The sequence below is a fragment of the Camelina sativa genome, chromosome 11 (genome assembly GCF_030686135.1).
Source record: "Camelina sativa cultivar CO46 ecotype springtype chromosome 11, ASM3068613v1".
NCBI classification, from domain to species: domain Eukaryota; kingdom Viridiplantae; phylum Streptophyta; class Magnoliopsida; order Brassicales; family Brassicaceae; genus Camelina; species Camelina sativa.
In genome coordinates, this window is record NC_141890.1 from 27111947 (window position 1) to 27256125 (window position 144179).

Sequence of the window (144179 nt, forward strand, 5' to 3'; positions counted from 1 at the left end):
CCTGCTGATGTTCCTCAATCTCCTTGCGAATCGGAATTTTGTAGATTGAGTATATAATTTAGTCTTCTTATCCTTTATTTTGGTTTATTATTGTTTTCAAACAATTTATTTTATATTCAATTAGTTTTGGAATGGAATTAAATAAAATGTTACTCCAAGTCCTTCCAATAAAATAAAATCATTTTACTGTTTACCACCTAAGTTTTAAAACCGTCCATCATCATCATGGACAATATGCCTATAAATGTCAAATATATATGATTTGTGTTACAAATGCCAAATATATAAAGTGATACATTTTGGTGCTAAACAGAAATATAGATTCTCCCAACAGTCATGGAATCATACTTCGGAGTAAATTGAGCTTTCGTCTGATGGCTGTGAAGATTCTGCAATATTTTGCATTATTGGCATATGCAAAAGAGGCTTAGGAGGAGGATTAAGAGAATCCAAACTTCCTTCCATCATCTCTACGACTTTGTTCATTGATGGACGATCAGATGGGCAAAACTGAATACACCTTAGACCCACCAAGATCATCTTTTTGGCAATATCTTCTTCCTCTCGGGTTAGTCCATCACCATGAAGCTTTACGTCATCTCCATTTTCAAGATCCTTGTAGATCCAATCCGGAAAGTAAGCTGAGCTGTTGTTCGAGTTAGCATTTTCGACTCTTTCTTTGTTCCTTGCTCCTATCATCTCAAGAACCAACATTCCATAGCTGTACACATCTGACTTGTGAGATACATTCCCATACATTCTTGAAAACAGCTCTGGAGCAATGTATCCTACAGTTCCTCTCGTGTCAAGCAATGACAAGATGCTTTCTTGCTTCTCACAGAGCTTAGCAAGGCCAAAATCAGCAACTTTGGGTCTGAGGTTTTCATCTAACAGTACATTCTGTGGTTTGATGTCAAAATGCACAATCCTTGTTTTGCAGCCATAGTGCAAGTACTCAAGTCCCCGAGCAACGCCTAGCGCGATCCCATAAAGTGTACTGACATCAAGATTCAACGACTGATCAAGAGAACCATTCTCTAGAAATTCATATACAATCGCTCTTTTGGATCCTTCGTAGCAGAAACCAAGCAGAGAAACAATGTTAACATGAGATGTTTGGCTCATGCTTGCGACTTCGTTGATGAAATCTTTACAATTTCCATTTGAATCCTTCAAGACCTTCACTGCAACTTTACTACCATCGCGTAACTTCCCTTTATATACAGTTCCAAACCCTCCTCGTCCAACAACTTCTGTAAATGATTTTGTAATTTTCTTGATTTCCTTATAACTACACCGTCTCAGGGTTGCTAACATATTAAGGTTCTGATATCTTAGAGCATTTGCTTTTTTTTTTCCTCCAGATCAAGAATGCGATAACCATCACCAAAACTATAAATACATTTGGCCCTACAACTGGAAAAAAAACACAATAATGAAGTTAGTTATAGTCCCCTCGAATGTTCCATATATACAAGAAACGGTAAATTCTAACCTTTTGCAATTGTTATTAGCATGGAGCGTGTACTTGGAATCATATCTGTAACATTATATTGCAGACAAAAATATTAGTAACGCTTATGATATATTGACTATTGATCAGGTGATGAGATTTAAATTTTAGAAAACATTACCATGAAAGAAGTTTGTATTGCTGCAACTCAGCGTTCCTGAAACGTATTTGCAGCAATATCCGGAAAGATAGCTGCAACTTGCAGTAGAGGATAAACATTCTGGTGGACAATCCATCTCATCCATCTTAAGCTTAACTTCAAATCCATTTCTAAGAACACTCTCTAAATGAGTCAAATCCAAAACTTCCTCCTCTGGGAAAAAACTTGTAGGAACTGTCACACTGAAACTCTCATCACAAAGTTTGCGATATGTAGAGTTTTGAATAACCGAGCCAAGACCTTTGATTTGACATGTGAAATTGCCAAGGAAATGGCGACGAGGGTCACAAGCGTAAAACACATCAAGGCTTTTGTAAGATGGTAAAATCTGGAAGAGATCTAAAGGTAAAGGTGGGGTGGAGAATGAAGCAGAGCAAAAAGGACCTGAGAAATCTTGTCTTGAAAGTCTAAGAATGTTGGATTTGTTGTCTATATTGAGGACAGTGTAGTTGTAGCCTGGGGGGTAAGAGAGGTTGTGTTTGAGCTTTTGTTGCAGTTTAGTTTCAGAGAAGGGTGACCGCAATTCTCTTGACGAATTTCTCCCGAGAATGGGAAACCAGCTGTGATGTTTCCACACTGAAACAGATCATTACACGACCAAGGATCCTGTTGGCTTAAAGCACAAGGAAGATAATAAAACAAGAATAAGAAGATCAGACTGAACCTAGTTGTTTGAGATCCCATGGAGGACGGAGAATCCATGAGGTGTGAGAATAATTTTGCCAAAAAAAACAAAAAAAAACACACACACAAAGTAAGGCCACAGAGAAAGGGGAGACTTTAAAAGAAAGGGGAGACTTTAGTTGACTTGATAAAGTGTATAGACTTTCCTTAGGACACGTGTATAGACCTTAACCATATATTTTTTTTTTTTTTGTGCAACGACCTTAACCATATCTGTGTTACCTATGTTCTGTAATATTTATAAATGAAGGTAAAAAACACACAATATTATACTTTAATCAAGAATATATAAGAAAATCTCCTTAATCATTTATAATAAACTTTATAAAGGGTAGTTTATTACATTAGAATGCCGATAGAAATATATGTTCCCAAGAAAGAACTAATAACAGTTATTGAGCGTAAAAATCTAAAATAATAATTTATATAATTTGGATAATTTATAAAAAAACGAAAATACACTAATAATTTTCAAAAAATTGAATCACCGATCAAAATAAGAAATATAAGATTTGAAATCTAATTTATCATATTAATTTATTTTTAATTATTATAATTCATCTCTCATTTTTATATGATTCCATTTTTTCGAAACTAATAAATCATCCTATCATATTTATAATTAAAAAATATTAAGTGTTTCATCGATAAAGAAAAAATTGCAACTGGTCAAAACTCCAATTGAGTAATATATTTTAATTTAACTAAACATATATTCAATAAAAGTCTCGACGAGCAACGAGTCAGAATTTGAATAGAAATATTCAAATTCAAACATTTCTTTTATTGAAATAAATAATTTATACTCTTTCCGTTTCATAATATAGGATATTTTAGAGAAGATTTTTTGTTTCATAATATAGGATTTTTTCAAGTTTTATGCAGTTTTTAGATTAATTTAATAATTTCTATTATGTAGTATTGTTTCTGATTGGTTGAAATTTTTAAAAGTAAACACTTCTTAATATACCTGCTTTTGGTTACAACATCTTATATTTTAAAACGGATAGAGTATAATATAATAAAATTTAAAAATATTTTTATTTCAAACATTTTTAAATGGTTTAACTTAAAAATTTAAAATAATATGATAAATATTTAATTAATCAAAAGAGTAAATATTATAAATACTCTAATTTATTTTTCTAAACAAATATATTTAAAATATTTATAGCAGACCACGAGTTAAATATTTATATCACACTCAAGAATCTTGTTGGCTTAAAGCACAAGGAAGATAATAAAACAAGAATAAGAACATCAGACTGAACCTATTGTTTGAGATCCCATGGAGGACAGAGAATCCATGAGGTGTGAGAATAATTTTGCCAAAAAGAAAAACACACACAGAAAGTAAGTAAGGCCACAGAGAAAGGGGAGACTTTAGTTTACTTGAGGTGGAGAGACTTTTCTTAGGACAGCTGTATAGACCTTAACCATATCTTTGTTACCTTTGTTTTGTAACATTAATAAACGAAAGAAGTTTTATAAATAACACAGGTGTAATAGACCTTAGGACAGGTGTATAGACCTTAACCATATCTTTGTTACCTTTGTTTTGTAACATTAATAAGCGAAAGAAGTTTTATAAATAACACAAAGGGAGAGTTACTCTAATATTACTAAAATATTTCTTTATTACTTGTTTGATACAAAATTTTAGGTAATTACTAGAATAATTTATGTACTCTTAGTATTCCTGAAACTAATACCAACAAAAAAGGCAATTACGGATAATGCCATTAAAGGAAAAAAAAAAACATTGGGATCCGAGAGAAAGTGTACCAATTATTTGATGGTACGAAACTCTGGTAGATAAAGATGATAGGTATTGTTAGTATCTTAAGATAGTAGAGTGAAGAGGTACGTTAGATATAATTGGTATACTTAGTTGTAGTGATGGTACACTTATGTTAATGGTAGATTAATTAGGTAGATATATGAGTGCGTTAGATTAAGTTAGTAGAATAATTGCCTTTGATGATAGACTTATTTTTTGATCGTTTAGATTGATAGAATTAAAAGGTGGGGAAGATATTTATGGTAGACTAATGACCCGTTGCAACAGATTTATTTGACAAACTTAGTCCTTAACAGATATTTTTGGTATACTTACTTTGTTTTTTGAAATAGTTTTAGTAGTGTAATGGTAGACTTATAATTTCTGGTAGATTATGTAGGCAATTGTGACAGCTGTAAGTCTTACCAGAATAATATGAATTTGTTTGAACTTGCAAAGACAGTATACAGTTGTGATAGACTTTTACGATAGCCTATACGACAGTCTAAACATGTTTGCTGTTCTTCTGAAGCGATGGTGTTCATGTAATAAAGTTTGGGGCAGACGAATCAATCGTGTTCTTCGGTTGGGGCAAACATGTTTTTCCTACTCTGTTTCGGAAACCAGAAATCCTTCGTTTGGTTCAAAAAATGGAAGAAGAGCAAGATATCGTTTTGGTTTGTGGGAGGTGGAGGGTCGACAAAAATCGATGGTTGTTTGATGTTGATAATAACAAAGGGTGCAAGATTATAAATGCCAATAAAGAAACGAAGTTTGAAGACTTTGCTGCAATGGTGTTCGATGACTTTGGTCTCTGTGAAGGAAAATCTGACATACAGGTGATCTATATGTTGGAGAGATTTAAAAATTGTGGATGTGATATGCCACCTGTGATTGTTTCGAATGGTCGGCAGTTTAAAAATTATCTCAGATTGTGCAGAGGTGAAGCCATACGTCTATGTGTTCAGATTAAAGATAAATCTGGTGAAACATTGTTGGAGGAAGTTAAACCGAACTACACAGAGCATAAACCGAAGATGCCTGAAGTCGTTGTAGATGATTTCGTAGAAGAGGCAGAGGGAATTGGAAAGAAAGATGAAGAGTACGAGAGTCGGAAGGGAGACAGTGAAGATAATGTAGGGAATGAGGTAGACGACGAAGACTCTGATGACGAGGAGACCAGTAGGTTTGATTACTGTGACGACAGCGATGGTGCAAGTTCAGGGGATGAAGACTATCTACTGTACTCCAACTTCTCCCCGGATGGAGGAGAGGAATCAATGGACGAGGGACTTGGTGGTGGGTCTTGTAGAGAGGAAAAGGTTTGTAACAAAGAATCAAATCTCCGTACCTGTAACTGTAACTCCGCAAATGACGCAATTGCGAAGGAGGTTCGCAAAATAGAAAACGGAGGTGGTGATATAGCTGTAGGGGATAAATTTGATAGCAAAGCTACATTGGTGGCAAGATTGAAGGTGCTGAGTGTATTAGATAAATATGATTACAATGTTCGTGCATCAACTCCCAGCTAATCGTAGAGTGTTGGGTAAAAGGTTGTAAATGGAGGATACGGGCTTCAACAATTGGGGATTTGTCGGCGATGCATATTCGCAAATATTGTTGTGAACATACATGCTCTGTTACGGAACGATATGGCCGTAGCCGTAATGCTACGCCACCAATCCTAGGTCATCTATACAAGGATTATGTTGGTGGTGTAGGAGTTTTTGTTGTGCCAAATCTTGTTGGGGAAGGGCTCAACCTACGTTATGGTGTACCGGTGGGAGATAGTAATACTAGAAATTTCTCTAGTTTTAATGTGTATGGGGGTACACAATAATGCCATGAATTGTATAGGTTAGGATGAAGTAGTTATAATAGGTGTAGGTGGTTTTTCTCATTGGGGTACATTTAATAACAAACTGTAATATAATGAGTAGTGTAGATATAATAGTCTATAAAGTGTACATGTAATTTTTCTGTTGGTAACTAGGGGGCTTTCTCTACGTGAAGACGTAGTGGAAATATTAAGAAACAGATTCTAGCGTTAGTTATTTTGTTTGTGATGAAAGTAGATAATTATTTGTGCTGCACTACACATATATATAATTTTATCTACTCGATGTTTTTCAATGCTGATGTGACCATTTTCATATAAATAGCTTGGTTACTGGAAGGCACATCGTACACTTATAAAGGCGCGAGAATATGTTAGGGGTACACCTGAAAGTGGATACGCTGAATTACCTACATATTTATACAGACTGAGGTGCTCTAATCTTGGGACCCTTACTAGACTGGTCGTTGATGCCGAAGACAGATTCAAGTATGTTTTCATTGCGATTGCTGGATGCATAATGGGTTTCAGGTATATGCGGAAAGTTGTAGTTGTAGATGGAACCTTTTTGAAGGGTGAATTCAAAGGGACTTTTCTGACAGCGACAACACAAGATGGGAATTTCAATATATTTCCTTTGGCCTATGCGGTTGTTGATACAGAGAACGACGCGTCGTGGGAATGGTTCTTTACGCAATTAAGTTGTCTAATTCCTGATGATGAAGAGCTTGTACTGATATCTGACCGGCATAAATGTATTGCAAAAGATATCACTAAAGTATACCCCTTGGCACGTCGTGGAATCTGCACTTATCATCTTCACAAGAATATTATTCAGAGATTTAGTGGGACTGAAACATTCTGACTCGTTAAAAAAGCAGCTGCAGCGTACCGTGTAGTTGATTTCGAAGAAATCTTCCAGCAAATTCAAGAAGCGAATCCGCAACTGCATTCTTACTTGCAGCGTGCAGATGTATCCAAGTGGAGCAGGGCGCACTTTCCTGGTGATAGGTAAAACTTCACTACGAGCAACATTGCAGAATCGCTAAACAAAGTACTTAATCCTGCAAGAGCGTTTCCATTGTAGAGTTATTAGAAGCGGTGCGTAATATGTTGACACGTTGGTTTGCTACAAGGAGAAAACAAGCTGCCGCAATGCAAACTCTACTGATGAAAGGAGTGGAGAACCTTTTACAGGTATGACATTGACTAACATATCCATCGAGAAATATGTTCACTTTAGGAGTTTATAAACTGGAAGTGATCATGTTGAATTCCTTTGGTTATATGAACACTTATGCTTTCATTGACATACAAGGACATACTGAACGTGCACGGCATGTAAAGGTTCAAGAAATTGATGAACATCAATTTCAAGTAAGTAGTGGTACCTCTATACATGTTGTCAATCTGAGGTATAAGAGTTGTTCATGTAGGCGTTTTGATCTGGAGAGGATGTCATGCGTACATGCTATAGCAGCCGCATATACGGCTAACCAATCAGTTATACTCCAGTTTCATCCAAACTTCCGCAAAGACAGCCTCTGCAGTGGATATGCAAACTCGATAATGCCGATAGATACATCCTGCATCGTTCCTATTGATGTTACATCGTCCAGATGTAAACTGCCTTTCGTTAGGAATCCTCCAGGAAGGCCAAAGATGTCCAGGATGAAGTCTTTTATCGAGGTTGCGTTGGAGACGAAATGGCCCCGTAAAAAGCATGCTTGTTCTCAGTGTCAAGAGGTAGGCCACAACCATAAAACATGTCCAGCTAATACGTAGTGCAGCAGCGTCAGGGGTGTCTTATTATATGGTGTGCACTTTCACATTTAGTCCTTAACAACAGTAGTATTATCATAATAACGTTTTTGGTGAGAGGTGATTCTTATCATTGGTTACTAAATGATGTATGTAATTTTGAATGTAATGTGAGGTTAATAGTCGTCATTCCTAAGTGCCACCATCGGTTTTTGTAACATGTTTTGGGAGAATCTTTTGAATATGTAAGCCAACCCTTAGGTTTGACTATGATTGTTGGAGAAATAAGTTCCGGTTGCCCTACTTGGGCCTATTACTCGTATGGGCTTTAAAAAAATGTCACGCAACACCGTTAACTATTTGAATTAAGATACGTACAAAAGCGAAAACATATTAGTTTGTCTATATAGTGGGGTTCATTAGAGAGCTTATAATGCGATGGTATGGATACTCTTGCAAATGGTTTAACTAAATCTACTATACATGTCAACGACTACGAAAGTACTATGTTATGTTACTATTACAGTTTTTTATGTACTGTTCTTGCAATTATGTACGTACATCGAATATAAGTATTGTTGTGTACGTACATACATAACGTTGTACTAACGTTATAATGTAGTTGAGGAAATATAACCATAAATTTTTCAGAATTTGTTCTAACAATTCTATCATTCAGAAGTACAAACAAACAGAAAAAAGATTCGCAAACGAAGATAAAGATGTAACGTTTGTTTTAATTTCCTAAACTCCCTGAGTTCTCCCCTTCGACAGCTTCATTCCTTTCTTCTAAACTCCCTAGACTCTGCCCTTCGTGCTCCATCATATGTTTTATATAGTAACGTCCAGCAAATTCACTTCTGGGGTAAGTATAGAAATTGTATTAATGTATTTGATAGTAAGAACATTTTCAATAATATATTTATATAGAAAAACAAACAGCTTACAGCGCCTTATGATGTTTCATTCCTACGAATTCAGGTTTTATATAGATTTTCGAAGACGCTACTGTGTTGACGAGACATGGTGCACCTACAGAACATTTACCACAATAAGTTATATATGGTTTAACTACAGTTTTATTTATCTGATCTATAAAATCGAACGTACCGTCATAGCTTCCAACCTTCCAGAATTGCAAAACACAAAATACAGGTTCGGATGTATAAGTAAGATGACACCTGTTTGCTTCCCATGCATTTATGAATCGTGTAGCATAGGCATCTATGGCACGGCACTTCAGGATTTCATTCCTACGGTTTTCTCATGTTAATATAGAACTAAAAACAATAACTTTAAAATGAAAATGTAATCTAAAGGTAGCACAAATCTCTTTTACCTGCCACTAAGTAGGTTGAAGACAACTTCATTGGCCGCATTTGCACCCTCGAGCAATCTTTTGTCTTTCACTCCGACTACACACCCACATACATCTGATTGGGGGAAGAGACATACTTTTAACGTTAAAATGTACTTTCGTATGAGATGGTCTACTAACTTATTTATAAACTTTCGGAGATAAAAAAAAATTAAGGTGTACAAATATATCAATTAGGTAAAGCAAACGCTTTTTAACATTGTTAGCACAATTTGTGTTATTAAAATTATAAGGAAAGCGTACCAAATGATATAGGATGAGTTATTCTCCCACGACATATATCACCCAAATCCTCGAAACGGAAGTAAAATTTATTATTCACCAGTTGGAGCAGCGTCATCGTTGAATCATCAGTAAATTTTATTTGGAAAGGATGATGAGAATTCCTCTCCCTAAGTGTTGGCTGGATGATCATGAAATTCCTTATATCATACCAATCACCATCATCGATATACTTCCTCAATTTCTTGTAGGTCCCTGGTAAAAATGCCACCTCGATTGTGTCACCGTATAAATTCCAGATGCGTTCGTGTATAAGACAATTGTTAGATTAACTACTTTGTGGAAACATTTTATAGTAAAATAGTCTAACCCGTGCATCAACAAGGAGCAGAACCCGCTTTTGGAAAAACTCAGTAACAAACCAAGAATGCAAAACCTTGGCATGGATACACCAATTCGTTCTTCCTGGGTGAAGAGCAGCGATTGCATCACCTCTGTAGTTCATTGCTTTCTCTGATAATATGATGTAGTTTGTTTCTAACCTAGGTTCGGAAACGATACAAGGAGATGCTTTTTAAATAAAACGAAGCATCACGACTTGACGTTTCGACTAACTAGTGACTCTCTCTCTCTCACCTTTTGTTATTTTTCTTCGGATGTGTACTTATGTTATAGTATGTTATATTATATCAATAACGTTTTGTACTTACTTGGATGGTGGTATTGTAAATGTAATATAACACACATTGGGTTCTTTTATACCAACCTTTTGTTCCGATAGTGCGTGTGTGTTATGTACGGAATCCTCTAAAACCACCTTCGTTCATGTTGGTACGTCACTATTATGTACGTTTCATACTTTGTGTACGTATAGTTAAATTATTAACTCTTGTACGTGCAATCAACTTACTGTCTATTGTATGTACACTCAAATTATAAACACTGTGTACGTAGACTTTTAATATAAATGTTGTGTACGTACACTTAACTTACCATTTGTAGGTACACTAAAATTATAAACATTTTGTATGTACACTCAAATACCCGTGGAGTTGTGTACGTCGTTGTATTATATTAAAGTGTTCTTGCAAGACAAAACGATCTATATGGTTCTATATTATTAATTCCTCTCCAATGCCTTGATGACGTTAAGTCACACAGCCACAGCATATGTTTACAAAAGGCAGTCACATGTAGCAATTAGAACGTAGTAAGTGGCGATAGAGAGCGTGTTCATATAGAAGTTACAACATTAGGTGATACATGTTCCAAAATTAGTACAACATGAAACATTCGAAACTAAAGGCCGGATTGATTGTACCTATACACTATGAAGAAAATATAAGTAATGCGTTGATAAGACAATAGCTTTAGAAAACGGTGGTTTATGGAGGAAACATCTTAAGGTGATACTATAACTACAGGATCTCACAAATAAATTTTGCCAACCACCAAAGGCCGCAATTGGTGCAGACAATGTCATAATCTCGATAGTTGAGAGAGAAGAAACCATGCCCCAATAAAATATGCGAATTAGTCTCTGTAGTTTGGCTCCAGCGTCAACATCTGATATCTACCCAACAGCAAGAACAACACTTACCCATAAGCCTTGCTCGTTCCGATTTCAGTGGGTAGTGATGCACAGCAAACAGGTCAAGAAAATGAATAGCCATCTCGCAGTTCCCCACTAACATAGAAAAAAATCCACATGCTAGTGTCGAGACAGCTTCTGCTGGAACGTTACGAGTTAGAAGTGTGATACCACGGTCAATGTCTTTCTCCTCGACAACAACCCGGAGACCCTCGTAATAAATTGCCATTTTGTTGCCAGCATCTAGGCATTTTACGAAGATACGCCTATGGTTCCTTCATTTTGGATTCTACCATTTGGGTTGTGTGATGTTTGGAACCAAAAAGGATACCAGCATATGTTGCAGATTTTAGCATGCTTTAGAACTTTGGGGGTAAGCGCCGTTTTGACTCCTCGAGGACCTGCCTTCAATATTGGAGCGAGGTACTCCAAACCATCAACTGCGAGAAAGCCGAGGATTTTTATCAACATTTCATCTGGTATATGAGGCAATTTTTGAGTGGCCGACGACATTTTTCAAGTTATTTTTCTTAAAGAACTTCAGTATGTGATGGTGTTGGACCAACCAAAAAAAAAAAATAGATTGGTACGTAGTAAATGGGAGTGTTGCAGTTTTTAACATTATATATAGAATGCTAACCAGAAACATGTATTTAGTTATAAATGTGTTCGTTCAGTACAAATGTGACCAGACTTTTGTAACTAATTAATGATTACAAACACATCATATAAAACTTAGTCAACCAAACACATCGATGAGATATAAATCACATCAATTTAATTGTATACTTCTCATCTACGTCATTGTATATACGACTTTTAGGGGTATCAGTTGTCACATCGCAGTTGCCAACTGGTGTCATGTCTGCCACTAAGTTAAACTGAGCGGTATTTAATGTTTGAAATTTACAAAGTAGTGTAAAATGCATTTGAAATCCGTGATTAGGGTTTAGACACATGTATATTGACGTAGAAAACATTAATACCCTAAGTAAAAAAAATTTAGTTTTTTTCCCTCAAACAGCAAACACAATACCCTAAACAGACGGATAGCATTTGAGTTACTAGCGGGGATGGTTTGGACAATAGATTATGAGAACCTTTTCCTATAAGAAATAAGATTTTGTCCTTTAGCATGAACAGGAAAACGTCACACATAACAAACGAACGTAGTTTAGTTTAGTTTTTAACGAACTTTTCAACAAATTCCTCATAACAATCCATGGCATATTTCTTTCTCAACCCGTTTATGTCTGCATCTGTTATAGCACCCATATCCTTCAAGGTGTATCCCCGCGCATGCATCTCCAACAACTTCATTGCCACAGGGCCAGAGTCACATATGTCTACGGCTTCATATCGTACTTGGATGCGCTCCCATGTGTACGGCGAGGTGTCAGTCGGCTGTCTCCAACTCTTTTGGACCAAAGATGAGAGTAACCACGGCAGTGCCGTGAGTACTGGTTCCATACAAGACTGCAACATCTCAGGATGGTTGTTGAACTCGACGAGAGGATCTAATATCTCCACTTTCCACCATACCATGTTAATAACGACTCCAACACAATGCGCATTTATCCACTTCATCGGGACGTATAGTATGTCCACTTTCTTAAAGAACTCTGTTTCTATTCCTCCACCATATCTTCCCCAAGTTGTTGATTTGCCTAGAACGAATGGCTTTATATCATTACTCCACCGGAAATTGACTAACTCTGCATATGGCGTGTTTGTTGCAGCGAAGTAGTTTTCGTTCACAAACTATATGAATAAATGGTTTAGGTATGCAGCTCTTCTCTTTATTAGGATTTCCCCTTGTCTCCTCCACAGCATTTCCATTAGGACCTTCAAATGCTGAATTTTGGCTTTCAAATTTTAGTCAATCAACCATTAGTACAATTCCCAGAAAATATAATGTTTAAAAACTCAAACCTTACTTCAGTCCGAACAGAACGGTTTTTCTCCGCCAGTTCTAGGAAGAAATTGTTGCTGACCATGTTTTTGGTGACTATGACATATTCACTTCAACAAAAAATAAAAGAATGATGTTCATGGTTACTAGGTATGAGTCGATGCATCCATGTAATAATAATTACTTACTCAGATTCATCCCGATACAATATTTTGGAGAACACACTCCATTGCTCTTCTGAGACCCCAGCTAATCGGTAGTTTTCCTTCGAGTTTTTCCTGTTGCATAATATTCCTGACAACAGTGGATCCACCTTCGCCTTTGACCTCAACTGCGTAGAGTTGTACATTTTCCCGCTACCTCTTATAGGTTCTTCTCGTTCCCACATACAAGCTATCGGTACCGGGTTAACTGGTTTAGTAACTATTGCATCGTTTGGATGTAGGTACAGCATGAGTAGCTTCAGTAGCAGGTGGCGTTGTGTGTACAGAATAATCAACAACTGCAGAACAATTTGATGGGACAGCATCATCATGGTTATTTTGCCCTCCAACTGAATCTGTCCCCAAAGTCACAACGGGTTCTGGTCCAGAGGTTTGGCTACCAATCTCAAAGGCGGTATCACCGTATCCAATATCATCAGGAAATTTTGATGACAGCACACAAACATCTTCTGCTTTGGAACACCCTTCCATTGATTCTATGCATCCATTCGGACCGGTTGTGTCTATTTGAACTGCAGGTTCTGCAGACGCATCTTTAGCATCAACCTACGCATATAAGACTTTATAATGAGAGAGATGAAAATGATAAGATGAAATAGACCTCCAAATGGCACACAAACCTACGACACTTCACTCTCCTCTCTGTGATGGGTGATGCTACAAGTCGATGCATCAGGCCCAATTTCACTGGCAAGCTGGTAAAAGTGAAGTCACATTACATAAGGTATTAGGGTTAGAAAGGTTGCTAGTGTGAGTGTCTTTTGTACTTGGTCCTCACCGCTGTAATCTCCGCTGAATTGCTGGGGAATGGTGTTTGTTGGTTCACCTTCTACGGCTGCATACGCACTCCCATTAGACATGAGGGGTGTTTCAGATAGACCATAGGTATCAGTAATACTTTCATTCCCCATACCAATGATGCCTCTGTGGTCCATGCATTTGACGAATGGGGTTGGGGCATTTACCCCATTTGGCCCCGAAGTCCAACGTTGTTGAGGGGTGGCAGCTTCATCTCTTATTCTTTCACCATGTGTAGGACTTTTAGGTACTAGAACAAAGCGTTTCCCGATTTCATCAATTATTTGAGTCTTAAGTAGCCTGGTCTCCTCTTTAATCAGCCTACGCAATTCTAGGTGAGTCATTGTGATTGTTGCCTTTGACGCATCAACAGTTCCACTTGAAGCATCCGCACTTCCAGTTTGTCCATTTGCATGTACACTTGGCGCATCCACATTTACTCTTGGTTCGAAGGACTCAACAAATTCCACATCCTCATCTGAAAGACGAAAGCTTACTCTTGAAGTACATATCTTTTTAGACTGCTTCAGTGACGAACGTCTGAGCGGCTCCATCTTCTTTTCATGCCTCTGCCTCTTACGCAACCTAATACTACCCTCACCCTCTGTAATAGACTGTACGCCAAATACGCCCATGTCTTCAAACATATGTTCCATTGTCTTCGTTTTTCCCTCTCGCTCAGACACTCGTCTTCTTTGCCCCCCTTCCACTTGTGTCTCACCACATCTTGTTCGTGAAATTTCTTTTTTTTCCCTTGCCATTATTCACCTCTTTTGCCAGCTTATGTTGGACGTGATAAACGAAGTCTCCATCTGTGAATTTATGGTCCACAGCAATATAATTGAGTAGGAGCTCTACTTGTCTGTCTGAGACTTCTTCCTCCCATAACAGGTCCGACTCATTGATATATTCACCAGCCTGTAGAATTGGGATTACGTCGAGCTAAAAAAAAACACATTGTCGAAAACATTTTAATCATACCTCCATGAGGCGTGTACCTCATCTCAGTAGTATTTTTTTTTTTTTTTGGTAATGACATTAAACTAACGACATACCTCTGCATTTGACTCCACCTCATAAATTGACTCCTCTGTCAGTAGGGTCATGTTCTATGTACACCCTTCCGGGTTCTCCAGAAATGATTTATTATCTGCTTTGCCCGGGACCTTACTCCTCAACATAGGTATTGCTTCAAACGCTAAGAGTTGGAATGTGAGAGTGAATCCGAAGCAGGCACTGTTCGACTGGCGCAGACTGTTAGCGACGTTGGCGGCCCGACCAGGGATCGCCGAGTCTACTAATGGAAAGCCGTACCTTTCAAAAGTCTTAGAGAAAGACAATCTTCCCCACGGATAAGCCATAAATAACTCCTCGTCTGTCAACATCTCAACGACTGTGTTAGTTATTGAAGGTATTTTTTGAGAGCATATAAGTAACTCGTCGACTATGATGAGAAGGGCCAGTGGGAGCCTTTTCCACGACGCCGGTGGTTCCTTCTCCAAGAGTCTAACCACTTCACTGACAGTAATAGTACCAACATTTCCAAATAGTTTGTTCCACATAAACCCCTTCTCTGAGTGTTCACCATCTTCGTCGGGAGTGGGTGCTTGAGTTAGACTGGGTGTTTTAGGCAGAGGCCCACAATTGAGACCAGTAATTATGTGGAATTCACATAGTGAGTACCTGAAAGGCTTGCCACCAAATGCCATCCACATCTCATATTTCTATTTCGTTAATAGTTGGCGCGAGAGGAGGCCTTGAATGACCTTCAAAGAGGTGCTGACCTCTTAGCGGGGAGTTTGAAAAGTTTCCCAAACTGAGATTTCAGTAATTTCGCCAACTCTTCACTTTCCTAACCCAAAGTTTGTATCAAATTTCCAATTAGAAACGGTTTTGAGTAAATGTTCAACCTTCCTCCTTTAGGATACTCGCCCGGAAGGAATAGACGGCTAGGTAGTGTGACCCCCTTTGTCTGCATCCAACTTTCCTCTTCAAACCGAACTACAGATGACGTAAAAATAGAACCTGGGATCAGTTATCACTTACTTGAATTGCATTATATTATATTCGTTGTACGGTGTACCCCTCCTACAAACACTTTAACCCCACTAGGTGATAATCAACCCGGACATGAGAGGGGACCCAATTAACCGGATTGACAGAATATACTTGTAACAGGTTTGTAAGATTATGGTTTAAAAATACATAGACCGTTAGTTACCGAACATCCAGAAATCATACCTTCATCTCCACCAACCGAATGTACTCCAGGTTTGTCCGCCATGGTAGTTCCCGCATTGTCTTCTTCAACTGTAGACCTACCCATCTCATATGGGTCCGTTTTGTTATCAAAAAAGTTTGAAGTTGGTGGACCAAGTACTGATTCGGCGACGGTGGCAAATCTTGCCAAACTCCAGCATATTTTGTCGGCCATGGTACGATGAACGATAAGAACGAAAAGTAAAATTACCTATGTGGTTTGAGGATTTTGATCCTAGCTTATTTTCACATTCTTCTTAATTTTTTTCTTGTTGTCGCCACTCTTCTCTAACCTACTGGCCGCGTATACGGCGTCTAATATCTATAGATCACAACACTTGATGAAGTGTAAATGTAAACAGGCCTAATATAATAAGGGCCCATTATGATGCCCAACACGTTGCTCAATCTCTATGTTATTGGATGTCGAAAAATATAATTATTAGTGGTTTGATGTCAACTCGCCATCTTGTCACGCAGCTATATCAACTATCATTTATATCCAAATTAGTATTCCCCAACCCCATTAACATGTGAGTTTTATTTAAGTTTGCACTACGTACACATAATTCCTTCATTACATTCTGAATAGAAAGATGACTAACCCGGATCTTCCTAACGATTTGTTGGGGAAAATAGCTAAGTTGATGGCAGTCAAACACTGGTGATACCTGGAGTCACTCCTCCGTGCTGGAAATAGAGGCAAAAAAATTGTTTACCGTTCCAACATGTTGAAAGAGGCCAAAATCTTCAACCTGTGCAGTAACCCCGACGACATCGGTGATGGTGGTCGACACAGGAGGTTTTTTGAAAGGTGCCTTAGTGCTGGCAATTCCACGGCCATATATTTTGAAGGCCTTCGTCTTGTAACACGAGTTGGAGACATTGAAGGGGCGCTGAGGTTACTCCAGCGTAACGTCCCAGCATATGCCGACGCTACCCTTGCGTCTGCCATGTTGTGCATCTGTAATGGGTACGGTGACCAAGCCGGTCATTTGCTTCGGGTGTTTTCTAAAAACCACTTCCCACTTGATTCTGAAGATATTGGAGAGCTCTGTGAGGAACTCATCACTGAGCTTAGGAACTATGGAACACCAAAAAATAACATTTATGGTGTGTCTTTTGATTACCCTGATGATGGAGAAATAACAACTCCTAAGTGCGCAATCAAGTGCGCCCTCACAATAAACGTGCATATGAAGGGCCGTTACAAGCCTCCTTGCAAGAAATGCACACTCTGGTGGTGCGCTCGCCGAATTAGTCTAATGCTTTAGTAGTTATAACGACATGTTTCAGTTAACCATAACTATGTATGTTTCCATTTCAGCGTTCCCGTTTACAACTTATCTGCTATCCCTTTAATGGGAAAATAATATAGGTAACCACAAACATTATTAAATGTACGTACATAACTAGTGATTTAATGGACGTACACAACTATTGATCGTTTCATGGCTTTTACATGCAAAGCGAAGGAGTAAAGTAATATGCGAGATTTTTGAATACAAATTATGTTGCTCTACAATTGCCCATAAACTGACCATAGTTAGATGTTTAGTTTAATGTAAATTAATACTTATAATTATTCTACACGCTACGTTACATCCCTAAATATAAGCCTAACTATTTGTCCAATTACGTTGTAACTGAACCAATTACGTTGAAGAACTGTATGAGGTTATTAAAATATTTAAAGAAAACCCAACCGTTGCACTGTTTGGGAAATAAATTTTTAAAATAATATGGTATTGAAGGTAAGTCTTCGTTGTTCGCACGAAAGAAAAATTGAGGGTTGAGTAGCGATGGCGCATTTGGAAATCTGATTTAGTTGTCTCCATCCTTACAGAAGAACCCGAAGATTTCTATTAGGTGTTTAGATCTGGGATAAGTTGTACCAAAAGTGATCTGGCATTATAATTTCGCGGCGGAAATAAGAGGAAGAAGAGATTAAGTAGGTCGGTTTAAATCAGAAAATACGGTGAGTATTTCCCATCAGAGGTGTTGTTTCAGAAGGTGAGTGTTTCTATTCACTTCCCCCCACTTCGCCCCTTTCATTCAAAGAAGATTGCTGTCGAAATTCTATAATTGCTATGGAGGGATTCTGTATAGTACATTTTATAATAGTTTACAATCGTAGAGGTCATGAATTTCATGAATAGTAGTCTCTTGGAGGCGGGGTAAGGATAAATAACCATAATTGTGTTCTGAATGGAACTTTGGTATCCATTTGAATATGGGTTCATTGGTATTTTATACGTACATACTAATAAGTACGTAATTGTTGTTGGTAGGATGGATCCGGCAGAACAAGAGAACGATTCTCCATTTGGTTTGGACTTACCGAGGAGGTTATTTGCTCTTGACCATTACCCTCTGCAAACCAAAATCAACGTCTATTCAAAACCGGTATACCTTGCTACCAGTGGCGGATCCAGAAACTTAATTTGGGTGGGGCACAAACTATATATAATTTAAATATTAAATTTATATAAAATAAATAACACTTTTATCTTAATTAATAAATATTAAATTCATACTTTAATGTATTTAATCTATGAAATCCAAAAAGATGTTATTTTAAAATATATATATATATTATTTATGTTGGTTTTAAATTATACTGATATACATATGCTACATATATTTAGAAAATGTAATTCTAAAATTTCTCAGTTACAAATCATAATAAACATGTAATTTATCATTTATATGTAAAAATTATTATTTGAATTCACATATCTAAATATCAAACAAATTTAAACACTAAAATATGAAATGAATTACAAGGTAGATAATAAATTTTTACTAAGTTACTAATTGTACCAACATTTTTTAAATTCAAATGTAATTTTTACTATTATAAAAATGATGATTTAATTTTTTTTCAAGGGTTAAAATAGAATTAGAAATATAAATAGACAATAATGCACCTAATCATAATAAAGATTAAAAAACATGTTGGAAAGACACTAAAAATGTAACAAAGATATGGGAGATGATGGCAAACCAAAGAAAAAAAGAAGAATAAAGCAAAAAAGAAAAACACCAAAGTAACTAGGTGAAGGATCGAACTTGGCACTTGTTGAGGTATGTGGGGCACAATATAGCCAAAAGAGTTAGGAGTCTATAACAAGCAATGGTCAATTGAAAAAAAAATTAACTTAGCATGGGGCACGTGCCCCAGCCAACATGACCGTAGATCCGCCCCTGCTTGCTACAATTGCTAAGGTGCTGCGTGGAACAAAAGAAATAGAAAACTTGTTGAAGTCTCCATTTGGCCAGCTATTTTGTATCCCTGCGAACAAGACCTCGTACTCCGGGAAGATAGTTCATGGATTAGTTTGCCGTCAGTTGGTGACCAAAAAACGGCATGAGATGTGGATTGTGTTTGGTGGCCATCCAAGAAAGTTTGGAATACAGGAATTTGCAGAGTTAACAGGTCTGGAATGTGGGAAATATCCTAGAAAGAAAGATGTGAAAGCAGTGACTAAAAAGGAAAAAGGAGGTAAGACTGTTTGGGATGCACTTTTCGGGGGAAAAAAGCAACCAACCATCTCCGACTTGGTTGTTAAGTTGGAGACTGAAGAGATGGAAATGTGGAAGAAATTAGCTTTATCGCTGATAGTAATAGTTGATGGTGTGCTTACATGTGTTACGGAACCAGTAAAATCTTCTTCGAAGACTGTGGAGATGACCAAGAATATTGATTTTTTCTTCAAATACCCATGGGGGAGGTTGTCATTTGAACGGACGTTGGAGACTATTACAGGGTTTAAGTGTAAGGAAGACGTTGACAGCTTAGTGAGCCATTGCAAGCGACGGTCATTTGCTGTTCATGGATTCCCTCTTGCACTCCAACTGCTGGCTTTTGAAACTGTCCCAGAACTAGGAAAATTTATATCGTCTGCACAAGAAGATCAGGCGTTTGATGATAGCTCGGTCCATAATCTGGCAAAACTCCGCCCAATCAGGAAAGCAAGCATCTTAGCATGCGAGGCCGCTAAAGAGGTATGTACTTGGTTGATATAATACGTACACGGATAGAAAGTATCAGTTAAGTAAATTTGTGTATATTTACTTAATACATGTATCATCTTATAGGTGGTTATTAGGCGGATGGTTGGTACATGGGAGCATTGTTATAGTGGAGAATTTGCGTGGCGTGATGAGGAGGAAGACCATCAAGTTGAGAACATTGAAAATCTGATTAAAGGTGGCCACAAATGGGATGAGGCTACATGGTTGGGAGGTGATGATGAGTGTCCAAAACAGATACGACCGGAAGAGAAAGGTATGTGTACATTTGTGTAATGCTTTGAAAGTGAATGTCTGATAAATCAACATTTCTTTTCATTTGTATTATGAATCATTTTGGTCTCTTTTATAGTATGACTCTGAATTATTGCCCAATTTTTTTAGGCGTTCTGCGATATTGTACCCGTATTTTTTTATTCATCTATTGAGTAATATATGTCCGTTTTTAAAAATTTGTATTACATCATATGCAGGAAAAAATCATAATTTTTATTAATTAAATGTATTATAAAATAATTCAAGATAATTTAAATATAAATTCAAATAAAAATGAAAGATAATCATATATTTATGTTTGAATGAGGTAGAAAGATTTTCTTATTTTTTAAAATCTTACCTATAATTAATTTTAAAAATTTTGGTAACTAATATTAAAGTCAATGCATTAAATGTACAAAAATTTTAAAAAGTATTTTTTAGCAAAAATTGCTGCAAAAATACTAGTATAGATTTATTGAGTCCATAGCTACATTTAAACAAAATAAAGGTCAATATTGGCATAAATGTAGTATTACTATTACCTAATGGACTCAACAATAAACGTCTTCTACACGGCCATCGATAGGGAGAAGACTTGGTCATATTTTGAGACTTAAGGATTAAAGAAAATAAATATCTATTATTTTCTTCTTTTTATTTGTTTTTTTCTCACTGGCAAACGAATAATTGATTCGTGGCACAAATTACATGCATGCAATACCGTGTTCAAAGTATATGTATTATCCGGATTACTGCTATACAAGACTCTAGAATTAGTTATTCTGAATGATAGATTAGAGAAGAAAGAAAGAGAGTTGTATGCATGAAAAGTTGGAGACAGTTCGATAGATGTCCACATTTTTCGCCATTATATCACCGAACTAAACCCTAAATGCTTGAGAATTCATCACTTTTTGTAACTATATATTGAAATTGATACGATTAGTAAAACTACTAAACAGAAATTTACAAGAAGATGTAAGCTCTGTTTTTGTTAAGATCAATACGTTTTTTAATTATAACTAATAAATAATTTTTGGGTAAAATTCAGCTAAGAAAAACATAATAGAATCTTGAAAGTAAATCTTACGTTATGATTTTAACTCTTCTTGTTTCTCTGTCTGTTAAATAAACTCATTGTGAAAAAGTTTTATTTAAGAAAACAAGAACATGGGAGACTTGGAGATGTTGAAGGACCAAGTCATGAGTGAGAGTGACAGATACATTTTTTTCTTTTTTAGATGGCGTGACGAGAATCTTGTTTAACGTATAAGAAGTCTCACTTATGTAACCCACAAATCTATTATTTTGGATATGTTCATTTGAAGAGATATTTGTAGGTTGTAACACAGCTTAGAAAACATAGAAACATTTCAGATTTTAGATATTGAATTCACATAGAAAAAAACTATAAACTTATGAAACATTTTAGATTTTCTTATACATAATCTTTTCTTCAATAAAATTCTCTAGCATAATTAGACCAAGTATATGAGTCTCAAAAATAGTTTTTCCGCTTGTGGCTCATATCAATACCTCAGAGTATTTCGAATTATTTACTGAGAGTGAAGAGGAGTCTGGAAGAGGCTCTGCAGAAAGATGTAAAGAAGGCTTAGGAGGGACTTCTAGAGTATCCAAAGTTCCTTCCATCATCCCAACAACTTTGTTCATCGGTGGACGATTTAATGGACATGGTTGAATACACCATAGGCCTACCAAGGCCATCTTCTTTGCAATCTCTTTCTCCTCTTTAGATATATCATCACCAAGTTTCCACGTGTGATCTCCGTTCTCAAGATCCTTGTAGATCCAATCTGGAAAGTAAGATGAACTTGAGTTGGAAGCAGCGGTTTCTTTTGTTACTTTGTTCTTTGCTCCAATCATCTCAAGGACTAACATTCCATAGCTGTAAACATCTGATTTGTGAGAGACTCTTCCGTACATTCCTGAAAACACCTCAGGTGCGATGTAACCTATTGTTCCTCTTGTGTCTAGCAAAGACATCATGCTTTCTCTTTTCTCGCAGAGCTTAGCAAGACCAAAGTCTGAGACTTTAGGGCAGAGATTTTCATCTAACAGTACATTTTGCGGTTTGATGTCAAAATGCAAAATCCTTGTTTTGCATCCATGATGTAAGTACTCAAGTCCTCTAGCAACACCCAGCGCGATTCCATATAGTGTACACACATCCAGATTCAATGATTCCTTGCTAGATATGAATTTATCCAGAGACCCATTCTCTAGAAACTCATACACAATTGCTCTTTTGGACCCTTCGTAGCAGAATCCAAGTAAGGAAACAGTGTTAAAATGTGATGTTTGGCTCATGCTTGCGACTTCGTTGATGAAGTCTTCACCGTTTCTCTTAAAGTCCTTCAAGATTTTCACCGCAACCTTGCGACCGTCGTATAGGTTTCCTCCATAGACAGTTCCAAATCCTCCTTTCCCAACCGTGTTTGAAAATGAATTTGTAATTTTCTTCACTTCTTCATAACTGTACTGTTTCATTTCTACTAGACCGTTAAGGGACAAGTCCATAGTTGGAGTGTTTGACATTGTATTGGTGGAGTAAGGCAGTGTAGTTGATAAGCCTTTTCTTATGTTTTGAGCTTCCAGTTTCTTTCTTCTTCGGATGATGAAACAGAGCATACATCCTATGAAAAGACTGGTACCGAAGAATCCACTAGCAAATCCGATGCCTATAGACAAACAAAATGACAAGACCTCTGTAAGATTATGCTATTACTTAAGTATGTTCTACTAACAATAGTCTCCCTTGAAATATAGAAGGAGACATGTACCAATTTTCGCTTTTTTGGAGAGACCTGCATGAGCGAAACAAACGTCAGTTCAATAGTCAACACAGAACTTTAGAATCGTACATATAAAAGAAAGCTTGATGAGGAAAGGAAAAGATCTGGTTCGTATGGAAGAAGATTAGCAAATCAGATACAGACAGAAATTGAGATTCATATAAACTTAGATTAGCTGGAATATTCAGAGAAACAAAGCAAGAGGGAATCACAAAGAGCATCCATATCAAAGACACAATTAAACCTTTTATAATTTGATTTAATATAAAAGACAACTGAAAATACAAAAATAAAAAATGTATTTAGAGGCTAATTTGGTATCGTTTTCTAAGAGTTCGGGTAACTTACCAAAAGATCTAGATGGAATCATTGGAGTGCATTTGTGTTTTGATGACGAGTTAGTCTTGCAGCAAACTGAAGTTGTTGCACGGTAGGCGCAGATTCCACCAGTGGATTTACATTCTAGACACCGTCTTTCATCAATCCTCAGCTTCACCTCAAATCCTTCTTTAAGAACACTTTCCAATTTGGTTACATTCAAATCTTTCTCCTCTGGAGTATAACTCATGGGAACAGTGATGTTGAAACTCCCACCACAATGCTTGTAATGGTCATCTTTCTGATGCATGAAGCCAACACCCTTTTTTGGACATGAGAAACTGGCAGGATAATGAATAAGAGTTTTGTTGCATAGATAGTTAGCAAAGAGAGTCTTGTAGTCTGGCAAAAGCTCGAAGAGTTCAGGGGTCAACGTTTCACCACTGAATGACGCCAAGTAAAATTCACCTAACAAGTCTTGCCTTGCTAATTTAAGAGTACTATTTGTAATGTTTACTCAGAAAACACGGTACAACAGGCCTGAGATGATTAGAAAAGTTGAATTTGACAATGTTTCGCAGCGAAGCCCCAAGGATGGATGACCACAAGGTTGGATCCGATCCCCTCCCCAGAAAGGGAATCCGGCTGTGAGATTCCCACACTGAAACAGAGTATCACATAACTTAACCTCTCGTTTACTTAAAGCACAAGGTAGCTGGTGAAAAGAGGTCAAGAAAAAGAGCAAGACCAGAAAAGAATCGGGCTTTGAGAATATGAAGAGTACTGAAGAGAACATGATTGTTATCTGAATAGTTTAGTCTCCGATGGGTTTGGCTTAGGATAAGCGATTAAACATAAACTATAGAAAACAAAAAAATGGAAGCAAGTGAAGGAGCAAGTCAAGCGTGAAAGCGACACATACAAAAGACTTGGTGAGTTTAAATCATACGTCTATGAGTCTATGTCTCATTGACTCATTGACTTTAAAATACTTTTCTCTTCACTTTTTTATTTTAATTATGTTTTGCACTCACCCAAAACTGAAAAAACGCTCCTTACTAGTCATTGTGGAGAATCTAGTTAACGTAGAAGAAAGACTTATGGAATCCGCAGATCCATTATTGGAATATGTCATCATGTAAATATTATTTTCTAGCTTTCGGTTGACAAAGCCTTTAGACCCAATCATTGTTCATAATTATAAAACAGATAATTTTGGATAAAGAGGACATGAACCAATCCATGCATAGTGCAAAAAACATCTCTAAATAATAAGATTTGTTTTCCAGTCTCCATGACAACTCAAACGCTCGCTTCAAAGTTTACTCCAATGTTCGCCTTCACTGGCCTAACTACCATATAATCGACCACAAGGTAGGTATCAAAAATCATTATTTATCAGTTCTACCAAATTCGGAACAATTATTTTAAATCTTACACAAAACCAAACAATTATTTTGCAATCTGTTAACTTTTGGATATTTAAGTAGTCTAAGGGAAAGTTTTGAAACGAATATATGATTTTAAACATAGAAATATTTTCTTAAATAAATTTCTCTTGCATGGTTACACAACAAGTATATGATGGAGTCTCAGAAATAGATTTTCTACTTGTGGATCATATAAATTAATACCTCAGAGTTGTTGGAATTCTCTTCTAAGAGCGAAGAAGATTCCAGAGAAGAGGTTCTGTAGAAATATGTAAAGAAGGCTGAATACACCAGGGACCCACCAAGATCATCTTCTTTGCAGTCTCTTTTTCCTCTCCAGTTATCTCTTCACCAAATTTCAGCTGAAATATTCAGAGAAAGATATAAAAGCATTACTCTTCTTTTTGTTTCCAGAATTGCAAACGAATGCTCTTGAGCTTTGATTAAAGCCACAAGCACCGTCTGATGCTATGCACTCGGAGCAACCACTGTTAAAGCTAAGTTCGAAACCCTCATCAACAATCTTCTTTATAGCCTCCATACTCTGGTTTCTCTCTGCTTTCCGCAAGGCGGATTGAGAGACAGGAATATCAACCTTTCTTTCACACGATGCACTTAACCTATCTAAGATAGCTCTATTACCAGAATGCAAAGGGGACGAGACAAAGTAACTTTGCAAACCAATTTCATCCTTACACTCAAGTTGTCTAATGTAACTATTAGTAAGAACATCTACCTTTGAACCAGAGCAGCTGTAATAAAAAGTTGACAACTCGCTGCCCGGAGAAAATGGAAGGATGTTGGTTGATTGTTGCCTTCTCTGGAGACTGAAGACAAAGATTGTTGAGATAATCAATTCTGGCAAGCCTTATAATACGAGACTCATAGTTCATCTCAAGGATTCTGAACCTAACCGAGGATATATTAAACTCCGCGAATCTTCCATTACAGTTGACCTTATAATCCGGATGACCACACTCTTCTCTATCAGGTGTCCAAAAGGGATAATAGAGACATGTCTGATTACCACATCTAAACATAGGAGTGCAGTGCATCAGAGGTTCATCAACTGAAAAAACACAAGAGGGAATCACGAAGAGCATACATACGATTGCGTATGACAACAGAGACAGAAAAAAGATTGATCATGGTGCTCTCGTCTGTTTTTTTTTTTTTTTTTTTTTTTTTTTAATGGGAAATTAAGAACTATGAATATCATATTTAAAAGAAGAAAGAGAGATATTAGATTAAGAACATTATTATCTTGTCCAGTTCAAGATAATACAAGTCAAGCAAAGAGTGTAAACAACAAAATAAAAGTCAAGAGTGTCATCATTTTAAGACCTAAGAATACTGAAAATTGAGAAGGATTGAGCAAATTAATCGGTTTTTTTTACAACAAACACTTCACAGCACAACCAACAATTTAATAATGAGAAGACTTAGTCATATTTTGAGAAAAATCTATTCGTTTTTCTTTTCTCAAGACAACTCTTGCCACAAATTACCCATCATCCATGCACTATCTTGCCCAACCCTAGATATTAAAAACTCTTACACTTTTTTGATCATTAACCTTTGTTTAAAAAATCTATGCGCTAGTTGAGCATTCGGAATGTACCTATCGTCTAGTAAAAAAATCAGAAATTAAATATTAGAAATTAAATAATATATGATATTGAATGTAATGAATAGTTCAGTTCTATGTTAACGAAAAAAAACTTGATATAAATACATAATAAGAATATTATTTTCAAAATTACATTAAACACTTGAAATCTTATTTTAAAGACAAAATTTATGATTTTTCCTAAAATTTTGAGCATAATTTATTGTAAAACATTACAAAAAATTTCGTTAAAATGTTTGATAATCTACAAAAAGAAAATTGTTTTATACTTTAAATCTAAAAAATAATCGAATTAGGCGGAGAATAATCTGATTAGGAGGAGAGTAATTGGATGATTGATTTCTTTAAGTGATTAGACATTAGTCGAGCTGGATACGATGAACCTAGCGATTAAGCTAGTAGTAATCAGAGCTAGACAGATATTTTTCTAACAAGATCTTTAACCAATTTTGTATATACCACACACTTGAGTTAACCAGTCCCGAACAAGTACAATGTCCATTAACCGCTAACAGAATTTGTTAATGATAAACCAGAAGATATTATCCAGTCAAATTAAACTATTGAATATCTAAATTATACTCAAATACTTTACGGCAATTCTCATAAATACCATTGACAGATTTTTTTCCTTTCTAAAACATACAATTCTTAGTTTTTTTATTTTCCAAAAAAAAAAACCATTAATTTGTATTTTTTCAAAAATACCAGAAAACTAAAACCAAAATTCGAACATTCAAAACTAAACATCCTAAACCCTAAACATTACCCCTTAAAATCTATATCCTAAATCTAAAATGAAAAATTATCAAAACCTTAAAAACTAAATTTTAGATCCTTAAAAATCACTTTTTTTTTTATGTTTGTGGTATTTTTTAGAAAAATAAAACTTTTGAGTTATTTTTGGAAAAAGAAATTAATAGTGGTATTTTTGAAAGAAAAAAACATAGTATTTCACACTAATTTTGTATTAATAATTTAGATTAAGCTCCCCTTGGTTCTAAACCCTAAACAAAACCCTAGACCCCATTAGAGTGCTCGTCAGGTAAGCGCAGGCATGGAGAAGCCAAAAGATTTGATGAGAGAAGAGAAGGGACGAAAAGTTTCTAAAAATCACGATTGGTGCAAACTTTGTCCCGATCTCTTACGGTCAATCCTCGAAAGCTTGAGCTCTATTGATTTTCACCGAGCAAAAATCGTTTGCTCCGATTGGTATTCAGTTTGAAAAACATGCGTGAAGCGGCCTCTTTGTCCATGGCGGATCATATACGTAGAAGATTCTTTGATGTTGTTGAATGCCGTAGAAGACAAAATTTACAAAGGAATTAACACTCGTTGGACTCTCCAACGACAGCTATTTTATGGCTAGCAAGCTTTATCTCTACACTACTAACGATCACATCAAGATTTTTGATTTCTCTCGGAAACAATCCGTATTGGGATCATCGGTTTCGATACTTGAAGAAAAAAAATGAATACATATGTAGCAGGAGAATGGCGATTCAGAAATCAGGAGAAGTTTTGATTATCTTGAGTGTATTATCGGAAGATAAACTTTTGTTTTATGAATCGATCTTCCATCAATGGAGTCTTCAATTCGCGGTGGAAAAGTGAGATTTGAGCGAAGTTCCGGCCAATGGGGACGCTTCGTCGAGCCTTTTCGTAAGGTTGAGGTGTCAAAACACACCTTCATATACAGAAGATCAGCTGTTCTGTGGGTAGACGAGAGAACAGGAGATTATGTGGTTGCTTGGATTCTGAATAGTCATTACTTGTTCTCTTACAAGAAAGCAGACGACTCGTGGTGGAGCCGGAATAAAGTGTGGAATATAGAAAGCCGAAACTTAAGTTTTTTGGATTTGGCTTATAGAAACAGCAAGCTTTATCTCTACACTACTAACGATCACATCAAGATTTTTGATTTCTCTCGGAAACAACCCGTATTGGGATCATCGGTTTCGATACTTGAAGAAAAAAAATGAATACATATGTAGCAGGAGAATGGCGATTAAGAAATCAGGAGAAGTTTTGATTAACTTGAGTGTATTATCGGAAGGTAAACTTTTGTTTTATATCTTTAAGATGAATCTTGAGAGTAACATATGGGAAAGAGTAGAATCTATTGGAGATGATGAGATGTTGATCTTTGGTCATGGGGTTACAATAAGAGCACCGGTCCAAGATGTTGGTAATGAAATCAAGAGTGGTTCAATCTATTTCGTTACAGATGACTTTTTGCCAATAAACGATCGTACTAGTACTGATTCAAATTGCGGTGTCTTCCATCTTGCCAGAAGGATACTCCAATGGCAGGGGCCTAAGTATATATCTACCAAAACTCAGTGGTTTTTTCCAGGATTTGCTTAGTCTTTTGGTTAACAAGTTTTCGTCAATTTGTTACTTAAATAATAAATTTATTATAAACAATTGAATCCATATCTTGTAAGACTTTATCAAGACACATATATGGCTACGGAGAAAGATAACAAACCTTGGTGCTAGCTCTTTTCTTAGGAATATAAATTCACGTTGCTCTCTTCCAAAGTGTCATTGTAGCGTTTCTCAAAAAAAAAAAAAAAAAAACTAACTTACCGCCATTCGAGAAGCGTACCCCAAGATCATGACAAGTTTTAAGAGATCCCCTACCATGTTGAATGTAATTAAGGACAACCTTGATATATGTTGACTCTCTTCAACAGTTTGTTGAACCACTTTCTTTTGAAAAGTGTGAAGCATCTTCATTAGCTGAGAGAGTATCTCTTTCAAACTGAGTTGGGTTAGAGAAGCTTGAAGTCTCATTACTATCTTCAATAGTTTCTGGAACCGTTGCCGCGGGTAAATACAAGAGAGGTTTAGGTGGAACTTCAAGAGCTTCTAAGTTCCCCTCTAACATTTCAATTACTTTGATCATTGGTGGCCGGTCAGATGGATTCATCTGAATACACCATAGACCAACCAATACCATTTTCTTCAAAATTATATCTTCTTCTTCGGTTATCTGATCTCCGAGAATCCTCATAATTTCTCCTTGCTCAAAATCCTTATAGATCCAATCTGGAAAGTACACTGTACTATTATTGGAACGAGCATTTTGAACCTTGTTTATATTCAAGAACCACCATCCCATAACTATACACATCTGACTTATGCGAAGCTCCTCCAAAATTCGTAGAAAATACTTCAGGGGCTATGTATCCAACTGTCCCCCTCGCATCTAGCATTGAAATTATGCTTTCTTCTTTATTTTTGCATAGTTTAGCAAGACCAAAATCTGAAATCTTAGGACAAAGATGATCGTCCATTAGTATGTTCTGTGGCTTTATGTCAAAATGCACAATCCTCGTGACACAACGATTGTGCAAATACTCTAGCCCATGAGCGACACCTACCGCAATGTTATATAATCTTTCCCAATCCATCTTGGTTGACATATTTTCAGAAATATACTTGTGGAGGGATCCATTCGGCATGAACTCGTATATTATAGCTCTCTTGTTCCTTTCGTAACAGAATCCAAGAAGAGAAACAATATTGAAATGAGATGATCTACTCATGCTAGCTACCTCATTGATGAACTCTTCCCCATCCCCCTCTGTTACCTTCAAGATCTTCACTGCAACATCCCTACCGTTATCAGGTAACTTTCGTTTGTAGACAGTTCCAAATCCTCCTTTCCCGAGAACATGCGCAAATGAGTTTTGTCATTTTCTTGACTCTTTTGTAACTATATCGTTTCAACATTACAACTGCCTCAACGTTCTTGTCATTCCAATCACTCTTTCTTTTCACTATTATCACGACTACAATAATGATGATCATGATCACTGTTAAAGCTGCTGAGACTCCTGGATATAAGATAATTAAGAAGAATATAAAATCGTGGTGTTTTTGTATATATACAAGAGTACTAGTAGATTGATTGAGCGAGATATGGTACCAAGTATGAGTTTTAACTTCCATGGTGATTTTTCTGCAAGATAATTCAAAGAAGAAGTCCTGTTTAGCAAACGTTAGTATGAAAAGGTAAATAAATAAAAACTTACGTTTTGACGTTCCTCCATTAGTTTCCTTGGGAGTTTAAGACTGTGAAGGAGGTTCACGAGTTCCATTTTTTGTCTGAGCTGGAAATGGAGATTCAGCCGTTGAGGTTGAGCTATCCAACAAGTGACATAATTATATCAGTATATAAAAACAAAAGTAGCACTATTTTAACATTTTGGTAGGTGCTAATCAGACATTAGGATTTTGCATGTATAAGGACTGATTAGTGTTTCTGGATTTTGCATACCAATAAATCGGCTGCCTAAACTACTACCTTAAAAACCGTATTAGATTTTTTTTAATGTTTTTTTAGCAAATTTGACCCATATATAGTAGAAGAAAATAACTATTTATTGACAACTATCATTAGGCTTAGATCATTTAGACACATAAAAGCCAATTTTTCCTTTTTAAAAGGTATTATGGATTATTAGAAGATTGGATTACATTACTAAAAATGGTGTAAATATTGGATATAACTGACAAGCCTAATAAATTAGTTGGATTGGATTAAGTTATCCATATTGACATTCTTATAAACACCAAACCGAATTCACATAGTAATGATCCATCCAAAATATATGGTCCATGTCAACTCAACGTTCTTAAAAATATCTCTACAATGTTTGGTCAAAATTAAAGCCGTGTATGATCCAATGTCTCTAGAACATTGTGTCAAACTAGCCTACGTGGATACGTCTTTGACGAATAGGAAAGTGACTAGAGAGGAAAAGTATGTACGGGAACTAACTTGGTGATGTTCGGAGTAATCGCCGGGCAAAAGGTGATGACGTAGTTAGGCGAGTTTGAACTTTGAGCATGTGAACATGGTGCTTTCTTCGTCATAAGCATAGCTATAAGCGAGTGGACACTCGTTCTTGAAATTCTTGGCATAAAGCGACGGTGGGCATTTCTGAGGTGTCGAGTAGTTGCCGGTGCAGCAGAAGTCCGCCGTTTTGAATTTCTGACAAGCGTTCATGCAAGCAATTGGTTCTTCCTCGCCCGAGCTTCCCATCACCTGAAGCTCCGTCGGACACGTCTTGGTCAAGTTGACAACGCAACCGATGCTGAGGCATGACTGCCCACTTTGCGGATGCTGAGGCACCACACCACTAACGGTAGGTTGTAACCGTCCACCAGGCTTACGTCATAGAAGTCTTTACCGTCGGTACCGTCGATGGTAAACTCAGCTAGAGTCGTTGGAGGTTCTGCGCTTCCAGAACAATCGATTTTCCCGGAGCCGCAGTCTCCGGTGGCGCTGGCGCAGGAGAAATTACCTGTTGAGCTGGTTGAACAAAGAGACCTACCCCAGAAACGACCAGCCCATGACGATGGCGCGTTGATGACACGCGACTCTCCTTTCTTGAGAGAAAAGCCGGTGGTGGAGTTCAGAACACTTCTCCCCGTGGATATAACTCCCGGCCAGACAGTGTAATCACATTTGTTCTCTATAGTAAAGTTTCTCGACGTTACTCCTGCCATTAAAACAATTACTAACAACTAAAAAAAAAGAGTTCTCTGGAATAAAGGAAACCGCAGTACCTGAGACGAATAAAAGTAAAACAAGGAGGAACATCAATGACAACCCTTTACCCATTGGATCGACGAATACGTAAAAAAACAAAAAAAAAATGAAAGAAGGAGAAGAAATAGAAAATGTATTCAGAATTTGACTACCCTTTTGTCGTCTATATTGATTAGGATTTAGGAAGTAACTACGTAGGAAATTTTTAGAGTTAAAGTATCTAAACAATATTAATTGTAAAATTGTTTTCATCACCGCATAAAATTGCATTAAAGGCATCTCAGCCAAAATAAACAATGTCCAAAAATGCAAAAGTAAAGAAACAGGACAAAAGACCTTCAATCAAAATCAGAACAACTATAATGTAGAGAACACAGAAAAGTGTCTTCTCCTAGCCATATAAATCTTAGCCAATCATTTGGTCACCGTGTGGATATGATCTGAGTATCTTGACAAAAAAAAACACGCACACATCGTACTTTGAAAGTTAATTTACTGGTCAATTTGTTATAACTTTGAAAATAAATAGTTTAGATTATTAAATGGCATAAATGTAAATCGTGAAAACGGCATATAATTCTCTCTAATTGATCTAATCAAGTAGAAATTTATTTTAAACTTTCAGTTTTTTTGGAGATTTTAATTTGTTCGGGTAAAGGGTTTAATCAAAGTTACAACAATATACTACCAAAAGAAAAAAGTTTACAACACTAGTTAAAACATTATGATCAAACTCACCGTTTTACAATTTTGGCGGTTAGACCCTGGTGACGAGCAATCGCATAAACCCCAATCTCTGAACTTTTCCTTCTAGGATTTGTTTACTTTTAGAATTATCTGTATTTTGTACCATGCACTGATATACAATGGCTAGTTTGCAACAAACATGATATTGATATCTCTGACACAAGAAACTAAATTATGGTTGTTAATGGTTGTACAGTACGCTCCGGACCCAACTAAACTCGGATTAGTCCGCAGTTAGTACGTCATTCACCATTTCAGACTAGTATGCACTTCTCCATACTATACAACTCCATACTAGTCTGGAATTTAAAAAAAAACTGCAGACTGTGTAAATTATACTATTGGTCCGATTATTTCAGTTTACTCCATAAAAGCTCCATACCAACTCCATACCAATAGTAAAAGTTGAGTAAAAACGTGTTCAAACTAGTTGGATCCTAGTAATTTTATCTCATTGGTTAAAGTTGTGTTTCTTTGTACTTTCTTCATATATGAATATATATAGATGCATTCATAAATGTTAAAAGTCACAACAAAAAAATCATATTCCCAAAAACAAAATCTAGATCTAGAGAGGACTCTCTTCTCTTTACTCATTGAAGCTCTTCAATCTAAAACTCTTTTGAATCAACCATTTATCTCATCTCAAATTCATAAGTAAGTTTTTTTTTCTCACCTCATTTTCTTTTTAGTTTAGTTTATAGTAGATATTTAAGAATTTATTAGTTAATTTTTTAAGCATGATGAGCTAGTTTATTAGTATATATATATGATGTTTTTAGTTAATTTTTAGTTTAATTTTATATTTATTAATAACTTTATATTGTTTGTGATTATAGATATGTCATCACAAGGTCGTAATATGAATGCAAACATGGATCCTCCTATACGTAGACGGGTAACTTTTAATGATTAAAGCTTTATTTATCTATCTAGTTTAAAATCATGTGTATTGTTTAAATAAATATACAAAACTCAAATATACACCTAACTTTATTTGCAATAATTGAATTATATTATTATTACTCTATACTAATAATATATTATTATTATTACTCTGTACTAATTAGAAAAAACCGGATCGAAGATACACTCTTGAAGAAGAAAGAACTTTGATTGAATTATACGATGAAGCACTAGCTTTAAATAATTATATGTTTAAAGACCCGGGACAACCAGGACGAGCATATATTGTTCGTAAGTTCAACGAAAAATTCAATCAAAGCATGAAGTGGACAGACTTAAGATGTAAATTCGATGAGTGGAAGAAACAATATAAAACTTGGGTCCTCTTACAAGGCAAGACTGGTATCACGGTAGATCCCATTAGTGGAAGAATTGAAGCTTCAGATGAGTGGTGGAATGATCGTATAAAGGTAATCTATTGTTAAATAATGTTATTATTTAATTATTTGTAGGTTTTTGTTTTCCGATTACTAATGTGTTGTTTTTTTTATAGGAAAATGATAAAGTGAGATGTTTTCAACGAGAACCTCCTAAGTTTTGGGAAGTCATGAGAGTATGTTTCGCAAATCTTGATGTGGGTTCTCAACGTCAAGACTCGGTGAGACAAAGAAGAGAAGAATTAATGAGTGAGAATGTGAATGATATAGAGGATACAGAAGATGCAAATGATGATGATGTGGGGCTTAGCGAAGTGTGTGGAACTCAACATGAGAATGAAGTGTATCGTGTGAACATTTACGATGAGTCCCAACCTCCCTATCGTGTAATTTTTAAAAACATTTTGTAATAGTTATTAGTTAATTATGATTAAATATATTATTAAAATTGTTTTTAATATTTTTGTACACATCATTTCATACCATAGTCTGATTTTTACCATTCATAATAGTATGGTGTTATGCATACTATTGTATGGTGTTGTGCATACCACTAATTACTCTATACTACCGTCTATTCTACTCCATACTAAAATGTTAGTATGCACTATGTAGTATGGAGTGTATGCAGCAACCATTCAAAGCATATGTTTGAGGTAATTTGTTAGATAGAGTAACTTGAAAGATTCGTGAATGACATTGATGGTACTTCTTTCAATAACTCTTTGATGATCATCTCAAATTCTTTGTTTCCACCATTATTATTTCTCATTAACTTGTGATGAGGAAACATTTTATTGGCATAGTTTTTAGTCATAAATGTAAATTGTGTTTTCCAACAAGTCTAATCAACATTCTTATACATGATTTTGGTGGTGAACACCATCCAAGAGAAAATTTTAAATTCAAAAGCGATATGAAAAAATCCACGTCAATGCATACAACCAAGTTCTAGTAAAAGCAACAATCCAACAAGTATCTTCTAACCTGGAAAAAAGTTTTGGAAATTGTATGTCTATATTTACTTCAAATATTTTTTCACATATTCAAATTATGATATGACGAAAAAAATATCAATTTATGATATATATATATATATATATATATATATATATATATATGCAGAAAATCCATTTTAACAACACTAATGTTCTTATAGAAATCAAAAGCATGTAAATTATTAGAAGATATAACTATTCAACAGAGAATAAAGAGAAAATAAAGAAGAATGTACGGATGAGATACAATTAGTCATTTGGACTTTGTCTTTCATGGTAGGTAGTCAATTAATTTGTGCATAGTCGGTGCTATATTGTCATTTATATATCAAATTTATTTATTTTTTGTCGTCAAATAAACCTTATATTAATCTAATTAAATCATCTTTCAAATTGTTCACCATCATAAATCTGATATGTATCAAAATTAATTATTTACCAAATTCACAATTTAAACATACTACAAATAAAAAATGAAACAAGAGATTATCTTTGTATCAACCCAAGAATATTAAAAATATCTTTAACAAAATTAAGATCTAGAAAATATAGATAATGCATAGCATGAATTTTCAATGAATGAATGAAGTTACCCTCAATTTTCTCCGTTATGTTTCTTCACAAGTGTTTAAAACCAAATGGAGCTTAAATAAAGCATTGATATATACATTTTTTATTCTTAAATCAAGTTAAAAATATAAACCTATATAATTAAATTCTTTTCAATTTGATTCTTAAGGTTAACTTCTCGATTGATGGGTCTAATTTTGTGCCATCATCTAAAAATTAAAAAGAAAAACTAAGATATTATTTTTTCAAAAAGAACTTGTGTGTTTTGCAATCGTATTATCTAATGCTTTTCTCGCATGCACATATATTCTTTAAAGTTTTTTCGAATTCTTCCATCATCTTGCAGAAATTGTCAATTTTTTCGTGACTGTTTCTCTTTACGTCATCATGTAGAAATCGTAGTTGATGGTTAATGTTGCATTTTCTTTAGAAGATAAATGAACAAATGTAGACTTTATGGTTTTAGGAAATTTCAATCCACAATCAATTCTTGACGAATCAATTTATAATGAATCTTAGTGTTTAGATTTTTTTCATTCCAAAATCAAACTTATGAACATGAAATCTTTAAGAAGAAGCATTTATAATGAATTTGGTCTTCCATCCAGATCATACCTAGTACTAGTCCTTTAAAATTTATAGGTTAGTAGGTTTTTGAAATTTTATGGTAGTCCGATCAGACTTCTCTAATTCGATCCCAATTAATATGTTGGTAGACTAAATGGTTATAATTTTTTTTAATATTTTTTCCGCTTTTGCTAAACGGTTAGATTTTTTTCACTTTTGCTAAACAGTTATATTTTTGTGGTGTTGAAGAACTTTGTTACTGTTGAAGAAAATTGTTACTTTAAACATTAAATAGAATGCCTATCTGGAAACGAAATAAGTTCATTGACACCTTAGTTTTGTTTTAGGGAAGTTTAAACTAGCGTTGTTCTCTACTAAAGCAACAATTGTAACAACACTTTATTAAGGAACAATAGTGTTAAACTTTTTTTCATGTGAGTAAAAAAAAAACAAAAAAACTTTTTTCATGTATTTGAGTGGTTCATGTATATGTATACTAGGTTTTAACCCGCGGTACACCGCGAGACTATATTTTTAAAAGTAAAATAAAAATGTAATTTTTTAATAGATTAACTATATATATGACTAATGTTTTGTAAATTTTAAATATATATCCCCCTTATATCTATATATTATATAGGTTTACCGGTTTAAAAATTTAGGTTTACCGGTTTAAATTGTTAAATTCAGAATATAACATGTGGTATACCGTAGTACTGTTTGTTTATTTTACATAATCGTAATTTAATAAACTTAATTATATATACCTAATATTCAAACGTCGATGGTGTTAACAAAATAATGAACTGATGATTTACTAACAGTTAATAAATAATTTTTAATTTATATTAATACCCAAACTTATCCCGCTAGATATCCAAACACCATTTTTCTTCTTTGCTTAAGTACAACATGCCGTTTTTTGGTCACCAACTGACGGCAAACTAATCCATGAACTATCTTTCCGGAATACGAAGTCTTGTTTGCAGGGATACGAAATAGCTGGCCAAATGGAGACTTCAACAAGTTTTCTATTTCTTTTGTTCCACGCAGCACCTTAGCAATTGTAGCAAGCATGGGCAGATCTATGGTCATGTTGGGTGGGGCACATGCCCCATGCTAAGTTAATTTTTTTTTTCAATTGACCATTGCTAGTTATAGACTCCTAACTCTTTTGGCTATATTGTGCCCCACATACCTCAACAAGTGCCAAGTTCGATCCTTCACCTAGTTACTTTGGTGTTTTTCTTTTTTGCTTTATTCTTCTTTTTTTCTTTGGTTTGCCATCATCTCCCATATCTTTGTTACATTTTTAGTGTCTTTCCAACATGTTTTTTAATCTTTATTATGATTAGGTGCATTATTGTCTATTTATATTTCTAATTCTATTTTAACCCTTGAAAAAAAATTAAATCATCATTTTTATAATAGTAAAAATTACATTTGAATTTAAAAAATATTGGTACAATTAGTAACTTAGTAAAAATTTATTATCTACATTGTAATTCATTTCATATTTTAGTGTTTAAATTTGTTTGATATATTTAGTGTGAATTCAAATAATAATTTTTACATATAAATGATAAATTACATGTTTATTATGATTTGTAACTGAGAAATTTTAGAATTACATTTTCTAAATATATGTAGCATATGTATATCAGTATAATTTAAAACCAACATAAATAATATATATTTTTTAAATAACATCTTTTTGGATTTCATAGATTAAATACATTAAAGTATGAATTTAATATTTATTAATTAAGATAAAAGTGTTATTTATTTTATATAAATTTAATATTTCAATTATATATATTTTGTGCCCCACCCAAATTAAGTTTCTGGATCTGCCACTGATTACAGCTTAATGACTCAATTATTGCTTAATTGATCTCAGATCGATTCTCTAATACATACTCCTCAGACTTGACGAAACCTATGTAAAAAAACACTTTCCCTTTTCATTCTTTTTTTTTTTTTGTTTTGGTATGGATCATATCGAAATTTTTTGTTTGTTTTTTTTTCTGTCTTCGTTTATGTCTCTACACTAGCGCGTTTTGGCCTTTTGTTTATTTCAATACTTTTTCTTTTTCTATTCTCTTCAATCCCATGTTTCTTTTATGCGCTTATCATATTTTTTTTTTTTTTTGATCAACCATGCGCTTATCATATAAAAACATGTATCCCTCTGTTTTACTGACTTGAAACAATGTCTATAAGATAAGGACTATCTGAAATGGATGTCGGATACCCACCTAAACACTAACATATAATATTCACGATATTTGCATTATTTTTTATTAATTAACACTAAGTATTATTAAACTTATGAAGATAAAGTACAAAAGCCGGAAAAAAAAAACGACAACAAAAATTTCGAATGGAGTAAACAGATTACGTGGAACAAATTATAATGGTATCTTTGCGGTCAAGTAGAAACATATATAGATGAATTGCACTTGTACTACCACCATTCATAGTCTTAGTTTCAAATCCGTGTATAAACCATGCTATTTCATAATTTAAAACTATCAGATTTTTTTGTATAAATATTTTAATTTTTACCATTAAATAATTCGTGTTCGGTTCTCATTGTCGAATTGATTTTTTTTAATAAGTTCTTCTTATATGTCCTAAATTTACTAATGAAAAACATTAACAACTAAAATTATATACGATTTACTTCCAATTCGTCGACGAATTTCACATAAAACTGAAAAATATTTATTATAATTGTATAATATAATACTAATTAAAAAAAAACAATTAATAATCTAAACAAAAATATTGGTGCAGGTTAAAATCCTCCAACGCTTTGTTCCTTCCCCTTCTCTAGCAACATCAGTGAGACTGATAAACTGTTCGTCTCTTGTGCTTATCCTCAAAGGTTTCGTTTACTAAATTCTCCTAATTAAATCCTCAAAAATCTCCACAAGTTTAACTCTTTACACTTTAGAGTTCATCAGAACCTCGTCCCCATTGATGGGTAAGTATTATTATTTCCCTTGAGAAGATAAAGTTTACGAAATTGGAATTTAGGGTTTTAGTTCTTGACGAAGCAATTTCACATCTTTCTTTCTTTCGTTTTTTCATTTTTCAGCGATGTTTTGTGCGTCGCCTTCTCCAGTTACATCTCTTCTCTACCCAAAAGCTTATAAATTGGGTCAAGCAAAATCGAATTCGAAGAGATCCTTATGCTCTCTGCGTGCTTCGTTGCCTGTTTCTGATAACAATCTTAAGTTTGAATACACACCATGGCTTATCGTTGGGCTTGGTAACCCTGGATTAAAGTATTACGGAACAAGGCATAATGTAAAAGTTTCACTCTTTTACATTCAATTTTGATGTTTATGACTTCAAAGTTCTCTTCTTTTTTTTTTTTTTAATTCTTGATTTGTTTTGTTTATGTGCAGATTGGTTTTGAGATGATTGATCATATAGCTCTGGCTACAGACATTTCCATGAACACTATACAGTCCAAGGCTTTAGTTGGGATAGGTAGGTTCTCTTATTCTCAGCAATTTCCTGTTTTCGATTCATTTGGTTTCCGGCGTTCTTTTCACTTGTTTGTTAGTTAATTTGGGATTTCACTGTGTGACCAGAACAGGTTCTGTTGGAGAAGTTCCGATTTTGTTGGTTAAACCTCAAGCATACATGAATTTTAGTGGTGAATCGGTTAGTTTTTCTTACATTGCTATCCCTTGAGTGATATAACATATACTGTTTCCTCTACATTAGATTTGATAGCCTAAATGCGTTGGCTTTGTCTTTATTCTTCAAACTTGAAATTGTGTGGTAATGTGTTCTCAAGGTTGGACCTTTAGCGGCCTATTATCAAATACCCTTACGCCACATCCTGATGGTAAGTACGGAGTCTTATTGCTTGCTGTGTGATGATGATGAAGTGGAATTGACCAAAAGTTTGTATCTGCCTCTATGGTGTAGATATATGATGACATGGGTTTGCCTAATGGTGTCTTGAGGCTTCAACCAAAAGGAGGTCATAGCCAACACAACGGGTAAGTAATGTCTCTGAAGAGGGAAGTGGTCATTGTGGGTTCTTTTGGTTTAGGAAATGAACAAAAACTGGTCTTTGCTTACAAACTATTTTGGTTTAGGAAAAGAACAAAAACTGTGTCTTTGCTTATAAACTTAGAAGGAATCATATGTGTGTTCTTTTGGTTTAGGAAATGAACAAAAACTGTGTCTTTGCTTATAAAAATCATATGTGAAGTCAAATTTTCATATCTCCTGCAATCTTTTTTTTCCGAGTGACTGGAATTGGAAATGTTGAATTTGCTCAATTTCTAAACTTATAATTCTTGCGTTTGAGGAAGGGAGATGTTATTTTGAAAAGACACAAAAGTTCAAGATCAAAGACCTATGGATACTGAAGAATACAATCGAGTTCAGATAGTATAAAGCATTTTATTTATAGGAAGAGCATTACACTGTGGAGATAGTAATGCATCTTCATCATATATGATTATGCTTTTCTAAAAAAGGCATATAACTTCTTTTGTTATATACCAGATTGAAGAATGTGACAGAACATTTAAATGGTTGTCGAGGCTATCCCCGCTTATCAATCGGTTTGTGTCCTGTTTCACCTTGAAGTCCTGTCCCCAAATACTCCTTTTGCAAATCATAGTAAAAAAAATAGTCTGTTGAATTGCAGGAATTGGAAATCCACCAGGTAACATGGACATGAAAGCGTTTCTTCTACAGAAGTTCAGCCCTTTGGAGCGTGAACAGGTAAACCTAAGTTCATTAGTCAATTGAACTCTGCATATCTGAAACTTGTATGTCTATTTGTTCATCGAATTTTAAATGGGATATGTCGAACTGAATCATGTCAAGATCGATGATGGACTGGAACAAGGTGTTGAAGGTGTGAAGACACTTATTGAAGAAGGATTCAGCAACTCAATATCTCGATTCAATTTGGGACAGAAATACAAGTTTCACACAGTTTAATTTCCTTCACAACTTGGTCGTGATGATACCTGTCACAGTAACCAGTAACAGTAGTAACACCCTTAGTCTTTGTTTTGTCTAGCTTATATTGTAATTTGTAAGCGTTATTAGATAACGATCAAAAATTTATGGATATATATCGTTATGAGTTTTTCTATTCGTTTTAAGTCTATTAAAGAAACAAACAAAAGATCAGATATTTATTACCGGACTAAACCAAATTACACAAACTGTATAGATAAAGTGATGGATTAAGGACATTAATGACCGTTTGATCAATGATTCAGTGGGTCCCACACTATCTAAATAAGACCGTTGAACGTAAGAAGAAAGGAAAAGGGTAAATTAGTCAACACAGGAAAAACCTGAATCTAATTTTTCCTTTTTCTATCGAACCGTTGCGGAAACCATAAAAGCGAAACCTTTTTTTTACCCAATTCCTTAAATAAAGTCTTTTGCAAAACAAGAAGAATCGAGTTAACAAAGATAAAAGAGCTCTCTCTTTTACTGAAGAAGTGATTCGAATTCGAAGATCGTATCTGAATCAATGGCCGATATAATCTCCAAACCGAGCATGGAACAACTGTACTTCTCCGTAGATCCGATGTCTCTTATTCTCTCTCAAAACTCCGACACTCATCAGCTTAAACTCTTGTTAGACGGTTTCTCCGGTTTCGAAAGAGGTCCAAGATACGACGAGTACTCCAAACTACGCGAATCAAAGCTTCGTATGAAACGTGATTTCCAGAAATATCTCGACGAAGAAGACGTAGAAGAGCCAAGGATCAAAAAACAAGTCAGATTCGAGGGCAATTCGGTAATTTCCCAAGAAAAAGTTAAGTTTTTGCCGGAGGAGAAGAAGAAACAGAGTCGGTTTGGGTTATCTCCGATGAGAAAAGCTGTGCCGTCTTCGTTGGCTCAATCGGTTCCTGATTTCTCCGCCGTGTTGCGTAAAGAGAATCGTCGTCCGGTGAATTACAACACTACTACTCCACCGGCTTCGAAGAGTAGAAACGGCGGCGTTTTGTCGGGATCGGTTTCGCGAGGGAGCAAGTCGGCGAGTGCAGGGGAGAAGAAAAGTAAAGGGATGATGATGATGGGAATGGCTCGTAAGAGTTACGCGAATGTTGAGGATCTTAAGAAAATATCCATGGCGGCTGCTTCTGCTATTAATGGAAGCGGAGGAGGAGGTGGAGGAGGGAGAAGAGTCGGTGACGTTGGTGGTGGTGGTCGCCGGACTATTCTTGGTTACAGACAAATTTACTGATTTTTTTCCAAAGCTTTGATTTTTATTCTTTTTCCCCACGATTTATTCTTTTTTTTTTTGGATTTGATTGTTGCTTTGGTATTTTTTATCCGTATTGGTGTGTTGGTGATTTAATTTGTTTGTAAGAAAAAAATAAACATACATTCTTGATATAAAAATTTAAACTATGTGTGATTCTTTCAAATTATTTTGTCACATTCGTTCATGTACAACGTCCATGTAAGTGTAATTAAGTGGTACCCTAAGGTATTGTGTCACGTAGGTAAAATACATTAACTTAGGTGTTTCCCTGTTGGTTTTAATTCTTCCACAAAAGTTATTGGATGTATTCACCATTTTCTTCTACATGTCTTTTTGAATAAACCACAACTTTTTCGATTAATTAGGAAACTCTTTATCTACTATGTTCGTATGTAATTTGCCTATTATTTAGTATTTCTTAGATCATCAGTCACCGACTGATCAATCTATACGAAGCATTTACACACACATACACGTCTTTAAACTTTCTATAAATACATAAATTATACAGTTGAAGTTCAAGGACATCGTATCGTGGGATATAGTATGAATCGTGCTTTACTCATGGTTTCATCGAAGACAAATATATCCCATCAACAAATGCAAAACTATGCCAAGTGGGCAAAGACGGGATACAGAGGAAGTAGACAAAGTGAATGGCAATATACCCAACCACGCCTTAAACCAATACGTACTGGCAATATACACAACCTACTTGGATTGGGAAAATCGAACTGCCTAACACAAACCAAGACATAGAGAGCCACAAACAGAGGAGATATTAGGAGAGAGGTGATAGTCCGGACAGAGGTGAAACGCCCAAGGAGCTATCCTTTTACGATTGTTAGGATGATATTGAAAACTGAGCAGCAAACAATCACAAACTGACGCGAAGGGAACCAAACTGAGAGATGGCTTACTTAACCTTTTTGAACAGAGCACTGTGTTAAAGCGCCAAAAAAAAAACAAAGAAGAGAACCTCTTACAAGGAAACCGTACCGCCGATTCTTTAACCATGAGCAAAAACTCGCAAGTCCCAACTACAGAAAAATAAATACCCAAAAACCGCAACAACAACGAAGCCGCTCCACCAACACCGCCACGAGATAACCGCAACGAAGCATTCCAGATTTAGTTCACTGTCCTATGCAATCTAGAGATGACACATCGACATCGTAGGAAGCAACGCTGCAACTTGAGAAGAAACCACCTAAACACAGAACACCAGGAAATCCAATATGAAGCCAAATATATGCATGAATAAATAAATAAGCACATGAATTCCCATATTTTGTTGCTTCATGCTATGAATATGATAACATGTAATTAAATTACTTACATTATAGTTGATGAAACACGAAAGTTACTTTCTTATTTCACGTACGTTAATTGATTTGTGACCGCTCATTGGTAGTTTAGATAATATTTTAGCTCTTTTCTGAGTTATTTTTAAAAAAGGCTAGGATAACACCCGCGCTACACCGCAAGATATTTTTCTTAAATTATATTTGAATTTACTTTATACCAAAAAATAAATAAATAACTAATCTTTATGTAGTTTAAAATCATGCTTCGTTACACATGCATTCTTCTAGAAAAGCAAGAGGATTAGTGATCAAAATCATTTTCTACATGATTTCATTGGGAACATGGGATGGAAGTCGGTCCAACAGTAAATCAAAACAACCTTACAAACAAGTAGAGAATCACAAAATCAGTTCCCATAGTGATAAGTTAATTAAATCTTAAATATTTAATAAAATACTTATCCTAATCATTTATTTAATTTCTTGTATTTGTCAACTATTTTAATTTTATAATTTGTATATATTTCATATTTATAAATATTTATTTTTGTAAAGCTAAATATATAATAGCGTAATAATATAAAATTTTCTCACATATCACTAATTATTTTTTGTAATAAATATATGTCAGTTTTTAAGAACACGTATTTGTTATACTATATGGATCAAAATAGAATTAGGTTATAACTATATGTTTCTTTAAACCTCTTTGACTTCATTAAATTTTAATAAAAACATCATTTATGAATTTTTATTAATTTTATGATAATATACATTAGTATAAATTACTTACACACTAATTTGTTAGTAATTAAAGCTATTAAAAATTAAAGTGAAATGTTGATTATGTTTTATGCACATAATCATATTGTATGCATAAATTTATAAATTTATGAAAATAAAATTAATTTAAAATACAAAAACGTAATATGCCTACTCCCTTTCTCTCGACTTTGGATTGGGACGATCTTAGTTTTTAAAATATTTTGGCATAACCACTAATGTAAGACTTACACATTCTAAATTTAAACAAAAATAATTATGATACAGCCTTCGTTGTTTTTTTGTATTTTAATTAAACAATCGTAAGTCACATGGACAAAAAACATTATTATTACTTTTGTCGAACGAACCAATAAATACCAAAGGAGTTAACCAAACAAGAGTATTATCCGGACGCAAACAACAAACCGGGACATGCAATTTTGATAACTGGTTCCTCATTCCTGAGAATCCCAAAATTGTCCTCCTCTTTCTCTTCCTCTGTACCAAAAAAAAATCCTTGTCTTCATCTTCTTTTATTAGTAAAAAAGAGAGTTAGTCTCTTGTATTTATTTCTTAGATCAATCAAATAATAAGGCTTTGAAGATTGTTTTTCCCTGCATCAGTAGGTATAGAGTCAATTCTTCTTTTGTCATCATATGATTCGTTGATACGTTTGGACAATTTCGAAATCAGAAACATGAAATGAATATAAAAGTTTTAATTGCTGATTGATCCGCTTATCTGATCTTAGCTCATTTGGTTGGGAAAACATGAGCTGCTCTATACATTGTCTTTCTCAAGAGATTCTGGTCTCTTCTTTGCAGGGGCAAGTACCTACATAAGTAACAAATCAATTTTGAAAAAAAAATAGTTTTGCAATGCTCTAACATTAGAATAATGTTTATGACACAATTCCTACCTCATCCAAAGAAGAATCATCTTCCCATTAAGAAGAAAAGTCATCCTCTAGCTTAGATGAAGGTTCCTTTGCAAGGTTTTTCTTGGTCTAAAAAGCAAATTAAAGGGATAAGATGAATATAAACAGAACACTGCACAATGTAACTAAAGTTAACTAAATTTGTCACAGTGCTCACTACAAATTAAACAATGAGACTGGCGTTATACCTTTTGCTCTTCATCTGAATCTGATGAGTTAGAACTGCTAGGTTCTAGCTAATTCGGTACCGTTTTTTCAGTTTTCTCCTTCTAAACAGCAGCAATCAAGTCTTTCTTCTGCTTCTTTGGAACTTAAGATGTCCAAATCTTGTTTCGTATCTCTGTTACCTAACAAATAAATTAAAAACAGAACATGGTGTTGAGAACCTAGTTCTTGAGAAGGCATAAACAAAAAAAAAAGACAACTCATTGTAACACTCTCTTTCATCACAATATTACACACTCTTTCAATAAACAACTAATCCCCAAATCGTCCTTCAAGCAGAAAGAAAACAAAAACTAATGAGCCAAAATCATGCATCCAAGAATAATTGGGGGAAAACATGATCATATGTGTAATTGGGAAGCTTAGTTGATGGATTGATAATAGTAAATGCACATTACATACGAAATGTTCTCTTTCGAGCATCTTTCAATGGAGGAGTTAAACTATGTATTTGTTCAACTATATTAGGTGCGGGATCACTGGACTCCCTAACCATGACCATATGTGTAACAAATCAAAGTATTCATATTAGTTTTTAGTCAAAATTTACAGATTCTGGTGGTGTTGACTAAAATTTACATGTTACCTCGGATCTCCTTCAATTTCAAGTTTCAAACACATCTATATTATTATTTTTGAAGTACATTTTGTGTGTTATGCTCTTTGAAGTTTTGGTTATTTAATTTGTTTTATTTACAACATTAACCCCTAACTATTTTCCTAAAATAACAATTCCTCGAAACTCATTTCATGGAACTATTTAAACCGACCTAATTTGATACATTTATTGCCATAAATAGCTTGAGAACATCTATACATTTCGATTTTTCCAAAAACAACTCTACGCATTAAATTTTTAATCCCGTAAAAATCTCCAAAATATTTTAATAGATCTTTAGAGACTATATGATCTCTTAAATTTAAATGACACAGCCGAGATTGAGTAACAAATGATTACAATCGCAATAATTATTATAACGTTAATAAAGTTCATAAAAACGAGAACCTAACTTTAAAAACTCAATAATCGGGTATATTTAACTTTAGCATCAAGAAAAACATTTAATATAATATATAACGTGTTAAGAAACTAAATATTATTATGCGATAATGTTATCAACTCAAATAGGAAAACACTGAAATCTCTCTTTTATTGCTACAGATCGTAAACTCCTTGCTCATCAAGCATTTTCCATGTATAAATATCAACTTCACAAACAAAACATAAACACAACCAAAGCCACTAATATGACGGTTTTGAAACACGGGTTAAACCACTAATATGATGGTTTGTTGTTATATAGCGGGAAATGTTATTAACATGACGGTTAGAAATAACATTAGTATAAATATAAAATATTATTAATTCGGTTTTGAAACACGGGTTAAATATTCCTTTAATTATTTGGTCAATACCACTAATATAAGAATATTAGACATATTAAATCAGGGTAATTTAACTAAAATTTTGTAAAACAATTAAATCATTGGTAAAATTGTGACTTAATCCAACAATAGCTTATAAATTACATATTTATGTATTTATTTCCCTTATTATTGTTCTAATAATTGACATTCCAAACAAAATTATTATTTAATTAAACAAAATAAACTAAATATAAAAAATTAAAATGTTATTATTTTTTTAAAAAATGTTCTACGGTGTACGGCGGGTTAAAATCTAGTAGCTTAAAATAATTAAAAAACCATCTCAAATTCACAGTCTAGAAATCTTTCTTAATCTCTAAAATTAAGAAACATAAAAGAATAGAATTATGTTACCTGGAAACAAAAAGTAGAAGGATGATAGTTTAGACCAGACTAAAGCAAGCCAAAACAAAACAAAACAATAATGCATAAGACACAGACTAAAACAGAACAATCACGATTTAAGAGATGACCCATGAGTTAAAGTCTCGAACTTTGGTAGAAACCCATCATCACGGATCTGATGAACATATTCTGGTGAATCGAAGAAGAAGAAATCCACCACAACAGATCGACAATCGATGGGGCTAACATCATCGTCGGATCTGCTCAGATTGCTAGAGAGAGCCATGGCTAGGATCAGCAGCACACTCGAACCATGGTATAAACGGCGCCGACGAAGAAGAAATTGAGAATTAAGCAGCAAGTCCGACCATGGTATCACGACGACGACGATTGATTAATAAACATGATTTTTTTTTCTATGCAAAGTAAAATTAGCGAGCTATTTTTGGAGAAGTGAAAATTTTCACTTGTGATTCATGTTTCCATTGATCATGTGACATTAATTCATGATCATCCCATCTCCAAACTTATAAAAACCAATCTCCTATATATAATTACAAGGTTACGATTATTTGTGTGCTTTATTTAGTGTTTAAAGATATCTTTTGTAAACATATTTTCTTTGTTAACTAAAACAAACACTACATGCATGCAACCGTCGAATACATAGGTAGTGCCGTAGTGATCATTGTGTCTAACTTTAACATTATTCATCAAAATTTCATTTTAAGTTATATTGTTAACCAGATTTCAAATTAATACCACATACACATATATAGCAAATTGTGGACTTATCAATATAATCTATTTTTTTCCAAAAAAAAAATCAATATAGTGTAATATGTACTAATTAACAAAATTCTTTGAGTTTAACTTATCACCAAAATATTTATAACTAGATTAAGATTGGTATACGAGAACACTCAACAGCTTGCTCAAAGACTGTGGAGGTTCTTCTATTGTGGAGAAAAAAGGCGAGAGTAGCAAGGATTTTCTAGCTGAGGGCCGTAGTATCAAAGAAGCAAAAACAGTAACTGATGAACGTCTGAAGGTAAAAAATATCCATTTAAAAATGCAATTAATTTATACATATTTTTTTTATTTTCCTTTGGTGGGAATTAAAATGCTAATTAAATTTTTGGAAAAATTTAGGATTTGATAAAGAAAATACGCCAAGCTATTGCGGAGGAAGATTCTTCCTCTTCTAAATAAAGGAGTAAGTAGTGCTCGATCGGAAGACAAAGTAAAGAAGAGTAAGTAGTAGTAGTAATTTCACATTATTGTCGTTTAATACTAACTATTATGGAATAGTCAATTTATACATATGTCGTGCTGGAACAACGAGTGAGTGGTTTGTCATGTCATTTATCTTTCCTTTCGAAATTTGTAGGATTCTCATATCATATGAGTCATATGTATAAGTATAATCAATTAATGAAGTATTCTTGAATAATTTAATATATGTGTTTCTCTCTTCTATTCTCTTCTATTCTCTTCCGATCTCTCTCTCCCTCTCTCTCCCATGTTGATGAAACTCCAATTTTCAGATTTTTGTTAACTGAAGAAATAGACAATGTCATTCAAAATTATTGTAAGTTTAATTTTGAGATTTTTGTTAACTCATATAATATACTAACCATGGGGAAAAAAATTCATAATTAAACAGGTGAAATTTCTTCATGGTTTTTTACTTTTTCTAATGGACTTTTAAGGTATTAGAAAAAGAGTGTGACATTTCAATTTCGATGCATTTAATTTTTTAATGCATTTAAATGATGCACTATTTTTTACTGTACATGTACAATACAAAAAAATTATTAAAACTTTTGAAAAATATAAAGTTGAAAAAATAAACAAAATCAAAGAATAACATGAGCAAATGATAAGCAAAACATAACCATAAATTAAAAAATAAACAAAAAGAATAGAGCACAAATCAGTTGTGTGGTTAAAGAGGAACAATGAATTTTTACCACTAAAATATTTGTTGAAATAATTATTTATTGGTTATGGATGAAGAATGAGTTTTTTTTACTACAATAACGCCCATGTTGAAACAATAACTACATGGATGAATTCTACTATAACCTTGTCAACTCCGATGAAAGTGGAACAAAGTACTTGGGTATACATTAAGAACCAGATTTATCAGGAATTGTAACAAATAGAGAGTTGCATTCTGAAATTTATTTTTCAATTACTGGAAATTTCACACTCAAAAGTCTCACCAAGAACACACAAATCTAATATCATGAGACGACAAAAAAACATACTGAAGAGAAGAGGGAAAAAACAAGTAAAGTGTACTTTTGGAGATTAGACCCATTAGAACAAAACAGTGGAAGAACCAAACGATTCTATCTTTCAAATCGGTGAAGAAGAAAAGATATGGGAAAATCAAGAAGATAAATCTGTCCTTCGAAGGATCTTGAAAAATCCTGGATTATCTCCATCATCCATGATCCCACCAAAAACTCTGTTTTTCACCGTCTCTCTCTTTCTCCAACGACTCACTCTACTTCTCTCTCTCATTTAATGGCTCACTTTCTCTTTTTTTATTATTATTTTTTCTCGTATTACCAAATAGAGGAAGCTGTGTGTTTGTGACTTTAAAGCCGCAAAAAAAGAAAAACTTACTACTTTTAGTAAATCAATTTACTACAATGACAGTTAGTCCCGATTTAATGTTAGCACTTGCTCTACAAAATTAATAAAGAAATATAAAAGAAACAATGCTTTGTTAATATGAAAATTAAATAAGATTTTAATTTGTGAATATGTCAATGCTATGTTAATAAATTTCTTTTTCATTTAAATCTCTACGTGTAATTAATTTTCATTGCAAGTCAACGAAAAAAAAGAAATATAAAAGAAACAAACATCCAATGCGACATGAAACTCATGTACTGGATAATAACAAGCTAAACTATCCAGTAAAGTATAATTTGTTGACATGAGGACATTACATCATTGTCTCAATAATTCAGTTCATTTTTGGCTTACCAAAAAAGCGTCTCTGTTTTGACCAAATGTGACTCCAATATAGAACTTGACTCAAATCTGTGTGCCTAGACCAAGCCTGCCATTGAAAAAAAAACAACAACAAGAAAATCTGTTGACTCCATGAAAAATATTGAAGCGAAATTAGGATTAGAGTATTCACTCTAAGAAACGACCGTAGCAGACTAGCAGTTTACTGAATGAACTAGAGATCCCAAGTCAACGCATTGATTCTATCGATTTGAATCCGCCAATCAAAGTGACAGTACTTCAACGATATTTGGTTAACAGTTGAGGAGTCTCATAAACACGCCCAAGTGTTGTAAAAAAAAAAGTGTAGTAAACAACAACTCAGCTGTTATATATTATACCTCAGCCGACTTATGACATAACTCAGCCAAAACTCAACAATAACCCAGACATAATATAGCATAACTCAGATATAACACATCATAAATCGTTTTCAATGCGCTAAAAGTCAGACAAAACAGAATAAAAACTCATCCTTCACGTACTAAAACTCATACAACGACAACAATAACTAAGCCGTATTGTATCATAACTCAGCCGTAAACAATAATAACTCAAACATCATATTAAACTTACTTTATCAGACAGCCACCCAATCTCGTCGTCCGTCGCTGGCCAGTTCTTTCTTTCGGTGATGAGAACCCTATAGAAATCAATCTCGGGTGTTGCCCTGAGTAATGAAATATTACTAACATTTAAACGCAAGTTAATATAGTGTTAACAAGCCGTGAATACAAATTTAAAGAGGTCAAAAGGGAGGGTAATTTAAAGAGGTCTAAAGGGAGGGTCATACTCGAATGGCTTTACGTACTCTATAAGTTTTTGCAACTTGACCGGATCAACCGGTGCTAGAGCATCATATATTCCAGCTGAAGGTACACAATTCTTCCTCATGCACGTCAATCTATTGTATCCAATATAAGGAAAAACCCTTGCTGGATGATCTTGTTGTGTATTCAATGCACTCTCATCCGGGGACAGCTTAACACTCTCCAGCCGTAAAGATTTAATTCTATCAAGCCTAATCTTTTCCTCCTCATCATCCTCAGATTCAGGTTCAAGGCGTTCGTTTTCAGCCACAATCTGGTCTGTGATATCACATACACTGCACTCTATGTCAGCTGTGTTGTCGGCACAAGTGTTGGCAGCTGTTTCGTCGGCACCAGCGTCAGCTGTTTCTTCAGCTTGATTCAAGACTGCATCAGCTTCTATATGCTTCAAACCAGATATATTTATTCTAAATGGCTTCACCGTATTAGGCTTTCTACCTCTTTTCTTTGGCTGATTATCTACGACCGGGTTGGCTTTTGCCTTCTTTGCCTCTTCTTTGGCCTTCTTTGCCTTTAATTCTTTGGCCTTATTTGTCTCTAATTCCTTGAAATTTCTCCTCGTGTTAGCCCGTGGTTTCATAGCAGCTCGAGACTTCTCAATGAAATCAAGAGGGTCAACTTTACCAGTAGTGGCCTTATCAAACTCCTTATTCAGATTCTTAGTGATCCCAGCCAAACCACTGTCATTCCCTACATCACCAGATTTCTTTACCTGTATAACATAGCGAAGACAATTAAGATAATTATAATTCAATCTAAACATGCCGACAAATTAGCCATAAAATTAACATAAATCAGACATTACCGGAGGACTGGTGACAGAGTAGTTTTGTTGCGTTTTTGGTGGAACTTTTGGTGTCCATAGTCTTCGTGAAACCAAGTCCTTAATTTTGAAATTTGAGAACTCATCTTTCATGTTTTGGCCAGTTTGCCCAGCACCCATGGAAAGCATGTGCTCTTTCATTTGTTTGAGTTCACTCTCAAACGATCCAAGCCTGGTTTCAACACCGGTCATCCTTGGGCCAAACATTTCATCCATCCTCAATTCTATTTTATCTCCAATCTCCTTCTCCACATTCACAGACACTTTTTTAATGTTTGCATCAACGGTGTCAAACCTTGAGTTTAAGTTAGACACCATATAACCAAGAGTTCAAACAACACATCTTCCCCAACATCTTCCTCCTCACTAATATACTGAAACGAATAAACAAACTGTTGTAAACAAGCTAACAAAAGGTTACATAAAATATCCCCTCACTATATACAAAATATAAACAAATATCACTTACCTTTATTTCTTTCTTCTTCTTTTTCCTCTTATGTGCAGATCCTTCACCAGATTCACCACCCTGACTATTGATCACATACACCTTATTAGTTTTTTCTTCTTCTCACTCCTCTTAACATCCCAAAAACCTTTAACAAACTTATCCTCATGTATGTCTTGGATCAAATGATCAAGTGCTGGGTCTTCTTCTTGATCTGGCCACGTATGAAATAGCTCTCTTAAATCATTCTTCATAACCATTTTACTCACACACAGCTGTAACATAAGAGATTATGAAACCCATCAGTAAGTTTTAACTTAAACATCACAAAAAATAACTCAGCCATTATTAACAATAACTCAGCCATCACAAACAATAACTCAGCCATCACATACAATAACTCAGCCATTAACCATAAATCAACCATCACAAACAATAACTCAGCCGTTATTAACCATAACTCAACCATTCATAAACAATAACTCCATCACCACAAACAATAACTCATCCATCACAGACCAGGACTCAGCCATATAAAAGACGATAACTCAACCACTAATATCTCAGCTATCACAAATCAGGACTTAGTCATATATAAAACAATAACTCAACCAATAATAAACCATACCTCAGACATCAGTAAAACAATAACTCAGCCAGTAACTATCATAACATAACCAAAACCTTACCTCAACAAGCGCTCTGATCTCTTCAGCAGTTGTCGATTCCATTGTTGAATGTGTACGGTTTCCATCCCATCGAAGCAATGGTATTTCATCATTATTGGCTACATTCCCAAATCGCACTCCAAAGCATTTGACTGAATCATACGCCTAAGCCTTTACACGGGTACAAAACCACTAATAATGTATGACTTTCCTATAGGCCTCAACATCTTTATGGAATCAACAAGAGCTTCAAATGCTGACCGGCCCCATGGATAAGTCTTCATGGCTTCATCATCAAAAACTCTTTTTGCAATTTCAAATGGTATTCTAGAGTTATGATGCAAGGCATAAAGTCCAATGGCTTGAGGAAGCAACAGCCCAACCATTTACGCTGGTCAGGATTCCATCCCCGACACACTTTTAATCCTTCCCCACCATGCACATTCATAAGTTTAAAGGACGCTTTGTAGTCAGCTTCAGGTTTAAACTTTTTTGTCGGCATTAGGTCTGTGTTTAACCCCGTGAGATGTGCAAATTCATTCAAGCCAAACCTGATAGGTTGACCACCGACGAGACACCAAATCTCTTTCTTATGTATTCTTAATTGGTTACATAGTAGGAAATGTACAATCTTACCAGACCACACGAATTCGCTATCAACTAGCTTATCAATTATTCCAATAGGTGTCTCCTTCGTTTTCTCCCACGCATCTTGTCCTATTGAATCCCTAATCTCAGGGAAATCTCCCATCTTGAAATTGTTATTAATGCTTTGACCATCTAGAGTAGACCCTCCTTCTAGGTAAAGTCTTGGGGGGTAATCCCTTGCTTGTTCTTCGGAAATAACCTTAGCCATCTGATAAATATAATTCAGCAGTAAACATAAAATAAATCAGCCAGAACGTATAACAAACTCAGCCACAAAGCATAAAATAACTTAGCCACAAATACATAACTCAGCCGTAAAGCACAAATAACTCAGTCACCAATACAAAACTCAGCCGTAAAGTATAAAGCATAAATAACTCAGTCACCAATACAAAACTCAGCCATAAAGTATAAAATAACTCAGCCGTAAATCATAAAATAACTCAGCCGAAAGTATATTGTTAACCATAACTCAGCCACCAAAGCATAAAATAGCTCAGCCAAAACATAGAGCAAACTCAGTCATCAATACATTGATAAAATTATTTAATAATAAATCAGTCGTAAATCGTAAACAAACTCAGCCGCAACATAAAACAAAATCAACCACAGATGCATTCATAAATCATAAATCAGTCGTAAAGCATACAGTAACTCAGCCATTGAATCAAAATAGATCTAACAAATCAGCCATCATATGTAAATTAACGACGGCGACAATCAGCCGTAAAACATCGATAATAACCCACATTCAGCCGGAAAACTCGAAAATAAAGGTTCGACACATACCAGAACTCGTAAACGAAGACGTCTGTAGACATTAACGAACACGACAAAGAGAGAGAGAGCGACGATGAAAAAAGAGAGAGCAATAGAGGAGAGCGAGGGAGGACGGCGAGAGATGACAGCGAGAGATGACGGCGAGAAATGACGCCGAGAGAGTAGAGAAAGACAGAGTATCGCCGACGAAATTAGGGTTCGGCGACAAGAGAGAGAGTTTTTTTTTTTAGGGTTTTGAACAGTAAAAACCTTTCATTTTCCATCTCTTTTGATATAAAGAAGAAAAAGAAACTGTCGATTCTGGAAAAAAAATCTGTGTAGTGAAGTGGATTATGTCTGATGATGTGTATTTTAATTTGCTGATTTGTATATTATTATTATTTTTCTAATCAAAATCGAAAAAAATAAACTCAAAGGGTAAATTGTAATTACACTTAGGGCACTAAAAGGGGGTATTGAATTTATCATTTTAAGGATTTTGTAGGATTTTAATATTTTGAAATTTTGCAAGATTTGAATTAGAGTTTTTAGAAGAATTGATTAGCTTTTAAAGTTTTTCTATTAAAGATAAAATAAATGAAATGTAATTCTATGAGATTCTATTATAAACTTTGGGTGATTTTAGAATATTTCACAAAAAAAAAAAAAAAAAATTTGACTTCAATCTCTTCAACACATCCAACTAAAATTCTGTCTTTTTCATCAGTTTTGATGTAGAGCATAAATATAGTAGCAAACCAACCCAGAAAATTATGAAATTTGGTGAAAATATCAACAACAACCATACATAAAACAAAGAAAAAAGCATATCACAATTTGGGTTTACAGTTTGAAAGTTACAACCACTTTTCCAGAACAGATCCGGAATGATAGAACCTGCAAGTAGCCAACTTTGAGACCAATTTCCCATCAAAACACAAGGAAACAGTAGACCACTCCACCCTGTCAAAAGCTTTCGAAATATCTGTTTTTATTGCGATGAACTCCTCAGAGCATTTATTCTTTGAATCGAGAGCGTGGAGAAGCTCATGAGCGACCAGGATGTTGTCGGATATTAGCCTTCCTTGAATAAAAGCAACCTGAGTCTCTGATACTACCTTTGGCAGAACCTGCTTGAGCCTATTAGCCAGCACTTTTGCTATTATTTTATACACCACATTGCTGAGGCTGATCGGTCTGAAGTCAGACATCTTCACCGCTTTAAGCTTCTTTGGGATAAGACATATATTGGTCATGTTCATTTCACGATCAATACTTCTGGTTCTGAAAAACTCCTTCACCAACTCTGTTAACTGACAGAACATCCCAGTGGAGTTGGTAGAAGTGTCCTGTCATCCCATCCAGACCCGGACTCTTGCTTGGATTTATGTCAAAGACTGCTTTCTTGACTTCCTCCATTAGAACAGGCTTCAACAAGTTATCATTATCTACCTGGGAAATCTGATTCCCTCTATCAATCTTATCACCAATTTGATGTCCAACATTCTCTGAGGTGTACAGGAACTTAAAGTACCTTTCTGCCACTCGGCCCAGGTCACTTTCCGCAAACCACTCCTTACCTTCATCATCGACGAGACTATGGATCCTATTTTTAGCTCTTCTATTCTTTGTTGCCGCATGGAAGAACTTTGTGTGTTTTATCACCATTATTTAACCATTATAGTCGGCTTTTATTCTTCCAGAACAACTCCTCCTTTTAATATTCCACATTCAGCTCCTTTTTTAGGTTAGTTAACAGTGCTCTATTGAATGGAATCTGACGTGTAGCCAAGTCAATCTGATGATGAATTAGGTTGAGTTTCCCGCTTCCATCTTGACATAAGCCTTCTACATTCTGCAATCTTGTCCATTATTGACCTCTGGGAATTTCAACTTTCAGCCTTCCAAAAATTTGAAATAAGCTGTCTGAAACCATCTCTAGAGATCCACCTTTTGGTCATACTTGAAACCAGCCCATCTCTTCCACTGAACCCCCATCATACAAGTGATTAAAGGACTATGATCCGAGCTAACCTTCTTTAGATATTCCGCTTGAGCTTGGGGAAACAGGTTCATCCATAGCTGGTTAGCCACTGTACCATCGAGCCTGCATTGCACCAATTCATCATTCATGTTGCCATACCAAGAGTATTGGTATCCCATATGCGTAACTTCCCATATTCCACAAGCCGTCAGCATTCGTCTAAACTCCTCACATGTGGAATCCTTTCTTGTTGGACCACCAATCTTTTCCGATGGGTCCACCAATTCATTAAAATCCCATGTCATTATCCATGGGCTTCGTCTGCTTACTCCAATCCGAGAAAATCTTTCCCACAATTTTCCTCTTTCACTCTAGACAGGTTCTCCATAAACACAAGTCAGATAAAACTCCTTGCCTTGCCACGTGATGGTAGTGTCTATCATCCTCTTATCAGATTGAATAACCTTCACTGTAACTGAATCTTTCCACAATAGAGCTAATCCTCCACTCTTCCCTATTGGCTCTATAGTATGCATATCATAGTAGCCTAAATGATTCAAAATATTTTACAAATACTCTCTCTTATTCTTGGTCTCACAAAGGACTATAATCTTTGGGAAATACCGACCACATATCTCCCTCAAATGTCGAACTGTAGGGGTATTCCCCACCCCCCTGACAGTTCCAGCTCAATAGCCTTATATTGATTTCGAAGGGTTGGAAGTACCCATCAACCCTTCTTTCAAATTTGCTCCAAGTTCATTTGCTGCTACACAGACTGAAGGAACAAGAGACTTTGCTGCTATAATAGCAAAATGATTCTTCAAACCTGCTGCTACTGGAGCAGAATGATCAGAAACCGAGTTAGACGTCCCCGACTTAGGACTAGGGCTAGAAACCTGGGAGCCAATCCGAGGGGGTGTCTGCTTAATCATAGATACATACGAGGCCCTACACCCTCCAGTCCTTTATCAATACCGAAGAAGAAACAAGGCCAAGGCCCAAGAAGAGAAGAAGGATCGAGAAGCTGCAGGAAAGGTAATCTTGGACTGAAGCATGAGTCATCGGGGTTAAGTAACGTTACTATGGTTAGGAGTAAAGTCGGTGGGTTAGCAGCTGTCAAAGGTTGATTAGCACATGGCCTAACGACATTGTCGTTTGTGATAAGGAAGAGAGTAGTATAAATAAAGATAGGGAGACTAAGTACGAGGGATGGAGAAATTATTGAAGGGTTGTAAGGTAGGAGGGAAGAGACTCCTTATAATAAATCTCTTAACTTTGTATTCCGATATCTATCAATAAAGAGCAACGTTCATTGATCTTTGATCTACTCTTTTTTACTAATCTATTCTTATCAATTTGGTATCAGAGCAATCATCCTGGCAACGGATCAAAACATGCCACCAAAGAAGATGGATGAGTTAGAGAAAGCTGTTGAAAACCTTCAGAGGGATATCCAGAAAATTCCAGAGCTGGAGAACGACGTCAAGGAGATGAAAAAGCAACTTGAGAAACTTGACGCCATGGAAAAGCAAATGGGAAAGCTGGATGTTTTGGAGCTCATACAGAAACACTTACTCGGAGAAGAACATCATACATGGGCTGCGGGGAAAGGACTCGAGGAGGATACTCAGGCTTCAGGAGTGGAGGTAAACCCTGACGCAACCTCTTAGAGGCTCTTTGTGCAAAGTCCGACGCCAGCAATGGGTCAGACACAACCACAGACCGAAATCCAAGACAAAAACGAGCCGCTGACACGCAAGACCAACATGCCTCTGTTTGATGGGGAAAACGCTGATGGGTGGGTTCATCGGGTCGAACATTATTTCGAGCTGGAGGAGTTAACGGAGGAGGAAAAACTCAGAGCAGTTCGTATGTGTTTTGACGGTAAGGCTCTGATGTGGTTCCGGTGGGAACAGGACAGAAATCCGTTTCGTAGCTGGGAACAGATGAAGGAACGAGTGTTGGAAAATTTCTCCCCAACGTATGACCAGTTGTCGGGGGAAAGGCTGCTCCTTCTTCGGCAACTTGAGACCACCGGAAAATACTGTAAGGAATTTATAGCCCTAGCCTCTAATGCGCCGGAGATCTCTGAGAAGGTATTGGAGCTAACCTTCATGATCGGGTTAAAACCAAAGATTAGAGCTGGAGTCAAGATCTTTGAGCCTCGGAACCTGCAACAGATGATGATGATGGCCAAGAAAGTGGAAGAATGGTCCGGTGAACCTTCATCGGAGGGTTTAACAGATACTCTGAGCAAGACGACGACGCGAGCATTAACAGACAGATATCAGCCGCGTGGAAGTCAATATCAGACGGGAGGGGCAAATCAGTCAAATTACAGAAGTACTAATCCACAAGAGAAAGCGACGTCGTTTCGCAAGGATGGAGACAAAAACCTCGGTCAACAGTCTAAACCTAATGAGTCTCGACGACCACCTTACCGAAGGTTGACAGACGCGGAGGCGAACGAACTTTGAGCAAAAGGATTGTGTTACCGTTGCGACGAGAGGTACCATGTGGGGCACAAATGCCATTTGAAGGAACTACAAGTGATGGTGGTCAGTGAGGAGATGGGCGAAGAGGAAGACGCAGTAGATGGAGAGGAAGGATACAGTGACGCCGCAGGGGAAATCATGGAGTGCGCGATTATCTCTCTCCACTCAGCCGCTGGAATCTCGGGACCAAAAACCATGAAGATGTGTGGAAGAATACAGAAGGAGATGGTGATAGTTCTCATCGATAGTGGCGCATCACACAACTTCATCTCTCGTGATGTGATCCGCCGCTTGGAGATTCCAATTCAGGTGACTCAGAAGTATGGAGTGCGAATGGGAACCAGAATCACAGTGAGTGGAGCTGGGGTTTGCCAAGCTATGACATTACAACTTCAGGGGCACAAGGTGGTATCTAGTTTCTTACCTTTAGGACTTGGTGGAGTAGATGTCATCTTAGGAATGCAATGGCTAGAAACGGTAGGGGAGATGAGGGTTAATTGGAAGGAGCAAATTATGAGGTTTGAGGTATAAGGAGAAGACGTCACAGTACGGGGAGACCATAGCCTGGCCAATGCAGCTGTCTCCATGAAGGCGATGTGGAAAACTCTAAGAAGCGAAGGAGAGGGAATATTGTTGGAGTTTTGTGGGATGCAGGAGACTTCTCATTCAGCGAAGCCATCATTGCCACCCATTCTCGAGAAGCTGCTGACAGAGTTTGAAGGGGTGTTTGAAGAACCAAAAGGACTACCCCCTTCCCGTGGGAGAGAACACGCCATTACCCTGAAGGCAGACGCAAGACCAGTGAATGTTAGGCCTTTCCGCTATCCCCACGCCCAGAAAGAGGAGATTGAGAAGCAAATCATTGCCATGTTGGCCGCAAGAATAATCAGGGAAAGCGGGAGTCCATTCTCCAGCCCGATTCTGTTAGTTAAGAAGAAAGATGGCAGCTGGAGGTTCTGCGTGGACTACCGTGCTTGAAACAAAGCCACCGTGCCTGACAGTTACCCAATCCCAATGATAGATCAGTTACTTGATGAGTTACAAGGCGCCAGGGTGTTCTCCAAGTTGGACTTAAGGTCAGGTTACCACCAGATTCTGGTCAAGGCAGAGGATGTGCAGAAAACGGCATTCAGATCACATGACGACCACTACGAGTTTTTGGTGGTGCCCTGTGGGCTCACCAACACACCTGCCACCTTCCAGTCACTGATGAACGATGTGTTTCGACCATATCTGCGGAGGTTTGTCCTAGTCTTCTTTGATGACATCTTGGTATACAGCAAGTCTCTTCGAGATCACCAGGAACATTTACGTTTAGTCCTACAAGTACTATATCATCACAAGCTCTTTCCTAACCGCAAGAAATGCCAGTTTGGAAGCAAGTAAATTGAGAACTTGGGGCACGTGATCTCTGCAGAAGGGGTAGCAGCGGATCAGAATAAGATTAAGGCCATGATAGATTGGGAAGCTCCAACAAACATCAAGGCTCTCCGAGGGTTCTTGGGACTAACCGGATATTACCGGAAGTTTGTGCGCGGATACGGGGAGATAGCACGTCCCTTGACGGATATGCTGAGGAAGGATCAGTTTTCTTGGATGGAAAAGGCGAGAGATGCATTTAACCAACTGAAACAGGCCATGGTAACGGTTCCAGTCCTCGCCCTTCCAAACTTTAAGGAGACATTCGTGGTGGAGTCAGATGCTTCAGGCACTGGATTAGCAGCAGTACTCATGCAGGGGGAGAGACCTCTTGCCTATTTCAGTCAGTCACTTACCGAGAGGCAGCGACTAAAATCAGTATACGAGAGAGAACTCATGGCCATTGTCTTTGCTATTCAAAAATGGAGACAGTACCTGTTGGGACGCAAGTTTTTGGTCAGAACAGACCAAAAGAGTCTGAAGTTTTTGCTGGAACAAAGGGAGATCAATATGGGGTATCAAAGGTGGCTTACCAAGTTGTTGGGGTTTGACTTCGATATTCAGTACAAACCAGGACTGGATAATAAGGCGGCGGATGCTTTGTCTAGAAAAGAGGTTGTTCCTACTCCCTTTGCCTTGTTGGTACCAGCAGCGATACACTTGGAAGAAATTTGCGCTGAAGTTGATAAAGACCCGGAGCTGCAGTATATTATCAAGGCATTGTTGAAGGATGCAACCTCTCATCCCGACTATTCATTGGTACAAGGAAGACTACTTAGGCAAGGGAAATTGGTCATTCCTAAGGGATCACCCATTACGGGTCTGATTATGAGGGAGTTTCACGATGGGAAGCTCGATGGACATGGCGGTGTTCTAAAGACACCAAAAAGGATTGGGGATCTCTTCTTTTGGCCCGAAATGATGCAAGACATCAGGAAGTATGTGGCGACTTGCCAAGTCTGTCAAAGGTACAAATACTCTACCTTGGCTCCAAGCGGTCTACTGCAACCTCTACCGATTCCAGAGAAGGTATGGGAAGATAGCTCCATGGACTTTGTCGAAGGATTGCCTAAATCGGATGGTTACAATGCCATATTGGTGGTGGTGGACAGGTTAACAAAGTATGCTCATTTCCTGAAGATGAAACACCCCTTCACGGCAACAGATGTGGCTAACATATTCATTCAGGAGGTCACCAAGTTACATGGATTCCCACGCACGATTGTCTCAGTTAGGGACAAGATCTTCACCAGCCAGTTCTGGAAAGAACTCTTCAGATTGTCCGGGACAAGCCTCTGTTTTAGCACATCATACCATCTACAAACAGATGGGTAGACTGAGGTCACAAACAGAAGCCTGGAGATGTATTTAAGGTGCTTGGCAGGGGACCAACCTCGAACTTGGGCGGTTCAGTACTTAGCTTGGGCTGAGTTATGCTTTAATTCCTCCTATCACTCCACTATCAAGATGTCTCTGTTCCAAGCTGTTTATGGGAGGGAAGTTCCAACTGTGGTCAGGTACGAGAATGGTTCTACAGCTAATGCAGACTTAGAGAAGCAGTTGCAGGAAAGGGATGCCGCATTAGCACTGATCAAGACTCATCTCCACAAGGCACAACAACAAATGAAGAAGCGTGTTGATGCATATCGCAGGGAGGTAGAGTTTGCAGTCAGGGATCAGGTTTATCTGAAGATGCGACCCTATCGTCGTCGATCATTGGCTAGGAGGCCTAATGAGAAGTTATCAGCTCGATTCTATGGACATTACCCAGTCGAGGCACGAGTTGGTCAGGTTGCGTACCGTTTGAAGTTTCCTCCGGAGGTCAAGATCCATCACACATTTCATGTGTCTCAACTAAAGAAGGCAATAGGAGACCAAGCTGTCGTTGCTTCTATTCCAACACAACTCACCGACGATGGCTTCCTAAATGCAGAACCAGAAGCAGTGTTGGGATCACGCACCCATCCCGTCTCTGGACAAGCGGAGGTACTAATCAAGTGGAAGGGGCTGCCGGATTATGAATGCTCTTGGGAGTGGAAATCAACTATGAGGGGAAAGTTTCCATCTCTCAACCTTGAGGACAAGGTTGGATTTGAAGGGGAAGGTATTGATACATACGAGGTCCAACACCCTCCAGTCCTTTATCAATACCGAAGAAGAAACAAGGCCAAGGCCCAAGAAGAGAAAAAGGATCGAGAAGCTGCAGGAAAGGTAATCTTGCACTGAAGAATGAGTCATCAAGTGAGTCATCAGGGTTAAGTAACGTTACTATGGTTAGGAGTAAAGTCGGTGGGTTAGCAGCTGTCAAAGGTTGATTAGCACATGGCCTAACGGCATTGTCGTTTGTGATAAGGAAGAGAGTAGTATAAATAAATATAGGGAGACTAAGTAAGAGGGATGGAGAAAGTATTGATCTTGTATTCCGATATCTATCAATAAAGAGCAACGTTCATTGATCTTGGATCTACTCTGTTTTACTAATCTATTCTTATCAATCACCAAGTCTTTCAAACACTTGCTCAAAAATAAGTTAATCATATCATTAATATAAAATTAATCAAAAGCAACCTATTAAGTACTTCAATCAAAATTATCCTTCCACTAAAGAAACCTATCAAAGTTGCTTAATCATCATAATTCTTAATTTTTAAAACAATTGCAAGAAATGTAGAATTTGAACAAACTACAATATTCAGTATCTAGCCAATAAAAGGAGTTGCCAATCTATTCTTGAAACAAGAGAGTATGAAAATCTCTGACATTTACACTTGGGGATGTTGTTGTGTGTGTCTCATCCAAACAAAAACAAATTTAAACATAGGTATCGATCAATGTGAGATCATTGCAGGCAATGCAGTTTCCAAGAGCAGATGTTCATCAATTCGCTGGACCACAAAAGAAGAGATGAGAACAGACCTGAGTTTTAAATTGCCTGCTCCATCGGCCTCGAATTTTAACGTCGCTGCTTATGTTTGATATAGTTCTGCTTCAACCTACAACAGGTCATACTCGAGCTGTTTTAGTATCAACGCATAATTAACAAGAAAAAACACTGCTCAGATAGCATACCATCTGATTTCTTCTGTTTTTTGACCGGGTAAAGACAAGTCCGTAATATAAAGATTGAACAAAGAGAACTGATGTAGTCCGTAATTACTCCTACGATATTCTCCGTTTGTAATCAGCCAATGTCTATGCGTTTTTCACTTGCCAGCTTTTTCCTTTGCACTTATATATGTCTTCACTATATCTTTGGCTTTATCTTCTCTTCAGTTTCCAGAGACCTGAACCAACACATATCATAACTCAAGCTAACACAAGAATGTTCTGTTTTTTTATTTCCCTGTTTCCTGTTAATGCAAAAAAGAAGAAACATAAGAACTAAACATCAAACCAAACAGCATGTGTAAAACTCTGTAAACAAGCCAACAAAACCATGGAGGAGGATTGGATAACCCGACATTTATAAGACAACTTCATAAAACTTACACAAGACAGCAACCAATTATCCCATTGGGGTTTTGATGTTAGACTCTTTATCTCTTGAAAGAGCTGCATAATTAAGTGAAAAGGCTTTGACATCTGCTTCTGATTTCTGAAGCTTCTTAATCTCTGCTATATACCTCTAAATCTAATAAAAAATTACAGAAATTGAAAACAACCAAACCTATATCATTGACACCCAACCCAACGACTTTTTTTAATGTAATTATGAGCAAATACTTCATTCACTAGTGGAGCTTAGCATCAAATGTGATTCTCTTAACCCATCTAGAGACTACAAACAATACAAAGAACACCAATATCAAGTGAAAAAAACATCAAAGAACTAAATTATGATGCAAGATTGAAAATAATGTTCCCACTAAGCAAAATACAATCTGCTTCTGAGAAGTGAGAAATGAAGGCCTGGTTTGACTACGGAGAGACCAACAATTTTAGTAAAATCCTCTAGGAAGAAGAAGATCAGAGAAACTCACAAGCAAATACCATACATAGCCTTATTAACATCTAACTGATTTGATTTTTTTTTTTTTTTTTGAATGAATGTAAAAATATATTCAAACCCAAAAAAGTCCTTTTTACAATAAATGCATCCTTGTTTTAGACTTTAATCAAAAAGGTATAAAAGAGTTGAGAGATATCAGACTAAGAATGAGAAGCAAGCCAGAGTTGAAGCCCGTCCGCAAACTTTGTGGTATGCTGCTGCAAGGCAAGAAGCTTGTTTCTGATCAATCGATCAAGGAACTGAATGAGCTGAGCTGATGTACTAGGATTGCCTCCATGTGGTCGACGGTTCCGCTCCAACCAAATGGTATGGACTGTGGCTTGAAAAGCAAGGCGTAAGAGAAAACAAACAGTGCCCTTAACATTCGTACCCGAGAGGAGGATCAAGAGTTGCGAGAGTTGAGTTGAGTAAAATTGAGGGTAGAGGGAACGAGCCATAGCCTGCCAAACACGTGAAGTGTATCCACAGTCAAAAAACAAGTGAGAAACTGTCTCCAGCGGGGCACTGCAGAGGCCACAAAAAGGGTTCAGACCCCTGTTCCACTGCAGCATGCGATCCCCGATGTTGAGTCTCTGACGGATCGCTAGCCATAAAATAAAAGAGTGCTTTGGTATAGAGTATTGAAACCAAACACTCTTATACAAACCCACTTGTGACCCCTCACGACGAAGCTGTAGCCAAGTCTCAGTGGTGGAGAACTGAGAATCATAGGAATTGTCTGACCGCCGCCAAAGAGCAGTGTCGGTGTGTTCACATGGACCACGAGCCTGTAATGCAGTGATTTCTGATTCAACCTGGGTCCACATGACAGATCGCCGACAACGGACTGAGTGGTCCTGCAGGACCTCTGCAACTGTTGCATGCGAAGTGATTCCAAGATCAATGAAACCTCGTTCCCCAAGCAGAGGAAAAAGGCAACCGAGGGAAGACCAATTATCATGCCAAAAAGAAGTAAGCATACGATCACCAACTTTCACTTTATGAAATTCTTTTGCAAGCGCCCTATACTTGAGTAGTTTTTTCGACATCCAAGAGCCCCTGGTGGTAGACTCTTTTACTGACCAAAAAGAAGCCCCTCTTAACAGCTCACGCTGAATCCAATTAACCCAAAGAAAGCCTGTGGCCGAGACTATACGCCAAATCAGTTTGAAACAGCTAACTTTGTTGACCTCAACAAGCGACCTCAACCCAAGACCACCTTCCTCCTTAGGCATACAAACATCTACCCACGCAAGTTTATTTTTCTTAGCATCAAGCTCTGGACCGGACCAAAGGAAAGCATTGCAAAGCCGTTCTATCTCCTGGACGCATGGACTCGGTAACCTGAAAGCAGAAACCCAGAAGTTGGTTAGACTTGCAATCACTGAACGAAGCAGTTGCAACCTCCCTGCAAAAGAGAGGAATCGATTCTTCCATGAGCCAATGCGACTACGGATCTTTTCAATGAGTGGAGCACAGTCATGGACCGTCATTCGTTGGGTGAGCAGGGGCAGCCCTAAATAACGAACAGGCAGAGAACCAGAAGAAAACGGGAAGCGGACAAGGATGTCCTCCCTAGTGCGACCAGTAACCCCTGCTAAAAACAGAGTTGATTTCTCCAAACTGATTGACAAACCCGAGATTGCAGCAAAGTCCCTAAAGACCTCTAGAATACCTTCCATATAAGAAGCTTTCCCATCAGAAAACACCATGATATCATCCGCAAAACAAAGGTGGGTAAGGTTTAGACTACGACAACGGGGATGATAGCCAAACTTACGCGCAGCTACATCACGGTCAAGCATAGCAGACAACACATTCATACAAATGACAAAGAGGTAGGGAGACAATGAACAACCTTGACGCAACCCTCGCTCACTATTAAAAAAACCCGCCAACTCTCCATTCACCTGAACCGAGAAACTGGCTGTAGACACACAAAGGTGAATCCAGTGAATGAACTCATCCGGCAAACCAAGAGCGGATAATACATTTAAGAGAAATGGCCACTGCACCGAGTCAAAAGCCTTTGAAATATCTATCTTCATCGCACATCTGGAGGAAACTCCCTCCTTATGATAGTCCTTGACAAGTTCTGTAGCAAGAAGTAAATTCTCCATGAGTAAGCGGTCCTTTATGAAAGCAGATTGGTTCGGTGCAATGAAATCAGGCAGGATAGTCTTGAGACGGTTCGCCAAAAGCTTGGAGATAATCTTATATAAGACATTACAGCAGGAGATTGGTCTGTAATCCTTCATTGCACAAGCCGAAGTGGTTTTTGGTATAAGAGCCAGGATTGTAGCGTTAACACCCTTTGGCAAAAAACCAAATGCAAAAAAAGATTGGACAGCCTTTGTGAGATCCGAACCAAAGATAGACCAAGTACTTTTTGAAAAAGTCCACCGTGAAACCATCTAGACCCGGAGATTTGTTTAAAGGCATGGAGAAGAGAACTTGTTTCACCTACAGTGTTGAAACCTCTTGAAGAAGTCGGCTTTGCTGATCCGCAGAACATCGAAAAGGTAACAGAACCCTTAAATCGGCAACAGAGATACCAGTGAACTCAACTGGTTTATGCGTTAGCAAATGTGTAAAAAACCGAATCCCTTTAGCCTTAATATCATCCATAGCAGTTAGACAATTACCATTAGGGTCGACAATCTCATGAATCGAGTTCTGCGACTGGCGCTCTGTGATGGCATTGTAAAAAACTATGTTATTCTTGTCTCCCACATTCAACCAGTGAAGTTTAGAGCATTGCTTGAGAAATCGCTCCTCCAAACCTGCAACCCGCTCCCAACGATCATGAGCCGCTGCTTCTTCCGCCACATCCTGGGGCGTAGGATGCAGGTGAGACGCTAGTTGTTTTGCACAAAGATCCTCATAAGCAACCATTGCTCGCCGAGAAATATCAGCCAGTGTGTTGCGACTTTGCTCTCGTAGAACAGGCTTTAACTGCTTTAGCTTCTTGCTTAGAAAGAACAAAGAAGACGTAGAAAGATAGAGAGCTGGAGTAGTCTGCCAATAGTCTGCAACACTCGGTAGGAACTCTGGTTGTGAAGCCATGAGATTAGTAAACTTAAAAGGTCCCTTCTTCTGCTGCATTTCAGAATCAAAGTAAATCTTGCCACGGAGATGATCAGAGCATCCCCCAGCCTCCACCAAATAGTAAGAATGTGGAAAGGATTGAGACCAATCCACATTATGAAGAACTCTGTCTAGCTTCTTACAAATAAGACCATTCTCTTGATTATTACTCCAGGTAAACAAAGGACCCAAAGCTCGCAACTCCAATAAAGAACAATAACGTACCACGTCTTGAAAATCACGCATCCCAGAGGTTAACAACGGAGTGGAGACAGCATTCGAATGCTCCTCAATGTCCAGAGTTTCGTTGAAATCACCAAACAGAGCCCACGACTTACCCTGAAAAGAGGCTAAGTCATGCTGCCTCTGAATATCAGCCCAAAGCGCTTTCCTTTCCGCTGCAGTATTATACGCATATATACAAGAGCACCAAATCTCATCCACACCACCACTCATCTGAACAGAACAAGTGATCATCTACCCACTCTTGAAAACAACCTGAACCTTTGTTTGCGGGTTTGACACAAACCAAATCCTTCCCAACCGACTGAAACCATAGTTAGACACAAGGTGCCAATCACCAAAAACCTTTTTCATTACACGATCCACATTTTGCTCTTGAACCTTCGTTTCCAAAAGACAACCAAACTGAAAACCATTCTTCCTTACCCACTTCTTGACAAGATCCTGTTTATTTGACTTATTAAAACCCTGAATATTCCAGAAAAATCCTGACATTAACGGTTGCGAGAAGACTTCTTTCTGCCAAAACTTCGAGGACCAGCGTCCTTGGTTTTCTGAGATGAGTCAGACAAAAACTTATGAGCATCCTTTGAATTCCTCGGCTGCTGCACACGAAGAGTAACAGGATCCTTAGGCACTGACAGCTGGCAAACTGACTCCAAGACAGACTTATTTCCTGTTGCAGAGACAAGAGGAGCTCCAAATTTCTCAACCGCAGCAAGCACAACATCAGGTTCAATCTGCACTTCCTCAGTATCTCCCAAAGCAGCGAACCGGGAAGGAGAAGCAATTTGAACCGCACCATAAACTAATTTGAAATTTCTCTGCAATAAACATCACAATTCCAAATTTCTCTGCTAAAAAAATCAAACTTTGAGGAGCATACACAAAAATTCAAGAGAAACCAACCAGAAATTGAAACTTTGAGGAGCATATACCATCCGCCGATTGCCGTCAAATCCCAATCGTCGGATCGAGTAATATAACGATTGCAACCATATACGAACATAAATCGTTATCAGAAACCACTATCTGACATGCTTAAGCCGGAACAAGCAATCTCTTCAAGGTGAATCGATTGAAATCAACGAAAATTAGTGAGATTAATCCGGCACAGTTTCGTCGAGAGAGGAAAGAGAGAGAGATTAGGGAAAAGAAAAAAGAAAATGAAAAGAAAGAAACTATGTTTTATATTTTATCAAAACCCAACCAGAAATTGACACGTAACTCAGAGCAACGGTTCCTTCCGATACTACTCAAAGCAACGGTTCTCATTTTTTGTGGGCCAATTTTTTTATTCTTCTTTTCTTTTTACACCAGAAATTATGTGAGTACCCCTTAAAGAACACCACTGGCCAAACTAGTCTCTTTCGGAACTACAACACACTAAAAAAAAAAAAAAAAAATTTCTCTCAAAACCCTAGTTTTACAACTCGCCGTCGCCTGAGGTTTCCTTGCCTCTCCGCCGCCCGAGGCTTTGCCAGTGGTATGAGAAGGCTCCGTTTTTTCTGCTTTTCTTCTTTTTCTTCTTTGTTTTTCCAGTTGTAGTAGTAGAGAGCCTCGATCTCTTCCTCATTGGTCGTGCTGATGAGGGTTCAACCGCGGAGCTGTGATGATGTGGCGGTTAAAGATACGGAGAGATATCTCAGCTCGCTCTCCTCTCCGGGAGAAAGGCGGTGGTTCGATGCAGATCCAGGCGGCCTTCTCTGCAGCTTCAAGGTGTCAGATCTGGGTCTTTTGCTGGAGTTTCTCTGCTACCTCCAACCTTCTGCCGGAGTCTCTAGCTGACCGGATTTAATGGTTGAGTCAGGCTTTAGTTTTTACCGGTTGTTGGGGAGTTTACTGTGGGCGTTGGTGGCCGAGTTTTGAGAACTTTCTCAAAGCCAACGTTTCTCGGGAGCTTCCTCAACTTTCTGGTGTCAATCCGGCCAAGAAGCGAGACAACAAGGCTGATGCGATGAGGTCAATCCAGGAATGCACCGGGAGGTGAAGCTATGCTAATCTGTGTTTCAATTCCTTATATTTAGGTATTAGCACTCTGGTCATTGTGTGGTTTAGGTCGGAGAAGCCTCTGTTCATGCTGGTTTTGTTTCGTGTCTATTGGTCGGGTCATTCGGATGTATGATCCGTTCTTTGGCTTTGGACCGGAACAATGGAAACCTGAGGAACCAAGTTCTTTCTGATAATGCGCTTCTGGGTGGCGATGCTATTGGGACAAGTTTTTACTCGCATATCATAAGGTTCTAAAAGCTTGGTTTTGCTTTATTCTTCAGTGCAGGGTTTGATCTTCACTGTGTTAGTAGTTGTTTTCGTGTCATAGGGTTTTTTTAGGTGGTTTAAGAGATGATTTCACACCGAGTTGTGGTGTATTATTTATCTCGTAGTGGTAAAAAATGCAATGATCCTCAATCTGGTAGCGTTGGATCCATTTGGTCTAATTCTATGGAGGGGAATTTATGTTCCTTTGTTTTGGATGTAATACGTTTTTGGATAATGAATAGTTGTTGTTCAGCCAAAAAAAAAAAGACCACCACTGGCCATGTTCTAAAGTATTCCTACAATTTTGAAACTAATAGAACTAATATTATTTTGTGACAACTTTGTGACAAATTAATAGGAAATTTTGTGACAATGTTGCCACGATGGATTATAAACAATAATATTAGTTTTCTACTTTTCTTCCTTATTTTTAAAACAATAGTCATGCTCTAACAACAATATGGTGACGCCTTCAATAAACATCTTAAAAACGCTGCTAAGTCGACCCGAACTCAGCACAGCTTAGTGACGAGTCGTCACAATATAGCGACGTATTTGCGATGATTTGTTATAAAGTCACAAAATCATTGCAAAAGTGTCACTATGTTGCAACATTCTAGTTCCCTCACTAACATTCATTACAAAAACTATGTTTTCTTGTAGTGGAACAAAATTGTATATAGGCTCAAGTTTTTTTAAGGTGTGCTATATGTACACGGATTTTGTTTCCATTATTTATTCTATTTTTATGATTTTAATTTATTTATTTTTAAATATAATATGACGTGACAGAATTGTTCTTTAATCTGTGAAAACGACACAACCTCCTGTAGATGATTAGCCAGTGCCACTCATCCTCTTCTTCACATCCTCCTCTAGACGGTTAGTTGTTCCCACTTCTCATCGTCCCAGTATTGGTCTTCTTCTTCTTCAATTGTCCTTTTCTTGAATGTTTTAGCATCAATCAAAATCAGTAAATCAATCAAAATCATCATTTCTATTGAACATTAGGAGTGTAGTTTATGCTACCGTTTTTGAGAAATCAGATTATTTTTTTCATCAAGGTTGAAATTGACACATTCACACAGTCACCAAGAAAGTTGGGTTCTTAAAATATTAAAACTTGTCTTTGATTTCTGATAACAGCATTCTGTAAGATTAGCCAACTTATTGGTTATAGACCTAGAGACCGTGTTCAGTTCGTATTTGACAAACCAAAATTTTAAAATATTATATTTTTATTTTGTAGGGAAACAAAGTAGTTAATTATTGTGCTTTTTTTTTTTTTTGGACTGCAAGTTAATTATTGTGCTTATAAGCAAAACATAATATATTATAAACAGAGGGATGCTTACACAGAGTGCCTTGGAAGGTTCCGTCTCCTTGCCTTGGAAGCCAGGCAGTTTCACACAACTGTCTTCTTGTCTTAAACGAATCCATCCCATCTGAGGAAAAAAACTAACTGGTTTCAGAAACAACAGCTTTGCTGGTTGTTCTAACAGAGAGAATAGAGAGAGAGGACAAACACCTTTCAATAAGCTTTCCCAGACCCACTCTCTAGAAAGGACATGGAAGTTCACTTGTTGAGGATGAGCCAGAAGAGTGGTGTGTCTGAAACGTTGTAGCATGGAAAATTTAGAAGATATAGAAGCGGAGTATGCATCAGCACCGGAAATAAGCATTAAAGTAGCCGGAGTTCGATTAGAAAATGCCCATAATGACAAATCTATCAAAACGTATCTGAAATCTGTTCAGTAAAGGAAAGCAACTCAATATAGCCAATTGAATCTAAACCCTAATTTCTACTTTTACCAAAAAATGTAGAAACAGAGAAGAATAATAACCATTGATGACGTTTCGGAGAAAGATTCCAGAGGAAGAGATCGCCGGAAGAACACCAGGGGTTCGTTTTAAGGTGTGTTTTAGGTTGCCAATAGCAGTGATGGTGAGAGGACCAGTGTAGCCTGCCTTCTTCAAGGCCGATTCTATAGTCTGAGCAACCATAGAAGCATCATAACCATCGGGAACCGGACAGCTGTTGATGTCCCACCACACCATCGTTTTTGGCTGCTGCTTCGCCTTGTCGAGCATCATCTTGTTTGTATTGGTTGAATACATGGCTACATAACAAAAATCAATCATACCCAAAATTAGAATTACAAAATCGCATCTTTAGTTTTATAAACAGAATCTTGCTCAGATGAAATCACTTACCTCGTTTACAACCAATCTGGAACGCGAGAGAGAACAAAGGGGAGAAGATGGATGGAGCTAGGTCTGGGCGTTCGGATATCGGATTCGGTTCGGATATTTTGGATTACGGATTTTTTTGGATATTGGCTGTAATATCCATTCGAATATTTAAAAAATTCAGATCGGTTTCGGTTTGGATAATTTAAATTTCGGATAGGTTCAGATATATTATCGATAACCAAAATTAAACCAAATTTATTGAATAAAGTTTTATTCGGATACTTTGTAATCTGATTGTAACCAAAAAACTATACTAACTAAGTATGTGAAAAAATAAAAATGAAACAAATAACAAGTGTAAAGTTTAAAGTAACATAAAATTATACTAATACATAAAAGTGCGATGTACTAACATCTAAAGTGAGACATAAAACCGTGTCAATGACAAAAAAATAAAAACTAAAGTAAACAATAATGTAGATATAGGAGTATCGATTCGTGTATATTGTATATAGTTAGGTGCGTATATCTATATCTACGATTCATGTATATCGTATATGGTTGCATATACATCTATCTTTATAAAGTTGTTTCTTATATTTTCGGTTATATTCAGATATCTATTGGATACCGGTTCGGATTGGATTTAATCCGATATCCAAAAGTCATGAAAAAAAACTGATCGGTTATTTCCTTAATATCAGTTCAGTTTTTATCTGATTTTTTCGGTTTGGATTCAATTTGGATTTTCGGATTTGAATTTTACGTCCTGGAGCGACGGAAAAAGGCAACCTATACATGTTGACCGATTCTAGTGGCTGTTTCATATGGGCTGACATTCGTGGTTTTAGTTTCATGGTTCAGCTTCCACTCTTTTTTCAGCATTATCCTAATCAATAAATAAAACATGAAAGGTAAGACCAATATAAATCTGTCAATCCATGACTGATAAACAATTTGCTTCATACATTTCCACGATCATAACGAATTAAAAATGTTACCACATATGTAATCATTTGAGTGATTCATGTTATTAGATCCCATTACAAATAAAATAAACTTCAAAAAAAAAAAAAATTCATGCAATTGTATATAATTATCTAATGATCGAAGAATGATATTAAATTTTTACTGCTCTGAACAGGATAGTGCTTTTCTTGCAAAAGAGGTCACAGAGGCTGAGATCAAAGTTGTGCTATTCTCTATACCAAAGGATAAAAGTCCAGGCCCTGATGGTTATACAGTAGAATTTCTTAGTGAGACAAGGAGTCTCGTCAAGAAAGACTTTGTTGCCTCCATAAAGTTGTTTTTTTCAGTTCGGTTTCTTGTCAAAAGGGGTTAATGCTACTATCTTAGCCCTTATACCAAATAAAAAAGAGATTAGAGAGATTAAGGAAACTCAGCCCATTAGCTGTTGCAATGTCATATACAAGGTGATTTCCAAGATCCTTGCAAATAGGCTGAAGCGGCTTCTCCCCCAATTTGTCGCTCCAAATCAACCTGCATTTGTTAAGGATCGACTCCTGATGGAAAATATACTTTTAGCCTCTGAAATAGTCAAAGAATACCATAAAGACATAATTTCTCCTCGAAGTGCAGTGAAGATTGATATTTCAAAAGCTTTTGACTCAGTCCAATGGTCCTTTCTGCTATCTACATTGTCGGTTCTGAACTTCCCACCCCTGTATATCAAATGGATTGAACTTTGCATCACTACAACTTCTTTCTCAGTTGAAGTTAATGGAGAGCTATCTGGTCTATTTCGTAGTCAAAGAGGTCTTCGACAAGGTTTCTCTTTGTCCCCATATCTCTTTGTAATCTGTATGCAAGTTCTATCTGCTATGATTGATCAGGCTGCATTGGAGAAAAGGATTGGCTATCACCCTAGGTGTCAAAACATCCAGTTAACACATTCGTGTTTTGCAGATGATCTGTTAGTATTTACAGATGGAACAAAAACTTCATTTGAGGGAATTTTTCAGATTTTCCACAACTTTGCAGAGTTTTCGGGTTTTTATATTAGTCTTGAGAAATCAACTCTCTATATGGCAAGAGTTAAAGATAGTGCAAAGGAGCAGATTTTGAGCTCTCTCCCTTTTGCAACTAATTCCCTCTCGGTTCGCTACCTTGGCCTACCGCTTCTCACCAAGCGTATGACAGCCTCCGACTACTCACCACTGCTGGAGCGCATCAGGGAAAGAATAGGGTCCTGGACAGCAGGACACCTCTCTTTTGCTGGCCGTTTACAGCTCATTAGCTCAGTTATTCATAGCCTCACAAATTTTTGGATGTCTGCGTATCGTTTATCGAGTGCATGTCTCAAGGAGATAGATAGTTTATGCTCTGCTTTCCTGTGGTCTAGACCCGTGTTAAACACAAAAAAGCTAAAAGTGGCTTGGATAGATGTCTGTTTACCAAAGGTGGAAGGGGGACTAGGGCTACGTTCTTTGTAGGAGCAGATTCTGAACTTCATTTGGCGAATCTTATCAACAAATTCCCTCTGGGTAAAATGGATCCAGACTTATTTGATGAAAAAGGGTTCATTTTGGCCACTGAAGAGTAATCCCGCTGTGGGCTTATGGATGTGGAAAAAACTGTTAAACTACTGCGTTATAGCTTCAGGTTTTGGTCGCTATGAGGTTCAGAATGAACGGAGTATCTCATTTTGGCATGATCATTTGTCGCCACTTGGATGTTTGATTGATATGGCAGGTCAAAGGGCATGCGTTGATATGGGAATATGCTTACATGCTACAGTGGCTGATGCTTTATCTCACAAAAAATGAAGGCATAGAGTAACTTATCTAAATAAAATCGAGGAAGCTCTTGAAACAGTCTGTGCCACGGGGATGGTGGCAAGAGAGGACATCGTCCTTTGGAGAGGAAAAAGTAATCAGTTTAAAACAAGGTTTGATACCAGGAAAACCTGGGATATCACTCGGGTGCCTAGAGAAAAAAAGATGTGGTCGAAAGGTATTTTGTTTCCCCAAGCTACACCCAAATTCTCAATTATAGCCCGGCTTGCTACATTAAATCGTTTGACCACAGGTGACAAAATGCAGGGATGGCAAACAAACGTAGCAGTATCCTGTGTTTTTTTGCCATGAACCAAGCGATCTCGGGATCATCTCTTTTTTAACAGCCCTTTCTCAAAGGTAATCTGGGCGGGTCTTACTTCACATCTCCTAAAGAGCAGGTTCTCTGCGGATTGGGCGTCAATTTTATATCTCTTTACAGATACTACCTTTGGGAAGGATGCTTTGTTCCTACTACGATATACTTTCAGCTTATAGTTCACTCCTTTTGGAGGGAATGAAATGCTCGACGACATGGCGAGCCACCGGCTGCCTCGCAGTTGGTTATCAAACGACTTGACAGGCAATTCAGAAACAGGATACTGTACAGGTCGCTATGAAGGTTATCTATCATTATGGTTAGAATCTCGACGAGAAGAAAGCAGCTCTCCTATACCCCCCTAGCATTTTATTTTGCCTAAGGATTAGATAGTGTTTTTAGCTTACAAGTTTGTTTTAAACTCACGACACACTCGTTGTAAAGAAGTTTTTTTTCGAATAAATTTTACATTTTATTCAAAAAAAAATATATTAAATTTTTACTTCACTCAGTTTTGAATCAGCATATTTTCTGAAGCCCCGTAACTCTTCCTCTGCCAGGTTTGGCTCACTTTCATACATGTGTTGCACGGTTGTCGTCAGCTCGTGTGTGTGTTTTTCAATGATTCTGAAAAATTAAAGAAAATGTGTTCATAGGTTTGCGATAGTAGATGTATTCAGTGTTTTGATCTAATGTAATTAACAAAGATTTTCTTTTTAGCATTGCTGGAACGGGAGTATCAATAGAGTCTAAGTATGGATGATGCACTTTCATACGTTGATTCTATAAAGGCTGAATGTTTTTAATTAATAAAATGAATGGGTTACACATATTTATACAACAGAGGAGAAGACTCGGGTTAAGATATTTACACTTAGTATTTACTTTATATTTATGTCTTATACGCCCTCTCAAGATGGAGGGAGCTTTGCTACACCCAGCTTGAAACATGGTTCATGGAACTTAGCTCTTGGTAGTGGTTTGGTTAGAGTATCGGCCAACTAATCTTGAGTGGATACATGAGAGACTCTTAGCATATTGGACTGTATCTGATATTAAACCAAATGATAGTCTAGTGCAATATGCTTCATTCGTGAGTGGAAAACAGGATTTGCACAAAGGTAGGTGGCACCAATCTTGACACAATATACGACTGGTGTGGTGGGTAATACGATGTGAATATCAGAGAAAAGAGAACACAACCATCATACCTCAGCAGCAGTGTTCGCAACAGCTTGATATTCAGCTTCGGTGGACGAGTGTGCACTACCTCGTTGTTTCTTTGAAGACCAGAAAACTAGATTTCGGCCATTGTAGACAACAAACCATTAGTAGAAACATAATCATCGATGTCACCGGCCAATCTGCGTTACAGAAGGCATGAAGAGTAATGGGAGAGGAGGCATTCATGTATATTCCATGAGTAGGAATGTCAACGAGATAGCATATCACTCGTTTAGAACCAATCCAATGGTCCTATGTCGGGTGGTGCATCAATTGGGACATGCGGTTGATAGCGTAGGAGATGTCAGGATGCGTGAAAGAGAGATATTGAAGACTACCAACAACGGACCAGTACTGAGAGGCATCCTCAAGAGGAACACAAACATTAATGGTTAGTTTTGGTGAAGTGGGAAGTGGTGTGGCAACGAGTTTTGCTTCAGATATGTTATTTTCGACAAGAAGGTCCATGATATACTTACGTTACATTAGATGGAGTCCACGCAAGGATCGTGAGACTTCGATACCAAGAAAGTAGTTAATATCAGCTGGGTCCTTGATGGAGAAACAGTCAGCAAAGGATTGAAGGACACTCGCAACAACAGCGGAATGGTTACTAGTGACGATGATATCGTCGACATAAACAAGAACATATGTGAGGTAGGAACCAGAGGCCCGAACAAACAATGAAGTTTCCGCAAGAAAATTAACCTCTTTGCAAGTCTCGAAAACCGGGGTGTCACAATTCACCCCCACTAACAAAAGATTTGCGGAGACTTGCGGAGATGTTTAAAAGAATTGATTTGGCCACCTATGTCACCCAAAGTACACTTATCTTTTCGGTCAAGGGGCCTGCGAGAACTCCACAATAAAGCGTGCTTATGCTGGAGTAGTCTCAGGACAGGTGACGTTCTGGGAAGTGACTGTCGGAACTGTGCGAGTGAGGACAAACCACAAAGAAAGATCATGTGGTGATTTGTAGGGACGGTAACAAGTCTTTAAAGCCTCCCAGACGTAGCGAACCGGCTGTCGGATATGGATGGGCTCACGGGCCTAGTGAGAGGACTGAGGCCCATTAAGGAAGGTGGGCCCATGAACTGGGATTGAAAATAGGGCCCACTAAGAGATGGCAGTCGGGGCGTTACAAAAAGAATTGTTTTATTTTAATTTACTGATAATTTCTTGTGTTCTTTTTCTTTTATTTCAGGTGCATGCAAACAAGAAGCCATAAGCCAACTGATTTGCGTAACATGCGTAATGAAGAATTAGCACAACTTGAACGAGAAAACCGAAAAGCAAAAGCCAGTCCGACGCTATGGCCGACGGAGATAACACGGAGATTCGTCAACTCAACCCCCAAGGGATTGTTGTTCAGCCTCAGCAAAGACAACCCCCACAAGAGGGAAACGAAGCTGACCTGAATCCACCAGAAAGGCGAGCCACCTTGAGGGATGAAGAAGCTCAGAACAGGCTGTTTGCGAATCGATCTGCTATCCAACCACCACCTCCTGCTAGACAAGATTATGAGATCAAGCACAGCCTGATCAACTTGGTTCAGAATCGTGTGTTCAATGGGTTGCCGTCGGAAAGTCCTCTAGATCACATAGAAGCTTTTGAAAGATTGACCAGTACGACAAGGTCCAATGGTGTCCCCTACGACTACCTTATGCTGACACTTTTCCAATTTTCTTTGGGAGATAAGGCGCTTAGATGGTTGAACCTTCTGGATCCAGGATCACTAACCACTTGGGAGCAGTGTAGGGCCGCTTTGCTGAATCAGTTCTACACTAAATCTCGGTCAGCCAAGTTGATAGACAAGTTTTCACCCAGGGTATCAATCCCCTATGCAGTTGTAGTACAAAGGGTTATCAATCCAAATGGTTGTGTATTGCTAGCAGGAAGGATATGATCAGAACAATGCAAGTCAAGCCAAGCAATTAGGGTTTTGTTTCTAACGATTCCTAAAATAAACAAAGTAAAAGAATATAGACAAGTAAACCACACGACCTAAGCACTCGATGCAAGCAATCGAGTACAAGATCGAGTGGGGTGATCGAGTATGCAAGTGAGATATGAACAGCTCGAGGTATTACTCGATACATGTTATCGTGTACCTGATCGGGTAAGTAGTCGAGTAAGTGAAACAAATGCAAATAAATAAAATACGAAAGTTCCTAAGGATGGGGGTAATCGAATCCTAAGTGTTCTAGACCAGTACGGATGCCTTACATGCCTCAAGCAATTATTTCCTAGACAATGAACCTCTAAGACCTTGTCACCACACTTTCGCACTAGCAACAATCAACCTTGAACACATTACCACACTGTCGCACTAGCAATATGAACAAGCAAGCATTAAGAACGATTCATTATTGTCAGTAGACTTAAACTCATCTAATTTTGTTACTCAGAGTTAAGTAAACCTCTAGCATTGGCTAAATCAAGCATTTTATCTACTCCTTTCGGCCTGTACCATTTGTAAACGCCCTAGATCTAATCTCAACCTTTCGGTCTGTTGACAGCGTTAAGAGCACCAATCTAGAAGGAAATCTATCAATCATTTACAATAAACTAAAGTATCCTAACCGATCAAGAACACAAAATCATCTATCCCATCCCTAGAAACTTTACTACACTACTCGGACATAGAAGCGTATAACAAAGCAATCAAAATGAATGAAAATGACATTGTATTAAAAGATAGAGTAGAGTAGAGAAAGTAAAGGATAAAAATCTAAGAAAACTACAAAATAAAAATGCAAAACAAGAAGAAAAATGTTGAGTCGCTCAGTCCTCTCACAGAAGCTCTCGCTCTCTGGTTTGAGGGTCTGCGGCGTGCTACTTTGCAAGCTAGGGGAAGAGGGGGTTTATATATGGAAACCCATTTGACCTAGCTTCCCAGACCTGCCCGATGATCTACTCGATGGGGTACACGAGGGTGAAGTCGGGTTACTCCTCGGGTGGATCTTTGGGTTGCTCGTCATGCTCTTGGATCCTCCTCGATCGTGTTGGGGTTCGGACTTGTTCTTGCAGCTCGATGGCTCCTTTGGGTACATGCTCGAGTTGTCCTTGTTTTTCCCCATTTTTGGCTCTTTGGCACCTGTTTTTATCCAAAATATGCAAATGCAGAAATGCAACACCCTAAATGCTCTAAAAGTGAATTCCTACAGTAAATGACCTAAAAATGCTAAGTTAGAAGTATGAACAATGCAAAATATGGACAAAAAAGGATGCTAAAAACATGTAAATTAGAGAGTCATCACAAGTTGAGAAGTAAAATTACCACTTTTTCACAAGGCGGTATGGAGACTTTTTGCGAAGCATGGGAAAGATTTAAAGAATAATTGAGGGACTGTCCTCATCATGGCTACACACAGGGAACCTGATGAACATTTTTTATGGAAGTGTCGATAAAAATTACCAGATGGTGCTGGACACAGCTAGCAGAGGAGATTTCTCCACTAACACCGTAAATGAAGCAAATTTTTTGATTGAGAATCTCGCTGCAAGCAACAGCAATCATGGTACAGACTATGATCGGTCGGTGCGAGTCAAAGCTGTCGAGACGGATGCCATTAAAGACCTCACGGCTAAGGTAAACTCGTCCTAAAAAGGGACCACCAAAACGTCAACCTATGTGAAGAGCAAACCGAAGTGTATGCAGTTTTTTGGGGCTGATGCATGTCTAGATGGAACTGAGGAAGTAAACTACAAAGGAGGGCAAGGAAGCTTTCAGAACCGCGGTTTCAATCAGAACTTTCGAAACCATCCAAATTTATCCTACCGATGCGCTAATGTCAAGAATCCTCAGGATCAAATTTACCCGCCGCCAAACCGTGGCCGTGTGACTTCAAGCGGGCTTCATAATCGTCCAAGTGACAACCGGTGGAGCCGGAGACGCACAAGATCAGGGACCACCAGCGGCCACCACCATCGACCAAAGTGTGTCCGGCTGTCTCAATCGGCCATCTCAATCGGCCAAGGCTTGCCCGGTTCACTTTAGTCCAGACTTGTTTTATCCTTAACCCGAGTTTGACCTAGTTTGTTTTAGGTTGACCCGGGTCCTTTTCTGTTTTCCTATAAATACTCTAACCCTATTAAGGGGAGACTTATCTTTGTTTTATCTTTGTTTTATCTCTTGTTTAGCAGCTTTTAGGGTTCTTAAACTTGTTTACTCTTGGTTTGTGGATTGATTGAGTACTTCTAAGTTTTAAATAGCAATTTCTTCTTCAATGTGATCATGATGATGAGTGAGTAATTTCTTCTTCTATAATCTCTTATTATGATTTCACAAAGATCAAACTCTTTCCTTTGTGTGATCATGATGATGAGTGAGTAGATCATTAGAACTTTGTATGACAACCCGTCCCGCGGACCCCACTAGCCCCCGCTAGCTGCCCCAACAGACCGTCCATGGACCCTGCTAGCCCCCCGCTAGCCGCCCCAACGGACCTCAAGCAGGCCCTGCAGGGCATCGATCCTAACCCATCACTATGGATATCCCAATCCACCAGTAGGTTATTGGTGCGCCAAGCGTTCCTCGAACCCTGGTCCCCACCCTTTAACAACCTTCCCACAGGACAAGCTGTCACCAATTGACTAGCTAGCGGGGGGCTAGTGGGGTCCGCAGGACGGGTTGTCACACTTTGGGCTAGGTAGATTAGGGAGATAGATGATTGATCTTTGATGTCTAGGGCTTTATTTATGTGTTTCCTATCTTGCTTAGTGTTAATAATGCTAGATAGCCTTGATCAAGCTTAAATTCTAGATATTAGGATTTCCATGCCCATTAGGTGTTTGATGAAATTCCTGAACCAAACTATTCAAGAGTTTTGCATTCCTAGCCAATGGAAATTCATAATTAGGGTGCTTAATGGTATTTAGACTTGTTTATAATGCATGCTTACCTTATGATTGCCTTTGGAAATTGTTGATTATCACTTGATTAGCATAGGCTCTTTATCATGGAAATGGACTGATTTGCATAAGTGTTCTTAGCCATAGGATTGTTCTTGATTTTTGCTTAGGATTGGTTAGCTATCTCCCAAGTCAATTACCTGGCCCAAGGTTCACCTGTTTAATCTTGATTTAAAGTTTGTTTTTAGTTGTGTCCTTGTTTGTTTTGAGTTTTTATTGCTTTGAGTTTGCTTTGTTCTCTTTCTTTAATCCATTTTCTTAAGACTGTTACAATAAACCAGTTCCTGTTTAAGTTTTGATTAAGCATCTTTGTGCATTCTTAGTGAGTTGATTAATGCAAATTGTGGATCGATAATTTAATTGAAGTAAAAGTACTACATCAATTTGGCGTCGTTGCCCATTTGCATTCAATTTGACCATTAGGATTTCAACTTTGCTTGAGCTTATTCATTTACTTTACATTGTTACTTGCTTGGTTTGCTTTGGTGTTTTGAATTCTCTTTTGCAGGGTTTATGAACTTGAGAAGTCAAGGCCAAACAGACTCTATTGAGCGGGTTGACGACATCTACCGTTTTGAGCGAGAGAATCGCCGGTTAACAAGACAAGCTATGGACAATAACCCTCCTCCTCCTGCTGGTCATAATGGAAATGACCAGCCCAATGATGATAGAGTTCCACACCATGTACCAAGAAAAGCTCCTCTCATTGAAGCTTATGATGCACCAAATGTCAATGGACACCGCACTGGTATTAGAGCTCCACCAGTTGAGAACAATCACTTTGAGATCAAAGCCAGTCTTATCAACATGGTGCAGGGATCAAAATTTCATGGTTTGGCAATGGAAGACCCCCTTGATCACTTGGATCAATTTGATAGGTTTTGTGGGACTGTTAAGATCAATGGTATTTCTGAAGATGCCTTCAAGCTACGCCTTTTCCCATTCTCTCTTGGTGATAAAGCTCACATTTGGGAGAAGAATCTACCTCACAACACCATTACCTCTTGGGATCAATGTAAGAAGGCTTTCCTCTCCAAATTCTTCTATACTACAAGAACAGCAAGGTTAAGAAATGAGATATCAAGCTTTTCTCAAAAGGGGAATGAGAGTTTTTGTGAAGCATGGGAAAGATTCAAGGGGTACATCTCTCAATGTCCACATCATGGTTCCTCCAAAGAGTCACATTTGAGCACACTCTATAGAGGAGTCTTGCCTAAGTACAAAATGCTTCTTGACACAACAAGCAATGGAAACTTCTTGGGCGAAAATGCTGAACAAGGAATGTTGTTGGTTGAGAATCTTGCTCAAAGTGATGGCAACTATGGAGAGGATTATGATAGAAATCCAAGAGATTATATTGATATGAACGAGAGCACCGCAAGGAGATCAAAGCTTTGAATGACAAATGGATAAGATGCTTAGTGCCAATCAAAAGCTAGTTCACTTTGTCAATGATTGTGAACTTTATCAAGAGGGTATGGAAGCTTGTGTTGAAGGTCAGAAAGAAGTAAACTATGTAGGTGGCCAAGGTTATAACAAGTTGAATCCTAATTACCGCAACCACCCAAACCTCTCTTACCGCAGCACCAATGTGGAGAACCCAGAAGATCAGACTTATCCACCACAAAAACCTCCTGGTTTTCCTTCACAACCAAACTATCAACCTAAACCTCAAGGGAAATATCAAGCTAAGCCTCAAACCTATTCCCAAACTCAGCAACAAATGAATGCATCACACCCTCAAGGTCAAGGAGATGACACAAATGCTCTACTTAGACAAATCCTAGAAGGGCAAGGGAGAAGTTCCATTGAACTTGCCACACAAATGAAGAAAATGCACAACAAAGTTGAGAATGTTTATGGTGAGTTAAATGCTAAGATTGAGAGGTTGCAAACACAAGTCCAGGGACAAGCTTCTTCCTCTTCACCAAGACAAATGGGTTCATTACCAGGAAAACCAGAACCAAACCCCAAGGAGTACATCAATGCCATAATGCTGAGAAGTGGTAAGCAACTACCTACTAATGAGCTCAATAGGGACATTGAGCCTAAAGGAGGGGAGGTAGTGGTTGAGATTGAAGGTGAAGATGAGTTGGTAGTGGAAAACTTGGGTAAAGACAAAGAAGCTGATGAAGTTGTGGTTGACAAAGACAAGAGTAAAGTGGTTGAGGAACCAAAGCAAGACAACACCATTGATGAAGTTTTCATGAAGAGTAAAGAGATTGCCAAGGGGACTCTATTTGTGCCTCCACCTTATGAGCCAAGGCTGCCATTTCCTGGTAGGTTTAAGAAGCAACAAGTGGACAAGTATAGAGTTATGTTCAATGCTCAAATGAAAGATGTTGCCATCACAATGCCAATCATTGATGCATTTTTGCTGAACCCATCATACAATAAGTTCCTCAAAGATGCAGTTATGGAAAAGAAGAAAGCTCCTCAAGGAATGGTGATTTTAACCCATGAGTGTAGTGCTATCATTCAAAACAAGGTAGTAGCAAAGAAGCTTGAAGATTTTGGTAGCTTCACTCTCCCTTGCACATTGGGACCTTTATCTTTTAGCCACTGTTTATGTGACCTTGGGTCTAGTGTGAGCTTGATGCCTCTCTCAGTTGCCAAAAGACTGGGTTTCACTCACTACAAGAAGTGTATGATCACCCTTGTTCTTGCAGATAGGTCAGTTAGAACACCAGTAGGAGTGCTTGAAGACTTACCAGTGATGATTGGCCATTTTGAGATCCCAATCGATTTTGTTGTGCTTGAAATGGATGAAGAACCAAAGGATCCACTCATCTTGGGGAGACCATTTTTAAGAACTGCAGGAACAATGATTGATGTGAAGAGTGGGAAGATTCAATTGAATTTGGGAAAGGAAGCCTTGACTTTTGACATTAACAAAGTGATGAGGAAGCCTACAATTGATGGTCAAGTTTTCTACATTGAGAGAATGGATGCTTTAGCTGATGAGCTTTTGGAGGAATTAGCAATAGAAGATGAGCTCCAAAGCACTTTGACAGTTAAACAAGGAGAGTTTGGTTTACTAAAGGAAGATAGTGAAGGATATGAAAAGATTCTTGACTCTCACAAGCCGTTTAGTGATGATGGAAGCTTCCTTTAGTTAAAAGGGCAAGTGGTGTGTTCAGCTGAAGTAGACTCAAATGAAGATTGAACTTAAACCACTCCCTAAGGGGCTAAGGTATGCTTTTCTAGGTAAAAACTCTACTTATCCTGTCATTATCAATGAAGAACTTAGTGAACAAGAAACTGTTACTCTTCTAGGTGAATTAAAAAAAGTATAGGAGAGCTATTGGTTATTCACTTGATGATATTAAAGGAATTTCTGAAACTCTTTGCATGCATATAATTCATTTAGATGATGAATCAATGACTTCCATCGAACCACAAAGGAGGTTAAACCCTAACTTAAGAGATGTGGTGAGGAAATAGATTCTTAAGCTCTTTGATGCTGGTGTCATATATCCTATATCAGATAATACATGGGTTTCACCTGTACATGTGGTGCCAAAGAAAGGAGGAGTCACAGTTGTTAAGAATGATAAAGATGAGTTGATTCCAACTAGAACTATAACTGGACATCGCATGTGCATTGATTATAGGAGACTTAATGCTGCATCTAGAAAAGATCACTTTCCTTTACCATTTATTGATCAAATGTTAGAGAGGCTTGCTAGTCACACTCATTATTGCTTCCTTGATGGTTATTCTGGTTTCTTTCAAATCCCCATAAATCCCAATGATCAAGAAAATACAACTTTCACATGTCCCTATGGTACTTTTGCTTATAGAAGAATGCCATTTGAATTATGTAATGCTCCAGCTACTTTCCAAAGATGCATGATGTCAATTTTTTCTGACCTAATTGAGGATGTTGTGGAGGTTTTCATGGATGACTTCTCTGTCTATGGAGATTTTTTTTCTGGTTGTCTTTCTAATTTGCGCAGGGTTTTAAAGAGATGTGAGGAAACCGATTTGGTTTTAAATTGGGAGAAGTGCCACTTCATGGTGAAAGAAGGAATTGTGTTGGGGAATAAGATTTCAGAACAAGGCATTGAAGTTGATAGAGCTAAGATTGATGTGATGACCAATCTAGCACCACCAAATTCAGTCAAGGGGATAATAAGCTTTTTGGGCCATGCTGGATTCTATAGAAGGTTCATTAAAGACTTCTCAAAGATTGCTAGACCTCTTACAAGATTGTTGTGTAAAGAAGTTGAGTTTGAGTTTAATGAAGAGTGTCTTCAAGCTTTCAAGAAGATAAAGGAAGAGTTGGTTAGTGCTCCAATAGTTCAAGCTCCAGATTGGAATTTGCCATTTGAAATCATGTGTGATGCTAGTGACTATGCATTTGGAGCAGTTCTTGTTCAGAGAAAAGATAAGAAGCTTCATGTGATATAATATGCAAGCAGAACCTTGGATGAAGCACAAGTCAAGTATGCTACAACAGAGAAAGAGCTCCTAGGTCATACTTGGTGGGTTCAAAGGTCATTGTTCATACTGATCATGCAACATTGAGATATCTTTTAGCAAAGAAAGATGCTAAACCAAGACTCTTGAGATGGATATTGCTTCTTCAAGAGTTTGATTTGGAGATTAAAGATAAGAAAGGTATTGAAAATGGAGTAGCAAATCATTTATCAAGAATGAGGATTGACAATGAGATTCCAATCAATGATGCACTTCCTGAAGAGCAACTAATCGCAATACAACTCCTTGATAAGAGTTGTGATACTTGGAAAAAGCTTGGAGAAGTCATGAGGTTGGAAGAGAATGGTCTTTGGTATGCTGATTATGTTAACTACCTTGCTTGTGTTCTTGAACCACCAAATCTTGTTGGCTATGCTAGAAAAACGTTTTTTAAGGACATCAACAACTACTATTGGGATGCACCATACCTCTATACTCTTTGTAAAGACAAGATTTACATAAGATGTGTGTTGCTAAAGAAGAGATAGAAGGTTTAGTAGAACTTTGTCATGGAGCAGCATATGGTGGTCGTTTTGCTACATTCAAGACAGTCACAAAGATTCTTCAAGCTGGTCTGTCCTCAGTGACTTCTTCTTCATAGACATGAATGGCCTTAGCAGTGAACTCTCTTGGGTTTTGAACAGCTTTTCCAAGGAGTTGGGTAGGCTTAGGAGCTGAAGTAGAAGTAAGGTTGCTCTCCATATACTTCACTCTAGACTTGAGACCTTCAAACTTCATGTTGAGATCATTATACTGGGATGTTAACCACTGGTTCAACTCAGCAAACTGCTTTGCCTCTTCCATCTTTCCATTGGCTTGCCCAATCAACATTTGTTGCATCATAGCTCTCAAATCTGGTTCTTGGCCTTTGTTAGTCTGAAACCCTGGTGGGGGACACAATTGGGGCTGGAACACTTGATGTTGCTGCTTGGGTACATAGTTGTGTTGCTTTTGAGGCTGTTGAGGTTGTTGAGTTGGGTAGAATTGATCTTGAGGATTGGCCACATTAGTGCTTCTATAGGAGAGATTGTTGTTCTTGAATCCTCCTTGGTTGTAACCTTTGAATCCTCCTTGATTCTGTATGTAGCACAACTCAGCAAACTCTGCATCTCCTTTTGAACTGGAACCTCTTCTTCACCAATGAAATGAATGGCTTTTTGCTGTCTTAGGAGAATCTTGTCCAACTTCTCATTAACTGCCTTCAAGTCCTGTTTATACTTTTCCTCTTGATCACTGGAGGTGAACCTTACTGTTCTGTCATAGTCCTCATTATAGTTCCCATCTGATTGAGCAAGATTTTCAACCAACTCCCAGCCTTCTTCCACATTCTTGTTGAGGAAATTTCCATTGGAGGCTGTATCAAGAAGCATTCTTATCTTAGGTAGAACTCCTCTATACAAGGTACTGAGCAAGGACTCATTGCTGAAACCATGGTGAGGACATTGAGTTTGGAAACCTTTGAATCTCTCCCAAGCCTCACAAAAGGTTTCATTATTCCTTTGAGCAAAACCAGAAATCTCATTCCTCAACCTAGCAGTTCTTGCATTGGAGAAGAACTTGGCTAGAAAAGCTTTCTTTCAAGCATCCCATGTAGTTATTGCTCCAGTAGGAAGAGTCTTCTCCCAGAGATGAGCTTTGTCTCCAAGGGAAAATGGGAATAGCCTTAACTTGAAGCCATTTTCACTCACACCATTGATTTTAGTGAGTCCACAAATCCTGTCAAACTCATCAAGGTGGTCTAGGGGATCCTCCATTGGCAACCCATGGAATTTGTTGGCTTGAATCATAGAGATCAATCCACTCTTGATCTCATAATTATTATTAGCAACAACAGGAGGCACAATACCAGCTCTTTGGTTATGTGTGTTTGGTACATCCCCAACACCAATGTGTCTAGCTCTTTGATCATGGTTATCTTGTTGCTCCATGATTACTTGATCCTCTTGTTCTTGCACTACTCTTCTTCTCAGATGTCTTAAACCTCTAGGTAGCCTGTTGATGTTGTTAAGAAGCCTTTGGAGATTGTGATTACCCTAAGACCTTGTTTGCATTAACAAACCCGATCGCCCACTCGGACAGGTACTCGGTCGAGCACAGGCTCGAGTTGATGGTCGAGTCGACTGGGAAGTGAGGTCTATTTGTATCCGGGACTTGGCTTGATCAAGTACTCGATTACTCACTCGGTCGAGTGATGGTTGAGTTGAAGGTCGAGTGGTGCCTGAAACGCAACACAGACAAGCAAAGGAAGAATTCGAGATTAGTAATGAACAAAGTAGATACAGAACTCAATCTTAGACTTATGTGGATCCTAAATGTCACAAACACACACTCAAAAGTGGCAACAACGCCAAATTGAGATTCTAGCTTTCTTGTGGTGGTGATGATTGGTGAATGATATGAGATATGAATGAATGGGTAGAAAGCAAGGGGTTTCAATTCCCTTTATGATGTTGCAATATAAAGGGTGTCAATCCAAATCTGAGTGAGATGCAAGCAATCAGGACATGCACATTTATCTAAGTTGAGCCAATTATAAAGGATGTTTGTCACTAACAACCTAATGATGAATGTAAAATGCAGAATGTAAAAGCTTATAAAACTAGATGCTAAAAGTAAAGAGAACAGGATGATCTAAACAACAATGCAATGAAACAGAAATAGAAACTATAGTAATGCAAGTAATAAACTAATGCAAGGCATGTAATGAACAGGAAACTAAATGAATGTAACAGAAAAGCAACTAAAATGAAACAGGAATTGAAACAGGACAAACACAAAGCATAAACAAGAATTCTGGGGATGAGCTCGAGCAAGCACTCGATCGAGTGTGCGATCGAGTACAGGGTCGAGTCGGACAAATGCGAGAAACAGAGCAATGCAAAAAAAAAACAGAGCAAGACAAAAGTAAATCAAACAACGACCAAGCAACATGATTTAGACTAAGAAATCAATAGACAAGGAAGGTCTTGAGGAGGGATTCATGGGCTGGACTAATGATTAAGGTCATCTGACTTGGTCAACAAATCTCAATCAACTTGAGCTAATCTCTAGACAATGATCTCCTAGAACATGTTAATCCACTCTCATGGCAAAAACAATCAAGCTCATATATTTCTATACCTGTTCTCACAAAGCAAAGAACTTATACAAGCAAGCATTAAACAACAGATCATTTGTGTCAAAAATCAAACAAGACATCTAATCTCTTAGCATGCCTAATGATAATCTCTAGATCTAGCCTTATCTTGCAACCTAGACATTGGTGTGATGCTAAGAAGCTTAAAATCAAACCCTACCCTATCGGTTATAGGATCAGCATAGAGTACATCTAGCCTAGAAGAGATCTATAACAATCAAGCTTGACCTAGCTAAAAAAACCTCAACCACAATCCAGCCTAACCCATCCTCAAGATCCTAAGCAACTACTCAATAATGCTAAACATGATGAGCAAAGTCATAAACCCAGAAAATAACGAAACTTGCATGACTAGATAGATGAAACAGAGATCTACAATATTGAAGAAAGAATCAAACTCGAATTCTTAGTATTTTGAAAGTTATGAAACCAACAAATATCAAGGAATCTTTTTTTTCCTTTAAAAGTAGATGAGAGATCTAAGAAAATAAAAATGCAAAGAGCATAAATTCCCAAAAGGGTAAATACTATGTTTTAGAATATCTCCAAAAAAAACTCTCCTCCTTGGTGGCTGCAGGGTACAAGGCCTTATATAGAAAAAAGAGTGGAAGCCCTAAAAATGCTAGAAGACAAAATAGCTAGGCGGCTCGGTCAGCTCGACCAGGTGCTCGGTCGAGTGACAGGTCGAGTTGGCTTTTCTTCTATTCCCTCCATTCGGTCGAGTCCTTCTCCGCACACGGTCGAGTGTCTGGTCGAGTGGGCGGTCGAGTGGAACTCCGGACCTTGGTTCTTCAGCTCTAACTCCCTTGCTTTCTCCTCTTCAGCATTGCTTCCATGCTCCTTAGGCTCCAAATCACCTGTTTATGCAAGAAAAGATGCAAATGCAATGCAACTATACTCTAATGCATGAACAATCCTAAAACTATGCAATAATGGTCAAAAAGGATAGCAAAAGATGCAAAAGATGTGAATATATTAAGGGAAAACAAGGTAAAATATATGAACATCAGGTGGCCTACAATGTTCAAAGACACTCAAGAGATTCTCTAAGTGTGATTCATGTCAAAGAAGAGGAAACATCAGCAGGAGGAATGAAATGCCACAAAATCCTATTTTAAAGGTTGAAGTGTTTGATGTATGGGGTATTAACTTAATGGGACCATTTCCTTCATCATATGGTAACAGTTACATACTTGTGGTTGTTGATTATGTCTCTAAATGGGTGGAAGCAATAGCTAGTCCTACTAATGAAGCAAAGGTGGTACTAAAGTTGTTCAAGACAATCATTTTTCCAAGGTTTGGTATTCCAAGAGTGGTCATAAGTGATGGAGGAAAACACTTTATCAACAAGGTTTTTGAGAGTCTTCTCAAGAAGCATGGAGTGAAGCATAAGGTTGCCACACCTTACCATCCTCAAACAAGTGGTCAGGTTGAGATTTCAAACAGGGAAATCAAGTCAATTCTTGAGAAAACAGTAGGTATCACAAGGAAGGATTGGTCAAAGAAGCTGGATGATGCTCTATGGGCATATAGAACTGCCTATAAGACACCTATTGGAACTACTCCATTCAACTTTCTCTATGGGAAATCCTGTCATTTGCCAGTTGAATTAAAGTATAAAGCAATGTGGGCAGTCAAGCTTCTTAACTTTGATATCAAGAATGCTGTTGAGAAACGCCTTGTGCAATTGAATGAACTGGAGGAGATCCGCCTTGAAGCTTATGAGAGTTCAAAAATCTATAAGGAGAGGACAAAGGCATTTCATGACAAAAGAATTCTTCCAAGGGTTTTCAAGGAAGGAGATTTGGTGTTGCTCTTCAATTCCCGCTTGAAGCTATTTCCAGGAAAGCTCAAATCCTGCTGGTCGGGACCGTTTAAGATCAAAGAAGTTCGACCTTATGGAGCCTTTGTGTTGCTGAACAAGGCTGGCAAAGAGTTTGTGACTAATGGTCAGAGGTTGAAGCACTACTTGGCTAATGACTTCATTGAGGAGGGAACAACAGTTTCCCTCTCCGAACCTCAAGAAGCCTAAGCGGTGCGGTAACGTCAAGCTTAGAGACGTAAAACAAGCGCACTTGGGAGGCATTCCCATCGTATCCTTATGTACATATATTCTTAATTTCTTTTAGTTTGTGTGTTTTTGAGTTTGGAAAATTTTGGGAGACTTGTGTGGATTTAGTTCTTAAACAGATGGAGTTAGCGGCTAAGTGAATCGTTTAAGTGGTGCCCGAGAGATGCCATCGGTTCAAGCCTTCGGCCAAACCGAGGCCATGTCAAGCAATGCGTTTTCGAACAGGGACCATTAGCGGCCCGGAGAAACAGTCAAGACGTGGCCGAGTGAGGCTATCGGGCACAACCATCGGCCACAGGATGACCGATTGAAAATTCTCGAGCAAAAGGAGATTTTGGACAGGGACTATGAGCGGTCTGGACCATCGGCCAGGTGAGAGACGAGTGAGGCCATCGGACACAACCATCGGCCAAACATTGTCCGATTGGGTTCATGGGTTCCAAGGGACTTTTGAACAGGAGATGTCCGCGGCCAAGACCAACAATCCGAGCGTAACCGGTTGAGCCCATCGGTCGTGTGCATCGGCCGAGAGACAACTGCTGGCAAGGTTGAGGGAATCAAACAGGAACAACGTGCGGTCAGGAGCTGCGGCCAAACCGTGCCCGTGTGCGCCCATCGACCATGGCCATTGGCCAAACGGTGGCCGCCGGTGTCCATCCAAGTGAGTTTTTCTAATCCTTCCCTAGTTTGGTCCAATCCTAGTAAACCGGTGTAAATTTCACCAATTCCTAACCTATTTTGACCGGTTTTGCTACTCTCCTCAAATCCTAAAACCCGAAATCCTTCTCCTTCTTGCTCACTTTGTCGATTTTCAAGCTCCTAAACCCCTTAGAACACTAAAAACTTTGTATCTCTCTCAAATCTCGATCGTTTTTAAAGATTTTTGGTGTGTTGGTTTTGGTTTTGAAAGATCTTTCCATTACTTATAATCTCATCTGCTAGTTCTGCATCACTCCTCGTCGAAAACAAGGTAAGAAACCAACCTTCTCTTCCAAAGTTTGATTCCAATAAGTGTGAGACTGGATTTTCCAGATATTTATGTCTTGATTTTAGGTTGTTTAGCTTGATATTGATGATAGCTAACTCCAATTTCGTTTGAATTGCTGGGCTTGCTGTTTAATTTCGAGAATTTTGATTTTTGAGCATTTAGGGTTCTTGAGAATTGTCAAAATCTAAAAGTTGGGGAAATTTGAGTTTGATTGTCTCTTTACCTTGTCTATTGTACATTGAATCAATATGTAGGAGACTAGCAAGTTTGGAGACCAATTGATCATGTTTGATGGTTTATTGAGTTCTTTAATTCCTAAGAAGAAGTAATGTTGAGTTTGCTTATGGGGTTTATGCTTAAGTTGGTTCTCATTTGTTCATTGGCTTACTATGATTGATTTATCTCTAAGATACTTAGCACTTGCTGGTTGTGAATTCAAATTGTGGCTCCTAGTGAGCCTTACTAATATTTTTCAAGTGTTTTTGTATTTTTGATAGGAACAATGGGTGGAACCATCTTGAGACCTAGAGAAAAGAAAACAAAGGCAAAGGACGTAGTGGAAAGAGTTGTTGACAAGAAGAAGAAGGCAACTCAGTCTAAGTCTTCACTTGGTAAACAAAAAGCTCCAACAAGCAAGAAGAAGAGTAAGGAGGTTGTTATTGAGGAATCTGGTTCAGAGGAAAGAGATATGAGTGAGAGTGAGCCTGAATCTCCACCACCTCTAGCTGCCAAGGTAAAACAGCTTAAGCCAAGAAAGAAGAAGCCTACTTACTCCCAACTGCTGCAACGCCTTAAGAAGATCAAGTTTGCTCCAACTAGATACCCAGATCATGAATTCCTTCAGAATGCTGGATTCCGTGAGGATATGCAAACCATCTTCACAGCTTTGGGATTAGGACAGTTCTTCAATATGGCTTTCCCCACATATGTTGAGCCAACTAGAGAGTTCCTTGCATCCTTGTCAGTGACTTATTATGAAGATGAGATGGTGGAGGAGGCCAATGATCTTGGATATTTTGAGTTTAAAGTTCAAGGGAAGCACTACGAGATGACTTTTGGAGAGTTAGGAGCTATTTATGGTTTTCAACCAGGAACAAGGCTAGAATACAACCTTAATCCAAAGGAGTATGATTCTTTTTGGCAATCTATTGGTGTGGGCAATTATGCAGCTGGTCAAGTGAAGAACTCAGGCGTCCAGCATCCAACAGTGAGCTCACAAGGTCCTCTCTCACACTCTTTTTGCAAGAAGAGAGACTGGAGGAGTTCAAGCCAATGAACTTGGTTGTCTTCTAGCAGGGCTGCAACCTTTCATAAGAACTTACAAGGAAAGAAACCCACTATTATCCAATGCTGAAGACACTTGTGTTGCTGCTGTCTTCCTCCAACAAATGCTTCACTACCAAGGTTGGGTTTGGACAACAATAGATAGGAATCCTGTTCTGAGTATGGGTGGACTTGTCACTCCCATTTTACAAGCAAAAGGAGTTGAGCTTGGTGAGTTTGACCATGGAATTGAAAGGCTTGATCTAGTCTACCTCAAGAAGACTACTTATTTGGATGGCCAAACTGAGAAAGGTTTATATGCATACTATGGTTACATTTTCAAGAGCATGCAGAAGAAGAGGCTACTACTCCCTCAACAGGAGGTCACATCCCTTTATGTCAAGTTTGGAATATGCTGCCACATTAAAGATGCTTAACTCTACTCCTTTAAGGATGATGGGCCAGTGATTCCAATAACAACTTCAAGGAAGGGGAGCATTCAAGCTGAGGACCCTTCACAGTCAGCTCCTCCCAGATGGCAGTGCTAGGTATGATTTCCAAGCATTTGAAGAAGCCACTTCCAACAAGTCTCTTAGAGAAGCCCACACCCACATTCACCTCCTTCAAATATTTGTTAAATGGCAAGGAAATACCATAAAGAAGCTGGTAAAGGGAGTGAAAAGTTTGAACAAAAAGTTGAAGCATGTGGAGGGAAAGCTAGACACTGCAAGTAGCTCAAACCCAAACCCTGAAGTTGTTGAGGATTCAAGAGAAGAACTAGATGATATGGTTGAGGATGAGTTGGAGAGACACTCATTCCATGGTGAGGCTAGCACTGCACTTGGTTTCTATGACCCACCAAGAGCTTCAGCATATGAGAGGAGACAAAGGAGGAAGAGAAGAGCAGAAAAATCTCCAACACCATGCACTAGTAACTCCTCCTACTCTCTTGACTCGTCCATGAACTACAGGTACACTCCAAGTCCTTGTACATAGAGTCTTTTCTTATTTTCATTTTTATTTTTCTTGTTAGTCTCTTTCCCGACTTTTCTCACACCGAGACTGTGTGAATTAAGTTTGGGGGAGGGACTAACCATCTAACATTGTGTTTTGTTTTGATTTTCATTTTTTTTGTGTCATGCATTTGTTAATAGCTATGTTTCGAGAAAAAAATCAAAAAAAAATTAAAATTTTAAAAACAAAACACAATGTTAGATGGTTACTCCCTTGGTATGAGAGCTTTGTAAAAATTTAAAAATTAAAAAAAAAAAATAATGCATGTAGCTTTGCATATTCATTTTTTTGTTTAGGATTGAGTCTAGAAGCATTTAGCATACATTTGCATTTGGGGATGATGATGAAGTTGCCTTGTAAGAGTAGAAACTTAGGATTGAACCCACATCCCTCATTTATAGTTCATTGGTGCTTGTTTAATCTTTGGGAAAAAATGAAGAGTCTAAGCTTAAAGCATTGTGTCACTTGAAAGTATTTTCTTCTAGTGTAAAGCTTGCATGATCATTGCTGCATCTCTATAATATTTGGACTTTAATTTGATCTTTAAATTATCTTGCATATGGACTATGAATGCTAGCTCATGGAAATTTCATTTGGGTTAACAATCTCTATTTGCCACTCTATTTTTACTAACCCAATCTCTTGCCATACCTTTGAACACCAACCTTTTCTTTCAAGCCTTGTGTTGATTTGTTGAGTAAGGCCTCTTTGTTGATAATGCTATAGGTTGTGAAATCTTGAGAGTATTGAGAATGATAAAGAACTGGCTCTTGTTTTAGCTAGGCTTGGAATCTTGAGAACTAGCTAATAGGACTGGTTTTGAAAGAAATAGGTGGTTAGAATTTTGATTTGGGTAAAGGGTTGGAAACAAGAGAGATTAAGGGGGGGGGGGGGGAGAAAAGAAAGAATTACTTGGTCAAAAGAAAAGAAAAGATTATTTCTAAGGTTAAGTTTGGTTAAAACCTCTAAGTCTCTTAAGAAGAAAAAGAGAAAGAAAAATCTAGCTGATGTCTCCTAGAAAAGTTTCATAAAAAAAAGAAGAGAATGCTAAAGCATAGTTTACTAAGAATGGGAGTTCATCAAAAGAAGTTTCAAAGAAGTTAAAAAAAAAATAGGAGCTTATGTTTAAAGTGAAGCCTTAGAGATATTCAAAAGTTTAAGACCATAAGTAAAGGAGAGAAGGGGTTTAAGTTGAATTAAGTTGAGTTTTGGGGTTAGAAAGAAAGAAAAGAAGGATGAGAAAAAGGGTAGAAATGCTTCTAGGTGGGTAGAACATCAAGATCTAAGCTTTGTATGCCCAAATTATTCTCAGTCTTAGATTGGTTTCACAACTGTCTAGCATTACTCTTTGTTTGAGAGTAAACCACCCAAAAACTCCATTGCCAACCACCTTTTTATAACAAGCCTTTCCCCTAAACCAATTGAGCTTGATTTATTTTCCATTTGCAATATCACACCAAATACTTTAATGAATGTGAAAGAGATGTTAGATAGGATTGCAAGTCTTTGCCAATAGATAGAAGGTGAACTAGAGTGGTGCATTGTGATAAGCATAGAAAAAATATTTGTAAGGACTTTGATTGATCTTAGCACCATTGCATTACATTTAAGGACTATGGTTTGAATCCTTTGTTGATACTTTTTGGTTCTGAATCCCTCTTTCAAACCTCTCTCTCTCACTTTTTGTTTGGTCTTTGCTTGAGGACTAGCAAGTGATCACTTTGGGGAAGTTGATATCTTGTGTTTTAGTTGGGTTTTAGGCCTTGTTTTTGGGTAGTTTTGTTGCATAATCTTATCATTCTAGTTGTTTCAGGAGAATATGCATCTAGTGTCTTATCTCTCAGGTTCTTGGAGTAATCTCACTACATTTGGAGCATTTGGACTTGTTTTGGTACAAAGAAGCAAGAAGAGTGGAGTTGGAAAAGTGACAAGGACAGGAGCTACCAGCGGCCAGGACCAGCAGCCGAGCCACGACCGATCGAATCCTCCACGCCACGGACAGGAGCTACAAGCAGCCAAGTGAGGACCGATTGAAGCCATCGGTCAAAGCCAGCAGCCAAACCACGACCGATTGAACCAACTAGACGACGAGAACATGAGCAGCAAGCGGTCATCACACGCGGCCAAAAGACGGCCAATGGAACCACCTAGACGACGAACAAGAGCTACCCGCGGCCAAGAGCAAGAAGAGTGGAGTTGGAGAAGTGACAAGGACAGGAGCTACCAGCGGCCAAGAACAGCTGCCAAGTGATGATCGATTGAAGCCATCGGTCAAAGCCAGCAGCCGAACCACGACCGATTGAACCATCTAGACGACAAGAACAAGAGCAGCCAGCAGCCATCACACACGGCCAAATGATGGCCGATGGAACCACCTAGACGACGAACAGAAGCTACCCGCAGCCATGACCAACGGCCAAACCATGGCCGTGTGACTTCAAGCGGTGTTCATCATCGGCCAAGTGACAACCGGTGGAGCCGAAGATGCACAAGATCAGGGACCACCAGCGGCCACCAACATCGGCCAAAGTGTGCCCGGCTGTCCCAATCGGCCATCTCAATCGGCCAAGGCTTGCCCGGTTCACTTTAGTCCAGACTTGTTTTATCCTTAACCCGAGTTTGACCTAGTTTGTTTTGGGTTGACCCGGGTCCTTTTCTGTTTTCCTATAAATACTCTAACCCTATAAAGGGGAGACTTATCTTTGTTTTATCTCTTGTTTAGCAGCTTTTAGGGTTCTTAAACTTGTTTACTCTTGGTTTGTGGATTGATTGAGTACTTTTAAGTTTTTAATAGCAATTTCTTCTTCAAATCTTTTAATCTATAATCTCTTATTATGATTTCACAAAGATCAAACTCTTTCCTTTGTGTGATCATGATGATGAGTGAGTAGATCATTAGAACTTTGGGCTAGGTAGATTAGGGAGATAGATGATTGATCTTTGATGTCTAGGGCTTTATTTGTGTGTTTCCTATCTTGCTTAGTGTTAATAATGCTAGATAGCCTTGATCAAGCTTAAATCTAGATATTAGGATTTCCATGCCCATAAGGTGTTTGATGAAATTCCTTAACCAAACTATTCAAGAGCTTTGCATTCCTAGCCAATGGAAATTGATTATTAGGGTGCTTAGTGGTATTTAGAGTTGTTTATAATGCATGCTTACCTTGTGATTGCCTTTAGAAATTGTTGATTATCACTTGATTAGCATAGGATCTTTATCATGGAAATGGACTGATTTGCATAAGTGTTCTTAGCCATATGATTGTTATTGATTGTTGCTTAGACATCTAGGATTGGTTAGCTATCTCCCAAGTCAATTACCTTGCCCAAGGTTCACCTGTTTAATCTTTATTTAAACTTTGTTCTTAGTTGTGTCCTTGTTTGTTTTGAGTTTTTATTGCTTTGAGTTTGATTTGTTCTCTTTCTTTAATCCATTTTGTTAGTTAAGACTGTTAAAATAAACCAATTCCTGTTTAAGTTTAGATTAAGCATCTTTGTGCATTCTTAGTGAGTTGATTAATGCAAATTGTAGATTGATAATTTAATTGAAGTAAAAGTACTACATCAGTCTGAGGCCAATCCTAAAGAGTTCTTGAACGCTATCACTCTCCAAAGTGGGAGAGAAATAGAAGGGCCGCAGTTGAAAAAAAAATTGACCGATCCTCCGAGCAGTTTGGCCGATCCGCAGTGTGCGGAACCGAATGATGGCCCCGTTTGTATATCTGACGAAACTATGGATGATGCTGAGATTTCTGGTACTAAGGAGGCTGTTAAAGAGCCAAACAACAAACCCCAACGGACGTATACACCCAAGCTTCCTTTTCCGACATGCCGTAAGACCACGATACAAGAGCGAGAATATGCAAAGTTAAAATCAGTGGTAGGAGAGCTTCAGGCCAGACTTCCTTTCATCGAAACGATGCGAATGGTTCCATCTCTCAAGAAGTATATGAAGGAAATCCTAACCGATAAGCTCAGTTAGGAACAAGGAGTGATGTATCTCACGCGTGCGTGTAGCGCCATGCTCCAAAACCGAATGCCAGAGAAGTTTGCAGATCTAGGGCCTTTTAGGCTACCCTTAACAATAGGGGAACTCAAGTTCAGTCACTGTTTGCAGATCTGTGCGATCTTGGAGCCAATGTAAGCTTATACCACTAAGCGTGAAACTCATAATCTTTGTGGTGGTGGATGAATGAAATGTGAATGTTATGATGATGAACAATGGTGAAAGCAAGGTGTTTCAATTCCCCTTATGCAATTGTAGTATAAGAGGTGTCAATCCAATCTGAGTGTTTGCAAGCAATCAGGATGTGCATAAATGTCTAAGTCAAGCCAAATGTAAAGGATGTTTGTCACTAACAATCTTATTGCAGAATGTGAAATGCAAAAAGTAAAAACTACTAAGATAGATGCTAAATGTAAAGAGAACAGACTAATCAAAGCTATGATGAACCAAAAACAGAAATAGAACTATGATAATGCAAGTAATGCAAGGCAAGTAATGAACAGGACACTAAGTGAATGCAACAAAAATGCAACTAGAATGAGACAAGAGATAAGACTGGACAGCTACAAAGCATAAACGAAAGTTCTGGGGATGAACTTGAGCAAGCACTCGATCGAGTGTAGATCTCTGGAAAACAGAGCAATGCAAGAAAAACAGAGCAATACAAAAGCAAATGAAACAACGATCAAACAACAGGATTTAAACTAGGAAATCAATAAACAAGGAAGGTCTTGAGGAGGGATTCATGGGCTGGACTAATGATTGATCTAGCCTCTAATCTCTTAGCAAGCCTAATGGTAAACTCTAGATCTAGCCTTATCTATGCTCCTTAGACATTGGTGTGATGCTAAGAGGCTTGAAATCATATCCTACCCTCTCAGATATAGGATCAGCATTAAGAACATCTAGTCTAGAAGAGATCTACAACAATCAATCTTGACAAAATCAAACAAACCACAAACACAGCCCAACCTAACCCATCCTCAAGATCCTAAGCAACTACTCACAAGAACACATGATGAACATCAAATTCATAAACCCAGAAAATGATGAAACTTGCATGATTAGATAGATAAAGCAAAGATCTACAATATTGAAGAAGGAATCAAACACGAATTCTTAATATCTTGAAAGTTATGGAACCAACAAAATCCAAGAATCTTATGTTTTTCTCCTTCAAGGAGGTACAAGATCTAAAATATAAAAGTGCAAAAGGAATAATTCCCAAAAAGGTAAAAACTAGGTTTTTGACTCTCTAAAAAGCTCGACTCTTTGGTGGTTGCAGGTACAAGCCCTTATATAGAAAAAAAAGTAGTGGAAGCCCTAAAAACGCTAAAAGACAAAATAGCCAGGCGGCTCGACCAACTCGACCTGGTGCTCGGTCGAGTGACCGGTCGAGTTGGCTCCTCTTGTGCTCGTTCCACTCGGTCGAGTCCCCCTCTGCACACGGTCGAGTGTCTGGTCGAGTGGGACTCCGGACCTTGGTTCTTCAGCCTTAACTCTCTTGCTTTCTCCTCATGATTGCTTCACTTCTCCTCAGCATTGCTTCCATGCTCCTTAAGCTCCAAAATCACCTGTTTATGCATGAAAAGATGCAAATGCAATGCAACTAAACTCTAATGAAAGAACAGTCCTAAAGCTATGCAATAATGGTCAAAATGGATAGCAAAAGATGCAAAAGATGTGAATATATTAAGGAAAAACAGGGTAAATTATATGAACATCAAAGCGTAGCAACTAAACTTGGATTGTACACTTTTAAGCCGACTCAAGTTACCCTCTTTCTAGCTGATCGCTCTATTAGACCTCCTGAAGGATTATTGGAGAACCTACCAGTACAGATTGGGAACTGCTATATACCTACAGACTTTATTGTTTTGAAGCTCGATGAGGAGTGTCAAGTCCATATCCTACTTGGTAGGCCTTTTCTGGCCACTGCTGGCGCAATGATAAATGTCCGTGAGGGAAAAATAGCTTTGCATATGAATGTTTTGGTACTACGATTCAACTTGGGGAAGGCAGCTAAGAAGCCAACCATAGACGGCCAAACTTTCTGGATTGATATAGTCCAAGAGATAGCAACCGAGATCTACGAAGAGGTCTGCTCAAATGACAACCTGGCAGTAGCCTCGACAAAGGAGGAACCAGAACATGGTTACCTGGCTGAAGAAACTATCAAACTGGCAGAAACACTCAACGCTGCAGCAAACCTCGAACACGAAGTCCTGTTTCTCGACATAAAAGTTGGATTGCCCAATCCTGCAACCGGACTGACCAATCTGATCCTTTCCGTAGAAACTACTGGCAAACATGGAGGATCGACCATTCTTATCTCTCGATCAGTCGATCATGTCCCTTACTCTGAAGCCGAAGGTGACCATGAGGACTGGAGCGAACTTAAGGCTCCAAAAATGGATCTGAAACCATTCCCTGAAGGTCTCAAGTATGCTTATCTTGGACCAAATTCATCATATCCAGCAATTATTAATGCTAACCTGAACAATGAGACCGCACTCTTGCTCTACGAGTTGAGAAAGTACAGGAAAGCCTTGGGCTACTCCTTAGATGATATTTTAGGTATTTCACCAAAATTGTGCTCTCATCGAATCTACATGGAGGACCCTTCTAAATCTTCTACTGAGCACCAACGAAGATTAAACCAGAACTTAAAGAAGGTCGTAAAAAAAGGAGTTTCTCAAGCTTTTGGCCGCCAGTGTAATCTTCCCAATTTCCAACAGCACATGGGTTAGTCTAGTGCATGTGGTGCCAAAGAAAGGTGGAGTGACAGTAGTTGCAAACAAAAATAATGAACTGATCCCCACAAGAACTTTCACAGGGCATCGAATGTGCATTGATTACCGCAAGGTAAATGCAGCCACTAGAAAGGATCATTTCCCTCTCCCTTTTATTGACCAAATGCTTAAACGTCTTGCTAATCATCCTTACTATTGCTTCCTAGATGGTTACTCTTGTTTATTTCAGATCCCAATCCATCCAGATGATCAGGAAAAGACGACATTCACATGCCCCTACAGCACATTCGCCTATCGACGAATGCCTTTTGGGCTGTGCAATGCTCCTGCCACCTTCCAGCGTTGCATGATGTAAATCTTTACCGATGATAGAGGACATCATGGAGGTATTCATGGACGATTTCTTGGTTTATGGTTCATCTTTTTCCTCGTGTTTGTCTAATCTATGCAGGGTTCTTCAACGCTGTGTGGACAAACATCTTGTTTTAAATTGGGAAAAATGCCATTTCATGGTCACCGATTGGATTGTTCTTGGGCATCGTATTTCGGAGAAAGGAATAGAAGTTGATAAGGCTAATATTGAGGTGATGTCCAGCCTAGAACCTCCTAAAACTGTGAAAGATATCCGCAGCTTTCTCGGCCACGCTGGATTTTATCGGCGGTTTATCAAAGACTTCTCCAAAATTGCTAGACCCCTCACCCAGCTGTTGTGCAAATATAACGAGGGGGTATTCAACTTGATGTTTTAAGGAAATGAAATGTGATTCTATTAGATTTTATGAGATTTTATTAGTAAACTTTGGGTACTTTAAAAATATTTTACAACACAAAAAAAGAAAATTCTATGCAAAAAAGAAAATTTCATTTATTTGTGAAGCGGCAGGAGATGAAGACGTAACTTTGTCTGTCACCACCAAAGAGTCTAAATCTGGTCAAGATGATCCCCTAATAACATATTTGATTGTTGAAATTTGATTCTTGATTAAAACCCGCAACAAAGAAAAAAAAGCTTCTAGTGAGATGAAGAACAAAGGAAGAAGAAGCTAATTATGTTCCTGTTTTAACCTTTAACAGAAAAAGATCTGTCGTCTCGCTTCTATTGATAGTAAGGAAAAGAGCACCTATGTGAATTCTGACCAAAAGTCAGCTTCATGTGATCACGAGAACAAAGAGAATGTGAAGTGTGTGAAATATATAAGAGTATATTTACTTTTATCACTCTTATCAGTCAAGTTGAAAACCTGAAGAAAGAACGTAATATTATGTGGTTGCGATAGTTCAAGGAGTGGATAGATCATACCCTACAGGATGTATCTTTCATCGACGGCTTTTTTTTTAATGAATTCCTTTAAAATTCTACCTCAAAATGTAGGATTTTGTTACTCATATTTGTCAATTAAAAAACAAAAAAAATGTCTTGCAGAATCATTCAAAGTAGTATTCTTTAAAAAATTATGATATTTTGAAGAACACTAGATTTTAAGTAAGTTTTATAAATCCATGATTGAATAACAAGAGATTTTAGATTATTTTAAATGATTTTACATAAATCTCAAGTTGAATAACATAGGATTTTAAAAGATTTTTAAAAATCATCAATTGAATAACAAGTGATTTTAAGAATACTCTAGAATCTTTCAAATATCAAGTTAAATACCTCCCTCAACATGTTTGTGTTCGATGCAGAATGTTTAGAGGCTTTTCTTACACTCAAGCCAGCACGCGATCGTGTGTCAATCCGAGCAGGTGATCGAGTTGGTTGATGCATACAAGATCTAAAGGAAACCAGAACCTAGAGAAGTACATTGAGCATATAAACCGCCTACCAAGGTACTTGAGGCAGCAGAAAACCAGGATCCTTCAAGAACAGGAAGAACAGTTGCTGATGGATCCACCAATGCACCAGAATCAAAGGCCAAGGCAGATTGGAGGAGGAGATGCTCCCAATACACACACACACAGAGCTGGCATAGTACCTCCTGCGGTTGCCAACAACAATTTCGAAATTAAAAGTGGGCTAATCACTATGATACAGTCAATAAATTCCATGGATTGCCAATGGAGGATCCTTTGGATCATCTAGATGAATTTGATAGGCTTTGTGGCCTCACTAAGATCAATGGTGTGAGTGAGGATAACTTCAAGCTCAGGTTGTTTCCATTCTCTCTAGGAGACAAAGCTCACATATGGGAGAAGACACTTCCAACAGGTGCTATAACTACATGGGATGGATGTAAAAAGGCTTTCTTGGCTACATTCTTCTCAAATGCCAGAACAGACAGATTGAGGAATGAGATTTCAGGCTTTGCACAAAAGAACAATAAGACCTTTTGTGAGGCTTGGGAGAGGTTCAAGGGCTACCAAACACAGTGTCCACACCATGGGTTCAGTAATGAGTCACTGCTCAGCACACTGTACAGAGGAGTTCTGCCCAAGATAAGGATGTTGTTAGACACAACATCCAATGGAAACTTCCTCAACAAGCATGTAGATGAAGGCTGGGAACTAGTGGAGAAATTGGCTCAATTTGATGGGAACTACAATGAGGACTATGATAGAATAGTAAGGTTTGTTGATTCTCCACCAGATGAGAAGTATAAGAAAGACTTAAAGATTGTTAATGACAAGTTAGACAAGATTCTGCTTAGTCAACATAAGAACATACACTTTCTTGGTGAGGAAGATACAACAATTCAAGATGGAGAGAATGAAGTAGCTGAGTTGTGTTATGTGCAGAACCAAGGTGATTTCAAGCACTACAACCAATTTAAGACAAACAATCTGTCTTATAGGAGTACAAATATGGCAAACCCACAAGACCAAGTCTATCCACCACAACAAGGACAACAGCAGCACAATTATGTGCCTAAACAACAGAACCAAGGTAACTAGGGTCAAATGTGTCCCCCACCAGGGTTTCAGACCACCCAAGCCCAGGACCCTGACTTAAGAACATTGATGCAGCAGCTATTGCTTAACCAAGCCACAAGTCAGATGGAAACCACAAAGAAGTTTGCTGAGATCAACCAGAGGATATATTCAACCTATAACGACCTAAGTATCAAGTTTGAGAGCTTAAACTCAAACGTTAAGTTCCTGGAAAGCAGTATGGCTTCAAATTCTGCCCCTAAGCCTAATCAAGTACCTGGCAAATCTATTCAAAACCCAAGAGAATATACAGCCAAGGCTATGTTTGTTACTGAGGAGTATGTCACTAGGGACAGTGAAGCTCAAGATGGGGAGGATATTCAACAAGTTTCAGCTCAGAATCAAGATGGGCACTCGATCGAGTGCGTGATCGAGTGGTCCCCTCTGAGTCTGACAAGCCCACAAAGTACATTCCTCCAGCATATAAACCACCTTTGCCATTCCCAGGACGTTTCAAGGAACAAATGATTAGGAAGCTCAAAGAAAAGATTGAGAAGCAGGAATTGATGGCCATTCAACATGAAGTAACTGTTGAGGTGAAGAAAGAGGATAGAGGACCAGCTTTGGATCAGTATGAGCCATATCCACTCTATAAAGGCATGTTGCTTAACATATCAAAGCAGAAGGCTAAGAATCAAGCCAAGAAGGATCTAGAAGACATTGGAACTGTTGTGATTCCAACCAAGCTTGAAGATCCAGGCTCATTCAACCTACCATGCTCACTGAACTATATGCACTTCAACAAGTTTTTGTGTGACCTTGGAGCCTCCGTTAGTGTCATGCCTTTCTCAATAGCAGAGAAGCTAGGATATGAAGAGTTCAAGCCAAGCAACCTCTACATAAGTCTTGCTGATGGGTCTAGGAAAGATGTGGTTGGCAAGCTGGAGAACTTTGTAGTCAAGATAGTTAAGGCCAGGGTACCAACTGATTTCATCATCATAGAGATGGAACAGGAGCTTGATGATCCTATTATCCTTGGAAGACCATTTTTGGCCCCTGCTGGAGCTGTAATTGATGTTAAAAAGGGTATGATCAGCCTGGACATTGCTGATGGGTTGACTATGAGGTTTAATATCAAGAATGCAACAAACCAACCCACCATTGGAGGCCAACCCTTTGTTATAGAAGATAAAGCTGATGTTGAGTCTATTAAGGAAGAAATGGACTCCAAGGTCAAGGTTTCAAACAATGAGGTAGCTGTTCAAAACCTCAAGACTTCAGTTCAAGAGTTGACTGATCTGGTGAAGGATCTCCAAGTGCAACTCAACAAGAAGTTAGTTAAGAAAGCAAGGCCAAGGCTCAAGAAAAAGAATAAGCAAGATTCAGGTGTTATGACTGTTTTGACCAAGAACAAGGTTCATGGTGATCAATTTGAACCAGGGGGGACCTCATCACCTCTCTGGTCTCCAAACCAAGCCTGAAAAGGCACCAAAAGTCAAGCTTAGTGACTATAAACAAGCTCACTAGGGAGGATGTCCCTAAGGTATCTTTGTATATAAGTTTAATTTCCTTGTGTTTTTGATGTTTTTCTTTTATGTTTGTGTTGGGCAGGCTTTTACATGGGTTTACAAGTGGACTTAAGAGGTTTTGGACTTATAGAGAAGGCTTTGGAATGCCACTCGACCAACCCCATTAAGGAGCACATGATAGAGTGCCGATCGAGCCCAAGCCTACTCGATTCACCCCTTTTGCTTGCTCAATCGATTGGAGGAAAGAAGGAATTTAAAATTCAAATTTGGTCAAGTGCTCGACCATGTGGGGTCGAGTGGCAGCAAAAGTAAGTCAAAGATTCCAATTTCAAGTTTTGGATGGTACACACGCTCCACCCTTGTCTTTTTCTCCCCTCTACCTCTTTATAAGCACCTAAATCGACTCCACAATCCTCACAATCTCTCATTTGCATAAACACCCAAATTCTAGCTTAAAATCTCTCTTTGCTTTCATTGCTTTGCTTAAAGCTTAAGTGTCTTTGTTTTCTGGGTACTAACCTACTAATCTTAAGCTTTGAATCTATTCCTTTCAAGTTCACCATCAAAATGTCTTCACAAGCTAAGGAAACACCAGAACAAGCTGCAATCCGCCAAGCTAAGGCCAAGAAAGCTGCTGAAGACTTCATGGATCGTCGTGATGCACTGTTGGTCTTAAGAAGAGAGATTGGTGAGCGCACTCGACCACGCACTCGAGGTGACAAACGGTCGAGTGCTGGTTCGAGCAGGGGGTCGAGTGCTCATGCAGAGAAGAGAAAACAGCCTGTAAGGTTGATTCAGAGGAAACTGAAAGTGATGAAGAGATGGAGGTTGATCATGAACCAATACCTGATGTTCAAGAACAAGAGAGTGATAGTGGAGATGAAGCAGATTCTGTTGTTTTGTCACTAACACAGCTCTATGAAGCCTTCATGAGCATGAAGTTCCAAGGGACCAGGTATCCTCACAAGGAGATCATGGAGAAGCTTGGAATTGCTGAGGACATAAAGCTTCTATTTGTGAACTGCAGCTTAACAAAGTTCATGGGGATGAATATGGAGGGGTACAAGGAAGAGAGCTGTGAGTTCTTAGCTACAGTTCAGATGCACTATGTCACTGATATGGTTGATACAAAAAGAGGAGCTGGTTTCATCACCTTCACTGTCAGAGGCAAGCCTTATGAACTATCAATCTTGGAGTTAGCAACACTATATGGATTTGAAATTGGGACTGAGTACATGGTGATACCAAGAGATGAGCTGTACTCCCTATGGCAAACAATTGGTGATAACAAGCCATATTACTCCTCCAGCAACAGGAGTTCCAAGATCAGAAGCCCAGTCCTATGGTACTTCCACAAGGCTTTGGCAAATACTATATTTGCTAGAAGGGAAAATGGGAACTTGAATGAGGGAGAGTTTAAGATGATAGATATGGCTCTCTATGATGTTTTGGATAAGGCAAGAGATGGGGTCACAATCTGTGGGAGTAGGGCTCCAACTGACTTTGCTATGGTCCTCATTGACCAAAAGACTTACTACAGAAGCTGGGTTAGCAAGTATACAAGAGGGGCTCAACTGGAGTCCTAACCATTGGAGGCATCATCACTCCAATCCTTGTGGCTGTTAATGTTCCATTGAGAGGTGAGAAGACCAAGCCAAGGTGGATTGACATCCCATACCTCACCTCTACTCTCATTCTAGCCAAGGAGAAGCATCATGGAAGATACTTGTTCAACTTTGATCACCCAATAGTGGGGAAGTCTCAGTTTGTTCTGCCAAACCCAGAAGCAACAACTATAAGTGAAGGGCTTAACATTGATTTCTGGCCAGCAGCTGAGCTATTATTTGATGGGACAACCCCTTATGCTGAAGAGCAAGCTGAAGATGTTGATATGGCAGATGGAGAAGAGCAGTTCTATTTTGAAGACTATGAACCTTAGCCAAGAGACAACAGAGGTGTAAGAGAGACAGCCAAGAGTGTGACACTTCTCCATAAATGGAATAAGTGGCATGGGAAGACTGTTGAAAAGCTGAAGAAGAAGGTGGTGAAGATGTCCAAGTTTATCAAGGGAATGAAGAAAGAGATTGTTGAGCTTAAGAGTGGAAACTCATCCCCAGCACCAATTGAGCATTTGAGGAGGAGAAGCTTAACCAGGGTATTGTCTAGGGCTGAAAACCCCTTGGAACCTTCAAGAGCTTCGTCATTTGAGCCATTACAGAGGAGAAGAGGTCCAATTCGCACAGAACAGCAGGTTCCGAGGCACTCAACCGAGCGCATCCAATGCACTCGGCCAAGCACTTCCCCAGGCCTCAGTATGGTTTCCCAGCTCATCAAGGTTATCCATCTTACCCCTATGGCCAGGTTTACCCTCCCTTCCCACCTCAATACTTCATGGACCCTGCCTTCATGCACCAAGCCTTCTATGGACAGCAAGGACAGTCATTCCACCCACCACAACCCACTCGACTAGGCAAATCGAGGAGGCACTCGACCGAGTGCATGTCCGGAGCAATAGTCGAGTTGCCCCCTTCTCCATCAACAAGCCAAATTCCAGCCTCAGGCTCCAACTACACATATGACAACATGAGTGAGGCTGTTGATGACTTCTTCCACAACCAATGAGGTACCACCATCACCTTATCCATTGTTTATACCATTTAATTGCATATTTTGTTTATTTGCAATTCTTAAATTCTCTTTCAAATTTTTATTACACAAGGGACTGTGTAATTTAAGTTTGGGGGAGGGTTTAAGACAAGCATTTAACATTGTTTTCTATTTTTTTATTTCAAATATTTAGCATAATCATATTAGTACTTGCATTTCATCTATGGCATAGAAAAACCCTAAAAGTTTGAAAATTTTTCACAAATTTTTTTTAAAAAACAGAGTGTTCATGTAGTTTGCATTGCATATTAGGATCTTGTTAGCATGTTTCATATAGGATTGTTTCATAATCTGCATTAGGGATCAATGATGAGCTTAACCTTGTTAACTTGTTTAAATTCACTAAACTAGGATCAATACCCAAGTTAATAGTACTTTTATGTTAGTTGAGTGGTTAGAAACATAAGATTGAACCAAGCCTAGAATTCCTATATTGCATTCGGGCCTAAATTGAAGCATGTTGTGATTTGTAGTCATTTCCTACTTATACGAACCTAATATTGACTTTTAATTATCAGTTTGTGCATTATTTTAAACTCATGGATACTTTATACATATTTGGATCATTTCCCCCTTTTTACCACTCTTGTTGATCCAAGTAGCTGATTTCATCATTGAATCAGTTTCCCTTACCCTTAACCAACCTTTCTTTCAAGCCATGTTTATTCTTGACTGTGTCAGGCCTATTTTGGGATTGAGCTTGGTAGAAAGTGTTAGGTTTGAACTGACAAGAATAAAGCCTTGTGTAGTTCTAGTTTGCATTTTTCAAACTAGATAGACTAGGTTTTAAATTATGGGTTTGGGACTTGGTGTGTTTGAAAAATAAAAGAAAAGAGGGAAAAGAAAAAGAAAAGGGTAAAGTCCTTAGGAGGGAAGTGTTTTTCAGTAAATTCAAGCTCTAAGTGAAAGGATGGGGTATTGTAAAAGTTTTAACTAAGGTTCTGGTCAAAGAAAAGAAAGAAAGAAAAGAAGAGTCTAGTAAAAAGCTTTATGACTTGGGAAACAAGTAAGAAAAAGACCTGTAGCAATTAAGAAAGAAACCCCCATTCCACTAGAGAAATCAAGTAAGAAACCTCTCCTAAGACTGAAAGCCAAAAGAGAAAAAGGGCTAAAAAGAAAAGATGAAGTTAAAGGGTAGAACTAGGACATTATAGGGTTAGAATATTAGGAGCAAACACTTTGGGTGCCTTTGGGTAGACAAGGTTCTGTTCTTGTATGTGTCTAAGTGTTCTTACCTTTAGCCTTCTTGTAAAGCTCAATCCACTTTTTGTGAGAGAACCCTTGTATTTGACAAGCCCCACTCAAAAGAGAGACTATTATTGTCTCTATATCCTTATTACCAAGTCAAATGAATTTAAACATTGCATAATTTGATTCATGTTCTAGCTTAATGAATGTTAAAGAAAATGACTAATTTGAATGCATGTGGAAGTCTAACGCTTGAATCAGTTAAGGTTGTGAAAGGCTTGTCTAAAATCTTTAAGTATAGCTCATTCACCTTGCATCCTAGTACTAGTAACTTGGACATTGATTCTAGCTAGTCTATTAACATGTTTAAGGTTCTGAGATCCCACTTTCAAACCTCTCCACCTGCTTATGTCTTGTTTGCTTGAGGGCAAGCAAAGACTAAGTTTGGGGGGAGTTGATATGTATAAATTTTACATTGTTTAACCATAGTTTATTCACATCTTTCACATTTTTTATTAGCTTGTTTTGTTACTTTCTTGTAGTTTAAGGTCTGTTTGTGCTTTAGAGTAGGATTTGCATTGCATTTGCATTATTTCTTGTTTAAATAGGTGAATTGGACTCAAGAAGCATGGAATTAGCATCTGGGATGAGAGGAGTGCAACCATTGAAGCAGATAGGAGTTGAATCAAGGAGAAGACCAGCAAAGCATGAAGCACTCGACCGTGTGCTACTCAGGGACTTAACCGGTGGGGAGCTGAAGGATGGACCACTCGACCAAGGCCACCACTCGACCGCTTGTGGTCGAGTACATCGAGCCGACTTTCTATTTTGTCAGCTAGCCAAATCAGGGCTTCCTTCCCTCACTATATATACCCCTTGTACCCCATGGCCGCCAAAAGAACCTCTTTAGGCAAAAAAGTATCTGTAGCCACCAAAAAAACCTTAGTTCTTACCCCTTAAGGGTTTTTAGCTTTTTAATATCATTTGCCACTTTTATTTACTGTTTTTTCTCAGATTTTAATATCTTGTAAGTGTCATAACTTTCTGGGTATTAAGAATATGAGTTTGCTTCTTTATATTAAGTTGTTGTTCATCATCTCATCTATCTTATCATGCTAGTTTTATCATTTTCTGGGTTTATGTTCGTCATCATCATGTTTTGTTCATCTGAGTAATGAGTTAGGATTCTGGAGATGGATTAGGCTGGTTTAGGGTTGTGGTTGTTTAAATTGGTTAAGCTTGTGTGATAATATATCTCTTCTGGGTTAGATGTGCTCTAAGCTATTCTTATATCTAAGAGGGTAAGAACAGATCTTAAGCTTCCTTGCATCATACCAATGTTTAGGTTGTTAGATAAAGCTAATACTGGAGATTATCATGCTTATCCCAAGAGATTGGTTGTATAAGGTGATTTTTGACAAGTAATGGTCTGGTCCTTAATGCCTGTTTAGTATAGTTTCACCAATGAGAGTTGGGTTAGGATGTTACTTAAACTTGATCACTTCTGTCATGAGAGTGGATTAGTGAGTCATTAAGATCATTGTCTAGAGATAGCTCATGTTTGAATGAGGTTTTTTAATTAGTTTAGATAGCCACAACTTGAACACCAGCCCATGAATCCATCTCTGGAAGCCTACTTTGTTATCTGATTGTTTATTACCGCATCTTATCTTGTTTCATTGCATTCTGTTCTGTTTAAGATTGTCAAGATTGCATTTTTTATTCATACTGTTCAACTCGACCAGACATGCGGTCGAGTGCTTGATCGAGCACCTTCGGGTTCTTTTATTTACTTTCTGTTTAATTTCTGTTTCATTTAGTTTAATTTCTACATCTTTATAGCTTTGTTTAGTTCTTGCTCTTGTTTAATTTACATTCAACATTATTTTACTTTCTGCATATACATTTCTGTCATTAGGATTGTTAGTATCAAAACCATTTTCATATTTGGCTTGACTTGAGTCTCTGTTTACATCTTGATTGCATGCATCACACACTTTATGGATTGACATCCTTTATGCTACAACTATATAAGGGTATTTGATACATATGGAGCTCAACACCCTCCTATTCTCTACCATTAACAAAGGAGAAAGAGAAGCCCAAGTGGCTAGAGTCCACTTAAGCAGATCCAGTAGGTCCAAGAGAAGATAGCAGGCCTCTTGGAGAAGTTACCTTAGTTAAGTAATAATAAATGTCATTATCCTACGGCTCCGTGGCCTCAACGGCTCTTTGGTGTAGAGACAAGGGATCAGTAGGGTTTGGTAGTAGTACTTATATGCCAGGAGGGGCAAGGGAGTGGTTATCGAATATCAGAACACTTTTTTAAGGGGAGGGGAGAGACTCCAAAAAATTCTCTCATTTGTCTCACTTTGTCTTATAATAAAAGAACATTTGTCTTATTCTCTGTTCTTACTCTAAATTCTACATTTTAAACGTATCAAATTGGTATCAGAGCCGTCTATCTTGGGCATTACTCATCACGATGGCACTCAAGAAGGTGGAAAAGTTAGAGAAGGTGGTGGAAAATATACAGAAGGAAGTCCAACAATTTTCTAGCCTCGAGTCCGACGTCAGCGCCATGAAGAAACAATTGGGGAAGCTGGACGTTTTGGAAAGGCAGATGGCGAAGTTGGATGTTCTTGACCGGTTAGAGAGGAGAATGATGGAAGAGGAACGACAAACTTGGGATCCTATCTGGAAGGAGGGGGATGACACTCAGATCTCCGGCGTGGAAGGACAGGGAGGTGACGAGTCTCATCCACGAAACCTGTAGAGTTCCACACTGGTGACCGACGAGACGCAGAAGAAGAACGCGTTACCGGAGGAGCGGGAACCACTCACTCAGAGAATCAAACTTCCCCTGTTCGACGATGAAGATGCATAGAGTTGGGTTCTCCGGGTGGAGCAATACTTTGAACTGCAAGATTTCTTAGAGGAGGAGAAGCTCCGAGCGGTTCATGTGTGCTTCTCCGGTGATGCACTCTCCAGGTACCGCTGGGAAAGGGACCGCAACCCCTTTCTCAACTGGGAACAGCTGAAGAGACGGGTGTTGGAGGACTTTGCCCCAGCACATGACTTGACCACAGGCGAACGTCTACTGCTGCTCCGTGAGGAAGAGTCGGCGGGACAATACTGCAAAGACTTCATTGCTTTGGCTTCTAACGCTCCCGAAGTGTCAGAAAGAGTCCTTGAGATGGCATTCATGATCGGGTTGAAGCCTAAGGAGCGAAAGGGGGTGAAGATGTTTGAACCCCGAAACCTTAAGAAAATGATGTGTCTATCGAGGATGGTGGAGGACTGGGATGGGGAAGGAAGTTCTCCGGCGCCATCGGGATGGAAAAGTACAAGCAAAACGACGACACAAGACACAGGGGACAGATTTGTGACTCGTGGGACCCAGCTTACGTGGTCAGGGATTGTGTTTCTGGTGGGATGAGCGCTATCACGCGGGTCATCGGTGCTGCCATAAGGAGTTGCAAGTCTTGGTGGTGGCTCCCGAGGAGGAGGAGGAAACCGAGATTGATAAAGACGGAGAGTGTGTGGAGGAAGAGATGGTAGTTCCGGAGTTCGCGGCTTTGTCGATGCGATCTGCGGCAGGGGTATCAACACCTCGTACCATCAAGATACGAGGGACGATGTTGGGAGAAAATGTGGTGGTTCTGATTGATAGTGGACCCACAACTTCCTGTCTCGATCCATGGCTCAACGATTGGGTATCACTACAAGGGGAACTGCAAGTTACGGGGTGCACATGGGAATTGGGTTGCTGGTGAGAGGAGAAGGTGTATGCCAAAAGGTTACTCTCAAGCTCCCGAGGTACACTCTGATCACCAGTTTCTTACCGTTGGATTTGGGAGAAGCAAACGTCATCTTGGGGATGCAATGGCTGGAAACTCTCGGGAACACGAAGGTGAACTGGAAAGAACAACGGCTTGGTTTCATGGTGGGACAGGAGTGGGTGACGCTCCATGGTGATCATAGCTTGCGGAATTCGGCTATATCACTCAAAGCCCTGTGGAAAGCAGTCAAAGACGAAGGTGAAGGCGTGTGGGTGGACTATGGGTGCTCACAAACGGAGTTGCAAAAGGGAGAGACAGTGACCCCAGCTGAGCTCCGGACCTTGTTGGAGGAATTTGCTCAGGTATTTGCTGAGCCCCAAGGTTTGCCACCATCTCGGGGAAAGGAACACACCATCGTCCTGAAATCTGGAGCGGAACCAGTTAGTGTGAGGCCATTCAGATATCCTCAGGCAAAAAAGGAGGAGATAGAGAGGCAAATAGCTATCATGTTAGCTGCAGGAATTATTAGGGAAAGCGGAAGCCCTTTCTCCAGTCCTGTCCTATTGGTGAAGAAGAAAGACGGGAGCTGGAGGTTTTGTGTGGACTACCGCGCCCTGAATAAAGCCACGGTGCCGGACAGCTATCCCATTCCGATGATCGAGCAGCTCTTAGATGAACTCCACGGTGCAAGGGTGTTCTGACCTTCGCTCTGGTTACCATCAAATCAGGGTGAGCTCAGAAGACATACCAAAGACAGCATTTCGATCACACGATGGACATTACGAGTTCCTCGTAATGCCCTTTGGGCTGAAAAACGCTCCCGCCACGTTTCAGTCATTGATGAATGATATATTCCGTCCATTCCTGCGAAGGTTTGTGCTGGTGTTCTTCGATGACATCATAGTCTATAGCAAAACCCTGGAGGAGAACAAGGAGCATCTCAAGGAAGTCCTCCATATGCTACACAAGCACAGCTTGTACGCTAACCAAAAGAAGTGCCAGTTCGGGAGTGATCAAGTCGAGTGCTTGGGGCATGTCATCACTCCCGAGGGAGTTGCAGCGGATCCTAGCAAGATTAGTGCGATGGTAGAATGGGAGACACCATCGAACATCAAAGCCTTGAGGGGATTCTTAGGACTTACGGGATACTACCACAAGTTTGTGCAGAACTACGGGGTGATCGCACGATCTCTAACCACGTTGCTCAAAAAAGATCAGTTCGAATGGGGAGACAAAGCTGACGAAGCCTTCAAGTTGCTTAAGGTAGCCATGACAACAGTCCCGGTTTTGGCCTTACCAAACTTTTCTGAACTCTTCGTGGTGGAGTCTGATGCTTCAGGGATCGGTCTAGGGGCGGTGTTGATGCAGAACGACAAACCGATAGCTTACTACAACTACTCTCTGATAGACAGACAGAAGCTCAAATCGGTGTATGAGCGTGAACTCATGGCTATAGTCTTGGCCATACAAAAATGGCACCATTACTTGTTGGGAAGGAAATTTCTGGTGAGAACTGATCAGAAAAGCCTTAAGTTCTTGTTGGAGCAGAGGGAAATCAACTTGGAGTATCAGCGGTTGCTCACTAAGATCTTGGGATTCGACTTTGATATCCAGTACAAACCGGATCTCGAGAACAAAGCTGCAGATGCCCTGTCACGCAAAGAAGTAGTCCCGACACTCTTTGCCCTTTCTGTTCCTGCGGCGGTGCAGTTGGAGGAGATTTGCTCCGAGGTGGATAAGGACAAGGATCTTCAGAAGATTCTTAGTGACCTGCGTGCTAATGAGGGATCGTACCCTGACTACTCGTTGGTTTAGGGACGTCTATTGAGACAAGGTAAACTTGTGATTCCTAAAGACAAGGTAAACTTGTGATTACTCATGAGGGAGTTCCATGAGGGCAAATTTGGGGGTCATTGAGGAGTTCTGAAGACTCAGAAAAGGATAGGAGAACTATTCTACTGGGAGGGGATGATGACAGATACTTGGACAGCATGTCATGTGACCGCGTGTCAGGTTTGTCAACGTTACAAATACTCGACACTAACTCCTGAGGGTCTGCTACAACCCTTGCCAGTTCCAGAAAGAGTGTGGGAAGACATATCGATGGATTTCGTCAAAGGTTTGCCTAAGTCAGGAGGGCACAATGCAGTGCTGGTGGTGGTGGACATGCTGTCCCAGTATGCCCACTTCTTCCTGATGAAACACCCCTTCACTGCGATGGAGGTGGCAAACTTGTTTATTCAAGAGGTGATGAGGTTACATGGATTCCCCAGGTCCATCGTTTCTGATCGAGATAGAGTTTTTACTAGCCAGTTCTGGAAGGAGCTGTTCAGGTTGTTGGGAACGAATCTATGCTTCAGCATCGCCTATCATCTGCAGACCAACGGGCAAACAGAGGTCGCTAATAGGAGTCTGGAGACTTATCTTCGGTGTTTGGATGGTGAACAACCACGGACTTGGGCTAAGTTCTTGCCATGGGCAGAGTGGTGTTACAATACTTCATTCCATTCCGCTCTCAAGACGACACCATTCCAGGTGTTGTATGGCAGGGAGCCTCCTACACTATTTAAGTATGAGAATGGGTCTACAGCCAATGCTGATTTGGATAAGCAGATGCATGAGAGAGACGCTGCATTGGGGCTGATCAGGGAAAATTTGCACAATGCTCAGCAGAGAATGAAGAAACAAGCGGATGCTCATCGCAGGCAGGTTGAGTTTCAGGTGGGGGACCAAGTTTATCTCAAAATGTGGCCTTTTCGTCGTCGAACCTTAGCCAGGAGGCCAAATGAGAAGTTGGCTGCTCGTTTCTATGGTCCTTACCGGGTGGAAGCACGGGTTGGAGCTATTGCTTATCGTCTCAAACTACCACCGGAGGCCAAGATACACCCCACATTCCACATTTCTCAACTGAAGAAAGCAGTCGGGGATCAGTTGGTGACATCGTCCATACACGCACAGTTGATAGAGGAAGCAGTCCTCGAGACAGAGCCGGAAAAGGTACTAGGTACACGCAAGAACCCCCGTTCTAGACAAGTTGAGGTGCTGATCAAGTGGAAGGGATTGCCGGATTTTGAAAGTTCGTGGGAATGGGTCAGTATGATTAAAGGGCAGTTTCCACTCTTCAACCTTGAGGAAAAGGTGAATTTCAAAGGGGAGGGTAATGATACATATGGAGCTCAACACCCTCCTATTCTCTACCATTACCAAAGGAGAAAGAGAAGCCCAAGTGGCTAGAGTCCACTTAAGCAGATCCAGTAGGTCCAAGAGAAGATAGCAGGCCTCTTGGAGAAGTTACCTTAGTTAAGTAATAATAAATATCATTGTCCTACGGCTTTGTGGCCTCAACGGCTCTTTGGTGTAGTGACAAGGGATCAGTAGGGTTTGGTAGTAGTACTTATATGGCATGAGGGGCAAGGGAGTGGTTATCGAATATCAGAACACTTTTGTAAGGGGAGGGGAGAGACTCCAAACAATTCTCTCATTTGTCTCACTTTGTCTTATAATAAAAGAACATTTGTCTTATTCTCTGTTCTTACTCTAAATTTTACATCTTAAACGTATCAATATTGAAACACCATGCATCCCATTCTGATCATCTTAGCCTATTTTTGTTTGTATGATTGCATCATTCATTCATTGCATAAGTTAAATTTGAGAAAACAACCAGTGTTTCAGTTATTTTAGTAACTAAATAATCATGTTGTGTTTCAGTTATTTTAGTAACTCAATAATCATGTTGAGTTTCGTCTCTCACCCTTCCATTATAAATTTGTATTTGTATTATAATATTTCTAATTTAATCATCTTAAATGTACAATTAACTCATTTAATCCATTAACTATACTATCAAAACATTTTCCATATTTCTTGGGACCTTTAACCTATAAGATTTTTTTACGTTATAAAATAACTGAATGCATTAAAAACACCATTAACTCAAATTTGTTTTGGGTCGTACACTTAATGTTGCATAACCTACACATTTGTTATCAACAAATTCTCTATAAATAGCAAATATCTCACTAAGCACCATCAAATATAAAACCTCCCATAAAAATTAAAATTCAATAACATAATTTATCTATAAAATTCAATAACATAATTTATCTATTTTATTTATCATATTTTATAAGAAACTAATAAATTTTTGGTTTCTTATCTTTAGTTATCTTTATAACCTACTATTTTTATTTTTATATATTTTTTGAATTATATGTGCCATTCTTTTTCAATTTAATTTTTGATGAACAACATAATTATTTACTTCTGTTTTAAGTTTTAACTATCTCTAGAACATAGAAATATTGCTGCATAATTTTCTCTACATCAAGGTAATATTTCCTCTTCTACATATACATTTTTTGATGAAGAGGAAGAGGAAACTGAGAATGAAAATGAACTTCTTGATTTTTAATTTTTTTTGATGATGATTGTAAAAAAAATTGAATTAGTTTTGTTGTCCAAGCACTTATTTTCAAAGAATGCTGTATGAAAGGGAAATAAAAGTTTGCTAACAAAAAGAAGGTGAATCTCCATTTAAAAAAAAAACTGAAAGTAAAAGAATAGCCACAACTGACAAGTTATCTATTTGTATAAAATAAATCCTTTTTATGTTTTTAAGTTGTAACTGACAAGTTATTTAATTGCTATATGTGTGTGGAGATAAAAATTATAGAAAACAGTTACAATAACCATGCAATAAAAAAAATACTATAAGGAACAAATGAATGTAACTAAAGAAATGAATAATGAAACCATAAAACAGTATTAATATGAATGACAAAATAAAATTCTAGGTCACAAAATAAAGATAATGAGAAATCAAACAAAGAGGTTGATGTAGTACTTTTATCAATTAAATTATCGAACCTCAGTTTGTAATGATCAACACACTAGGAATAAACATGAATGATTAATCTAAGCTAATAAGAAAGGGATTTATGTAACAACTTAACAAACAAGCATATTTAAACAAGGCAAAACAAAGAAAACACAAAGCAAGGGAAACACAAACTTAAAACTGCTTTAAATCAAGATAAAACAAATGAACCGTGGGCAAGATTAATGACTTGGGAGATAGCTAACCAATCCTAGATGTCTAAGCAAACAATCAAGAACAATCCTTAGGCTAAGAATACTTATGTAAATCAATTCACTTCCATGATAAAGATTCTATGCAAATCAAGCAATCGTCAACAATTTCCAAAGGCAATCACAAGATAAGCATGCATTAAAATCAAGTCTTTATACCACTAAAAATCCTAATCATCAATTTTCATTGGCTAGGAATGCAAAGCTTTTGAATATTTCGGTTTAGTAATTTCATCAAACACCTTATGGGCATAGAAGTCCTAATATCTAGAATCAACTTGATCAAGGTTAATCTAGCATTATAATCACCAAACAAGAAAGGAATCACATAAATAAAGCTCCAGACATCAAAGATCAATCATCTATCTCCCTAATACTAGGAATTTTGTGTCTCCTAGCAGGTCTCAATTAACCTAACGCAGTTGTCGTACAGAAGGTGTCAATCCAAATGGGAAACTTTACTAACAATCGAGATGCAATCAAGCAGTCACAAGTTAAGCCAAATTCAAAATGAGTTTTTGTCTAACAACCTAGAGTGAACGAGATGCAAAAACAAAACGAGTATGCAGAACAAGAGCTAAAATGCAATAACAGAAGAGAGCAAAAACAAGCTAAACGAGCAGAGACAAATGAGCAACCTATTGCAACTAAAACAAAGAACAAGCTTAAAGATGTAGAAACAATAAGATAAGTAGAGGCCTTAAGGATGGGGTTATTGATTTCGGTGGAGTATCTTAATCTACCTAGAACGCCTAACAGAACACAATCAAGTTATCCCTAGACAACGAACGTAACATCACAGCTTAGCTAATTCAATCTCTTGATAGAAGCTACTCAGACTTAATCACTTCCAAACCTAAGTCTCGCTAGAGAAACATGATTAAGTTGGAATGACAAAAAAGTTCATTCACGTCAATAAACACCCAAGACATCCAATCTCTTGGGCTAGGAATGCAAATCTCTGGTTTTAGTTTGTTCAAGCATCCCATGGAACACCTTTTGGGTGCTGAGATGCTTAAGATCTAATCCCAAATGATCAGTAAGAAATTAGCAGTAAGAACACTAATCCAGAAGGGAAATCAAACAATATAAGCTTAGGCATCCTATTAGACTAAAATTCTCCACCTGATCTATCCCACTCTCAAAAACCCTATTTCACTACTCAAGAACAATCATCATCAAAAACCCAGAAAACCAAAAAAACACAGAATTAAGCATGACTAGATAGATAAAGATGAGATAAAAAATTTTGCAGAAGAATTCAATTGCAAAAACTAAAAGGATTAAGAGATATCTTGATTACAAACTTAGAAACGTTTTGGTGGCTGCCTAAAAACCCTAGGATAAAAGCTATCTCCCTTGGGTAAAGGCATAAGAGTCTATTTATAATGAAACATTAAAAAACCCTAAAACATAAAACGACAAAATAGAAAGGCGGTTCAGGAACCCTTCTCGGACGCATCTTCAGAACAAAACCAGGACGTCGGTTAAAGAGCGTCGATCGAGTCATGTGAGAGTGTCGATCGAGTAGGAATCTAGGACGTTTGATCGAATGACGGCTCGAGATCGTTGATCGAGTGGCAGCTTGAAAACATCGATCGAGAGGCAGCTTGAAAACATCGATCGAGAGGCAGCTTGAAAACATCGATCGAGAGACAGCTTGAAAACATCTATCGAGAGGCAGCTTGAAATGTGTCGTCTGGGAGCTGCTGATCGAGTCGCGTCTTGAGGGTGCTCAGGAGCCCTACTGGGACGTCTTGGTCGAGTCGCTGCTAACATGTCCGATCGAGTGGGAGCTCTTCTTTGTGTGCAGGTCGAGTCGGAATTCAGAACGTACTTGCATCCACTAAAACGGTGATAATTTTTGAACCACGCCTTCGTTTGATCAACGACATTGGAAAGATGACTCAATTCTCTATAACATTGATGAAGACGTCGAAGTATGAATCCCAAAGTAAAAGCTTCACTCGACTCGATCAAAGACGTGGAAGGTTGAGTCGCGCTGGGTAGTGTAGATCGAGTCGCTGGACTGCTCTCTTGCTCCCTGTTTTCTCTTGATGGTTTGAACATCTCCTAAAATACCTGAAATAACTCCAATATGCAAGATGCATGCAAGACCAGTGCAAAGACTACCTAGATATGCATATTATGCAAAAGAGACTAAAAACAATGCAAAACAATGAGTTAAGAGAACAGAATGAATGAGAAACGCATGATGAAAGAGTGTAAAATATACACATATCAAAGTCCAGCTCAAGTTGATCGGTCGATTGTTTTGTCCCGTGGCTCCAGTCTTCGCTCTGGCTGTATATATGTTCACTAAAACAGGTATAACTCTTTACACGCACATCCGATTGGACTGAATTTACCTTCATTGAAAAGCTTACTCAAATTCCAATAACTTTAATGAATAACTCTGGAGCTAAATCCCAAAAAAAGGTTTTCATACGAGTCGATCTTTGAGGGACTTCAGAATGGTTCCGAAATCATCAATCATCTTGTTTGCATCCAAATGTGTGTCTTCCATTATATGAATCTTAAATGGTTCAAAATACACACAAAACGCACCAAACCATAGACAAAGACACTATAGAGCATCTAAAATGCAAGAAGACTCACTTGGACACTAAATGCAACAAAACACAATGAAAATACTTGAAGCACAATATAATGGAACATAACAACCATAAAAAAACAGTAAATATAGAGTATATCAGAGGTATCTTCTATTAACAAAAAAATTATTTTATAAATAATTAATAATACGATAACAAACGCATAGCCCAAATTTTAATTGACAGGACTATATAATTTATCTATTAATTAGTTCACTATCAAAATAAACTAACAAGTGATCCTATTAAGAGTGTATTATATATTTTTCCACAAAAAAAAACCCTCTTTTCTCCTAGGCGTGATAATTGAGGAACCTTTATCGCTTCTCTCCTCTGACGCCGACGAAAGAATACTTTGCCGGCGTTCGGACTTAACTCGGATCCTTCCTCTTTCTTCTCGTTCTCTCTGTCTTGTCTTCTTTTTAGTTTTATCTAAGCTTTTGTTAGCCTTTAATCCCTTCTAACCCTTCCCAATCACATACCTCCAATAGCCGATCTGAATTCCAAAGAGAACATCCGCTGGCTGGAGCTTCCCAGCTCTTACCCGCTAAAGGAGTCTTTCTTGGAGATGGTATCCGAAGACCGAACAATTGTTAGATCTCGAACTTTGATTCACCAAGAGGAGACCTCATACCAGGTACCACTGATGGCAGGAGTAGATCCTCTTGGACCATCTAATCCGCCTTACTATGTGGAGACGTTGACGGCGCACAACGGTCTTCTCATCATGGTATCGAGTTCCTGTACCGGAGAACTTAAGCTCATAGGGTTCCCTTCTGATGCCTCAAGCCCCACTATAAACCTCCAACCACCATCCCTCCTTTCACCGAAGATGTTCGAGCCCTTAAATCAGACATCCGCTCAACCCAGCCGCTGCATGAACTTTCCTCTGCACCCGCTTGCAAAACTAAGTTTTCCATTGGTGGGCCCAATAATCCTCAGCCCGCTAAGGTTTTGGAGCCCATTATCCAAAGATGTCTTAAACGATTTTCCTCTGCTTTTATCCAGGTTTGATCGAAATTCAAATCTTTTCCACTCTAATCAATTTGTGTAGATTTATGGAACCAATTGTTCGAAGACTGCATTTGGAATGTAAAGCACCATTGTTGCTAGTTTGGTTAAGGTTTTCTGTAGGGAACCTATTTTTAGATCTACCTAGTGATTCGGCTCTTGAAGACAGAAGCCTAAATGAACACGACATTATGATCTAGACCATACACCGATGTATCTTCATCATCTCGTCTGCTTACAAAGAACTTTAAACTGCAATGTATCAACTTCGTGAAGTATCCTCCAAAGACCCTGAAGTCCAGTGGCATTATGATCCCAACTCCATGGAGTGGGGGTTACCACTACATCTTACAGAGTTTCACACTGGACCCAAATACTCCATTTGACGCTCTAATTATCCTCAATCATAGCACTTGCAACCCTGCTCAAACCCTTTTGAAAGCTCTCCTTCGGGTAGACATCCTCACTCTGGTGAGTTTCTCAGCTTTGGCTTTCTCAACGTCGTTTGGTCTTCGATCCAAGACAGTGGCCACCTTCTCTTCCATCGACTTGCTCTTGGAAGATGCACAATTATTGTTTAACCTCACAGGTTCCAAAACCCTTGTTAGGAATTGGTTCATAGCTCTCAAGACTACAATCTCGATGACCCTTATTTAAATTGGTTAAAATGGCCTTGTGCCAAGCTCCAGTACTAGTATTTGCCATGTTTAATAAGCCCTTTGTTGTGGAGACCGATGCTTGTGGTCAGGGAATCAGAGCGGTGTTATGCAGGAGGGCCATCCGATATCATATATTAGCAGGCAGCTCAAAGGGAAGCAGCTCAACCTTTTAATTTACGAAAAGGAGTTGTTAGCAGTGATTTTTGCGGTGCAAAAGTGGCAACACTACCTGTTACCAACTCACTTTGTCATTATGACGGATCAGAGGAGCCTGAAATACTTATTGAAATAAAGACTTAACACTCCAATTCAGCAACAATGGCTTCCAAAGCTGATTGGATTCGATTATGAGATTCAGTACATGCACAGAAAGGAGAATTTGGTAGCTGATGCACTATCTCGAGTGGAGAGTTCAGAGGTTTTACACACGGCCATGAAGGTTACTGAGTGTGATTTTCTGAAGGAAATTCAGGCTGCTTATGAAAAAGATGGGGAGATTCAGGAGATAATCAAGATTCTTGAGGCTAAACATGATGGTAAGAAGCATTATTTGTGGATGCAGAATGTATTGCGCAGGAAGAGTAAGGTTATGGTTCCTAACGATACTAAAATTCTTGAAACAATTCTGCAATGGCTTCATTATTCCAGGGTAGGAGGTCATTCGGGTCGCGATGCCACTTATCAGAGATTGCGTGGGGTGTTCTACTAGAAAGACATGATCAGTGTTATTCAGACTTACATCAGAGGCTTTCAGGTGTGTCAACAGTGCAAAAGTGACAATCTTGCTTCGCCTGGTCTCTTGCAACCTTTGCCAATTCCTGGTGTGTTGTGGATTTATGTCTCAATGGACTTTATTGAAGGACTTCCCTTGTCTGCAAATCAGTATGTCATTATGGTGGTTGTTGATAGGCTCAGTAAGGCAGCTCACTTCATTGCCTTATCTCATCCCTATAGTGCTTTGACAGGGACTCAAGCTTACCTTAACAATGTTTTCAAGCAGCATGCCTGTCCTAATTCTATTGTCAGTGATAGAGACTCGGTGTTTACCAGTGAATTTTGGAAGGAGTTTTTCATCCTGCAGGTCGTGGAGCTGAGGATGTCCACTGTGTATCATCCGCAGAGTGATGGCCAGACGGAGGTTGTTAATCGTTGCTTGGAGACGTATCTGCGTTGTATGTGCCATGCTGAACCACACATGTGGTGCAAATGGTTAGCTTTGGCTGAGTATTAGTACAATACTAATTATCACACTTCAACACGCATGACACAATATGAGGCGGTTTATGGTCAGGTCATCCGGTTCACCTTCCTTATTTACCGGGTGAATCAAAAGTGGCGGTGGTTGCTCGTTCTTTGCAGGAAATGGTGAACATGTTGAAACTCTTGAAGTTCCATCTCATGCGTGCTCAACATCGAATGAAACAATTGGCAGATAGGCGTCGTACTGAAAGAGACTTTGATATTGGAGACTTTGTTTACTTGAAGCTTCAACCTTATCGCCAAAACTCTGCGACAAGCCTTCCCACTATATTGCTTGATGTGTTTGAGAAGGAACCGGAACAGATATTGGAGAGGAAGATGATTAATAGACAGGGTCGAGATGTCACTAAAGTTCTGGTGAAGTGGGTTAACGAGCCGGTGGAGGAAGCGACATGAGAATTTTTGTTCGACTTGAGCAAGAAATTTCCAGAGTTTAGAGCTTGAAGACCCTTGTGGACAAGGCAATTTTTGTTCGACTTGAGCAAGAAGTTTCCAGAGTTTAGAGCTTGAAGATCCTTGTGGACAAGGCTCTGCAATAGGGGGAGATTTGATACAGATTAATAATGCAGGGCCACACGTGCGAGTTCAAGTGGGAGTAATCAAATAACACGTTGACGGCTGAATTTGTCCACCTTTCTCATTATATATAGCTTTTTTTTGTGTGTGGTTATTGTTAACACAATGCTTTCTTAGTCACTTGAGGCTGGTGGAGTACCACCTTCAGCAATTGAGATTTGTGATTGTGAATCTGTCAAAACTCTCTGTGCAAATTATGATCAGTGAGATTTGTTTGTGTCCTTTTACTAATGTTCTCTTACGATTTGATAATGTATTTTATTTATGTATAAGTGTTATGAATAATCTAATGTTCTGTTAAAGCCTGTGTGATAATGTATTTTTGCTGCTTCTCTTTTGCTAACGAAGTTTTGATTGACTTTTTTTCTCTGCAGATGGCAATTAACAAACAAAAGTCTTGGATCATTTCAATATCAAAATGATGATGATCCTAATGAGTCTGTTTCTGCTTCTCTTCGTCGAAACTTGGATGAAGACAACATAGATGTGATTGAGGGGGCCTTGGTTATGATTTCTATCTTAACACCATATAGAAAATACATAAGTTTAAAGTTACAAAAGTAAAACATAAAAGACAAACTACATAGATTCAAGTCCATTCAAACTACATATTACTAGGGAGTAGGGACCAAATTCAAATACCTCAACAGATAACAAAGTCATGTTGGATAGGTTGATCAGAGAGGTGTGGTTGGCTGCTGGGCTGGTTCTTGCGTTGGACCAACAGCTGAGTCAGCATGTGTAGATGGACTTGCAGCTGATGAAGCTCCATCAGCACGTGGAGTCTGACTTGTTGGTTGGAGAGTAGTTACTGAATCTTCTCCATTAAAGCGTTAAAATTAATTTAATTTCCATTATGGACTTATGTATTCTCTATGGTATTAATGTAATTTATATATTATTAGCAAATTAATTTAATTTCCCAATAGTTTTTTTATTATATTTTATAACTTAGCCACTGTTTTTTGTGGCCAATTTTTGATACTTACCCATATATTTATTGTAACTATCTGTGACAAATAGTTACAGATTAATTGTAGCTAAGTTGTGGAAACTAATAGCCATTAATTTATCGGTCGCCAATTTGTGGATATAAGCTATGGTTATATTTGTAAAAGGTTACAAATTCTTTTGTGGTTAAACTGTGGCTATTATAGACACAAACAGTTGTGTGGTGATTTCGTGGCTGTTAGCTACAAATTCTGTTATGGCTATGTTGTCTTAATGTAACTATGGATAGCCACAAAATTCAAGTAGCTACAACGCCATAGCCACAACTTTTTTTATGTGTCTTTAGACAGTTTTTCTTTTAGTAAGTGATAAAATCAATTTCGTCCAAATTGCTTGAACAATTTTTTTTTTTTGGGTCCAAACTGTTAATGTATTTTCTTACAGATTTCCTTTCTATTTTACTTCGTATTTCTACCATGCATGTTCAGTGACAAGGTGTCGTATGAAAATCCAGTAAGTCACCACTGATCCTAGTTTAGTGCCATTACATTCTTCGATTCGGTAAGTTGCAAATTTGCTCTTTATTATTAACAAATTACAATGTTTTCGAATAAGAATTATATCAAATTAATAACATATTCAGCGTTTCAAGAAAATTATACTAATTAAAGAAAATACATTCGAAGGTAAATATGGTGTCAAGAAAGAAAAAAACAGCTAAATGAAAGCTGTCGATCTTCGCCATCACAATATCACATGCCACACCCCAAAAGAGAAATATTAAAATTAACTAGAAATATCAACGTATGAAATTTCAACTGAAAGGTTATATGGTTTGTATATGGCGTGTTTTCACATTTGATTCAAGTTTAGAAAACGTGCAAGTGTATATGTCTACGCCAATTACATTAGCATAATAAAGTTTTTGAAAATTTGATTCGGTGGTTGGATCTAATGGATGAAGAAAGAAGAAATACAGACAAATGGAAATATACCAAAGACTTTAATCTATGTGTTTCTCTCTTCTATTCTCTTCCGATCTCTCTCTCCCTCTCTCTCATGTTGATGAAACTCCAATTTTCAGTTTTTTGTTAACTGAAGAAATAGACAATGTCATTCAAAATTATTGTAAGTTTAATTTTGTGATTTTTGTTAACTCATATAATATACTAACCAAGAGGAAAAAAATTCATAATTAAACAGGTGAAATTTATTCATGATTTTTGACCTTTTCTAATGGACTTTTAAGGTATTAGAAAAAGAGTGTAAAACTTAATATTTCTCTCTTTTTCTTGTCTCTCTATATATATATATATACTAGAACATAAGATTAAGTTTTTAATGCATTTAAATGATGCACTATTTTTTACTACACATGTACAATACAAAAAAATTATTAAAACTTTTGAAAAATATAAAGTTGAAAAAATAAACAAAATCAAATAATAACATGAGCAAATGATAAGCAAAACATAAGCATAAATTAAAAAATGAACAAAAGGAATAGAGTATAAATCAGTTGTGTGGTTAAAAAGAACAATGAATTTTTTACTACTAAAATCTTTGTTGAAATAATTATTTATTGGTTATGGATGAAGAATGAGTAATTTATTCGTTGAACTTGTAGATACCTAAATTTTTTGTGGAATGCACTAAATCAATAAATATTCCCAAAAAGACAACATCCTTCAGTTTCTTCCAAATTTATGTATGTTTTGCATGTCCAGTAACGTGTTAAACTTCACCAAGGATCAGTGACTAGTTATCGTGCACCCTTTATTATGCTTTAGTGCCTTTACATTAATTCTTTGTCAATAGACTCAAGACAATGCAATTTACTATTCACAAATTACTAGGTTTTTCTAATTAACAATAAACTAATTTATTATTCACAAACTACTAGGTTTTTCAAATAAATAACAGATTCAGAGTGATATATCATAGTTTTTAGGTGTTTTTAGCCATGATATAAGTCTTATTTATAGTGTCTTTTTGGTATTTTTAGAGTTTTTAAAATCTTTATAGGATTTAGCATATGGATGAGAGCTTAATAGAGCTAAATAGGAAGATTTTGAGCTTAATCAAGCAATAAGGCTGAGCTATGAAGTTGGGAGACAAGTTCAGAGACTTGCATCGGTCGATGCAAGTGATGGTGTCGATCGATGCATCATCCAGCAGTAGAATTGGAAGTTTTCCCACAAGTTTTGAAGATTTACAAAGCTGCCCCAAAATTTTCCATATTTGCATCATTAGTCCCTGGATGTTTTTAGGAATATAAATAGGATTTTTGGGTCATTGTTTAGACCTAAGCTTTATTTTTCCCTGCAACTTTTGAGAGAGAACCCTGAGCGATTTTTTTAGAGAGCTTTTGGAAAGAAGAATCAAGACTTCTTCGAGAGAAGATTCAGAACTCCTTTTTTCTTCTTTAATCTCTTAATGCTATCTATTTTATTCATGATTTGTGTTCTTGCAATTATGTCTGAGTAGAACTACTTGTTAGGTTTAGAGTTTCTCATTAGAGATTTCATAGATTGTTAGATTGATTAATTGTTTGGATTCATTATCTTTCTTGTTCTTCACCATAGGTTGTTCTTCATATTAATCCTTGATTGGCCATCTAGAATTAATAACTTAAGAAAATAAATTGATACGAGAATATAATTGATTTTCCTGACAGAAACCTTTGGTGAGCAAAATTGCTTTTTGCAAAGAGATTTGAATTAGTGATTTTCTGAACTTATCTAAACTTGATTTTATTGCTAGTTTTTAACTTGAATTTTGGAAAGAGATCTGGATTTTCGGGTTTTAAAACATAGATAATATTTGCAGTGAGAATTGATTTATTTTACAATTGTGTTTAGAGTTCAAGAACGGTGCTTAATTATTGAATCCTGCTTGTTTAATTAATTGATCTGATTTTCCATGATTTTCTGAGAATTTTCCAAGGCCTAGCGTTTAATCTTTCTGAATTTACAACTCTTTTATTTTCTGTTTTTGTATTGCTATTTAAATTACAATTTTGGTTTAGCATAATTAAAAGATTATTAAATCTACTGTGTGATCTAGAGTCCTTGTTGATATGATCCCTAAGTATTACAATTGATCTCTTAATTTGAGAGAGTACCTCAGGGTTAAATTTGAGCATATTAAATTTTGGCGCCGTTGCCGGGGACTCTTTTGATTCACCATTAGAGAAAAGTCTTTGATTTTGTCTAAATTTTTATTTTTCTATTTTACTCACACGCTTTTGTTTCTTTTCTCTTGTGTGTTTCAGGTACATGCCTAAGCCTAGCACCAGAAAAATCCTACTGGTCCAGTTGTTAAGCTTACAAACCAAGAGTTAGGACAACTAGAGCGTGATAACACAAAAGCAGCCAAGTCAGCAAAGATGGCCAATACAATCATATTGAGACCTGATGAGGCTGGAGTTTTAAGAGATCGAGAGGGTCATGTGTACAACGAGCAAGGCCAGAAACTTGATGCTGAAGGACGAGTTATTCGGGAAGAACTCGTCGTGGTTGAGGATGATGAATGTGGCATCGAGCGACGCAACAATGACATTGATCGACGCAACCAAGAAAGCATCGACCAACGCAACGTTGACGTCGATCGACGCAATGCCAGTAACGGTGCGAATGGTGTGGATTTGGATGGTAACAACCAGCAGAACCTTCAGCCTAGACGGGATAACAATGGAGAGTTTGTCAAGACTCTTGCGGACTTCAACAGACCAGATTTGTTCTATGAGAACCGCTCCGCAATTTTCCCTCCTCCATTCTCAAGGAATGATTTTGAGTTGAAGCCTGCCTACTTTGCTCTTGTCGGCCAAAGACCATTCCAGAACTTGTCGCATGAGAAGCCTTTAGACCACATTGAACACTGTGAGGATATAGTCACAAGCATCAAGGCTAATGGGGTCACAGAGGACTATCTCTATTTCAAGCTCTTCCCCTACTCTCTTGCTGGAGAAGCTTCTCATTGACTAAGACAACTCAAACCGGGATCTCTGACAACATGGCATGACATCAAAGTGTCATTCTTGAACTACTTCTATGATGATGCAATGTCTTATGAGCTGAGGATTAAGCTCTCCACCTTTAGACAAGGACCTGCTGAATCTTACAAAGCTGCTTGGGTGAGATTCAAAGCATACCAGAGAGACTGTCCGCATCATGGGTTCTCAGAAGTGCAGTTGATTAGCATCTTCTTCAGTGGTATTGACTGGAGGTATCAGATGGCTTTGGATGCTGCTAGTGATGGGAATTTCAAGACAAGGTACCCGGATGAAGCTGAACAGCTGATAGAAAGGCTAGCATCAAGCAACAATACCAAGAATGCAGACTTAGAGCGGAGAAGAGCACATCAAGGAAATGGTTCAAATCAGTTTGTTGTGGTGAATGCTAAGTTGGATACAGTCCACAATCTTCTTGTGGGAAAGAAGTCTGTCCATTTTGCTGAAGATGTTGAGACTTTTGAGCCAAAGCCAGCGATTATAGAAGAAGATGTCAACTATGTATATAGAGTTGGGTATCAAAATCAGAGATTTGGTGAGAAGAATTCATTCTCAGGAAATCCAAACAGGAACTTCACTAGGACCTATGGATCTTCTTCTTACCAACCCTCCCTCCACCCAATTCAGAGCGCAAGATGGAATCAATGATTGAGCAGATTCTTCAAGGTCAACAGAAGTTAACAGTAGACTTCAATGGAAAGATTGATTCTGTTTACACTGAGCTGACTGGGAAGTTTGATGTATTAAACACTCATGTCAAGAAGCTGGAAAATCAAGTAATTCAGACTGCTGAGTCTGTTAAAAGACAAGAGGAACTTCTTTCTAGAAGAACAGAGACGGATCCAAGGCATGCTTGCAATGCAATTCTGGTGAATGAAGGAGAAAACCGTGATACGACGATAGTAGAACCAGCATCGATCGACTCCATCACACTGCATCGATCGATGCAGTCACCATCCATCGAGGCAAACACATTACAGAAAGAGTGCATCGATCGATGCTCCATCAGTATTGATCGATACCCCCCCCCCCCCACGACCAGCTCTGGTTTCTCCTCGAGTTCCACCATCTGATTCATAGCAAGCTTATAAGCCTAAGGTTCCTTTTCCTAAGCCTAGGAGGTCCAAACATGAGATTGAAGAAGTTAGATGCAAAGCTATGATGGATAAGGTAATGATTGAGATGACTTTGATTGATGCTGTCAAGTTTTCTCCTAGGATTAAGCGATATGTGAAGAGGATGGTGACTAATGGTTTGAGTCCTGAGCTTTGGTAACCAAGGATGTTAGCTCAATTCTGTTGAATCAGCCTCCACAGAGGAAGAAGGAGAAGAAGAAAGAGGTAGTTGTCTCTGAGAAAGTGAGTGCTATGATCCAGAGTAGGATTGCAAAGAAGTTACCAGATTCTGGAAGCTTTATATTTGATTGCTCTGTCTTCACAGGAAGGTTTGCTCACTCACTTTGTGATCTTGGCTCTAGTATTAACCTGATGCCACATTTTGTTGCTGTGAGACTTGGGATGACAGATTTCAAGCCAACTATGATATCTCTTATCTTAGCTGATCGATCCAGAAGAATTCCTGAAGGTGTCTTAGAGGATATTCCAATTAAGATTGGAGATTGCATGATTCCCACTGATTTTGTGGTGTTGAAGTATGACAAAGAGCCTAATGATCCACTTATCTTAGGACGCTCATTCTTGGCTACAGCTGGTGTCATCATAGATGTGAAAAAGGGACACATAGCTCTGAATGTAGAAGATTTGGTTATGAACTTTGAGATGGACAAGCTGAGAAGGGTTCCCACTATTGATGGTCAGACATTTTCTGTGGAAATTGCATCTGATGATGATCCGATCATAGAGCTTCATGGAGACATTACTGTTGGGTATGTCAAAGAGTTGGAGACTGCTGAGAAAGTGAGCAAGCAAGCTGTTAAGCTTGAAGATTGGAGTGGAGATCATCTAATCAGTACTAGAGACCATGATGAAGTTCTGATCCATGACAAGTTGCTGGTGGATGATGTTTTTGTAACAGAAACACGGATTGCTGAGGAAAGTTGCAGAATCGTTGAAGAGACACGAGTTGCGGACTCAGCATCGATCGATGCAGCTGTTGCATCGATCGACACACCTCCACGCGAACGTCCGGATTTGTCCAAAACCAAAGATTCTCGAGTTGATTCCTTAGCAGCAAGTCCTACACCAGTTGTTAAGCTGAAATCTCACCATTCTACAGTCAAGAACACACATGTAAGCCCAAGGTATGCATCTTCCTCACCCAAACCTTCTCCTATCATCAATAAGAATTTCAAAGGTACAAAAACTGTTTTGCAGTTAACCAAGCCACAAGATTATCGTAGAGCGCTTGTTTCTTCTGTTGATGATTTTGCAGAACTTAAAAGAAAGCCACCCGTCCCTAAGTCCCGCCCTGGTCATGTTCCTCATATACTTGGCAAGTCTCATGCACCTACTGCCTACACACCCCCTCGGATGAAGATGACATTCTCTCGGAAGCATTCATTGCCATGTTCCGATCCACCGGATGCCTGAGATCTGACACAGTCAAGCTAATGACTGAAAACAAGCGCTTAGTGGGAGGCAACCCACTCATAGATTTTTCTTTTCCACTTTGAGTCATTTTTATTCTTGCTTTGAGTCAGTTTGAATTTGTATTGAATTATGAACTTCTATCTATCATGTTGCGTTTAATCCTGTGTTTGAGTGATTCTTAGCAATGCTAACATCCACGGAATGAGAAAAACACAAATTAGTCGCAGCTAACTGAGGAGTAATGTTCGAACTCTCTGCATCTGCAGAGTGCATCGACCGACACACCATCCGCATCGGTCGACACAGAACATCCGGATTGGTAACATGATTTTGTTCACAATTTCAATACTCATTCGTTTTTGTTTATTTTTATTTCGCCAGTCTCTTACTTGATAACACTGGGAACTGTGTTGTTTAAGTCTGGGGAAGGAAGTTACTAACTACGTTTTTGTTTTTGAGGGTTTAAAAAAAAAAAAGGTTTTATTGAGTCAAAATTTTGTTGGGAACTATGATTTTTCTTTTTAGTGTACTGCCTTGGTTGATTAATGCTGCAGATTGAATCCAGAATCCGACTAATGAAAAATCCAATGGCTGACCAGTAAACCAGTGACATCCGAATTTTCAACAGAATCCATAAAAGCCTGAGGTAATTTCTGCGCTTTTCTTTTTACCTAATTAAGGAGATTGATGTTCATAGAGCTTGACTCCTTGTTCATACCTGACAAGTAAGATTTAAAAAAAAAAGAAAATAATTGGTACTCATCTCCCTTATTTAAAGTTTGAAATATTTTTCCTGAGAACTTTGTTTAAAAAAAGAAAAAAAAAAAAAGAGTGAATAAAAGATGAAATGATTTTGATCAGTTTAGAGAGGTAGGTAAATTACCTGTGACCTCATTATTCTACTATTGAGTCAAATGATCACACAAAGCTTGGAAGCGAGGGGTAGGTAAATTACCGATGACCCCATTATTCGCCTACAACTTTGAGAAAAAGAAAAAGAAGATATAAAAAACCAAAGCAAATCTCTAAGGAAGATTAAATAGAATAAGTCTGGGGGAGAGAAAGAGTACCACATGTGGTAAAAGATATGTCTTGCTTGTTATGGTATTGTACGGGAATGAGTCTAGAAGGTTCTTGACATTGATCAAATTGATGAGACCCACCGATGAAGGCTTAATGGAGGAAGTAGTGGAATTTGGTTTGAATTTGAGATGCTATGAAACCATGATATATCAACTCCCCTAGACTTAGCCTTTGCTTGCCCTCAAGCAAAACATAAACTTAGACCTGTGAAAGAGATTTGAAAACGCAGGAACTCATTTTCTTTTTAAAGTAATGCCATGATCATCCAAACCATAATCCATATGCTTAGCAGATAAATTCAAATCGAACCACCATGTACTTCTCCGTTAGCCTTATGTTTTGCTTTTAAGTCTTATTTATAGAGTCTTTTTGGTATTTTTAGAGTCTTTTGAGTCTTTATAGGATTTAGCATGGATGAGAGCTTAATGGAGCTAAGTAGGAATATTTGGAGCTTAATCAAGCATTAAGGTTGAGCTACGAAGTTGGGAGACAAGTTCAGAGACTTGCATCGGTCGATGCAAGTGATGGTGTCGATCGATGCATCATCCAACAGAAGAATTGGAAGTTTTCCCACAAGTTTTGAAGATTTATAAGCAGCCCCAAAGTTTTCCATATTTGCATCATTAGTCCCTGGACGTTTTTAGGAATATAAATAGGATTTTTTGGTCATTGTTTAGACCTAAGCTTTATTTTTCCCTGCAACTTTTGAGAGAGAACCCTGAGAGATTTTTTAGAGAGCTTTTGGAGAGAAGAATCAAGATTCATTCCAGAGAAGATTCAGAACTCTTTTTTCTTCTTCTTTAATCTCTTACTGCTATCTATTTTATTCTTGATTTGTGTTCTTGCAATTATGTCTGAGTAGAACTGCTTGTTAGGTTTAGGGTTTCTCATTAGGGATTTCATAGATTGTTAGATTGATTAATTGTTTGGATTCATTATCTTTCTTGTTCTTCACCATAGGTTGTTCTTCATATTAATCCTTGATTGGTCATCTAGAATTAATAACTTACGAAAATAAATTGATATGAGAATATAATTGATTTTCCTGACAAAAACCTTTGGTGAGCAAAATTACTTTTTGCAAAGAGATTTGAATTAGTGATTTTGTGAACTTATCTAAACTTGATTTTATTGCTGGTTTTTAACATGAATTTTGCAAAGAGATCTGGATTTTCGGGTTTTAAAACATAGATAATATTTGCAGTGAGAACTAATTTATTTTACAATTGTGTTTAGAATTCAAGAACGGTGCTTAATTATTGAATCATGCTTGTTTAATTAATTGATCTGATTTTCCATGATTTCCTAAGAATTTCCCTAGGCCTAGCATTTAATATTTCTGAATTTACAAGTCTTTTATTTTCTGTTTTTGCATTGCTATTTAAATTACAATTTTGGTTTAACATAATTAAAAGATTATTAAATCTATTGTGTGATCTAGAGTCCTTGTGAATACGATCCCTAAGTATTACGATTGATCTCTTAATTTGAGAGAATAGCTCAAGATTAAATTTGAGCATATGACAGAGTATCTCAAAAAATGGCACTACAAACAAAAAAGAGACAAAACAAAATCAAAGACTATATAGATGTTCTTTATTTTTCCTATTCTTTAATTTTTCACGATCACAAAAAAAATATGTAAAGAAGATATAAAAATGACAGCATTACCATTTACAGAAAATTTATGTCTTCTCACCTGTTATAATGAGTTTTCTTCATCGTTAGTATATACATTGTTCTACTACAAAAGTCTTTGATATATTACCATTTTTTACTTGGATCTTTGATTATGACCACAACTTTTTCAATTAGGATACTCTTACTTACTACATTTCCTACTAAATTTGTATGTATTTCCTCTTTTTTCATCCATTAGATCCAACCACCGACTCAATTTTTCAAAATATTTATCCTGCAAATGTAATGTGCGTAGACATATATATACACGTACACGTTTCTAAACATCCGATAAATACATAATACTCAGAATGCACATATGAAATTTTAACCTTTAATATTTCAAACCATATAACCTTTTAGTTGAAATTTTACATGTTAATATTTCTAGTCAGTTTTAATATTTCTCTTTTGGGGTATGGCTTAGCTGTTTTGTTTTCTTTACACCATATGAAAGAACAGGTTCAAAATCACGATCATACCACGAACAAAGGGATCACAACAGCAACAGTAAGCACGAATACTGGTAATAAAATCAGCAAAAGAACTAAATCAATTAGCCAGTATTGAAACCCACCCTAAATATTTTTACTTTGTAATGTATTTTCATTTAATTACTACTATAGTTTTCTTGAAACGTAACATTGAATATGTTGTTTATTTGGTATTATAATTCGAAAAACATAAATAATGGATACCTAAATATTTTGGGATTAATGAAAACCAATATAACCGACATTTTGTCTATCTAGTTGTAAGTCAGTCAAGCCTAAAAAACCATGCTTCTTACGACAAGAAATTTGCTTTTTAGTTTTCCAAATGATTTTCCATAGTTATTTATTCACTCGGAACTAAACTCAAGAGGAATTTGAAACTTACGGACTCGTTGAGAAGACGAACTTTTTTTTGTGTGTTTCATCTGCAAAGTATTAGTGAAAGAGAAAATGGCGAACCCAAAAGTCTTCTTTTACATCTTGATTGGGAAGATGAAGGCAGGACCTGTTGTATTGGAGCTATTCGCTGATGTAACACCGATAACAGCTGATAATTTCCGTGCTTTGTGCATAGGAGAGAAGGGAATTGGGAAAGCAGGGAAGGCTTTACACTACAAAGGCTCAGCCTTTCACCGTAGGTCCGTAATGTATCATCCCAGGATTCATGTGCCAAGGTGGTGATTTCACCCGTGGGAATGGAACTGGAGGAGAATCAATATACGGGGCTAAGTTTGATGATGAGAACTTCCAAGTTGAAGCACACTGGTCCAGGGATTTTTTCCATGGCTAATTCTGGTCCCAACACAAATGGGTCTCAGTTCTTCATTTGCACTGAGAAGACATCGTGGCTTGATGGGAAACACGTTGTTTTTGGGAAAGTTGTTGATGGTTACAATGTGGTGAAGGCAATGGAGGATGCTGGATCTGACAGGGGAAATACTTCTGAACCCGTTGTGATTGAAGATTGTGGTAAACTCAAGAACCCAAGTTCGTAAGTTTTAAACACGTTTGGGTTGATCTTGACTGTTGTGAAGTGGAGACTGCAGCATCTGAGATAGTACAGATCAATCTAGCTGCTATATGCAAAGCACTACTACTTAGGTTTTGACAATTATCATATGAACCTTTAGTAAGTGATTGTTCCTTCTAAGTTTTTATAATAAAAAACTCAAGAGGAATTCAATGTTCTTTTCAATTTTCGACTTTCAAAAATTGTAATAGTTCTATATCAAAAATTGTACTAGTTCTAGTTCTATAGCTCTTTTAATATTTTCCAAAGAAAAACAAACGAAAAATCCACAAGCCAGACCTGATCCTCCTTATTCTATATCTCGAGACTACTCACTTGAAAGAACACTTGTTCCTAACCACCATATGGTCACTCACACCAAAAACGAGATCTTTAAGCTTTGCCAACTTCTTTTTCTTCACACTGGTTTACCCCTTTCCCATTTCTAAATGACACAAATTTTTTTAACAGAATGAAATGTCGATGGTAGTCCCATCCCATCATCTGTTGCTATTATAGTGCATGGTTCGTTTAATCTTGATTTTCCAAACTAAATAGTTACTAGCTAATGGGTGGTAGAAACAACTTGATGTAACCTGCGAGATATTTAATTTAGTAGTCAAACTAACAACCATCTATTTCGTGATGAGTGCAATGTTGTAGCAAAATTAGTCTTTTCTCACCTAGACGTCAATAACACACATTCTTACACGATGACCTCCAAAATGTTGTATGTATGCATTAACCTCTAGGATTCAGTGACTAGCCCAAACCAAATAACAAGTGTTTATCGATCAATATACAAATCCAATCTAGCATCTCGGACATATTACACAAGGTTTACAGTTCACGCACAATACATTGGTTACACAAGTCGATATATGTGATCCCTACTTCTTAATTTATAAAGTCTTAGGGAAAATAGATTTTTTTATTTTCTACTCTACATAGATGATATAGTACTAGCACAATCTCGATCCAAATATTACCTAAAGAAGATCATCTTCAGCATTAGCTCTAAGATAACATGATAGACCTCGAAAAAGTACACTCTTCATTGGCATGTGTAGTTCTTTCTCAGCAGTGTTTAACTATGTTGCAAACATTTTGCATCATGCATGCAACCCCTTGTCTCATGCTAGTTGTATCAAAGACAAAGTTTCTTACGAATCTTACGACAACCGTCTTATCTATAACACATTTCTAATAAAAGGCATGTTAAGAGCACTCCAGTAATTCACTTTTCCATGTCCATACATTTTGTTTTCCTTATATAGTTAAACTGGTCCTTCTTTCACCACAGCGCTTGTGATGTACTTGGATGCATATTTGATAAGGTGCATTGAGACGGTAATCAAATTTAGAATTGTTTTGGTGTAAATTAACTATAGCGACTAAGTTGTTATCTTGGACTTCCAAGCAACATTACACATTAAGTGGACCGATCGAGTTCTTTTCCAGTACTGGATTGTATTTTTAAATATATTGGATCTATCATGCTAAGTTTTAAAAAAATAGATCCTCACATAACTGGAAAAAAAGTAATTGATAATTAAGTCCTGAATCTTTATTCCAAAACCTCTAGCTAAAACTTACACGGTATTTTTTTTTTTTTTTTTAAGTTTCTCTATAGTCTAGATATACTCTATTCACAATATATATATAGAGAATGTTATAATTTTCTCAACAAAATTACCTCGTTTTATATTACATCGAACAATATTAACAATATGTAGCAAAACACTCACGTATAAATTTTTTTTGGAGCAACCAATACGACAATACAAGTAAACAGTCAACTTCTGTCAAATCTTATTAGTCAAACGTCTTAAAATTCTCATATTTGATCAATATATGTGTACCGTTTGACTAGTAGTATCTCTACTACTTTATCACTTGTCGGTATAGTATATAAGTGTATTTCACAAAACAAGTACAGTATATTTTTTTCTTCCTATGAACTGTGAACATTATATTTCTGAATTACAACCAGTATATATATAGTATATACTGTTACATCAACCTCTATATTATTTATTCACATAAACGAATGTAAACACAAATTAATAACATTAAAAAATCAAAAAAGTAACTCGAATTAGATTCTTAGTTATACAATATGAGTATGACAATCCGCATTGAGATTCTTACTTCGTCTTGCTCCAAAATCATAAGCTTAAACCAATCATATACCTAACTCTTCACAAGTTCCAGAAATTAGTTTATATAGGATCGTGTTCAAAAGATAAGAGAACGCTTCACTTTCTCCGATCACGGTTACCGGAAAAAACAGGGCCTAAGCAAAACATATCAGCCAATGGGACATTCAACGCCGGACTATTCATGGATTTTGGAGCTCTAAACTCTGTAGAGTTCATCTTCTGCAAACTCTTCATCTTCTTCTTCTTTTGTGGATCACTATTGCTCCGTTGATACTCCGAAGAAGAATTAGTTTTCTTGTTTCTCATTGAGTACCCAACAGATTTGCTTCGGACAAGCCAAAACCCACACCCAAAACTTGGATCATCACCTTCTGAGTCAGAACCTCTTGTGTCGGATTTCACGGATAGAGCTGGGAGATTTCTTCTCGGAGAAGTAACATCGGTCTTCCTAGAAATCGTGTCGGTGGCCGAGTGAGAGAGGCTTTTCCAGTCTGAGAAGAGCTCGTCTGCGTGAGAAAACCGTTGTTTTGAATTCTGTCGTAGACAAAAATCGAACTCGGGGCTTGAGTTGAGATATGGCTGGTCTGAATCTGATCGGAGAGGGACTCTCTCTTCGGAATGGTGAAGATTGTGAGATGATATTGAGGTTACTCTGCTTTTAAGACTCATCGTGAAGATTATTAAAAGAAAAAAGAAAATAAATGTTTTTGAGGAATGGTTGATAGATATATATATATATGACTACATGAAGAATGTTTACACAACAATTCACCTACCATTATTGACTATATTCAAAAAGTAATTTTTTGTTTTTCTTACCCTTTTTTTACATTCTTCTGGAACTTTTTTTCTTAGTTTATTTTGTCACAAATTTTCCTGCTGTTAGATAAAACGAACACAAATTATCTCTTAATTATACGTATAATATAATACAGAGAAATACCCTAAAATAACACTAAAACAAATTTTATAGACAATTATAGTACACATTCCACAAAAATCTAAAAATAGCACTATCTAACACATTAGAATATTTAAAATTAATTTTTAGAATTTTGTGTTTTAGGTTTGGGTTCTCAATTTCATATTTAGGATATAATTTTGAGGGGTATGGTTTAGTATTTTGAATTTAGAGTTTAGTTTAAAAAAATTAATTTTGAAATAGAGTGTTATTTTTGGAATTTTAGAGATATTGTATTAAATTTGGAAACAAAACTGTTTTTTATGCTATTTTTGAAAATCTCCCTATAATATATCTCATTTACAATTTTGCTATTACATGAGTTTACATAATAATAATACATGAGACACTAAATGCTTTGCAAGCCTATACGTAGATGGATTTGGGTAAGAACATACACTTACTGACTTATATGTTTGTAAATTCGATTTCTGCCACGACCAACACTAATGCGTGTGTGGGTGTTTAGTTAATTTAGATTTTTGTCAGATTATTTACTCTAGTGCGCTTACTAAACAATCTTGATAAAAATATATGTTTTGTTTTAAGATTAATCGGTGATTTGGATAACGGAACCGGCTAATTCGGGATGAAAAAAAAAGACTTGGAAGACTTGGAATCTGACTTGGAATCTAAAAAGAAAAAGATGTGTAAAACGAAAACGTAGAAAAACTAAAATCTGACTTGGAATCTAAAGTTCTTTTTTTTTTGCTTTATTGGGTGTAGGAAAGACTTTGACTTCAGCACTGATATTTGGTAGATTTTGAAGTTTGAAGCATTGATTTTTGGTAGACTTTGAAAAGTTGAAGGGAAGGGAGAAGACCCCAACATCTAAGTTTTGTTGAACACCGAAACTATTCACCTAATTAATTTACAAATTATAACAGCTTACTAAAACAAATTAAATAGAAAGGAATATAACAAAAAAGATTAGAACAAAGTTCTCTCTCGGGTACGACTAACGTATAAGCTTTTTTTTCTGTTCATGTTCGTGCTTTTTAACTTACCTGTTTTTTCAAACCCTACCTTCCTTTTTATAGATTTTTATAGTGAATCTCTATAACTTATAACTTATGTCGGTTTATCTTTCAGATTATACAACTCAAATTTTGTATAGATTACATACTCATATTGGCCCAGTTTATAGTTTAGATCAAATATGACCATATGAAACAAACATATACACTAATATGTATATTTTTTGATACGTATCATAATAACTAAATTTTCGTTTAGCTAGGAAATTATCTGCTGATATGGTTTACCAAATCTATGAAGTTGATTTTCTTAGGCATAAAAGTCTAAAGTTGTATTGTTGGTGTGGGATTTAGCCCCCCTCGACATGTTGGTCTAAACCGAAAACAAACCGGTTGCTTATCTAACCTGGGAATTCGATCAAGGCGGTGAATTAGGCCTTCAAATGAAATCCAAATAACATCGACATGCCCAACAAGAGCAGCTAGCCGACTTCCAAATCTCCTTAAGACCGACATGACGAAGAAGAAAAAACTTTCCTGATTTCAGTTCAAACTATTAGGAAAGACATCATATAAATAGAGGGGTATCCCGCTTTTTGTAATCCATCCAGCAATTAATACAATAACCCTAATTTCTCTTTGTTCTTGAGCAAAACCCTAGCTTGTTTTCTAAGAGATTTCAATTCTTTTTTACTTCCTAGCTTTGATGCAATTTTAAGAGAGAGTTCTTTGTTGAATTTGTTTCCCCCAACAAACAAATTCATTGTGATAAACGTAGTTTACACAATTGACGCCATCTGTGGGGACGCAAAGTTCTCAGCTACTTCTCTATTGAAAACACACTTTCTCGTAACTCGAACGGTGACTCCAGCCTCCAATGATATAATCATCGGGGGAACCCTTCCCCAGCAGGAAGTTTCCACCATTGGGAGCCTTGAAATCCATAATCCGCAGGACAGCATCTCAGATCCGGGCACCACCTCAACCGAATCGCCGCTGCTCGTCTATGTTCGTCGTAATCAGAACACGTCGGCTAACCCAACCGATGACCAATCTCCTCCTCGAACCGATATAGGCGCGGTCGAAGCGCCTAGTCAGGAGACAGAACGTACAGATGGATAGTAACCTGGTGACCAGTCTAGCGTCGTGCGAGCTCCTGTTGCGTAAATCGCACAACCCCCTCAGGCCGTCTCCCTGAATGATTTTCAAATCATGTCCGGGACAATGACTAAGGAGATTTACCAGATGATCTCGTACACAAACCAGAGAATGGATGTAGTCGAGCGTCGCACACCACCTCCCCCACAACAGGATATTGCGCACGATCCGACGCTATCTGTTCCCCGATCCCCAGCTCTCGGTTGACCGACCTGGTACTCAGACCATCCCGTCGATCGTGGCTTCGAGAATACAGCCTCACATTAGACAATCTCTACAAGGCCACACGGCTTCGGGCCCCCACCACGAGTTGGAGGAGATCCACTCTAAACTTTGGGACATGGGATCACTCCTTCATCGCGCTGTTAGTTAGGCCCCCGAGATTGATAGGATGTTCAAAGCAACGCAGCAGACCCCGTTCACCCAGCAAATCATGCGAGCAGTAGTACCACATGTGAAGCTGAAACTCCCATTACGAAGGAAAGTAGGATCTGGTGCAATTTATGACATCGTTCATGGCTACGGTAGCCAAACCTCATTTCACCGTGGAGAAAAAGGATGTCGGGTTGTGCCAGCTGTTTGTCGAGAGTCTGTCAGGAAACACTCAACCTGGTTCTCCAGACTCGAAGCAAATTTGATTGACAATTTTGCCCAGCTATCAACGGCCTTCTTGTGGCACTATCAGATCTGTATCAAACACGGTGTTTCCAGCACGGAATTGTGGGAGATGACCCAGGAACCCGACGAATCCCTGCATCAATTCTTGAGCAGGTTCAAAGAGAAGTTATCCAATGTTTCTATCTCAAAGGACACTGCGATTGCTGCCTTCAAGAAAGGACTCCTTCGTGGATCTCCCTTACAGAAGAACCTGAATAGTCAAGAACCAAAAGATTTGGATGACACGCTCCACCGAGCCTCACGGTTTGCACTCATGGCGGAGGATGGCGCTAAGCAAGCTGCGAAGACAGCTCCTGCACGACCGATCTCTACGAAGGATAAAAATCAGGACGACTATCATGAACCCCGCAAACACTACGATCCAAGGGACTCTAAGCGGGGAGCAGTTCATGCGATATATTAAGCCAGCGAACAGGACAAATCGCCTTCGAGCCCGAAAGATTTATTCTGCGACTTCCATAAAGTTCCCGACACTCACTTGCCAAATGAGATCGAAGCTGTCTATCAACCCAAAGTTTTTCGTGGCGGTCGGTGAAATAACACTAGACGACCCGGGCGGTCTAATGGCGGTCGAGGATTGGGAAACAATGATCGAGCCTACGGTAATGATGCTCAGGCCAATGACATCCAAAACGATATAGTCGAAGTCCACCCCCGGCAGATTTTCAACAAAATCAAGCCTGAGAGGACGACCTTCCTGGCCCCCCAAAGCGTCAAAGAGGGCAACGACCTGAACGCGTCAATTCCCCAAATCGAGGATGAATTACTATGATCATCACCCAACCCGAGGACTGCAATGATTCAGTCCGGGCTTTGAAAAACCGGGTGCGGCAAGTTTGCAGCATACAAGCACTCTTGGAGGAACAACCGCTCAGCAATGATCCGATTATATTCACAGCCTAAGATGCCAAAGGAATTTAGCATCCTCATAACGACTCCCTGGTTGTTGAAGTGGCCATGGGCAAATTCGATGTGGATATCGGAAGCACGATCAACGTCATGTTCTGGTAGACACTAGAAAAGATGGGCATTGCACCAGAACAAGTCAAACCCAAGACTAGAGCTTTGACTGGATATGACGGAATTGCCAAGATGTGATGGGCTATGTGAAGCTGCAGGTGCGCGTCCGCGGCGTTACACAGAAAATCAAGTTCGTGGTCATCGACGCATCTCCGATATACAACTCTATCTTGGGATCGCCTTGGATATATGCGATGCGGGCAATCCCTTCCACTTACCACCTTTGTGTCAAATTTGCGAACGCTACTGGGAACTACACACTATATGGCGACCAGAAGAGGGCTCAGACTTGCTCCATCATCGAGAAAAAAAAACGACGGAAGGAGGAGGCATAGCATTTACAGAACGGGGATCACTTGACTGGTCCCCATAAGCTGGAGTGTGACGTGCTTAAGTCTTCAGTGTGTTAGATCATATAGGTTAACATCAATGATTTGGATCCATCACGAACAGTCGGGATCAAAGCCAAATTGGAGGATCATATCAAAACAAAACTGATCGCTTTTCTAAAATATAGATCTTCCACGTTCTCTTGGTCCACTAACGACATGGTCGGAATCGACCCTGATTTCACCTGACACAAGCTCCACATCGACCCTACGTTCAAGCCAGTCAGGCAGAAACGTAGACTCCTGGGACCAGATCGGGCAAAAGCGGTCCAAGATGAGGTCGAACGACTCCTTAAAGT

General features: G+C 38.0%; 10 protein-coding genes, 1 long non-coding RNA gene, 5 other non-coding genes and 6 pseudogenes across 19 annotated transcripts; 12 read left to right on the forward strand and 10 right to left on the reverse strand.

Moving 5' to 3' along the window:
- Positions 1 to 202: 202 nt before the first annotated feature.
- On the reverse strand, positions 203 to 2429 carry LOC104724172 (LEAF RUST 10 DISEASE-RESISTANCE LOCUS RECEPTOR-LIKE PROTEIN KINASE-like 2.2). Its single transcript, XM_010442620.3, is given in 5 exon segments — positions 203 to 1356; positions 1358 to 1416; positions 1496 to 1540; positions 1635 to 2135; positions 2138 to 2429. Coding segments are annotated over 5 exon segments (1857 nt in total). The 5' UTR covers positions 2376 to 2429; the 3' UTR covers positions 203 to 342.
- Positions 2430 to 7204: 4775 nt separating this feature from the next.
- Positions 7205 to 7759, forward strand: LOC104728294 (uncharacterized). Its single transcript, XM_010447295.2, has one exon. It carries the CDS (start codon positions 7205 to 7207, stop codon positions 7757 to 7759), a length of 555 nt encoding a protein of 184 aa, XP_010445597.2.
- Positions 7760 to 19308: 11549 nt separating this feature from the next.
- Positions 19309 to 20430, forward strand: LOC147934461 (uncharacterized). The gene is made up of 2 exons (XM_087472640.1): positions 19309 to 20127; positions 20221 to 20430. The coding sequence occupies exons 1-2, from the start codon at positions 19309 to 19311 to the stop codon at positions 20428 to 20430; spliced, it is 1029 nt and encodes a 342-aa protein (XP_087328766.1).
- A 1353-nt stretch (positions 20431 to 21783) lies between these two features.
- On the reverse strand, positions 21784 to 26112 carry LOC104724173 (LEAF RUST 10 DISEASE-RESISTANCE LOCUS RECEPTOR-LIKE PROTEIN KINASE-like 2.1; annotated as a pseudogene). The gene is made up of 5 exons (XR_015571363.1): positions 25337 to 26112; positions 25178 to 25254; positions 23574 to 24354; positions 23214 to 23237; positions 21784 to 23111 (listed from the first exon to the last, which is right to left on the reverse strand). The product of XR_015571363.1 is annotated as an LEAF RUST 10 DISEASE-RESISTANCE LOCUS RECEPTOR-LIKE PROTEIN KINASE-like 2.1 (transcript).
- A 1548-nt stretch (positions 26113 to 27660) lies between these two features.
- LOC109127335 (putative F-box protein At5g38270 pseudogene) lies at positions 27661 to 28970 on the forward strand (annotated as a pseudogene).
- Positions 28971 to 29108: 138 nt separating this feature from the next.
- Positions 29109 to 32463, reverse strand: LOC104724177 (PR5-like receptor kinase; annotated as a pseudogene). Its single transcript, XR_015572811.1, has 5 exons — positions 32187 to 32463; positions 31396 to 32119; positions 30647 to 30756; positions 30541 to 30573; positions 29109 to 30448 (listed from the first exon to the last, which is right to left on the reverse strand). The product of XR_015572811.1 is annotated as a PR5-like receptor kinase (transcript).
- A 1031-nt stretch (positions 32464 to 33494) lies between these two features.
- On the forward strand, positions 33495 to 33814 carry LOC104727249 (uncharacterized). Its single transcript, XR_758197.1, has 2 exons — positions 33495 to 33573; positions 33756 to 33814. It is a non-coding gene; the product is annotated as an uncharacterized LOC104727249 (long non-coding RNA).
- A 328-nt stretch (positions 33815 to 34142) lies between these two features.
- Positions 34143 to 34669, forward strand: LOC147934462 (uncharacterized). Its single transcript, XM_087472641.1, has 2 exons — positions 34143 to 34292; positions 34376 to 34669. The coding sequence occupies exons 1-2, from the start codon at positions 34143 to 34145 to the stop codon at positions 34667 to 34669; spliced, it is 444 nt and encodes a 147-aa protein (XP_087328767.1).
- A 4492-nt stretch (positions 34670 to 39161) lies between these two features.
- Positions 39162 to 41531, forward strand: LOC104724179 (chloroplastic group IIB intron splicing facilitator CRS2-A, chloroplastic). 2 transcript variants are annotated; one of them, XM_010442627.3, is made up of 9 exons: positions 39162 to 39383; positions 39498 to 39709; positions 39811 to 39895; positions 40005 to 40072; positions 40209 to 40259; positions 40343 to 40416; positions 40931 to 40989; positions 41076 to 41152; positions 41258 to 41531. In XM_010442627.3, exons 1-9 carry the CDS (start codon positions 39380 to 39382, stop codon positions 41372 to 41374), a joined length of 747 nt encoding a protein of 248 aa, XP_010440929.2. In that variant the 5' UTR covers positions 39162 to 39379; the 3' UTR covers positions 41375 to 41531. The 2 variants fall into 2 exon arrangements, with proteins under 2 accessions (XP_010440929.2, XP_087331712.1); XM_087475586.1 differs by having other exon boundaries at positions 39210 to 39383; positions 40000 to 40072.
- Positions 41532 to 41753: 222 nt separating this feature from the next.
- LOC104724180 (uncharacterized) lies at positions 41754 to 42825 on the forward strand. Its single transcript, XM_010442628.3, has one exon. It carries the CDS (start codon positions 41922 to 41924, stop codon positions 42639 to 42641), a length of 720 nt encoding a protein of 239 aa, XP_010440930.1. The 5' UTR covers positions 41754 to 41921; the 3' UTR covers positions 42642 to 42825.
- A 15737-nt stretch (positions 42826 to 58562) lies between these two features.
- On the forward strand, positions 58563 to 60743 carry LOC147934463 (uncharacterized; annotated as a pseudogene).
- Positions 60744 to 62138: 1395 nt separating this feature from the next.
- On the forward strand, positions 62139 to 63002 carry LOC147934464 (uncharacterized). Its single transcript, XM_087472642.1, has one exon. It carries the CDS (start codon positions 62139 to 62141, stop codon positions 63000 to 63002), a length of 864 nt encoding a protein of 287 aa, XP_087328768.1.
- A 4225-nt stretch (positions 63003 to 67227) lies between these two features.
- On the reverse strand, positions 67228 to 68328 carry LOC147934465 (uncharacterized). The gene has a single exon (XM_087472643.1). It carries the CDS (start codon positions 68326 to 68328, stop codon positions 67228 to 67230), a length of 1101 nt encoding a protein of 366 aa, XP_087328769.1.
- Positions 68329 to 71228: 2900 nt separating this feature from the next.
- LOC104724181 (uncharacterized) lies at positions 71229 to 72462 on the reverse strand. Its single transcript, XM_087472644.1, has 3 exons — positions 72198 to 72462; positions 71709 to 72100; positions 71229 to 71297 (listed from the first exon to the last, which is right to left on the reverse strand). The coding sequence occupies exons 1-3, from the start codon at positions 72445 to 72447 to the stop codon at positions 71229 to 71231; spliced, it is 711 nt and encodes a 236-aa protein (XP_087328770.1). The 5' UTR covers positions 72448 to 72462.
- Positions 72463 to 78196: 5734 nt separating this feature from the next.
- LOC147934466 (uncharacterized) lies at positions 78197 to 86768 on the forward strand (annotated as a pseudogene).
- LOC147934467 (small nucleolar RNA R71) lies at positions 80145 to 80251 on the reverse strand. The gene has a single exon (XR_015573437.1). It is a non-coding gene; the product is annotated as a small nucleolar RNA R71 (small nucleolar RNA).
- LOC147934468 (small nucleolar RNA R71) lies at positions 82861 to 82967 on the reverse strand. The gene has a single exon (XR_015573302.1). It is a non-coding gene; the product is annotated as a small nucleolar RNA R71 (small nucleolar RNA).
- Positions 86769 to 87705: 937 nt separating the features above from the next.
- Positions 87706 to 87812, forward strand: LOC147934469 (small nucleolar RNA R71). The gene has a single exon (XR_015573303.1). It is a non-coding gene; the product is annotated as a small nucleolar RNA R71 (small nucleolar RNA).
- A 15979-nt stretch (positions 87813 to 103791) lies between these two features.
- Positions 103792 to 103898, reverse strand: LOC147934470 (small nucleolar RNA R71). The gene has a single exon (XR_015573382.1). It is a non-coding gene; the product is annotated as a small nucleolar RNA R71 (small nucleolar RNA).
- A 25882-nt stretch (positions 103899 to 129780) lies between these two features.
- On the reverse strand, positions 129781 to 129887 carry LOC147934471 (small nucleolar RNA R71). Its single transcript, XR_015573454.1, has one exon. It is a non-coding gene; the product is annotated as a small nucleolar RNA R71 (small nucleolar RNA).
- A 6083-nt stretch (positions 129888 to 135970) lies between these two features.
- Positions 135971 to 136604, forward strand: LOC104728300 (peptidyl-prolyl cis-trans isomerase CYP19-3 pseudogene; annotated as a pseudogene).
- Positions 136605 to 138359: 1755 nt separating this feature from the next.
- LOC104724182 (uncharacterized) lies at positions 138360 to 139708 on the reverse strand. Its single transcript, XM_010442629.3, has one exon. It carries the CDS (start codon positions 139364 to 139366, stop codon positions 138794 to 138796), a length of 573 nt encoding a protein of 190 aa, XP_010440931.1. The 5' UTR covers positions 139367 to 139708; the 3' UTR covers positions 138360 to 138793.
- Between the last annotated feature and the right edge of the window lie 4471 nt (positions 139709 to 144179).

Bases quoted from the DNA above. Each gene is read 5' to 3' on its own strand.
- LOC147934461 (XM_087472640.1), top strand. From the start codon at position 19,309: ATGACCGTAGATCCGCCCCTGCTTGCTACAATTGCTAAGGTGCTGCGT. The intron at 20,128-20,220 runs GTATGTACTTGG...ATCATCTTATAG, and splicing joins CATGCGAGGCCGCTAAAGAG to GTGGTTATTAGGCGGATGGT.
- LOC104728294 (XM_010447295.2), top strand. From the start codon at position 7,205: ATGTTCACTTTAGGAGTTTATAAACTGGAAGTGATCATGTTGAATTCC.
- LOC147934464 (XM_087472642.1), top strand. From the start codon at position 62,139: ATGTATTTAAGGTGCTTGGCAGGGGACCAACCTCGAACTTGGGCGGTT.
- LOC104724179 (XM_010442627.3), top strand. The intron at 40,417-40,930 runs GTAAGTAATGTC...GTTATATACCAG, and splicing joins GGTCATAGCCAACACAACGG to ATTGAAGAATGTGACAGAAC. The intron at 41,153-41,257 runs GTAAACCTAAGT...AATCATGTCAAG, and splicing joins GCCCTTTGGAGCGTGAACAG to ATCGATGATGGACTGGAACA.
- LOC147934462 (XM_087472641.1), top strand. From the start codon at position 34,143: ATGAAGTGGACAGACTTAAGATGTAAATTCGATGAGTGGAAGAAACAA. The intron at 34,293-34,375 runs GTAATCTATTGT...TTTTTTTTATAG, and splicing joins GGTGGAATGATCGTATAAAG to GAAAATGATAAAGTGAGATG.
- LOC104724181 (XM_087472644.1), bottom strand. From the start codon at position 72,447: ATGATGCTCGACAAGGCGAAGCAGCAGCCAAAAACGATGGTGTGGTGG. The intron at 72,101-72,197 runs GTTATTATTCTT...TTTACTGAACAG, and splicing joins TCTCCGAAACGTCATCAATG to ATTTCAGATACGTTTTGATA. The intron at 71,298-71,708 runs GTAAGCATCCCT...AAAACATTCAAG, and splicing joins AACCTTCCAAGGCACTCTGT to AAAAGGACAATTGAAGAAGA.
- LOC147934465 (XM_087472643.1), bottom strand. From the start codon at position 68,328: ATGATCACTTGTTCTGTTCAGATGAGTGGTGGTGTGGATGAGATTTGG.
- LOC104724182 (XM_010442629.3), bottom strand. From the start codon at position 139,366: ATGAGTCTTAAAAGCAGAGTAACCTCAATATCATCTCACAATCTTCAC.
- LOC104724180 (XM_010442628.3), top strand. From the start codon at position 41,922: ATGGCCGATATAATCTCCAAACCGAGCATGGAACAACTGTACTTCTCC.